General features: G+C 36.9%; 4 protein-coding genes and 1 long non-coding RNA gene across 5 annotated transcripts; 2 read left to right on the forward strand and 3 right to left on the reverse strand.

The window, feature by feature from the left end:
• Positions 1–38,178: 38,178 nt before the first annotated feature.
• On the forward strand, positions 38,179–44,937 carry LOC138323231 (neuropeptide Y receptor type 1-like). The gene is made up of 2 exons (XM_069267662.1): positions 38,179–38,390; positions 42,364–44,937. Exons 1-2 carry the CDS (start codon positions 38,184–38,186, stop codon positions 42,592–42,594), a joined length of 438 nt encoding a protein of 145 aa, XP_069123763.1. The 5' UTR covers positions 38,179–38,183; the 3' UTR covers positions 42,595–44,937.
• Positions 44,938–53,586: 8,649 nt separating this feature from the next.
• On the reverse strand, positions 53,587–62,784 carry LOC138324324 (QRFP-like peptide receptor). Its single transcript, XM_069269400.1, has 3 exons — positions 61,909–62,784; positions 54,202–54,290; positions 53,587–53,671 (listed from the first exon to the last, which is right to left on the reverse strand). The coding sequence occupies exons 1-3, from the start codon at positions 62,695–62,697 to the stop codon at positions 53,587–53,589; spliced, it is 963 nt and encodes a 320-aa protein (XP_069125501.1). The 5' UTR covers positions 62,698–62,784.
• Positions 62,785–65,822: 3,038 nt separating this feature from the next.
• Positions 65,823–101,504, reverse strand: LOC138324529 (uncharacterized). Its single transcript, XR_011208639.1, has 3 exons — positions 101,418–101,504; positions 66,554–66,711; positions 65,823–66,045 (listed from the first exon to the last, which is right to left on the reverse strand). It is a non-coding gene; the product is annotated as an uncharacterized lncRNA (long non-coding RNA).
• Positions 101,505–102,781: 1,277 nt separating this feature from the next.
• On the forward strand, positions 102,782–106,102 carry LOC138323233 (elastase-1-like). The gene is made up of 6 exons (XM_069267664.1): positions 102,782–102,917; positions 103,509–103,695; positions 103,912–104,008; positions 104,237–104,414; positions 105,393–105,532; positions 105,770–106,102. Exons 1-6 carry the CDS (start codon positions 102,881–102,883, stop codon positions 105,923–105,925), a joined length of 795 nt encoding a protein of 264 aa, XP_069123765.1. The 5' UTR covers positions 102,782–102,880; the 3' UTR covers positions 105,926–106,102.
• Positions 106,103–106,221: 119 nt separating this feature from the next.
• On the reverse strand, positions 106,222–112,287 carry LOC138323232 (NAD-dependent protein deacylase sirtuin-6-like). Its single transcript, XM_069267663.1, has 7 exons — positions 112,128–112,287; positions 111,330–111,498; positions 110,916–111,152; positions 110,122–110,208; positions 109,627–109,961; positions 108,485–108,678; positions 106,222–107,679 (listed from the first exon to the last, which is right to left on the reverse strand). The coding sequence occupies exons 2-7, from the start codon at positions 111,463–111,465 to the stop codon at positions 107,487–107,489; spliced, it is 1,182 nt and encodes a 393-aa protein (XP_069123764.1). The 5' UTR covers positions 111,466–111,498; positions 112,128–112,287; the 3' UTR covers positions 106,222–107,486.
• Positions 112,288–116,195: the final 3,908 nt, after the last annotated feature.

Below are 116,195 nucleotides of genomic sequence, written 5' to 3' on the forward strand. Positions count from 1 at the left end.
TAATACCGGGTGCTAGTCTTTTAAGACATTCAGTCATTTGTGATGGGAGTATCTAATACCGGGTGCTAGTCTTTTAAGACATTCAGTCATTTGTGATGGGAGTATCTAATACCGGGTGCTAGTCTTTTAAGACATTCAGTCATTTGTGATGGGAGTATCTAATACCGGATGCTAGTCTTTTAAGACATTCAGTCATTTGTGACGGGAGTATCTAATACCGGGTGCTAGTCTTTTAAGACATTCAGTCATTTGTGATGGGAGTATCTAATACCGGATGCTAGTCTTTTAAGACATTCAGTCATTTGTGATGGGAGTATCTAATACCGGGTGCTAGTCTTTTAAGACATTCAGTCATTTGTGACGGGAGTATCTAATACCGGGTGCTAGTCTTTTAAGACATTCAGTCATTTGTGATGGGAGTATCTAATACCGGGTGCTAGTCTTTTAAGACATTCAGTCATTTGTGACGGGAGTATCTAATACCGGGTGCTAGTCTTTTAAGACATTCAGTCACTCGTGATGGGAGTATCTAATACCGGGTGCTAGTCTTTTAAGACATTCATTCATTTGTGATGGGAGTATCTAATACCGGGTGCTAGTCTTTTAAGACATTCAGTCATTTGTGACGGGAGTATGTAATACCGGGTGCTAGTCTTTTAAGACATTCAGTCATTTGTGACGGGAGTATCTAATACCGGGTGCTAGTCTTTTACGACATTCAGTCATTTGTAATGGGAGTATGTAATTCAGTCACTCGAGATGGTAGTATCTAATACCGGGTGCTAGTCTTTTAAGACATTCATTCATTTGTGATGGGAGTATCTAATACCGGGTGCTAGTGTTTTAAGACATTCAGTCATTTGTGACGGGAGTATCTAATACCGGGTGCTAGTCTTTTAAGACATTCAGTCATTTGTGATGGGAGTATCTAATACCGGGTGCTAGTCTTTTAAGACATTCAGTCATTTGTGACGGGAGTATCTAATACCGGGTGCTAGTCTTTTAAGACATTCAGTCATTTGTGATGGGAGTATCTAATACCGGATGCTAGTCTTTTAAGACATTCAGTCATTTGTGACGGGAGTATCTAATACCGGGTGCTAGTCTTTTAAGACATTCAGTCATTTGTGATGGGAGTATCTAATACCGGGTGCTAGTCTTTTAAGACATTCAGTCATTTGTGACGGGAGTATCTAATACCGGGTGCTAGTCTTTTAAGACATTCAGTCATTTGTGATGGGAGTATCTAATACCGGTGCTAGTCTTTTAAGATATTCAATCATTTGTGACGGGAGTATCTAATACCGGGTGCTAGTCTTTTAAGACATTCAGTCACTCGTGATGGGAGTATCTAATACCGGGTGCTAGTCTTTTAAGACATTCATTCATTTGTGATGGGAGTATCTAATACCGGGTGCTAGTCTTTTAAGACATTCAGTCATTTGTGACGGGAGTATGTAATACCGGGTGCTAGTCTTTTAAGACATTCAGTCATTTGTGACGGGAGTATCTAATACCGGGTGCTAGTCTTTTACGACATTCAGTCATTTGTAATGGGAGTATGTAATTCAGTCACTCGAGATGGTAGTATCTAATACCGGGTGCTAGTCTTTTAAGACATTCATTCATTTGTGATGGGAGTATCTAATACCGGGTGCTAGTGTTTTAAGACATTCAGTCATTTGTGACGGGAGTATCTAATACCGGGTGCTAGTCTTTTAAGACATTCAGTCATTTGTGACGGGAGTATCTAATACCGGGTGCTAGTCATTAAGACATTCAATCATTTGTGATGGGAGTATCTAATACCGGGTGCTAGTCTTTTAAGACATTCAGTCATTTGTGATGGGAGTATCTAATACCGGGTGCTAGTCTTTTAAGACATTCAGTCATTTGTGATGGGAGTATCTAATACCGGGTGCTAGTCTTTTAAGACATTCAGTCATTTGTGATGGGAGTATCTAATACCGGGTGCTAGTCTTTTAAGACATTCAGTCATTTGTGATGGGAGTATCTAATACCGGGTCCTAGTCTTTTAAGACATTCAGTCATTTGTGATGGGAGTATCTAATACCGGGTGCTAGTTTTTAAGACATTCAGTCATTTGTGACGGGAGTATCTAATACCGGGTGCTAGTCTTTTAAGACATTCAGTCATTTGTGATGGGAGTATCTAATACCGGGTGCTAGTCTTTTACGACATTCAGTCATGTATGGGAGTATCTAATACCGGGTGCTAGTCTTTTAAGACATTCAGTCATTTGTGATGGGAGTATCTAATACCGGGTGCTAGTCTTTTAAGACATTCATTCATTTGTGATGGGAGTATCTAATACCGGGTGCTAGTCTTTTAAGACATTCAGTCATTTGTGACGGGAGTATCTAATACCGGGTGCTAGTCTTTTAAGACATTCAGTCATTTGTGATGGGAGTATCTAATACCGGGTGCTAGTCTTTTAAGACATTCAGTCATTTGTGATGGGAGTATCTAATACCGGGTGCTAGTCTTTTAAGACATTCAGTCATTTGTGATGGAAGTATCTAATACCGGGTCCTAGTCTTTTAAGACATTCAGTCATTTGTGATGGGAGTATCTAATACCGGGTGCTAGTCTTTTAAGACATTCAGTCATTTGTGATGGGAGTATCTAATACCGGGTGCTAGTCTTTTAAGACATTCAGTCATTTGTGATGGGAGTATCTAATACCGGGTGCTAGTCTTTTAAGACATTCAGTCATTTGTGATGGGAGTATCTAATACCGGGTGCTAGTCTTTTAAGACATTCAGTCATTTGTGACGGGAGTATCTAATACCGGGTGCTAGTCTTTTAAGACATTCAGTCATTTTGTGAGGGAGTATCTAATACCGGTGCTAGTCTTTTAAGACATTCAGTCATTTGTGATGGGAGTATCTAATACCGGGTGCTAGTCTTTTAAGACATTCAGTCATTTGTGATGGGAGTATCTAATACCGGGTGCTAGTCTTTTAAGACATTCAGTCATTTGTGATGGGAGTATCTAATACCGGGTGCTAGTCTTTTAAGACATTCAGTCATTTGTGATGGGAGTATCTAATACCGGGTGCTAGTCTTTTAAGACATTCAGTCATTTGTGATGGGAGTATCTAATACCGGGTGCTAGTCTTTTAAGACATTCAGTCATTTGTGATGGGAGTATCTAATACCGGGTGCTAGTCTTTTAAGACATTCAGTCATTTGTGACGGGAGTATCTAATACCGGGTGCTAGTCTTTTAAGACATTCAGTCATTTGTGATGGGAGTATCTAATACCGGGTGCTAGTCTTTTAAGACATTCAGTCATTTGTGATGGGAGTATCTAATACCGGGTGCTAGTCTTTTAAGACATTCAGTCATTTGTGATGGGAGTATCTAATACCGGGTGCTAGTTTTTTAAGACATTCAGTCATTTGTGATGGGAGTATCTAATACCGGGTGCTAGTCTTTTAAGACATTCAGTCATTTGTGATGGGAGTATCTAATACCGGGTGCTAGTCTTTTAAGACATTCAGTCATTTGTGATGGGAGTATCTAATACCGGGTGCTAGTCTTTTAAGACATTCAGTCATTTGTGATGGGAGTATCTAATACCGGGTGCTAGTCTTTTAAGACATTCAGTCATTTGTGATGGGAGTATCTAATACCGGGTGCTAGTCTTTTAAGACATTCAGTCATTTGTGATGGGAGTATCTAATACCGGGTGCTAGTCTTTTAAGACATTCAGTCATTTGTGATGGGAGTATCTAATACCGGGTGCTAGTCTTTTAAGACATTCAGTCATTTGTGACGGGAGTATCTAATACCGGGTGCTAGTCTTTTAAGACATTCAGTCATTTGTGACGGGAGTATCTAATACCGGGTGCTAGTCTTTTAAGACATTCAGTCATTTGTGATGGGAGTATCTAATACCGGAGTACTAATGCTAGTCTTTTAAGACATTCAGTCATTTGTGATGGGAGTATCTAATACCGGGTGCTAGTCTTTTAAGACATTCAGTCATTTGTGATGGGAGTATCTAATACCGGGTGCTAGTCTTTTAAGACATTCAGTCATTTGTGATGGGAGTATCTAATACCGGGTGCTAGTCTTTTAAGACATTCAGTCATTTTGTGACGGGAGTATATGTAATTCAGTCACTCGTGATGGGAGTATCTAATACCGGGTGCTAGTCTTTTAAGACATTCAGTCATTTGTGATGGGAGTATCTAATACCGGGTGCTAGTCTTTTAAGACATTCAGTCATTTGTGACGGGAGTATCTAATACCGGGTGCTAGTCTTTTAAGACATTCAGTCATTTGTGATGGGAGTATCTAATACCGGTGCTAGTCTTTTAAGACATTCAGTCATTTGTGACGGGAGTATCTAATACCGGGTGCTAGTCTTTTAAGACATTCAGTCATTTGTGATGGGAGTATCTAATACCGGGTGCTAGTCTTTTAAGACATTCAGTCATTTGTGATGGGAGTATCTAATACCGGGTGCTAGTCTTTTAAGACATTCAGTCATTTGTGACGGGAGTATCTAATACCGGGTGCTAGTCTTTTAAGACATTCAGTCATTTGTGATGGGAGTATCTAATACCGGGTGCTAGTCTTTTAAGACATTCAGTCATTTGTGATGGGAGTATCTAATACCGGGTGCTAGTCTTTTAAGACATTCATCATTTTGGGAGTATTAATACCGGCTATCTTTTAAGACATTCAGTCATTTGTGATGGGAGTATCTAATACCGGGTGCTAGTCTTTTAAGACATTCAGTCATTTGTGATGGGAGTATCTAATACCGGGTGCTAGTCTTTTAAGACATTCAGTCATTTGTGATGGGAGTATCTAATACCGGGTGCTAGTCTTTTAAGACATTCAGTCATTTGTGATGGGAGTATCTAATACCGGGTGCTAGTCTTTTAAGACATTCAGTCATTTGTGATGGGAGTATCTAATACCGGGTGCTAGTCTTTTAAGACATTCAGTCATTTGTGATGGGAGTATCTAATACCGGGTGCTAGTCTTTTAAGACATTCAGTCATTTGTGACGGGAGTATCTAATACCGGGTGCTAGTCTTTTAAGACATTCAGTCATTTGTGATGGGAGTATCTAATACCGGGGTGCTAGTCTTTTAAGACATTCAGTCATTTGTGACGGGAGTATCTAATACCGGGTGCTAGTCTTTTAAGACATTCAGTCATTTGTGACGGGAGTATCTAATACCGGGTGCTAGTCTTTTAAGACATTCAGTCATTTGTGATGGGAGTATCTAATACCGGGTGCTAGTCTTTTAAGACATTCAGTCATTTGTGACGGGAGTATCTAATACCGGGTGCTAGTCTTTTAAGACATTCAGTCATTTGTGACGGGAGTATCTAATACCGGGTGCTAGTCTTTTAAGACATTCAGTCATTTGTGATGGGAGTATCTAATACCGGGTGCTAGTCTTTTAAGACATTCAGTCATTTGTGATGGGAGTATCTAATACCGGGTGTCTAGTCTTTTTAAGACATTCAGTCATTTGTGATGGGAGTATCTAATACCGGGTGCTAGTCTTTTAAGACATTCAGTCATTTGTGATGGGAGTATCTAATACCGGGTGCTAGTCTTTTAAGACATTCAGTCATTTGTGACGGGAGTATCTAATACCGGGTGCTAGTCTTTTAAGACATTCAGTCATTTGTGATGGGAGTATCTAATACCGGGTGCTAGTCTTTTAAGACATTCAGTCATTTGTGACGGGAGTATCTAATACCGGGTGCTAGTCTTTTAAGACATTCAGTCATTTGTGATGGGAGTATCTAATACCGGGTGCTAGTCTTTTAAGACATTCAGTCATTTGTGATGGGAGTATCTAATACCGGGTGCTAGTCTTTTAAGACATTCAGTCATTTGTGATGGGAGTATCTAATACCGGGTGCTAGTATTTTAAGACATTCAGTCATTTGTGACGGGAGTATCTAATACCGGGTGCTAGTCTTTTAAGACACATGGGATATTAATTCAGTGCTTGGGGAGTATCTAATACCGGGTGCTAGTCTTTTAAGACATTCAGTCATTTGTGATGGGAGTATCTAATACCGGGTGCTAGTCTTTTAAGACATTCAGTCATTTGTGATGGGAGTATCTAATACCGGGTGCTAGTCTTTTAAGACATTCAGTCATTTGTGACGGGAGTATCTAATACCGGGTGGTCCTAGTCTTTTAAGACATTCAGTCATTTGTGATGGGAGTATCTAATACCGGGTGCTAGTCTTTTAAGACATTCAGTCATTTGTGACGGGAGTATCTAATACCGGGTGCTAGTCTTTTAAGACATTCAGTCATTTGTGATGGCAGACTATGGCTCAAGAGAATGATATTCGAACCGGACTGGACTTTGAGGTTAAAATCCCTTGTCCCTTGTTTGCATATTCCGGTATTTTGTTCCGAGTATGTTATAAAATTATATTTATAATATATTAATCGAAAGTGTTCGTGAAAATATGTTCATATAGTGAGAATTGTACTGTACGAGTGTCCTATTTGAAGGTAATTGGAATTGTACACACTCATTGGATGGTGTTTCATGAGTTTTCAAGCTTATTTCTGTACTGCAATTGATTGATTTTTTTCTGTGATGTCGTTAATATCATTTTAGTTTATTGGAGGAATTCTTAAAATTGAAATCTAGGGTTGATTATTTATAGTTTACTCCATAAAACAGCAAACGACATGTACACACAAGGGTTTATTGGTAAAAACCTATCGATAGTAGGGATTGCTAAGCAATTATCTATTATGGAAGTCGAGCTCACAAACAAAACGATGAGCTTTGGTTGTCATCTCTAGGTAGTGACTAACCCCTCGGAAGATGTTGTCAAGGTTTTCTGTGGAATATATGGGATTGTTTGAGCTTTTTAGATATGCACTGTCGTCTAGAGTTGTATGGCTATTGTCCCAGGTAACGGGACTTGTTGTAGGCGGATGAACAACCGTAGACATACCAATGTAGTTGTACGGTTGGTCAGACCAAGTTACCATCACCTGTGAGTAGTGCTTTTATCAGTGTGTACTGAGGGAGTGTTACACGCCAACAACCTAGTCATTGTACCCGATCGTACAGATTGGATCATCACGCTAATGTAACATGGCACTTCAGTGGGATACAACTAGCTTTGAATTCACTACATGTGGGACACAACCAGTTCAGAAGGATAAAACTAGCTTTGAATTCACTCACCGATGGTGAACACAATTGGTGAAATGGGATAACACTAGCTTTGGATTCACTCCCTGTTCACAACCAGATTAGAAGGATAAAACTAGTTTTGAATTCACTCCCTGTTCATAACCAGTTCAGAAGGATAAAACTAGTTTTGAATTCACTCCCTGACGGTTAACACAACCAAGTCAATGGGATAACACTAACTTTGAATTCACTCCCTGACTGGGAACATTTCAGTGTGATAACGCTAGTCCTGGATATACTTCGGATCAGGAATGGTCCGGTTATAAGAATACCCATTTTAACACACCCCTTACCAGAAATATTCCTCCTAGGTATCGGCTAGGAAGCCATACATCACTAAACACGTACATGTGATTTTTGTTTTGTTGCAGGACAGTCAGCAAATACCTAGATGTGTTGTGTTTGGTTGACTTTTCTTTATTGTCGTTGGTTGTGAAAGTATCGCATGGAAAAATACCCTTCAAGGAAAAAATAATACTTACGTAGCATTTATTTTGGAGCTCTGAAAAAAGTCGAGGTATATTTTATGGAGAGTTATTGTACATACGTAAGAACCTTACTGCATATACACGAGGTACAGTATAGGTGTAAGAAGTGCAAATTATATCTAGGTTTTGCTGTGCACTAAATACAAAACAAAGTATAACAAGCTTTTGCTGTTTTACATAACTGTACCGAATAGCTGCATACACTTTTAATGTCCCCAGCGAATCTTTTGAATCATGCACGTTACACCTTAATCACGCCTCGTAACATTCCAGGTCGTTAGATTGAGTTTTAATCACATCAATACAAAGAGGCGAGTGACTTTGAAACTACGTTTGATATAGTTGGGGCCGCGCATAACGACTTTACGGAAATGTAGGTAACGTCATGGATGATACGCAGGCTATTTAACATGCCTGAGTAATGTAGTGCCACATTACGGACTAGGAGGTACGGAAACCCAATGTATGGTGTTAATTCACATAATGGTTTCGAGGTCAGGGACATTCTTGTAGTACCATTCCAGTTCTATCCTATCTTCCTCCTTTTCTTCCTCTTCCTCCTCTGTTTGACTTCTCTACCTCTTCCCCGTCTGTTCGGTATTGGGTATTATATGTATATGTCACAAGTGGTCTGAGCGTGATTTGTCATGATATTTCGTACATTTTACACTGGTTTAAGTGTGAATTTTCCCCAAAGATGATTCTGAATTTTATCCGTTTATGTAACTGGATGTGATGTCCTCTTTAGTGTCTTTTGGCGACTTAGTTTTGAGACAACCCCTGATTCCACAAGTCTCGGTCTCAGCTAAAGTTCTACCTGAAAATAGAAAATGTCTGCCGGATAATATCATGTTGTAATGTGAAGCAGTAAGCCGTAGAATTTTTCTGTATTTTTTTTCTTTTGAAACTTTGTTTTATAGATACATTAGTTAATGCGCTTTGCTTCGTTAATGGTAAGGCGATTAGCTGATGGTGTTTTCATCCAAACCACTAGAGAGGAAAGTTTACATAACTAATAAAACATGGCGGCATCAGTGGTCCGGGAGTTCATCAATCCTCCTTAAAGTTACCACAGATGGCGCTGGAGGTGATTTGTACTAGTATAATGGTGTGCTGAAGAGCTAACTTAAACGTAGCCACTACACAGAACCATCTCAATAGTTTACACTTAACTAGCGTTTAGTCGTTATCATACAAACTTTAAGACAAATTGTTAGGAACGATTTGCACTTACCATTGTTATCAAAGTCCATTTTTCAATGTTACGGTGTATTTGTTATAATATAATGCCAGGGTCGGCATGCTATGTCAAGGTCGGGGTAGATGCCAGGTCTACAACCTCAGTGTAAAATGGAGTTAGGATAATCACCAAGGTAATTACGTTTGTATGCAGGTGAAATCAAAGCATAAACGGTAATTTTTAAAAGCATTTTAAAATTTAATAAATTAATAAAGAAAGCAGGCAAATTGAAGCCTTCCTTACACAACATAGATATAGGTGGACGTCAGAAAAATGTCACGATAGAAGCTTTTTTTCCGATGTCGTTTTAAAACGTGTTACCCGCCTATATGGTAACCAATGAAAAACTGCATTCTAAGAAAGATATTTCTCGCTCGATTGCATACATATTTGACTAAATTATACATCTGAAATGTATTTTAAAGCAAGAGTTGTATTTTATTGCATACTTAACCAATGGCTTTGTTTATCAAATGGAATTCCTTCAATCTAGACAAAAAATATCATTTTTTTTTCAAGGAAAAGACGCAGTTTCATTAAAAATGATATGTCCATACCATTGATTTGAGTACTTCGGTGTAAACACAATATACACTTTGCAAAATATAATAATAACCAGATATGAAATTAATAACCAGATATGAAATTAATAACCAGATAAACAATACCATTTTACTTTTGATATATGGTCATTTTACATTATTTGCCTTCAGAATGAAACAAGCAATATCACACGTGAAAGTCAGTAATCCTAATCAATTAGTTCGTAAAGGGTTACTTCACACGATTTTCTGATGCATTTAGAAATTTATGGTTGCTTCGAAGTATGACCTTTGGTCAGTCTGCAAAGCACGTGGAATTGATAGGGATACCACCAGTCAAAATATTAGTAGATAGACTAAAAATAGCACAGAGAGCAAATTAAACGAAACATTTCCCTCACGTCGTCAAACTTAAAAGCAAGTCTGTTCCAACGTAGCTCGATCTATAGTAAGAGTAAGGCTGATACTCCACACGTTGGATATCATTTGTTTGTTTCTGTGATCAATTAATGTGTATGATTTCCATAAGACAATGCTTTCTACTACTGACTATCGGTGAATGTTATAAGCAGAAACAAATGAAATATTCATATCAGGAATAACTTTAAACACTTAAACATCTATAAACATATCCTTTTGCTGTTTTCATGTATGTAAAAGATAAAATAAAAGGGAAACTAATCGTTTGTGTACTGCAGTCGGACGTATTTTGGAGATATCTATTTTACAATAAACACAGGAAACAATAGAGTAGTTATGCCACGTTAATTACTGGCATCCGACCCAGTTTCTTTACGGAAATATACGAATCATAGGATCGTGCTAACGTTCTCATCAAATATGTTTCTATTCATTTCCTTTGTTAAGAATTCGCCAATTAAGATAACATATCATGCTCACTGTTAGAACACCAGAAGAACACGTCGTTATTTCATTCCGACAGTCTACAATCAAGCAACTGGCCGCCACGTTGAATGGCTCGCGCGCCCATCTGTGTTCCGCAAAAACGTGGGGTATTTACCTGTCGTTTTAATACTGCATAACATACAGCGTGTAGGTCAAACAAGGTGAAATTTGTTGGAACCATTTTTCTTTATAAACACCTGCCATTGACTACTTCCCCAATAAATAAGCTAATTTACTTAAAGCCTTTCTACACCCAGCAGTTTCGTTTTGAGAATCAATATTTACAGAATCCTACGGGATGCTAATCAAACGAGCCGTATCTCTATACAACAAGAATGGATGTATTTCTTTATTGATAGCAATCTCAACAATCTAAAAATGTCTCCAGGGACAGGTTGTAAAACTAAATAAGTTACCTATTGGTTGTGAGATAAAGCACCAACCCTAAGTTTCATAAACGTTCCTTAACACAAGGAAAATCTTATTTAAGTGTTCTACACAGAAAAGTATTACAAAAGCAAATCAAAAATTAATTTAATGTTTTATAATGGAGAATTTTAGGTTAAGCGATTTCCTTGGGTAAGAAATATTGGTGAATTTGGACCCAGACTGTCGGATAGACCAATCTCAATCCTAGTATGCTGGTTATAACTTTATACAGGTGTGGTATAAGGTATAATGACGGTTAAGTGACAGAGATGAAGGTACTAACACTATCATCTTGTTAAAGTTTCCCCTTTAACTGCCCTTAGAATGCGTCGATATTGCGGTCAGCATCCACCCTTTTGAGGAAGGCTCTGGAGACTTTGATCCGTCTCTTGACTAATACACATCATTATCTGTAAAAATTAGCAATATCGGAATGGGACGACTGGTTTGCTGGTTAACAGAATAATGTAACTAGGTGGGTGTGCTGTTCGGTGTCTTTGACAAAGTGTTTGACGAGATGGCGTTATTTTAAAACTTCAAGGAGACACAACACGAATATATCTCGAAGCAGGTCGACATGTATGCAAAACATACACTGTATACAGGAAATGCCATCCCTAAATTGTCAAAGTTTTATTATAAACAATGTCCTATATTGATATTTCCTACCAATCGATACTCTGTTCAATTATTGTAGCACCATACTTAATGACGTTCCATCGTCTCTATATGATGAGTATGATGTAACCAGCTAATGTTTCCACAATGGTGGCAAGTTTGTCTATGTACCAGTCCACATAAAATAATGGTTCAACTTTTCCACAGGAATAAATTACCTATTAATGGTGATATTGCCTTATCAGTTTTCCCCTTAACAAAAGGTCAATATATCAGTGTGTGGCTGTGTGTTTACAGTTTGACCATACCGTAAATGTTGACTGGATTAATAGCGCATATCCGTGGTGAGAAATTAATAACAGTTCAAACAAAATCGCCATACAACGCTTACGATGTATATTGGTGTCAAGGGAATACTTTCCCTGTCCAAGTCTCTCGTTATTCCGGTAACCGGATACCCTTCTGTTTTCCGTCAGGAAATTGATTAATTTTCACGATTTTCGTTCCGTTAGTTTGGCTGTTGAATGCTGTGATACGCATGTTTTGTGGAACATGTACTTCTATGTACTGTTATCATAGTTATAGTGATGGTGACCGTAACAAACTGCATCCATTGTAACCGTCGTTATGGTAATGGTGACCGTAACAAACTACAACCATAGTTACTGTCGTCATGGTGTTGGTGACCGTGGCCAACTACAACCATAGTTACCGTCGTCATGGTAATGGTGACCGTAACAAACTACAACCGTAGTAACTGTCGTCATGGTTGATTGTGACCGTAGCTAAGTACAACTACAGTAACATTCTTCATAGTGACGGAAAGTACAACCATTTTTATAGTCTGCATAGCTACAGTTAGAATGACCAAATTTCGATTGTACCTGCTGCTAGTATTTAACGTATTTTCTACGAAGTTGTTTAATATATTTGTAATGCAATTCATCACCACACATGTTGCTTTTCGTTTATTGACCGACAAATGACATTTACGACATTTTAAATTCAAGAATCAACAAGGCATGTTATACTGACTTACTACACCGCTGTAACTGTGTATTAGCCTGTGAGAGAAACATTACAGAACTGTATCTTCCTGGGCGGTAGTTAAAGTAAGATGATCATGAAAGAAAAACGAAACGGGAAAAATATAAGAAGAAAGCCGATGTTCACTTTGTGTAACACATTCTAGCATGTAGGAATGTCCAAAAATAGCCAAGTGACGAGTGTTTGCCGACAATGCTCAGTCACATCATATTAACGTCACCGACAAATATAGGTAATAAAGCTTTTAGCATAAGGCACGTGCACGCACGTGTAGACAATGTGCTACAGGAATAGCACATTGTCTACACGTTCATTTCTCAATTGTTACAGAATGCATATACATGTATGCTTACATTCAACATGTCTGGTAAGGTTGATGTACTCAATGCGTAATGGGTTTTTTAATTGACAGATATGTTTTTTCTGAAATGTAAACTGATGTTAAAAATGCCAACAAATGTCAACGACTTGCAAATTTGTTAATTAAATAGTACCGAGGTACCTGGTTCTAAAATGTTCTGCTCAGAGATGTTAACCAAATCGTTTATCACAATCGGAGTGAAAGCAAAAGATTTGGAAAAGGGAAAAAATGTCTGCTTCACGAAAAATATTTTTTTGTGTTGTTTTCTGTTCATGTTTTAGTGTAATCTTAGTTTCACTACCTACAATGTAGTGTTTATTTGTTTTAAAAATTTGTTGTCGCCATTAAAGGTAAAAATAAAATGGCGTCAGCGTTAGTATCATGGTTTGTGATTGTCTGTTACATTTGTTATAAAACCCATCAGAGCATGGATTAATGAATGCGAATTATCTTAGAGATATCTAATAGAAATTTCATTGACATGGAATACTACTGCAATGAACACGTGAACATGTATATGATATTTCCAAAAATTTTTTGCTACAATAAATGAATACATGTGTTTGTAAAGTAATCGTAACTTCATTAGATTTTACAAAGCACTCTTATGTTGAATGCATATAGAAGGGTTTTTTTAATGTCAGAGCCGTTGTAAAGGGTATTATGACTGAGAGTGATATTAAATTTATGCTTGTCTTGGCTTTATAGAAGCTTAATATTTGCCTTTATATTGGTATCGCAAGTGTAATGGGATGTCTGCGAAATTAAAAAGATCACTGCATCACTGAACAATAGATTTGTTTCTTACGTAACTTTTCCTGTCGGTTTCGGACATTTAATATTTTTCATCGGGCGACCACGATTTCCACAAACAAACGAATGTGATGAGCCCTGAGTTATTGCAATTCAGTGTTTGAGCTTTTACAGTACATTGTATTGTTATTGGATAAAAGGAAACCCCGAACAATATCTGACGTTGCCATAGAGAACTCTATAAATCTGTACTTAGATTTGGGGAGACATCCACTTTCTACGATTACGAGTAACAAAGAAAACCATTCCATTACTTGTGCTAGACGTAAGTAACCCTGACGTCAGATATGACAACATACAACCCGCGTTATCCTGGTCAGTGAGTTTATACATGAACATCTAAATTGCATTTTGGAGTCTGTAAAGAACAGACCCTCGATTGCACATTAAAAAGACAAGCACGTCTCGGTGTTTCATAATATTTGCGCATCGAAGGGTACATAGGTTTTACAAAAAACGTCATGTAGTAAAGTAGAAAACAATCTGAGAACCCCATAGCTCTACAGAACATGCAAACAAATATCGTGTAGTGTTTATGTAAGGCGCGTACTTACATACCCTCCGCCAATTCTATATACGAGCGTTTTATTTGGCAGCGAGTTTAACTGACAAACTTAAACACTATTCAATTTCATTTCCAATAAATCTTAAAACTACGCAACCGTTGAGAAGATGCATTAGTGATTGTTTTTTATTCCTAATACCTCTGACAGGTATGATTCCAGACTTTCTATTCAAATTAAATAATGTCGAAGATGAATTTCATTTTGTTTTGAAATCCCCATGCTACGTTGATAACCGTACAAAAATCATGAAAACTGATATTTAAAAAACTGAACAAAAACAAAACAAAAACAAAAACTGGTGCTTATGTATGTTTTAATTTATACAACTTTTTAAAGTTTTTAATGTGAAAAGGGTAAACAAATTAGAGAACTTTAATAGCAAAATAAAGCTGCTAACATATTATATTAATTAGTTATACTCTTCCGGATGTAGCACTATCTACGTTTATGTTTTTAGTAAACTAATTGAATGCCATGTTATAAGATATAAAATGTATGTCTACTGATGAGCCAGCACACTCCAAGTCAATAAAACACTGATGTAAAATCATCAGCTCAATGTTACGATTCATTAATCATAGTGTATTGAAAATGAATTCATCTCAACATCCCAAAATATGCCATTTTTACGATGTTCTCCTGTATTATCCGATTATTTTCACCGAAATGATTTACAGAGCTACACTGGTATGCTAGGTCAATACTTAAACAAATGATCATTGTTATAAATCCTATACATGTTATGACGTCAGCCTTAGGGATGTTCACATCAGTGTATTTTGGAACATGTTGTTCTTCCACATTGATTAATTACTGGGTCAATTTTCACTTTAAGAAAATATATGTGCCGTAATTTTCATACTCACGAATCAAGACGAGCTTTTTATATGTTATTCACCAGCTTGAAGCCAGCTAGTGGTCAAAAATTTCATTTCACATTTTTACAGGGTTTTTAGTAATTTTAACGTGATTTCTGCAGATATATTTTCGTCTAAACATACATTAGGCATACAAAACACGAATTTTACAGTGCATATATTTAAATGATTTTTAAAAGCTTAGTTCATCAAGCCTAATGGCTTTCAATACATAACTGAAGATTTGATATCAAGTCAAAATTTTAGCCCAGTTATGGTAAATATAATTTAAACTAACATTCGAATTTGGGGAAAAATACAAAAAAGTTTAGAAAAAATGTTGAGGACCGTTCCTCAACTTCCTTAAAGTTTTTTCTATGAAAAATGTTCATTTGGAATTATCTGAAATTAAGAAATCTTCGTGAAACTTGGCCCTGTTATAGTTGGTGTAACTATCCAAGTGCTTGCTATCAATCTGTTCGTCTGGTTTTGATAAAGAAAATGTCGTTTTTAGCAGAAGTAATATAATCTTCGTAATTATTTGAAATGGCACATTCAAATGCATACTAAGTAAATGAGATAAAAAAAAAAGCTTAAAGAGTACTTATGTTCATTTAATAACATATTTTCCCATCTTACATGGACCATTCAGATAGACAGGGATTTCTCCCATACTTCACAAGGATATCCCGTGGTTGCTAGGGAAAAGATTAATAGAATCTTACATGGGTCTGTGAAGTGGACAGGGATATCTCAACCCGAGTGAAAGATTTTGGCCGGTTAACCCGAGGGTTGAGATATCTCTGTCCACTTCACAGACCCATGTTTGGTTCTTTTTCTCCCATACTTAGTAGTTAAAGTGATGAAATCCACTTGGTTTCCAGCTTTTTCATCGCGCCATTATCGCAGTAACGTCGTTATGCGTCAAAATTGATGACGTCATCTAAAATGCGCGCCGCAGTTACGCCGCATGTATTGATGACGTCACGTGATTGTCTAGCGCGTGTGAGCTGTCTTACACCCCCCTGTGTAAGACAGAGATACCTTTTTTTCCCCTGGCAACCGCGGGATATCCCTGTGAAGTATGGGAGAAATCTCTATCATTGGTCTGCCAAGTGGACAGGGATATCTCAACCCGAGTTAAAGATTTTGGCCATCAACGCTCGGCAAGCCTCAAGTTGAACAGCCAAAATCTTTCACTCAGGTTGAGATATCCCTGTTCACTTTTAAGACCCATGTAAGCTTCTATTAATCAAACATGCCTCAAAGTGCTATGAAAACGATTGGTCAAAATTGATCCAAATAAAAAATAGATACACGTATTTTCAAGAGTTTATTAATCTTACATTCTTTATGTAGGTAATCTTTAGTATTATTGTAAATATATTTTCCTCATATTTTTAAAACAAACAGATTACATTTTAACGAAAAAAATCTCAGAAGACTTATCAGGATGTCGATCGGATTTAGAATATTATTCAGGGCAAGAGTCAAAGACTGATTTTGAGAGACATTATATTACACAAGATAGATAGGATCTACTGAACCTTTTTTTGTGTTTTGAAAAGGTTTGAAAACTTCCTTTGATAGTTTTAGAGTTTCGTTTGATCAATCTTATGGTGGCATATTTCTGTTATCGTGCTATTTTAAGCCTTGACTTTCGGAAAACGTCGCATTCCTTTTTTCTGGTTCGTATCAAACTTGCATTGTGTGAATGGTGCAGTGCAATTTTTAAATCACTTATATTTTGGGAGTAATGGAATATATTGGAAAATCCGATATGTATCATTTTAAAGACAGACAAACTAATAACAGTTTGCGCTTCGTGACGCTCTCTTTATGAAGTTTTACATTCACTTAATCATAGCATCGTTGGTGCCCATAAACGTCTACAAAGCTGAAACATTGGAAGGCATGGATTCGTTAGTGCTTTACTATCAGTCTGTATTGAAAAGCAGGCCAACACATTTTTCTCCAATCCGCAGGGAATCAACTTTATGATTATTTAAAACAAAACAACTTTCTTTCTATAAAATAAGAATAAAACAGGTCTATAATTATTCTTCAAATCCTCAAGGAATTGGCTTACATTTAGTTACACGGAAGGCAAAGTCTGCTCAAAAGAGAATTATAAAAAGTAAATAGATATTTTCTGATTACATCCGGCTTAAATTGGTTAAATACAGACAGGGATTCGATTTTACAGATGAATAATACCCTTGTACGTCAAGATGTTCAATATGATGTAATTTTTCACGTTATTTTGATTCACCTATTCAAACGTTGATTTCATTACACGTAACTATATCCATTTTATTTAACGTCACTGTTTTAAAGACACGGCAGCAGCGTGGTCGGAAGCATTCATTTTTACAATGTCATTGATTTTGGTGTGTGTTACTAAGAGTAAAACGTCATCGATTTTGGTGCTTGTTACTTAGAGTACAACGTCGTCGATTTTGGCGTATATTACACAAAGTGTACGTTATTGATTTTGGCAATGACCACGTTGTCTTGAAGTGCACTTGTCAAATATGGTCACTAAATCACGAAAAGATTGATTTATTCGTGCTAAAATTGTTTACGTGAAACTGCCTTTGGTAAAGTTGTTTATCAAAACCTTGGCATACTCGATAATGCTCTGTCCTTTTCATGTTAGCTTCTGCAAACATCTATTGATCCAATCTTGTTTGAAAAATATATAGAGAAATCAAGAAAAAAAAATAGCCAAACATAGTACGGAGTGGCTGCCTCCAAATCCAGATTTTTATGTGATACCTTTGTGACGGTAATATATTGTTGCTAGTCTACAGGGCTGTAATTTAGACGATGTTTAAAGTCTCTTTCCTGGCTATATTGAATTAAGTACAGGCTGTACCCTGTATTCCTCATGAGCATACCGATTCATTTTTATTTATATTTCACATTTTAAAATTATGGTATGTTATACTCTAACTCTATTGACACATTCAACATTCATTTAAATATAATGGAAATAGTTTTATGGAGATTATTTTTACTGGGCCCAATTTACGATTATTCCTTAAATTGAGGAATTCCTTTACTTAAAATACCCACTAGGACAATAGGATATCATGACACAAATTAAGGAAACAATCTAAAGTTAAGGAATGTTCTTAAAACTGAGCCCTGGTATGCGATTACTCTAAATAAACTCACTTCATGGCGATTTGATTAAGCATTTAATCACGAAATAACTCTTTCACAACGATTCATTTTCGCGAATTAGGTCACATAGTTCTACTTTTACGCTATCCTATAAAAATATGAAGAAAAAAAGTAACCATTCATAAACATTTGTTAGGTCCATGAGTTAACTCGACATTTCCTTACAGTTGGTTCATTTTTATACCCAAGCAAACAGCTAAGTTCTTCACATCTTAGTATTTCCAATTTCAACAAATTGTGTTCCATAAAAAAATATGAAAGGATTAACAACAGGAATAGCCTATATAAGTTTCCTCTCCTATCTTAGTAGAAGAACTTAGTCTTAAAATATAAGTATACACACCCTATTGTGAAAGGCTTGCTTTCTGAAGTATTCCATGGTCCACTTACGATCAAAGACACGCGTCCGATACCACTGATTTAGTTGTTGGTCAAAAGAAGCGAAACTTAGAAATAGACCTTTACCTACATGAAATACAGTTCGTCATAGTTGGTTCATAATTCAATGGTTTTACTTTACCTTTGTCTTCAAAGGTAAAAACCGTAAATACGCGTTTTCTGCCCCAGTTACAATAAATACCTTTCTTTGTTCTATACGTTTTTACCGTGATAAGACTAGAAGCTAATTTTCATGTTTAAGTTACCTGATAGGATCGACCTACTTTCAGAACACCTGAGGAGCACGATGTTAATAAGACAATGAACGTTAACAGCTTCCGGTATACTCCCTGGAACTGGGGTTGATAAGTATATCCGTGTCTTGATAGACCCGAAAATGTTGTCCTTGCGATAAGCTGATAGCATATCCAGGAAGTTGTAATAACAATGATATGACGCAATAAAGCCTATTTTAATTGTCTTACCAAACAAACCGTTAGTGATACCGCACGCGAATGTTTGAGCACATGACCGGATGTGATGAATGTCTGAGCGTGTTTTAAGGTTTTGTTGCATTCACTAGAGGAAATTGCATTTTTGTAGATATCTGTCCTGAGTATGTAACAGCATACTGACGGCCATGTCGCCTTCAGGCTGCGGTCTGGGTTTACATTGATTCCAGTTGTTTCTGCTAACACCTATACACACCGCCGGCCACGTGGAACCATTCTACGTCAATGTCGGATGTAGATCCACTTTTTTCAAAGCTGGATGTGTCTTTATATGTTTTCTTGGCATACTATAAGTCAGTGAAATCACGAACATATCAGAGCTTACTACAGACAAACTGCAAGCATGACGGACATGCTACCGGGAAGTTGAATAAAATCATCAAACTGCAAGCATGACGGACATGCTACCGGGAAGTTGAATAAAATCATCTACGTCATCATTTCAGACGAACAGATATTCAGCCATATTCAAGGGTTAACACTTTTTTTTCTGAATCAGTTGCACAATGCATGTATGTTGGTATTTAACATGAATCATATAAAACCGGAGCCATGATTGGATGTTAATTTAGTACCAGACACACCATTTACTGCTGTCGTCGACACTTGTTACTAATGAGTACGTGTTTAGTCTTTGTTTCTGTGTTTCTAGACGTGGTATATGTCCAGAGTTAGCTGATACACATAAAGCTAACAAGACTAACAGAAAGCTTACTTTGTCACCATCTGGTTTTTACTTGAGATTATAACATAGCTTTGATTTTGTAATCTTGACTTTAATTTGATAAACTTGACTTTGATTTGGTATAACGTGACTTTTATTTGATAAAATTGACTTTATTTTGGTAAACTTGACTTTGAGTTGGTAAAATTGACTTTGATTTTGGTAAACTTGACTTTGATTTGGTAAACTTGACTTTGATTTGGGATAACATGGCCATGACCTTGATTTGGTATAACGTGACCTTGATTTGGTATAACATGACCTTGATTTGGTATAACGTGACCTTGATTTGGAATAACTTGACCTTGATTTGGTATAACTTGACTTTGATTTGGTAAAACGTGACCTTGATTTGGTATAATTTGGCCTTGATCTTGTATATGATTTGACCATAATTTTGTATCACTTTACCTTGATTTGGTATAACTTGGACTTGATTCGGAATAACTTTGCCCTAATATGGTATAATGAGACCCAAATTTGGTATAACGTGACATTGGTTTGGTATAACATGACCTTGATTTGGAATAACGTGACTTGACTTGGTTTTATCTTGACCCTGATTGTCCTATTTTAACAAAAGATAGGTTATGTTACCAAATCTCTTGGTCCCGTAGACAACTCTGAAACCATGTTTACATGTACTATGCCTAGAATCAATGGGGTATTCCCCAGAAAAGCCAATTTTACAGTGGAATCATTTTTCAGTCGTGAACCTAATCACGTAAATTGCGAACATTACACTCGTTAGTGTCCCTATAATAACTGGTTTTGTAATATTAACGGTGTTTTTCTTCGGCAGGCGTAATCAAGAAATATGATTATTTTTGGCCTGCTTTTGGAAATATCTTTAATCTTCAACCTTGTCAATTTCCTGTCGTTCCTTGAAAAATGTCCCAATGTTTAATTGTTATGAATTCAACACAACTACTCGCAATTAATTTCACTCTTTGAATGTGGAAGAAGCAGATTTGATTGATGTTGTAGTCCAGTTCCTACGGCTTTGTTGGTTATCGAGTTTGAAGTCCCTAACCACACAGCTTAGATCTGAGTAGCAATTTATAATATGTTGCTGTTTTATTGTGGCAGTTTATCTTATGTTCTCCTGCGGGATATTTTAAGTTTATTTCGTTGTCGTGTTCGTATTTTGTATAATGTCAAGATTTCCCTTTTAATTGTTTTCGATTGGTAAGAAGTATATATTTTCGTTTAGTAGTGACTTCCCCTTCGCCCGATAAGTTTTAGACAATATTTTTCAGTACTGACCTTCGCCCGAAGAGTTCGGAACTATATCATTATGCAAATAGCTATATCCAAAGGATTTTTGGACCAAATTGTTTAGAGATTACCTACGTTATAGACCATTTTGGTCTGAAGTGGCTTTCTGAAAGGATTTTTGAAAGTAATGGATATTTGTACTGACCTTGACCTAAATGACTCTCGAGGAAAACTTGCTAACACCGGAGGTTTACCTAGACATGCATTATGTAATACCATTGTGGTGTTGTATCCATCTATCTATTTCACATGACTTTGCTACATATTTCATTCGTTTGCGTTAAACTAGAGACGTCATTCTGCTGAGAGAAAAAAACATTTAACTTGATACACACGAATACAATGGAAAAGTTACCTTGGAAATAAACTATTTGACAGGAGGGTCTAATGACAATGTAATTATATATCTGTCATCATATTCATATTGTTGTTATGTGATATGGGCGTTCAGTACGGTAGCTGAGTGATCCTTACGGCTGCTTAGACAGTCAAGTTAAAAGGGGGTTAATCTCGCTCTAAAATCTGAACGACAACGTGAGACATCGTAAAGAAAAACTTACCTTAGCGACCACCTCATATAAAGACGAGCTGCTAAATAAGACAACTTTCAACGGTCCCACATGACCAATTTCAATGATTGGTTTTATTAGTTAAACGTCCTATTAATAGCCAGGTCATGTAAGGACGTGCCAGGTTTGTTGGTGGAGAAAAGCCGGAGTACCCGGAAAAAACCACCGACCAGCGGTCAGTACCTGGCAACTGCCCCACGTGGGATTCGAACCCGCATCCCAGAGGTGAAGGGCTTGTGGTTATATGTCGAGACATCTTAACCACTCGGCCACCGCGGCCCCGGATTTTAATGTAATTAGACCATTTGGCTATATATTTTCACTCAGTTTTGCTGGATGGTCTTTCAACATGATTGACTGTATTCATCTTCATGTTGACCAATGATTAATATAATTTACTGAATATTTGAATAAACAATTTCACAACTTGGGAAATCGTCAAACCAGAATCAACTAAACATTACCCCTGACAGCTGGAGCTCGCTCTCAAATCATCGCTCGGTATCGTTACGTTAAGTCTTGGTAGTGTAGATAGGAAAGAAAAAATCCTCCAAAGTTCTTTCCCACGTTAGAAACATGTGTTATATTGGCTAATTATTTAATGATTTATTTGGAATTTGTACAAGAATAAATGGGCTCCGTGCAATAAAGTATTCCATTATAATTAGACTATGAATGTTCAAAAATATATTTAATGCATGCCCTTTCAAGCATAATGCGCACGCCATTGTATTACTCAACTCACTGCACACGTGTTGATAAACTAGTACAATATACGCTGCAATCAGTGTATATAGTGGCCTATGAAGTCAACGAGTGCGGCATTGTCAAAATTCTGATTATTTTGTTACTTTTCTAATGGCTTCCAGGTTTGTCAGTGTCATTGCTTAAGATAATTTGGTATCTTGTCTCCCAGTACATGTTACCTTGAATTATCTCACCAATGCTATATAACTTACAGACAGTCATTATAACACAGGACGACTGTGATGAGGACATGGCCATCATATTACTATGACACAACTTATCACTTTTATATTCTATTCACCAAACCGATAAGATAATAGATTTTTCTTTATGACAACATATGAATCCATCTCCTTACAATAATTACGCAGGCAATTCTTGCTGGTACATCAAAATGAACGCAAAACATTCACATTCACAAAATGTCAAAATTAGCAGTTAAAATTATATCAAAACATAATAAAAATATGCATTCTACTTAAAACATTTTAATTAAATTTCAAAGATATATTCCATTTCCAAACAATAGTTATTTTGAATCAAGAGATATGGGTATATGTAAAGTGTTTGAAGAATGATAAGCCATCTATCAGCATTGAAATCCTCCCGCCATTGAAACAGAAATGATAGACATTCTCATAATATTGTGGTGACAAAGACAGTTAACATCGTGCTTTAGAGAAGTGCATTTGTGTCTAGTATAGAGAATTTATATTACAGTCTCCTATCATCAAGAAGGTAGTAACTTGTAAGATGGAAGTGATAAAGCTAGGTTAGGGAATAGTGTTGTCTTAAAAGAATAGAAAAGTGTAGATCTAATGGCATATGCGGAGGCCATACTGTAAACCAACGTCCTTCATGGATACTAAGTTTCGCGATTACCGCTTCAAAAAAATTTCGCGGAGAATACGTTTCTTGACTTTTTAGTTGAATTGAGATATCTTTGAATTCAATTGTGTAAGAATGGTCCAAATGGTCCAAGACATTATTTCGCAGAGATTAACTTTAGCGAATTAACTTTGATCGCGAAATTCGCGAAAATAAATCACAAACGAAAGAAAGTTGGTTTACAGTACCTGTTCCGCCAATAGAAATAGGACATACTTATCTAGTATATATGTATACGGCAGTCTGTAAGGCTAACCTTATACCATAAAGTGGTAGTGCTGATATCCAAAACATTCGTTCTACACTTTTTAGCATACAAATGTTGATTGTTCATATAATTATCAGGATAGATTAATCAAGTGTTTGATTCCCTACCAACTTTATTGACTTAATCACTATCCAGTATTAAATCCCTAACAAGCATACGTATTAATACACCAGCTGGCGTAACCTCCACATCTGTTTCTTTGAACACCTCCCTATGTAACCCACGTTGTATCCTAACTTTACCTGAGCTAATCGCCATTATATTCCTATCTACTTATCATCTATATCCCGTCCTTTGTGTTTTCCCCTCTTTGTCCCCGTTCATGGGGTTACAACCCTCTCCTGTTTTGGCCGCTTGGTGTCCCCTTTTCTATTTCAACTGCCATTGTCCCAATATGCCCCTAAGTATGTGTGCCACTCCTGTGGTAACCCTCCTTTCTGTAGTTCCTATGTGCACCCCTTCTACACACCACACACGTTCGTGGTCTGGCCTAAAATGTGGAGTTAATGAGGCATGCGCCGAACATGCGATGTACGTGCCAAAACACTTTGAATAGTTGTTAAATGAAGCTTGATAAAGTACATCTCAAACAGCATACGATTGTTAATTGTGTATAACATCAGTGGAGGTCGGACGTAGTGTAATTAAAGGGTCGTTTGATGTTGCAATATAAGTATCAACAAGTCCTAGATATTGGTTTGTTTTTAATGCAATCTCCTGTCAACAATTAAGGTCATTTAATCGCATTTATGTAGTGCTTGTTAGTAGTATTTGGGAAGCTGTGGTATTTACTGTCGATAGCCGGAAGTCTTACCATCTCTATATTCTTTTATTAATAAAGCATAATACAGACAAACAAACATTTCTCATTTGTGATGAGAGTTAATTTAGATTTTATGGTATGTCTTCATAAAATTAAAAAAAAAATCAAATTAATCCTTTGAATTCATATCACTAAAGATAATCTGTTTAGAACTCTAAGACATGTGTGGATTTACTATTGACGTTTGACTTAAGGTGCAGAGATCGGCTACACTGCTAGAGAATCTATATATTCTCTATAAACTTTTTTCACATTGGCTTTTGCTTTGATTAGATTTTTGGTTTAATTTATATCGGTATAGTACATTTTGTTGTTGTTTTCTTACTTTTTTGCAAATGTATTCTTAAGAAACAGTGGATATCAACAAATTAAAAAGAAAATCTTCTTTTTATTAAAAAGTCATTAAGCAAATATTCTTTTCAGAAAAAGTCATCAAAATTAAAAATAATAATTGATAGTTCGATGTAAAATTTTGAAGCAGGAAAGTTTTCATTACTGGCACAACATGACATGGTTATGCTGAAGTGATGGGTAGAAGTCCTGAATGCGAATTATTGTGTATTAATGTCATGGTATGATGCATGGGGCGTTAGGAATCAGGGTAATAAAGCCTGTGGTGTATATCAATTAGGCATGATTTATGGAGTAGAATTTAATTAGGTTTTGGTAAAACAACGGGTAAGAAATGGAAACAAATATGGCGGGAATGTACATAAAACATCAGTATGGTATCTTCATTATGGAATGTACGGTTCATCAGATGATAAGTGTAATTTGTACAAACGTCTTGTGGAACAAATATTATGTTTTATTTAGTAATAGTTTTACATCCATTACTAATAATACTCAGAAATTATTTAGTAATTTATAAAGGCAGGACCACTGTACAAATGTATTTATTTAAAATTAGGTCGTTATAAAGTGTCATTAAGATAATGAGTATATGTGTACTCTTGGACGCACATGATGTTGACGAATTACTTTTTATGGGTGGTTGCTGTCTCCCCGCAATGTGGTGTTTACGTTATTTCTTGTCGAGTCACTGCGTCCTTCTGTTATGTCGCGGGGCAAAATGACGTGGACTCTTAATAACCGCAAAGCGAAAGCGGTTCATGTTGACCATGCACGCTGATTTTTGCGTTTATCCCCATAACAAAAAAAAGTTCTTGAAGTCGATCCCACTTAGTAATCTAATTCCATATTTGTTCATGAACTCTTTCTCTAAGATATCGCTAATTGTATCATTGTTAAATCAGATACGATGTTATAAAAGGCGACGATAATTACATAGATCTTTAAGCCAATGTAAATAACATAACAGATAAGCTAATCTCGAAAGTGTAGATCCTCGTCTAGAGGTATAGCTATATCATTAATGATAAAATCGTCATCAAAGTTTAAACACTGAGATAAAATGACGGTAGCTTTTAGCCAATGGAAATGCCCTTTACAAGCAATATGCATTATTTACAAATATGAAATTCCTATATTTTGCGTGTGAAATTGGTAGAGATGTAGAGATGGCATATAAGAATTACAAGGCCTACTGATTATCATTGTACAATGTATAGTCCAAACAGTTTGTAACGTTTCAAGTTCACATTTACTTACGTCATGTGGGTATGTAAAACATTCATGACAAATTGTTTTCCAGTTGTTAAACAATGTTTGAGGACGAGTGATAGTTACTGTTAGGATCTTTAACTCGACCTTTTACATATGCAAGCTCTTGGTAGATTCTTCATTAATTTCTAGTTTAACACACTCGTGTTATCCTACATTAGGTAATAAAAATTTGCATTTGAAGTGATACATTCTGCTTTGTGTAATTTTGTGAATGTGACGTTACATATAAAATAAACAGGTATATTATAGTGCTAACACACATCATTAAAATCTGCTTAATTGGTATACATTACCAAAATCTACTCTTTTTATTGGGTTTCGTTGTCAGAAAGAAAAAGAGCAAGATCTTCTAGGTTTATGAGACTCGTCATAAACACTTGTAACAAGAAACAAACACAGTATTAACCACTTAAATGTCACAGTTCTGCAATTTGTCGATAAGTAAATCAGAAATAAAATCTACGTAACAGCAAAAATAAATAATTCTTTCTACTAAAGCTCTAAAAACAAATTGAATGATATTCACCCATAAAAATATAACATTGCTTCGTAGCACTCTACACTTCCTAGGATGTGGAGAAGCTGTTCTGGCAACAATAACGATATTCTATGTAACGGTTTGTTGATTTCCGTGCTCTGGGTCTATCACCTACTAGTTGTGTATTACATGTATGTAATAAGGAGCACGCGCAGAATAGGAGCACGCGCAGAAACTATTAAGTTGCACGTGCATGTCCATTCATCATTGTACCAGTATATTCTAATCTCGAAACAGATTTTTGATTATCTTAACAAAGACTAACTATAGACTTATCTCTTTCGGTAATAAGTTTATCTGTTGGTATTTCATATCTGTCTAATTGTAACAAGCGTTTTCATTGGCTTGCAAATTACATGATCGGTGAACTTGGCGTCGCCGTTTTGTAATGCAATTGATGATTGGTGCATTCGGCGACGGATTAATTCATAAGAAAAACAGCCGTTCATTAAAGTAGATAAACTTATTAAGATTAACGGGAATGCATTCCTATTCTGTATAGGAAGATAAAAGCAGTACTTAAATATTAAACCACTTTAGAAATCAAAGACAAACCGACAACATTAAATATTATATCCTCTTCACTGTGTATAATGTACACTGGATGTTGTTACAAAACTGCTAGATTATAAGACAAACTCAGGATTGGACCATTTGACGTATTGCTACAGTTCCAAGTATGTAGATATTTCTTGCCGATTACAATAGCGTTTCTATGGATACAATTGAGAGGCCAATGATAACAATTTGGGATGTTTGTTTAGCCTAAAAACACGATAACCTTTTTTCAATCTGATGACGTTTTTTTAATGATGCAACGGATTGTTTAGTTAATTAATGAAGTCGACCGTAACAGATCGACAGTGACCACCAATACGTTGGTTCTAACAAACTGTTCATGCCCAGACTCTGTTCAATGATCATAGACCGATGGACGAGCGGCTAATTTAGTTGTTTATATTTGTAAACATGTATCCATCCATTCAAACCTTCTGATACACAGATCTGATGAAGCATGGTGTGAACAAAATAAACCTGATAACAAAACAATTACCAGAAAGTGACAAAGATTGATAGGCGATAGTGCCGCTCATAATTACACGCCATTACGTACAACGCATACACAATGAAGATGGTTCCCGATTGAAGGTCATTCGGTACGGCTGGTGTCTTGAGATTAAGATTCCATTAAGATATCATTTGGAATCAATACAGAAATTCGGTTGAGTATATAACGAGCTCATTCTTCAGTGTAATTACATCAGAATGCATGTAATTTATTTTACTTACGTTGATAAAAACCAATTTCGTTCGAAACTTTATTGATAAACCAGAATAAAGAAAAACTTGGACATGTCGGCAGTGCGGTCGACTTTGGAATATGAATATAAATCCATGTTGTTGGTTAAAACTTTGAACATACAATTAATGCAATCAGGTGCAGTGCGTCCGCTTTGTAAATCAGGGTAAATACTTCTCTTCTCTGTATACTGATTACGTCCTAAGTTTATGTGAACATTTTAATTTTACGTAACGCTCATACATAAACTACTGTACTTTAACTCCATAAACTGGTTACAAAAACATATAAGTCCGATTTAGATTATGATATTAATGCAATGGGCCCATATGAATATTGGGGGAAAAGGAAAGCGCCAATGAACTATTTTATATGGCAGGTTCTGATAAAATACACAATTACGTATAGGCAAATATATCTAAGATAAATTCTCCGTTCAGGTCAGATAAATGTTTTAAGGTTTCTTTAATTTCTTCTTTTATGATACCCGAGTCGATAAAATCGGACTTTTCTCTAACATAAATTATTCCAACTGCTTGATGATTTTGGTGGCTTTTCCTATCCGGACTCCAGCTTCTTTTACAATTACAATGGTCTGATTGCCTTTATTACACAACCGTGGTAGTAAACTGAAGTTTTATATGATATTTTATTGTTTTGAAGATGCAGGCAAACTCGATGCCAGCAAATTACACCAGGTGTATGACAATGTGTAGTCTTTGATGTAGATGTCTCGCTACATGCCGAGCAGACGGAATCCACTGTGAATAACAAGAAACATTATAACGGCTTATTACGATACGTGCCCATCTAAACTCTATATTATCATGTCTGTAGATGGGAATTAAGGGTATATCTAAATTATACATGGTAACCAATGTAACTTGAACCATGGATTTAAACTCTTCCTTATATAACAAACATCTGATGACGATCTGGCCAAGTGTACGGTTTACAACAGCCTGTGTCTAACGTAATGTCAGCCTCAAAACCACAACAAAAACGAAATGTTTAACGCTGATTAGATAAGAAGTCACAAGGACAAATTTTATCCGGAGTCATTCTCTGGGAAACGATTCTCTGGGAACCATTTTCCGTGTCAGAACCGATTGGATCCAACGACATTATAGAGTGCTGGTTCACACTCAATAATAGACAACGTTAATGAAAACTAAATAGTAAGCGACTTTCACACATACACTAGTACTCGTTACACATTTGTTTTGTTATCAAGACCCCATATGTTGTTATTTTACTGCATGATTAAAATGCAAAGTTTAATATGAATAACTATTCTTTAAAAGCAAGAACTATTTGATTCCTTATGTTTCTTATTATTATTTTTTTCAGTAGCAACAATAATTGAATTATAATATGGTGCCAAGCATTGTTGGAGGATTTTTAAGTCCCAAGGTTGACCAACACCTCAAAAAAAACACACGTATTGAAAATTCGTCTTCAAGATTCGTTTGATTTCTAAATTGAAAACTATCAATTTCGCGATTTATAGATCTTTTGCACCTTCTCTTTTGCACAGTTGTTGTCGAGTTTAGTTCATTTTTTAGGCCAAACACCTTCTTTTATAACTTTGGACAGAAGTTACCTAGCTCTCTGAGCAATTACAGCCTTTTTTACATGTGGACGATATATATCATAATTTTAATAAAGATCAGAGATGATGTCAGTCACAACTCTCAAGCAGAATTGATTTTGAAAGGTTATGAAGAGTGATGTAAGAGTTAAGTCGTGTGTATATGTTATGATCTAGTTGAGAGGGCAGTATTGCCCATTGGTATTGTCTCATTATACCATCAAGAGTGTGGTACAGCGGCCTCACATTTGTAAATCGTTCGTCTTTTTTATTTCTTACATCAGACTAGAAATATTTCAAGAGCAACCTCTTCATTTGCACACCGTGGTAACTCTTTATAATCACACCATATCAGATGGCGAATTTCTGGGTTTCTTGATCCATCTTCTACAGAAAAGTAACAACTTTTCCACTAACGGTATATCACAGTCTCTCCGCCATTTATGAATAATTTTGACGTCTTGGTGCAGCGCCACATTATAATGACGTCATGTAAAGGTGACGTCACAATACATTTGCATTTATTGTCGACAGGCATATGGTACCCATGTGTTGAGCAAACCCATGATAAGTCAGAAATAACAATACAGTATTGTAAAAACAAAAACAACCCATATCTATAGAACTAAGTACTTTTTAAAGGGGAATTTGTAAATATTTGGACTTATCCTAGCGCCCATAGAACATTTCTAGACGTTAAATGGTGGTCTAGATTGGGACTAAGAATGATTTGGTGGATAGAGAACCTACTTTGTTCATTCTGTACCCTCTGCTCGGATCGTCGTACATCAAAAGTCAACACGAACCAAGCCGGCCAGAGAATGACTGACGTCACAGAGTACATTTTACTGGCTGGGTCGTCCTATTAGCCCGTCATCCTAAATTAGACCGACCGTCAATGCCCGCCAATCGTAAATAATTCTGACATAGTTTCTCTGTGTTCCTATATATATCCAGAGTAGGATTGTCTAGAGACAGATACATAATGATACCCGATAGCTCGGACAATGTCCAGTTTATCAGGCCAATTATCTAATCTGCTAAGAGATGCTAGTGTATTAATTACGATGTTTACTATCTGTATACTCTACACGGAGAACTATTAGATCTACGTAGTTTGGTTTGGATCTTATTCGAGTATCGGGTGTGAAGATTAAGGATTACCAGAAACAAAACAACAAAAGATCTGTTCGTCCCGAAATTTATATATGAGAGCCATATTTTCATTTTTCTTTTTTTTATTGTTCTATTAAACGTTGAAATTTCTATTATGTCATTACGTCAGTTTCAAAATACATAAAAATATGTATTACTATAGAATAGCCCAAATTTCTGATGATTGTGACGTCATATTTTGACTGATTTTGTGCAGCCTAGTGGAAAGTAAGACTTACTCTCCACTAGGCTGCGAAGTCTATAGTTGTAGGGTAAAAACACTACGACGGACAATTCAAAAGTCTATCTTCAACAACGTCGATTACGAATCTCTTTACTTATGTTAATATATATCAGAGAGATATATATATCTGCAAATAAACGAAAAATAATGTGAAGTCTATAATGTGCAACAACAGTTTAACTGAATGAGCAAATGACTGCCACAAATCAAAACATATGAGATAGAACGAATTATAGAGATAGGTCCAGGTTGATAGGAATTGTGTCTTCGGATAATTTTAAATACTATATAGCGCATCAGTGAAATGATTTTTCTCATAACAAACGTAGTTATTAATTGGTTAACAGAAAGTCTTTACAAGGTTGTCTCAATTTTCTAACTTTAAACTTCCTGAGGTTGCGATATGCTTAAGTATTTTCTAGATGACGTGACTTTAGGCGATAACCATTATAAACCATAGGATCAGGTTTGTTAGAAGGATACATGTCTTATTATGCTCTCCGTTACATAATATATTACGTGTGTCTGAAAGCGATAATTACGTTACGTCATTAGAACAATGTGGATGTATGATAATCATATTTCCTTTCAAACACCCAGTCAGGCGTCTAGTGGTATGTACACCGCCCCCTTCGTTAGAAAGCGAGCAGGTTTAGTAAGATGAACGATATCCTATTCCTTCTCCGAGAGTTAGAGCCCATGTACATCATGTGTATTCGACGAGATGTGGATTTACTGGAGCATGTTCCAGCCAATTTCTCCATAAACTCATTATCCAAAGGCAAAGGACGACTACAGGCATGTCGAAAATGTTAGATAAATGTTGTATTACATAGAGCGTCCCCTCCTCCGTCAAATCGTCTCCCCTTTGGGAGCTTTAGAAATGACCAGTAAATCATGTACATATAAAGATCTAGCAGGGCTTTTGGCTGGACAAAACATGGTTCCGACCAATGTGTTACTCGTAAATTTCATTCAACTGCAACATACTGCCATAATTCGTGTCAATGTTTGATAGGTTTCCATGGAAACAATATTACTTGAAAAAGCCTGCAGTTTTATGATCTCATATTGAATCACAATAAAATAAGACGCTTTGGTCAACGACGCCAGCATGCTGAAGCAAGATTCAATTTTACTTCCCGCCGATCAGTAGCTGGCGTTCCCATACAAGAACATAGATCATGTACCTCATGGATTGGTTATATGATAAAATGGTTCTGCCTGAGAATTTCAGAACAAAGGGCGATCCATCTTCTTGTTCTACTTTAGACTTGTCCCTATAAATAACAACACACCATCAATCATTCATTATTTTTGCTTCTTATCGTGAATTAAATATTAAATTCAACAATGTTTCCGATATGTTCTTCTGACAAAGTTTAATGTGTGCTATCATGCTATGATGATACAAATCCCATGGAAATCATTTTTAATGAAGTATGTTGTATTGGACAGCAACTTCAGATTATTAATGTAAACTGATATATGATAGACATAATACAGGTTCATTTTGGGTCTTCCTAATGATATTGTTTTTAAGTACCTATATAAATCGATATGAACAATGGAACCTTTGTGATATTCTATATGTCTTTCAATAGTTCATCAGAATAGTTGTACAAATACTACAATACGAAGTCCAGTGTCAACACAAATACCTTTATATGCTCTATTTCACTCGTTGCATATTACAGTTATCGATTGTTACGTCATTACATTGTGATCAAAGATTACGTCGTTTTCTCTATGACGTAACAATCAGTACCTGTTCGCAAGGGCAGATCATATAGGTATTAACTAGTCTGACAATATATGTCAAAATATAATCAAGAACTAGAAACAAACTTACTTGTAACTCTGTGCACATTAATAAACTATCCTGTCGCTCGCCTCTCGCCGTTAATTATTAAGCATCACTGATTTTCGTGCACAGTTCGCTATGTTTGCTGAGAATTGTGTACTCCACGCTGATTGGCGAAATGTTTTACTACATACGACCTTTACCTTCGCTACGCCAATCAGTGTGGAGTTCACAATTCTCAACAAAGTGCTAAACATGGCGAACTGTGTACAAAAATCAGTGATGCATAATAATTAACGGCGAGGGTTTTTTACCAGGCCAATCGAGTTACTCACCTTGATTATATATTGACATATATTGTCAGACGAGTTAAATACATATGGGACAGATAACTCTGTAATATGCAAATACAATATAAATGTATAAACACCAATCTCGTGAATATCTCTATAAATATTGAATGTGATCATTTGTCTTGTTATCCAAGTACAGCACACCTCCATCATGGTTCTCAAGTTTTTACTATTAGTTTCGGTATCTATACAAACCATATCCATCATTGGTAGCTGTTCCCAGTATCTGGAATATGAACAGAAACATCAGCCGTACGACTCGCCTATCCCGTGGATCTATTGTCTGTTGATATGATTATGTGAACACTTTGCCAACTCTAATGAGAACACTAGAACTCACCAACCTGAAGTCTTTCTTTAACGAAATGTATGCTTATTTGTAAATCAGGTTGCTCCAAAACTGTTGGTGGTATCGAGGCATTCCTGAAATCTTTCTGTGTGGTTTAGTTAGGAGGTCTAGGCCAGGGACCTACTTTTTGTATCAATTTACTGACATACGTTGGATGTGTAGAGGACACACAGACCACTGACCTCGACACAGGAATTTTAAACATACGCACGAGGAATGTTTCCTTTTGTCTTAACTCCGATCTCGTGTCGCAATTTAGTTATTACGTGACATTATTTCACTTTTCAATCTACTGCTGGTGGCGAAAGGGAAAAAATTGGAAAATAGGGGGTTGGTGATAATGAAAATCATGCGTTTGATTGACGGGAAGCTGATTACCTATCATACCAATGTAAAACAATCGAAAACTATGTGTTTGGTTAAATATATAAAATATGTGAGGGATGATAAGTAGTAACAGGTAAAAATGTGTTTGGTTTTTGAAGGGTTACAGAAGCAAAACTGTGTTAAATGACCATGGTTAGCTTTATGTGTTATATTAAGTGGAATATATAGATCGTGCGCTCTATTTTCGGGTTCGTACCAGTTGCAGCAAATTGATACGGCACCATCCAATGGAACGCGTTTGGATTTTTCCAATATGGCGGCACTCATATGAAATATACGCTTCGAAGTCAAACACTGGTTTTTTATAAGACATTTACAGGAAATAAAAACAATACCTAGATATTTTCAAAATCCAGTGAAATAGATAAATAATCTTTCGACGAATAATGTATCTGTTCGGTCTTGTGTTCAATACACGGTATGAAGAAATAATGCATTATTAATGTTAATCACTATCTACATAGATGATATTTCAACATGACTAATTACTCCATATCAATGCTGGAGGATTTTAACATATGATTAAAGGGATCGAAGATCAACAAACTGGATATTGTAAATGACATCACCTTATGTACTGGACAGGTATGCTGACAAACCACGACAGGACATCATAAATGATGTCACATATTAGGCGTAATGAACAAGCATAATACAAACTAGAAACTGACTGATACGGATTTTTTTTCTAAATCTAATATAAAGGCATTCCTAATGGTGCCATTTGTGCGCCAACATCTCCTTTAGATCTATGTGAATTGGATGCAGTGAAACTATTCGCCGACGTAGGTGCAGTAATACATCATGTAATATATCATAAAGACAATTGTACGCTCATCAAGCGAACCATAAAATACTGCACGGCGCTAACCAGCACTAGTGTGCGTGTGTATCTTCAGACGCCTGTCGGAGGTTAGGGTTGCTGACGCCGTACCATTGGCTGAACTTTTGGCACGTGGTGTGTGAGACAAGGGCGGATAACCGCATCTATCTGTTTATTAAAGGACAATAAGGTTTGGCTACAGGCCTGTCGGTGTCGGTGACGATGATGTAATAACATTTTCACGCTTTTTATTATTTATAAGCAGATGACTTATGACGCTGTTTGTTCCTTTGAGTTTAGTATCTACTGCGGTGCATTGGTGGGACCATAGTTTACTAATTTTATGAATAAAGTGTAGATGAATGAACGATTTGATGAATGGAGGGGAACGAAGCAAGGAATATGAGACGATGAGAAAACAAGGGGGCAAACAAAGCAAGTTATTAATAATCATGCATAAAAACATAAGAGCAAACCAAGTGAACAATACATGTTAAACATATCACTACACCAACGGGAGTTACAGGAGAAGTATGATCTCATAAATTACCTATTTGGTTGGTGAGATTATATAGTGTCAGGACCGTGCAAATGGAAATATTACGTTATATTTGCGTATTTTGTTGCGGAAAAGGGAATTTCCGATTCAATATATATAGTTATTTATTGACATGTTTCGTCTTCAAGACAAAACTGGTATTTGTATTTTTGTCTTTGTCGGTGTTCAGCACATCTTGTACTGGTATCAGAAACCCTGGCAGATATATCAGGATTGTCATGAGAATTGGCCGTCATCCATCCTGAATAAGCATGGAGTTAGCATACACGACGAAGCGTCCCAAGGAAGGGATCAGATTCGCGGTCAATCTTGGGTTATGTCCCGTGTCCGAGACAGTCAAAATAGCGTCTGGGTGTCCAGTTACCATACTGAAGGTCGTGTTGAATGTTCATATCCCACTTGATCAGTGGCATGTATAGCATGTCATTCAGATTGATCAAAGAAAGGCGTCTTAACGAATAATGAACATGTCAGTATACACCGTACCTGTTCTCAGTTTTATATTCCCCGCTTTCACCGAAACGGGGGATATCGATTTGGGATCGTCCGTCCGTCCGTCCGTCCGTCCGTCCGTTATCAAATCTATTTCTGTTGTTTTACACGGGTATGTTATCAAGACTTTTCTTATTGTTTTACACGGGTATGTTATCAAGGCTTTTCTTATTGTTTTACCCGGGTATGTTATCAAGACTTTTCTTATTGTTTTACACGGGTATGTTATCAAGACTTTTCTTATTGTTTTACACGGGTATGTTATACAGAAGACTTTTCTTAATGTTTTACACGAGTATGTTATCAAGAAGACTTTTCTTATTGTTTTACACGGGTATGTTATCAAGACTATTCTTATATTTTTACACGGGTATGTTATCAAGAAAACTTTTCTTATTATTTTACACGGGTATGTTATCAATACTTTTCTGATTGTTTTACACGGGTATGTTATCAAGGCTTTTCTGATTGTTTTACACGGGTATGTTATCAAGGCTTTTCTTAATGTTTTACACGGGTATGTTACCAAGACTTTTCTTATTGTTTTACACGGGTAAGTTATCAAAACTTTTCTTAATGTTTTACACGGGTATGTTACCAAGACTTTTCTTATTGTTTTACACTGGTATGTTATCAAGACTTTTCTTAATGTTTTACACGGGTATGTTATCAAGACTTTTCTGATTGTTTTACTCGGGTATGTTATCAAGACTTTTCTTATTGTTTTACACGGGTATGTTATCAAGGCTTTTCTTATTGTTTTACACGGGTATGTTATCAAGGTTTTTCTGATTGTTTTACACGGTATGTTATCAAGACTTTTCTGATTGTTTTACACGGGTATGTTATCAAGACTTTTCTGATTGTTTTACACGGGTATGTTATCAAGACTTTTCTTATTGTTTTACACGGGTATGTTATCAAGACTTTTCTTATTGTTTTACACGGGTATGTTATCAAGACTTTTCTTAATGTTTTACACGGGTATGTTATCAAGACTTTTCTTATTGTTTTACACGGGTATGTTATCAAGGCTTTTCTTATTGTTTTACACGGGTATGTTATCAAGACTTTTCTTAATGTTTTACACGGGTATGTTATCAAGACTTTTCTTATTGTTTTACACGGGTATGTTATCAAGACTTTTCTTATTGTTTTACACGGGTATGTTATCAAGACTTTTCTTATTGTTTTACACGGGTATGTTATCAAGACTTTTCTTATTGTTTTACACGGGTATGTTATCAAGGCTTTTCTGATTGTTTTACACGGGTATGTTATCAAGGCTTTTCTGATTGTTTTACACGGGTATGTTATCAAGACTTTTCTTATTGTTTTATACGGGTATGTTATCAAGACTTTTCTTAATGTTTTACACGGGTATGTTATCAAGACTTTTCTTATTGTTTTACTCGGGTATGTTATCAAGACTTTTCTTATTGTTTTACACGGGTATGTTATCAAGGCTTTTCTTATTGTTTTACACGGGTATGTTATCAAGGTTTTTCTGATTGTTTTACACGGTATGTTATCAAGACTTTTCTGATTGTTTTACACGGGTATGTTATCAAGACTTTTCTTATTGTTTTACACGGGTATGTTATCAAGACTTTTCTTATTGTTTTACACGGGTATGTTATCAAGACTTTTCTTAATGTTTTACACGGGTATGTTATCAAGACTTTTCTTATTGTTTTACACGGGTATGTTATCAAGGCTTTTCTTATTGTTTTACACGGGTATGTTATCAAGACTTTTCTTAATTTTTACACGGGTATGTTATCAAGACTTTTCTTATTGTTTTACACGGGTATGTTATCAAGACTTTTCTTAATGTTTTACACGGGTATGTTATCAAGACTTTTCTTATTGTTTTACACGGGTATGTTATCAAGGCTTTTCTGATTGTTTTACACGGGTATGTTATCAAGGCTTTTCTGATTGTTTTACACGGGTATGTTATCAAGACTTTTCTTATTGTTTTATACGGGTATGTTATCAAGACTTTTCTTATTGTTTTACACGGGTATGTTATCAAGGCTTTTCTGATTGTTTTACACGGGTATGTTATCAAGACTTTTCTTATTGTTTTACACGGGTATGTTATCAAGACTTTTCTTATTGTTTTACACGGGTATGTTATCAAGGCTTTTCTGATTGTTTTACACGGGTATGTTATCAAGGCTTTTCTGATTGTTTTACACGGGTATGTTATCAAGACTTTTCTGATTGTTTTACACGGGTATGTTATCAAGGCTTTTCTGATTGTTTTACACGTGTATGTTATCAAGACTTTTCTTATTGTTTTACACGGGTATGTTATCAAGACTTTACTTATTGTTTTACACGGGTATGTTATCAAGAAGACTTTTCTTATTGTTTTACACGGGTATGTTATCAAGACTTTTCTTATTGTTTACTCAGATCACGGAGATGCTGATGGTATCGATTATACATTTTATTTATTTATTTTTTCAGATTGTGAAGATGCTGGTAACCATTGTGACATTTTTCGGTCTGTGTTGGCTACCTCTTCACCTATTCATCCTAGTCCTAGTATTCAACCCCGGGATGGATTCCGACTCCCAAATCCTACTCACACTCAACATCCTCTATTTCATTGCTCACTGGATCGCCATGTCCAACAGTTTCGTAAATCCCATCATTTATGGTTTCATGAACAACAATTATAGGGTAAGTATCCAACAGTTCAGTTATCTAAAATAGGTAAACAAAGGACGCAATAGCCTATTGGTTTATGTTTTCAATAAATTTTACCACTATCCTACTGGGTCGCGAGTTCGAAACCCACATGGGCAGTTACTAGGTACTGACTGAAGTGAATTGAAACATATTTTATTGTTAAATAACATATGGATTGGACACGAGTTATATCAACTGACTGTGTCGGTGTTTATGTTTTCAAATAGGTACTCCATCTTTTCTTTATTGAAAAAAAACCTTGCATGTCCTTATATGACCCTTGGTGTTAACATGACTTAATCAAAATTTTAAAAAATAACCTTTAATTGAAGTTCTAGAATGCAACAGTAAGCAAATTAGATTTGCATTATAATGTTTTTTAATTGGACATACGTGGTAAGACATCCATCAAATAAGAACACAATTGTACGTTGATATAATTGGAGAAAAATGTAAGAATGGTCGTAAACATGTCACTTAAATTCATTAATTACAAGCATGCGTCCTAATTACACATTATAAACATGTTCCATACATGTTTAAAGTACATGAGTACTTTTCCTACATGTGTGTTTGGGCGTATACTTCTAATTTGAAGTGATATTCCGTAAAAGAGACGTAGAGAAGACTGCGCTCGTCCACCTGTTACCTTTTTATAACGGTCTATTGTTCATGGTTCGCTTTAATACTTGTTCTCCGCTGTTTTTGATGTTTTAATATCACTTGTGCTGATGAGAAAACGTCCTTCTGTTAAATCAGTTATGTTTTACAACATCTTTTGCGCTAATTCAGACAAAAACCGCAGTTTTATTGTAGTTTTGTTGGACGGTGTGACTCCATGCTAATACTGTAGCCCTCATAGTCAATTTTCTTCACAAACAACAGTCAGGAAAGCATGCTACCTCCTGTTGATTTCTTATTAAAGGCACACGTTCTTCTATAGTATCCCATTCCCGCGTGCCAAACCCGATAGTACCGTATACAGATATATAATTATAGTGGAAGCTCTGCATTCCTCAGACTGTGTCTGACATACTCTCCCTTGCGTTCTGTTTCTTTGTGTTGTCTCGCAGTTGACATTTAATTTGACCTATATCCCACCACCCCAGACTACATCTCCGTCTACCTATTACTCGACCTACTTTATCAAATTGAAGATCATGTCTGTCGACTTTAATTAATTATCAATTGATAATCGTTATTAAAGATGTTCAGATATATCTGTAGAACCGCAGTTTTGTTTTCTACTTTCATTTTCAGCACCTGAGACAATCTTAGACCAAAATATTAAGTTTGAGACAAAGTAGATTCTTTTTCAACGTTGATGAAATGTTGTACGCTTTTCTCTCGGCACTAAAGACATTAAATGTGTGAATGTCGGTCATTTCACCAATACATGACAAACTTCACTTTGTTGTCTTGTTTCGTGACTATCATTATCAATTATTGGTTTTGCATAATAATTTAGGAAAGTGGAGTTCTAGTTCATTCATCACAAAATGTCGAAACCGTTAGGCGCAAAAATAATTTGTCGGAGAAATATGCCACCATAGATATAATCAAGGTATCTAGTGATTATCTTACATATAGTTTGACGGTTTGGTTTATCTTTACTGACAACTCAACTCGGATGCACGATAAAACGTAAAGCATAATGATGTCAATTTTGCACATTCTGTTTGACTTAAATGCTTCTGATGGTTCATATATCTCTACCATGGCATCCTTTTCAGTAAATCATGATTTTATAATCATTCTGAATTCTGATAAGCTATCCTTGTTGAATTTACTCCTGACGACAGATTGTTTATGATTTCACGTCACTATACACGTCATCGTCACGTGGTAGGCACGTGAATGTTTAAACAAAGCGTGATAGTTTCAGTTCATATTATCAGACATTTCAAAATGTTGTGTCGTGACTCTGACACGTAGACATAGCTTTCATTCTGACACGTAGACATTGGTGTATTTATAACAGTGCGCTAAATATTTATGTTATGTTAGAAAACTGTATTTAATCCCAACAGACCAACATTTGTCGGAATAAAACCAGCACTGTACACACCGAGCCTTCTATGGGAATATTGATAGCGTTACTAGCACGACTAAATCATCTTTATAATGAAGCCAAAACCAATATTAATGTGAAAACATTCAATCGACTGACACTATTGTCTTAAAGGTCGCGCATTTTCTAAAACTATTCTACGTTAAAGACGTGCTTTCTGGAAACTGTACAAAGTAGTTTTGAAATTAAAACTTTCCCATACTCATCATTATACTACTTTTCGCGAACCCTAACGCAGTTTTCTTTTTCATCTGTGAAAATCATCATAATAATCCATATTGTATAGCCATGGAATACGTTGGTACTTGCCTTATTTCAATAGCTGTGAAAGTGTTAACCAATTTCAGTCTACATATATTTAACAGCAGTAAACACGATCTATTACCATTTTTTTTCTTTTTCTTGAACCAAACGATTTTTTCCTTGTTTCTGGTACCTGGTACCCAGTTACAGCGTTGGTTGTCTCCACCGGGTTTGTTGTCATTTTATTCCTCTAAGGAGTCTCTTAAACACTACTATTGCCACATGTGTCACCAAAAAGTATATTTCTATATTGTAATCTTTAATTTTACAAGACTATATGAGTAATAGGATAGGATAAAAATGTATTAAATATATAAATATAAATAATTAGTACATCACGTGATACAATACTGGATTCTGATTGGCTACACACATGGGTACTATTTGCAATAGTGCCCGGGCAAGCGGGCACTATTGAAGTGGCGCGAAATTGAACGTGAATGTATTGTGACGTTACCATTACATGACGTCATTATAACGTTGCGCTTCTACCAAGACGTCAAGATGGCGGACAGGCTGTTGTGTGCGGGGATGGAAGCAAATGTTGCTTTTCTACAGAAGACAGTTCACTAATGTTCTATATTGATCTACTTTTAATTTTCATGAAGCTGAATCCTGTTTTTATAGAATCCCATATTTCTGCGACAATATATATGTTTTGCTTTTGATGTAACAACGTGGTGTGGAAAGATAGCGTTGCGAGGTATCGCTTGACGTACTTTTATTACGAAGACATGAAAAACGGTTTCATGTCAGGGTGATGTACTAAACCCATTATGGCCTGGTAGAAAGGGCACTATTTATCTATTATGGCCTGGTTGAGAGGGCACTATTGCCTCATAGTATTGTCGAGGGATGGAATAGTGCCCGAGCCGAAGGCGAGGGCACTATCCCATCATGAGACAATACTATGAGGCAATAGTGCCCTCTCAACCAGGCCATAATGGGTTTAGTACATCACCCTGACATGAGACCGTTTTTCATGTCATCGTAATAGAAGCACGTCAAGCGATAACTCGCAACGCTATCTTCATTTCCACACCACGTTGTTACATTTTTTACAATTTTTATACTGCTGACAAAAACAATATTAATTTCCAAGTGAGTGATGTATAAAATCATAAAGATAATAAAGGGTATTTTAATGAATAATTACATTTACTGTGTCTTAATTATAAAATTATAAGCTTGATATTAAATCGTGACTCAATTGTAACAATAACAATTGTTAACAAATGAGAAATGCAAATCTCTTCCATTTTGGCTGCTCTTATGTGAAGGTTTTTAGATTATTTCATTTTGGCTGCTCATATGTGACGGTTTTTAGATTATTTCATTTGGTTGCTCTTATGTGAAGGTTTTTAGATTATTTCATTTTGGCTGTTCTTATGCTTGAGAAAATAGCTTTGTTTTCACGCAATTTATGACACTTCTCTCCCGTTATTTACAAACCCGCCCACAAAAGCTGATTACTCTATATAAATATTTGATGACGTCATATAGGAAAATGACGAATAAAGTTCAGAGAAAACTCAACGAAAGGAATTGTGCTTATCAATAAATTTTCATCTCATGTCTTTTACGTTTCAGGCCGATCTGCGGGCCCTAATATTCACTATCTGTCCGTATGTCAGAGGGGGCAAACGGATACGCCACGGCGCCGTCAAATGGAAGTCACGTGGTCACGTGAGAGATGATGCGTTCGATTACGACAAAAACAATCAGATCATTCAAGGATTATTACGTAGCAACACCGACTACAGAAACGGTAGGACTACGAAAACGACTGTAACCAAGACTTCGTCAGCGAAGAGTTTTTGACAGATATGTGTTCCTGGTGGAAAAATGATTTCAAAACTTAACAATGATAGTTTATTCCTCAGGTTTAACAAAGGATACTCACACTATATAAACAATAGACTGCCAGGGTTAATGATATCATCAAAACGTCATCAAAATATGACGTCAGAAATGTATGACCATTCGAGTGGATTTGTGTTTGTTGTTGGAAGTCTGATGTAACGTTGGGATATCTTCACGTGTTTGCCTTATTACTCATATACACTACGTACTACCACTAGTCCGACCGTCGACGATTCGGCCAATATCCAGACTCTGACAATATGCTTGTGGATTAATTACAATATTACAGACTACACGTTAGTGTTGGCGTAATACACAATTGCTTGGTCTTTATTATAGTTATTTTTGTGATATCGATAGTTTCACAAATTACTTTATACTGTGTAATTAAGATAACATTGTACATCGACGTTATTTTCAGTCAAATAAGAACAAATAAAACAAGTCCATTTAAAAGTATCGCGTTAGGCTCAAACTATTTTTACTCTCTCCCTATGGCAATTTGATTTTAAAAAAGGGGAATCAGATTCCCATATGTAAACGCACGAATCACTAAATTCTTTTTTTTTTTCTTTAAAGCACTTATTTGGATTTTCAGACGATATTACGTAAGGGCCAGCAACCGTCTCCATGTCGTCTGTGATTCCCCGCCATATTTCAACACACAATAACAACGTCTCATTCGTCAATATGTTGTTTGTAAGCAATTACTGTTTGTCGAAAATCGATTTTAAACACAACCAGATAAATCTGATGTATTAAGTAAAACATTACAGCACGTTATCGGAGAATTTAAAGCGAGTTAAATAGAAATGGAATTCTGATTAAACATTTGTCGCTAAGGATGCCCGGCCGTCTAGACTACTGAACCTGGCATGAACTTATTTCCGGGAGAATTTAAGATGACGGATAAAGTAGATTTTTATTGGTCTATTGTAATCCAAGGTGGTAGGTGGGCTTGCCTTGGCCCGCAGAACCAGTTCCATTTTGTCTAGTGTCACATCTGATGTGATTGATATTGGTGAGTTGTCAGTGGATTCAAGCCATGACATCGGGTCTATCCAATCATGACTAAAATAATTAATGCATTCAAGTCTAAAGTCAATGTCAAGGACAAGTTCACGGTCTAGTTTGAGACAATTTGGCGTAATCATGATGTTGTTTTTAGTATAGAGCAATCAGAAAGATACTTTCATGACAGTGCTTCAGACATGTTGCATGACTGATCGTTGGGTAAAATTTACGTAGAAAATCATTTAATCTATATGATCATGACCGCTTCAAATATTACTAAACAAGTGTTTCGTTCTTATCCTAACACTGGCGGACAGACGCAGTTTTTTTTTTTGTGACGTACAATGGACAATGGATCGAAATTTGACATTATCTCATATTCGTCAAAATCGCTTCTCAACTGAACAACGAAACAGAGTCACTACAAAACCACAAGAATATCATTCTAAATCTTTGGATTCCTGGACCTTTGACCCAAATTATTATAACGGTACTTTGAATATATGTATATTTCAAGCTGAGATATCAATGTGTGGTTTGGGAGCCGTAGAAAGCGATTTGATTGGTGAAACTAGTGTCTGAGGATTATTGAGAGCAAGTGATAGTTTTCGTAATTTATTGAAGTTTTATTATCATATGTGCTGATCATAGTCTTAAAACCGCACAGTCATTGGTTGTGCAATGCGTAATTATGCGCAAAGACCATGTTGACAAATATAGAATATAACATGTTTTATTTGGGCGCTTTTCATTGATAGTCGTGTTTAATTAAGGCTGCATGCTACCTTGCCGTAGTAATTGAGATCTTCCCTACAAAAGAGTTCCAATAGGCGTGTTTAAACTCGAGCATTGGCAACGTACATTTGAACGTTCAATATAGATAAAACATATACATTTTTGTTTATGGATAAAAATGGGTTGAAACGTTAATCGATCACCATACCAGGATCTCGCGTGGAACGTGAGGTAGCATACAACCTTAATTTGTAAAAATGGTAGGAAGCTGTGATATGTTAATACTTGCCGTCCAGGGCCCAGGCGAAGCATGCAAAGCTTACGTATTCTAGTATTACGATTCCACAATACACTACGCTGGAAACTTTCACCTTAAAGTGGTCATATGTCGCACCAAATGTTCAGTACTTCTAATATTAATTTTGGCAGAAATGATGTATAAAACCGTTGTAGTTTGATAGATATAGAAAGTACAATAACTTGTTTGTAAGCCTGCAATGCTTTGGAATAACGGTCCAGAATAACGATAATAATAAAACTATGTACGATTGACGAGTGTGTTTTGTTCTATTTCTAGTTAAACCCGTGTCTGGAGGAGCTTCTCTTTTTCGGTTGTTGTCATATTAACGACCAAGCATGAAAACAAATTAAATGGCAAATACAACATATTTCTGGACTTTCTAGATACTCCTTTCACAAACAACGGAATTTCATAAACGACTAGCATCCGGTATTAGATACTCCCATCACAAATGACTGAATGTCTTAAAAGACTAGCATCCGGTATTAGATACTCCCATCATAAATGACTAAATGTCTTAAAAGACTAGCACCGGTATTAGATACTCCCGTCACAAATGACTGAATGTCTTAAAAGACTAGCATCCGGTATTATATACTCCCATCACAAATGACCGAATGTCTTAAAAGACTAGCACCCGGTATTAGATACTCCCGTCACAAATGACTGAATGTCTTAAAAGTCTAGCACCCGGTAATAGATACTCCCGTCACAAATGACTAAATGTCTTAAAAGTCTAGCACTCGGTATTAGATACTCCCGTCACAAATGACTGAATGTCTTAAAAGACTAGCACTCGGTATTAGATACTCCCGTCACAGATGACTGAATGTCTTAAAAGTCTAGCACCCGGTATTAGATACTCCCGTCACAAATGACTGAATGTCTTAAAATACTAGGACCCGGTATTAGAAACTCCCATCACAAATGACTGAATGTCTTAAAATACTAGGACCCGGTATTAGATACTCCCGTCACAAATGACTGAATGTCGTAAAAGACTAGCACCCGGTATTAGATACTCCCGTCACAAATGACTGAATGTCTTAAAAGACTAGCACTCGGTATTAGATACTCCCGTCACAAATGACTGAATGTCTTAAAATACTAGGACGCGGTATTAGATACTCCCATCACAAATGACTGAATGTCTTAAAAGACTAGCACCCGGTATTAGATACTCCCATTACAAATGACTGAATGTCGTAAAAGACTAGCACCCGGTATTAGATACTCCCATTACAAATGACTGAATGTCGTAAAAGACTAGCACCCGGTATTAGATACTCCCGTCACAAATGACTGAATGTCTTAAAAGACTAGCACTCGGTATAAGATACTCCCGTCACAAATGACTGAATGTCTTAAAATACTAGGACCCGGTATTAGATACTTCCATCACAAATGACTGAATGTCTTAAAAGATTAGGACCCGGTATTAGATACTTCCATCACAAATGACTGAATGTCTTAAAAGATTAGGACCCGGTATTAGATACTTCCATCACAAATGACTGAATGTCTTAAAAGACTAGCACCCGGAATTAGATACTCCCATCACAAATGATTGAATGTCTTAATGACTAGCACCCGGTATTAGATACTTCCATCACAAATGACTGAATGTCTTAAAAGTCTAGCACTCGGTATTAGATACTCCCGTCACAAATGACTGAATGTCTTAAAAGACTAGCACTCGGTATTAGATACTCCCGTCACAAATGACTGAATGTCTTAAAAGTCTAGCACCCGGTATTAGATACTCCCGTCACAAATGACTGAATGTCTTAAAATACTAGGACCCGGTATTAGAAACTCCCATCACAAATGACTGAATGTCTTAAAATACTAGGACCCGGTATTAGATACTCCCGTCACAAATGACTGAATGTCGTAAAAGACTAGCACCCGGTATTAGATACTCCCGTCACAAATGACTGAATGTCTTAAAAGACTAGCACTCGGTATTAGATACTCCCGTCACAAATGACTGAATGTCTTAAAATACTAGGACGCGGTATTAGATACTCCCGTCACAAACGACTGAATGTCGTAAAAGACTAGCACCCGGTATTAGATACTCCCATTACAAATGACTGAATGTCGTAAAAGACTAGCACCCGGTATTAGATACTCCCATTACAAATGACTGAATGTCGTAAAAGACTAGCACCCGGTATTAGATACTCCCGTCACAAATGACTGAATGTCTTAAAAGACTAGCACTCGGTATAAGATACTCCCGTCACAAATGACTGAATGTCTTAAAATACTAGGACCCGGTATTAGATACTTCCATCACAAATGACTGAATGTCTTAAAAGATTAGGACCCGGTATTAGATACTTCCATCACAAATGACTGAATGTCTTAAAAGATTAGGACCCGGTATTAGATACTTCCATCACAAATGACTGAATGTCTTAAAAGACTAGCACCCGGTATTAGATACTCCCATCACAAATGATTGAATGTCTTAATGACTAGCACCCGGTATTAGATACTCCCGTCACAAATGACTGAATGTCTTAAAAGACTAGCACCCGGTATTAGATACTCCCGTCACAAATGACTGAAAGTCTTAAAACACTAGCACCCGGTATTAGATAATCCCGTCACAAATGACTGAATGTCTTAAAAGTCTAGCACCCGGTATTAGATACTCCCATCACAAATGACTGAATGTCGTAAAAGACTAGCACCCGGTATTAGATACTCCCATCAAAAATGACTGAATGTCTTAAAAGACTAGCACCCGGTATTAGATACTCCCTTCACAAATAACGGAATTTCATAATAGACTAGCACCCGGTATTAGATACTCCCATCACAAATGACTGAATGTCTTGTAAGACTAGCAACCGGTATTAGATACTCCCATCACAAAAGACTGAATGTCTGAAAAGACTAGCAACCGTTATTAGAAACTCCCATTACAAATGACTGAATGTCGTAAAAGACTAGCACCCGGTATTAGATACTCCCGTCACAAATGACTGAATGTCTTAAAAGACTAGCACTCGGTATAAGATACTCCCGTCACAAATGACTGAATGTCTTAAAATACTAGGACCCGGTATTAGAAACTCCCATCACAAATGACTGAATGTCTTAAAATACTAGGACCCGGTATTAGATACTCCCGTCACAAATGACTGAATGTCGTAAAAGACTAGCACCCGGTATTAGATACTCCCGTCACAAATGACTGAATGTCTTAAAAGACTAGCACTCGGTATTAGATACTCCCGTCACAAATGACTGAATGTCTTAAAATACTAGGACGCGGTATTAGATACTCCCATCACAAATGACTAAATGTCTTAAAAGACTAGCAACCGGTATTAGATACTCCCGTCACAAATGACTGAATGTCGTAAAAGACTAGCACCCGGTATTAGATACTCCCATTACAAATGACTGAATGTCGTAAAAGACTAGCACCCGGTATTAGATACTCCCATCACAAATGACTGAATGTCTTAAAAGACTAGCACCCGGTATTAGATACTCCCATCACAAATGACTGAATGTCTTAAAAGACTAGCACCCGGTATTAGATACTCCCATCACAAATGACTGAATGTCTTAAAATACTAGCACCCGGTATTAGGTACTTCCATCACAAATGACTGAATATCTTAAAAGATTAGGACCCGGTATTAGATACTTCCATCACAAATGAATGAATGTCTTAAAAGACTAGCACCCGGTATTAGATACTCCCATCACGAGTGACTGAATGTCTTAAAAGACTAGCACCCGGTATTAGATACTCCCGTCACAAATGACTGAATGTCTTAAAAGACTAGCACCCGGTATTAGATACTCCCATCACAAATGACTGAATGTCTTAAAAGACTAGCACCCGGTATTAGATACTCCCGTCACAAATGACTGAATGTCTTAAAAGACTAGCACCCGGTATTAGATACTCCCATCACAAATGACTGAATGTCTTAAAAGACTAGCACCCGGTATTAGATACTCCCATCACAAATGACTGAATGTCTTAAAAGACTAGCAACCGGTATTAGATACTCCCGTCACAAATGACTGAATGTCTTAAAAGACTAGCACCCGGTATTAGATACTCCCGTCACAAATGACTGAATGTCTTAAAAGACTAGCACCCGGTATTAGATACTCCCATCACAAATGACTGAATGTCTTAAAAGACTAGCACCCGGTATTAGATACTCCCGTCACAAATGACTGAATGTCTTAAAAGACTAGCACCCGGTATTAGATACTCCCATCACAAATGACTGAATGTCTTAAAAGACTAGCACCCGGTATTAGATACTCCCATCACAAATGACTGAATGTCTTAAAAGACTAGCACCCGGTATTAGATACTCCCATCACAAATGACTGAATGTCTTAAAAGACTAGCACCCGGTATTAGATACTCCCATCACAAATGACTGAATGTCTTAAAAGACTAGCACCCGGTATTAGATACTCCCATCACAAATGACTGAATGTCTTAAAAGACTAGCACCCGGTATTAGATACTCCCATCACGAGTGACTGAATGTCTTAAAAGACTAGCACCCGGTATTAGATACTCCCGTCACAAATGATTGAATATCTTAAAAGACTAGCACCGGTATTAGATACTCCCATCACAAATGACTGAATGTCTTAAAAGACTAGCACCCGGTATTAGATACTCCCATCACAAATGACTGAATGTCTTAAAAGACTAGCACCCGGTATTAGATACTCCCATCACAAATGACTGAATGTCTTAAAAGACTAGCACCGGTATTAGATACTCCCATCACAAATGACTGAATGTCTTAAAAGACTAGCACCCGGTATTAGATACTCCCCATCACAAATAGACTAGCACCGGTATAGATACTCCTCAATGTCTTAAAAGACTAGCACCGGTATTAGATACTCCCATCACAAATGACTGAATGTCTTAAAAGACTAGCACCCGGTATTAGATACTCCCATCACAAATGACTGAATGTCTTAAAAGACTAGCACCCGGTATTAGATACTCCCATCACAAATGACTGAATGTCTTAAAAGACTAGCACCCGGTATTAGATACTCCCATCACAAATAACGGAATTTCTTAAAAGACTAGCACCCGGTATTAGATACTCCCATCACAAATGACGGAATGTCTTAAAAGACTAGCACCCGGTATTAGATACTCCCATCACAAATGACTAAATGTCTTAAAAGACTAGCAACCGGTATTAGATACTCCCATCACAAATGACTGAATGTCTTGTAAGACTAGCAACCGGTATTAGATACTCCCATCACAAATGACTGAATGTCTTAAAAGACTAGCACCCGGTATTAGATACTCCCGTCACAAATGACTGAATGTCTTAAAAGACTAGCACCCGGTATTAGATACTCCCATCACAAATGACTGAATGTCTTAAAAGACTAGCACCGGTATTAGATACTCCCATCACAAATGACTGAATGTCTAAAAGACTAGCACCGGTATTAGATACTCCCATCACAAATGACTGAATGTCTTAAAAGACTAGCACCCGGTATTAGATACTCCCATCACAAATGACTGAATGTCTTAAAAGACTAGCACCCGGTATTAGATACTCCCATCACAAATGACTGAATGTCTTAAAAGACTAGCACCCGGTATTAGATACTCCCATCACAAATGACTGAATGTCTTAAAAGACTAGCACCCGGTATTAGATACTCCCATCACAAATGACTGAATGAAGCACCCGGTATTAGATACTCCTCACAAATGACTGAATGTCTAAAAGACTAGCACCCGGTATTAGATACTCCCATCACAAATGACTGAATGTCTTAAAAGACTAGCACCGGTATTAGATACTCCCATCACAAATGACTGAATGTCTTAAAAGACTAGCACCCGGTATTAGATACTCCCATCACAAATGACTGAATGTCTTAAAAGACTAGCACCCGGTATTAGATACTCCCATCACAAATGACTGAATGTCTTAAAAGACTAGCACCCGGTATTAGATACTCCCATCACAAATGACTGAATGTCTTAAAAGACTAGCACCCGGTATTAGATACTCCCATCACAAATGACTGAATGTCTTAAAAGACTAGCACCCGGTATTAGATACTCCCATCACAAATGACTGAATGTCTTAAAAGACTAGCACCCGGTATTAGATACTCCCATCACAAATGACTGAATGTCTTAAAAGACTAGCACCCGGTATTAGATACTCCCATCACAAATGACTGAATGTCTTAAAAGACTAGCACCCGGTATTAGATACTCCCATCACAAATGACTGAATGTCTTAAAAGACTAGCACCGGTATTAGATACTCCCATCACAAATGACTGAATGTCTTAAAAGACTAGCACCCGGTATTAGATACTCCCATCACAAATGACTGAATGTCTTAAAAGACTAGCACCCGGTATTAGATACTCCCATCACAAATGACTGAATGTCTTAAAAGACTAGCACCCGGTATTAGATACTCCCATCACAAATGACTGAATGTCTTAAAAGACTAGCACCCGGTATTAGATACTCCCGTCACAAATGACTGAATGTCTTAAAAGACTAGCACCCGGTATTAGATACTCCCATCACAAATGACTGAATGTCTTAAAAGACTAGCACCCGGTATTAGATACTCCCATCACAAATGACTGAATGTCTTAAAAGACTAGCACCCGGTATTAGATACTCCCATCACAAATGACTGAATGTCTTAAAAGACTAGCACCCGGTATTAGATACTCCCATCACAAATGACTGAATGTCTTAAAAGACTAGCACCCGGTATTAGATACTCCCATCACAAATGACTGAATGTCTTAAAAGACTAGCACCCGGTATTAGATACTCCCGTCACAAATGACTGAATGTCTTAAAAGACTAGCACCCGGTATTAGATACTCCCGTCACAAATGACTGAATGTCTTAAAAGACTAGGACCCGGTATTAGATACTTCCATCACAAATGACTGAATGTCTTAAAAAAGTACTTAGCACCCGGTATTAGATACTCCCATCACAAATGACTGAATGTCTTAAATGACTAGCACCCGGTATTAGATACTCCCGTCACAAATGACTGAATGTCTTAAAAGACTAGCACCCGGTATTAGATACTCCCATCACAAATGACTGAATGTCTTAAAAGACTAGCACCCGGTATTAGATACTCCCATCACAAATGACTGAATGTCTTAAAAGACTAGCACCCGGTATTAGATACTCCCATCACAAATGACTGAATGTCTTAAAAGACTAGCACCCGGTATTAGATACTCCCGTCACAAATGACTGAATGTCTTAAAAGACTAGCACCCGGTATTAGATACTCCCATCACAAATGACTGAATGTCTTAAAAGACTAGCACCCGGTATTAGATACTCCCATCACAAATGACTGAATGTCTTAAAAGACTAGCACCCGGTATTAGATACTCCCATCCTCAAAGACTGAATGTCTTGTAAGGAACAAAGCATCTGATTGGACACCAAAACCATCTACGTAATCCATTATTCATGAAAACACTTTTGATACATATATTGGATTTCCTCTGCAATCAAATAAGTGTTAAAGGCCGACTACATTTCCGAAATAGAAAATAAAGTGTCTTCCAAACAAAATAAACATAAGCAAAATTTATTTCGATCGCCAAATATGAGGTTAGCAACACCAAACCAATTTGCACTAATACGCTGTAGTGAATATATGTTAACAGTTGAGAGTTCAAATTTAGTTTTTTTGACGCAAAGATGAAAGTCAGACAATGCTCTTTAAATTAGGACGACGGGCAGGAAGCACATAAGAAGACAAGTGTTCTGAATTAACCATTAAAAGTTAATAATATCATTAAATTATTTAGACGGAGATGATAAATTGTAGAATTTGACAATAAAGCAAAATAAAATGTCCACTTTTTGTGATTCTACAAAATTATCATCTCGTTTTTCAATCCCCATTGTTAAAAATCAAAATTCCTTCGGTAAAGCAGTGGGCTTTAAAGAATAACCCAACACATCAGAAATTTCGAACAGCAACAAATGTATCCCTACAATCAAACGAAACAGAGGCAAACATTCAAAAACTGAGATGAGCAATAGACACTTGCGGTCCGAGGATTTCTAAAATGGCCGAAGGGAGATAAACATTTTTTCACATACTGTCTTTGCATCGATTAGCACTAGGACTTAACAGGGTAGTTGACAGTCAGGTTAGATTAATTTATGCCATCTGTTGAGAAGTTAGAGTTTAAAAACGTGAAATAACATCCACGAGATGGTAGTTCAAGTAGAATAACTTGTATCAAGTGTGGCCTGAGAAGTGAGGATTTCCGTAACCTTTTGATATTTGATTTGGTTTTATAAGATTAATCGTACCTAACCGTCTCTAAAAATTTAGTATGCTGTTTTAAGTCAATGCCCAACCCTACCAGTGCAGTTTTTTAATTTGAAGTGTTATGGTCTTATATTCATCACCCAGTAATGCAATCGACGATCTTACAGTGTACCATAATGAAGCTTGTAGAGAGACTATATACAAAAAATAAGTATAGATTTGTAAAAGTAAAAGGACAACAATTAATTATAGAATTCCCTATATACGATTTATGTAATATAGCACATTGAGACAACCATTTTAATGATATTAATCAATGCATATTTCTACTAATGGAAAAATAGCTGCAATAAAAACAAACAAAATTGAACTCAATGCTGACGTGAAGATTAATTCTGGATTAAATAATATTAAGACACAACTGTAGAAGACAAAACAAAGTGGTTGGTATTCAACATCAGTTTAAAAGTTGAATAAATGGAATGAAATCAGCGCGAAACAATGTTTAATAAATATTATTTATTGAGTAATTTGTTAGTCTACTAATTGCACAGTGACTAAGAATTACGCTTGCATTAGTGATGTTCCTGGATCCACCTCACATGACTTAAATAACCTTGGTGTAGACACCGGGCTGGGTTCGGGTCCTCTGAAAAATACAAAACTCATGTCTTACGTATCTTTATTACCTCGTCATTTTACTTCCTGTCACTCTGAGTTTAGGAAAATAAATGGTCGCAGCCAAAGTTTTGCATTCCTTCACAAAATATAATCTTGAAGTAGGTCTAATACTTTTAGTAAGTGAATAATAATTGTTTTTACTTTCGGTTTTACTTCTATGTCACACCAGACGTATGGTAGCCTTCCATACGATGGTGTGACATAGAGCGTAAAAAAACACATAATTCACTGGTTTACATTTAACTATTGAACTTCGAACTACGAATCCAAGTTAAAACCCAAGTATTGGTCGTTTATTTTGATGCGATTGGCAAACGTAATCATAAATAGTCAAGGTGTATTAGTTGAACCTGGGACCCAACGAAATTAAATTTCCCTGCTAATGCAGTATCTAAAATGCATTTTGCGGTATACACAAAAAGCACTTTGATTTTTCAAACGAATCAATCAATTTATATCTGAAGACTGATTAGTGATTTTGACGCGAACGTGACTAACCTCCACAGCCGAATTCCCCAAGAAACGAATTCCCTCCAGCTGCCATCTGCCGCGCATTTATTACATACCAATGGACCACCACTGTCACCCTGGCAACGACGTAAACAAAGCATTTCATCAGGCAAAAATCAAAATAAAAAATAATATTTGCTCAAACAATGACAATGCGAACTATGTAGTATACGGAAAATAATCACAGATATATGTATGGAAGATCTACTCACTGCAAAATGAATCAAAAGTTGACTTATCTAAATGTTGACACAGCGCCCGTGCACAAGCAAAGTGTTAAATATATTCTTCTATTGCCATTTTTACTCATTAGTCTAACATATGCATCCCAATGGTTTATAAAGTTGTTTTCTTGAGCCAGCGGGCCCAGTTTACCCCAAAAAATCATTTCAGTTTATTTAAAAATCTCTATTCCACAAGGTATCGTTTTAAAATCTTTTTTTTTAATCCTATAATTGTACTGTTTCGAAAAAAAATATTAAAAAATTATTACCTGCTAGCAAAGAATCTACATAAGTCTTTGCGAATTACATGAACGGCTTCTCTAGCAATGATTTTTTTTAAAAAGGAAACAGTTAAAAAAAAAAAAAATTCTGAGTCGTTCCTACCTGACACGAGTCATGTACCGCCTTTGGAATAGCCTGCACAGATCATAGTGTCTAAACACCTGTCCATCCATGGGGTAGGCAGAACTATTACATGTGTTTTTATATTGATGATAGGTAGGGCAGCTTGTTTTAGGACATCAGCACAACATGTTCCTGAAAATATAACAACATGACATCAGCACATCACATGAAAAATATAACATAACATGTCAAACATGAAAATATAACAATACGACATCAGCACAACATGTTCCATGAAAATATAACAACAAGACATCAGCACAACATGTCCCATGAAAATATAACAATAACGAACATCACAGCACAACATGTTCCTGAAAATATAACAAACATGACATCTACACAACATGTCCATGAAAAATATAACAATACGACATCAGCCACAACAATGTTCCTGAAAATATAACAATATGACATCTACACACAACATGTCCATGAAAATATAGACAATACGACATCAGCACAACATGTTTTCCTGAAAATATAAACAATATGACATCAGCACAACATGGTCCATGAAATATTAACAATACGACATCAGCACAACATGTTCCCTGAAAAATATAACAAATATGACAATCTGCACAACATGTCCATGAAAATATAACAATAAGACACATAGCACAACATGTTCCTGAAAATATAAAAATATGACATTCTGACACTATAAATGTCACCACGATTATTTAACAATTCGACATCAGCACAACATTGTCCGAATATTCTAAAGCAAATAGCGAACATACAGCACAAACATTGTTCCTGGAACAATATAACAACACGACATCAGCAAAACTATGTGTCCCGATGAAAATATAACAACATCGACATCAGCCACAACATGTTCATGAAAAATATAACAACATGACATCTAGAGCAAAATTGTCCATCGAAAAATATAACAATTTGAACATCAGCAAACAACATGCTTCCTGGGAAATATTACAATATAGACATCAGCCACAAAATCCCCCCCCCGTCCCCCCCCCCCCCCCACGCCCCCCTAGAATAGTTTTACACTTACGACATCAGCACAACATTGTTTCCTGAAAATAATAAAACATATGACATCTACCCTTCATGTCCATGGAAAAGTATAGACACATTTGACCTCGACACAGATCGATGTTACCAGAAAATATAGAAATATTGTACATCAGTTGCAACATGGAATTGGGAATAAAAACAGTACAGTACAGTCCACGTTCAATGAACATAGCCAACCACATCACTGGAAACATAAAACCCAGCAAATTAGAAAAAGTCACTGTCTGAAAAAAATATTATTATATGGGCTATGTTGTTTTGCTCGCTCCCTGATTGTGGCTGAAACTACACTTCTACCCACGCCACGATACAACACGAAATCAACCAGAAAATTCCGAACTACGCATTGTGACGTCATCCAGGTTGATATAAGATTCCCAAGAAAACCCCCAGGTCGTACCCAAATATAGAAATCTTGAATAGTTGACGTTCTGTATGAATGACGTCACTTCCATCTTTCACAGGTTGATATAAGATTCCAATAGCTCTCAGTCGTACCAAAATATACGCGCAGAAGGGAAAAATCCGTTACGTCATAAAATCTATTGTGACGTCAACATTCAGCTGAGATGAAACGAGAGCAGCAGGTTTACTGGAATCGATGTGAACCTGTTGAAAAAATTTTGTTGTGTGCATTTTTTGTCAGAGTTTTTCAAATTAATAATTAAAAATGGTGTATTCACTATATTTATTGATAATTATCACCTATTATTTTTCCTCCTCGAAATTATTCAACTTGATTATTGATTATCGGGGTAGAGGGCTGACTCAATAATCAAGAAGAGGAAATACATGTACATATAAAATGAAGTCCCAAATGGTTTACATAATGTAATATGCCATAAAATAAAACAGATATCAACCTTTTTTCAGGTGGATACGTGATTTAACAACCCACGAAAGTGAGTATAAGGTTTAAAAAAAGTCCGGGACGCGTAATTTCAACTTCATCGAGTTGATAAATCAAAGGTATCACACCCGTGAATATCAGTAGTAATATGGATAATAATACATCTAGGCCAACACATAAATATTGAATAAATAAAAACCAGTAAATGCTAACACAAAGATAAAAGTCAAAACGATAGAAAATACTAACTTTACCATTCAAGTTGATTGGCGGTTAGCTAGAGCGTTGTCGAATTCTTATCAAATAATAAATAGAATGTCACTGACTCCTTCAGTGATACATAGAACGTCACGGAAACCTCTTGGGATCATTAGTACCTGAAGTGTGTGTAGATTTCTTTGTGATATCTAACGCCAGAACGTCACAACTCCTGTATCAGTGTACATGTGTGTCTAATCTAGAATGTTAATAAACACATGTTGGCTTAAAAATGCTTCCTTGAACGTCCTCAAATTATGCCCATGTAGCATTTTGCATGTACCTAAAACGTCATCGAAGGTTGGGGTGTAACATCTTACCTAGAACGTCATCGAAGGTTGGTGGCTGTAACATCCTTACCTAGAACGTCATCGAAGGTTTGGGGTAATAACATCTTACCTAAAACGTCATCGGATATATGAGGTGAAACAATCTTATCAAAAAACGTCATCAAAGGTTTTGTTGTTGTAACAACATTTCCTAAAACGCTCATCGAAGGTTATGTGGGTGTAAAATCTTACCTTAAACGTCATCGAAGGTTAGGGTGCTAACATCTTACCTAGTACGTCATCAAAAGTGGGGTTGTAACATCTGTACCTAGAACGTCCACAGAAATCCTGTGGTGGTAAGCATACCTGGTTATTCACTGACCTGGCTGGTGATGGCCAGACAAGCTACATTTGACGTAATAGTTGAGGACTAACTGTTGAATCCAGTTTTAAAAGAGTGCTGTCTTTGCTAGTGGCTCCGTCTTGGGGTCAGTGAATGGTTCGTCGAGACCATGATCTTTTTCTATGTCGACCTTAACAAACCATGGGGAGTGCGGTGCTGCTTCCAAATGATGTATACCAAGTACCAGTTGCCAGGGTGCTTTGGTCCTGACGGTCACTAACACTAGGAGAAACAGATACTGATATGGTTATAAACAATTAGTAAACAACCAAGTATCAGTAAGCTTTATTGTGGGTAGTTAGCACTACAACTATGATAATTTATATTTCAATAAACCGTTTTCCATTAACAAGATTATATCATATTATTAGTTTTTTTTTTCATTGTTCCATTTGTTTTTGAGGAAGAATACATGAAAACAATAATAAACAATGAATTACACAAATAAGACATTAGTGTATTGCAATAATACTTTTCATTTGCTGTGGTAAAGTTTTCATTCCTTATGAAAGTTTTGTTCTTGTTAAAGCCTTACAAAACTTACTCATCAAAGCAATGAGCTGCTGTATTGGCAGGAAATCTATTACAGATTAAGGGGCGCTTCACAACAAAGATGTTCATTGGCAATGATCCCGCACGTCAAAGATCCTTGCCAATGCCAGCTGTTCGGAACAGCCTCTTTTCTTTTCCTCCCGCCGAACAATTTTGGTATGTTTGCCAAGTGAATAGGTGTTATTGCAGGGTCTTCCTCATGGATTGACTGTATGCTTTAAACAAAAACAACAAATTCTAAGAAAGAATGACCAAAAAAGAAAAATATCGTCTAATTTTCTAAAATTATTGAATAATTTTTAAAGTCATTCTGACGCCCAGATGTAGAATTAGAATATTGTCGAATGAAAGGACAAGTTATTAAATCAATAGTTGGTGTGGAAATTTTCTACTAAAAAAAGTATGTTGCAACACTCGCAGTAAATATTTTGCTTAACAATCAATACATTTAGCGGTAGTCGTAATAACAGGAATGATATATGGTAATACAAGTCATGCCCTAAATTAAAACGCACAACGTGTACATAAAATTTAAAACAGGATGTGGTCCCACTTACCAAAAAGATTTATCTTCCAGTCACCATTTAATCAGTCTATTCAATCTTCCATGTCAACTTACCACAAACTTATAAACGTATCCCTGTGCATCTTATCCACAGATATATTTCTCCCGCTGTCCAATTACCAGAGGCTATTTTACCTACTTTCAGTCACATGCTACAGACTATTTTCGTCTACCTGTCATTTTACCGAACAGACATAATTTCATCTACCTGTCCACTAACCAAAAACGTATTTCATCACCCTGACACTTACCACTGACTAATTCATCTCCCTGTTCAGCTTACACAACAGGACTGTTTCTTCTTCCTGTCATTACACTCACACGACTATTTCATCTCCATGTTACCTACTACAGACTATTTCAACATCCCGGTTACTCTCCAAAACTAATTCGTAATCCCTGTCACTATACCACACGACTAGTTCCATGTCACTCTGACACTTAAACCACAGAACTTTTTCATCTCCCTGGACAGTTACAACAGGGCTTTTGCTTCTTCCTGTCACTTACCACAACTTATTTCATTCTCCCCTGTACCAAGTTACAACAGACTATTTCTTCTTCCTGTCACTTATCTCATCTGTCTATTCATCTCCCTGTTACTTACCACAGAACTATTTCTTCTAATTGTCTCTTACAACCGACTATTTCTTCACCCCTTGTTCACTAACCACACAGACTATTTCACCTGCCTGTCACTTTGTCACTTACCACAGACTATTCATACTGTCACTTACCACACACTATTTCATCTCCCTGTAACTTACCACAGACTATTTCATCTCCTTGTCAGTTTACAGCAGACTATTTCTTCTTCCTGTCATTTACCACAGACTATTTCATCTCCCTGTTAGTTACAACAGGCTATTTCTTCTTCCTGTCACTTACCCACAGACTATTTCATCTCCCTGTCTACTGTTTACCACAGACTATTTCTATTTCTCCCTGTGTCACTTACCACTGGACTATTTCATCTTCTGTCCCTTAACCACAGTTACTTAACCACTATTTCATTTACCCTGACAGACTATTTCTTCTAATTGTCACTTACAACCGACTATTTCATCACCCTGTCACTTACCACAGACTATGAGTTCACCTTCCTGTCAACTTTGGTTACTTAACCACATTTACTATATCATGCTGTCACTTAGCCACACACAATATTTCATCTCCCTGATCACACTTACCTCAGACTGGAGAGACAGTTCCATCTTCCTGTCACTTACCACCATTATTAGATATTCATTCTACCTGTCACTTACCACAGACTGGACTACGAGTTCGTCTACCACCATCACTACAGTCTCATGATGCTGGTCACACGAAAGCGCTGATGTTGCCGATACATTTTACGCAATGAATTAATTATATATTAGCTTTAACGACCTAGAATTATAAACAAAACACACCTCATCTGTATTGACAGTCCTAATTTTCCTCATAGGACGTTTGGTAAGTAAACTGTATTTTTGTCAGCCTAGATAATTGACACTGCGTATGATATTACACTGACGCCAATTTCATGACATTGGTAAGGGGTCAGAATTAATGAAATATTTTGTATGCATGGTGTTTCAGAAAACATATCCTGGCTTAAAGCTTAATAAAATCGAATCCCAGGTGCAGTTTTACACGTGCGGTTCATACCCTAAACTCTATCATTTCATAAGGTTTTGAAAATTACGTCATAGAAAACAAAATAATGTTCTTTGGACATGATTTTGCTCTCTTCTTTCAGTAAATAATGTTCGAACTGAAATATTGATTTAAGACTTACTGTGTATCCTCAGGTAAATTTCCTACTGAAATATCACCTCTTTTGTAGTTTCATTGTTGAAACAATGACTTTTCCACAATGATATAAATTTCTATGTTATCGAATATACCATGGCAGAACCCCAGTTATCATTGTTTTCGATTATGTAATGAACAACGTCATAATGTGTTATTATGAAATCCTATTCTAACAAATTATTAATTACAATTGCCTTTTTATTTTATTTTTAATTCTGTACAATATTGTACCATAGGACCATGTTTCCATAGGATATCTATAACACCCTAAAGTCGGGATATGTTTTCTGAAACATCAAGTAAAACTAACATGTATTTTCATACATATACTCGCCACAAAACTGATCAAGTGTACTACTGCACGACTTCGATATAATTTGGTCAATATTCAGCGTTTGGCATTAAATCCAAATAATCATTTAATCCGTATAATGATCAATGCTTAATTGCTTCATATCGAGCTAATTACATGGACTTGGATCGACCGGAATAACCACACATGGTAATCGGGTAATTTTGACGTTGCCAGCTTTTTATTTTTTATACTTGATGATTTCTGTTGTGCAAAGCGAAAATCATTTTGAAAACATTGGCGTGATTTATGTCCACGTCAAAACTCATTCATTCGAACCAGGATTTAATTATAAAGAAATATTTTATGAAATCTGTCAAAATGTATTGCATCATATCTGACATAATGTCGTGGCAAACAATCGTTTAGAAAAATATCATTTTTACCATACCGAAAGTTGTATACTGCACCATTTTGATTAACTTAAAAAACAACCTATAATGATGTTAGATAATTAGACTATATTGACTTTTACTTAAATGTATGGGTTGTTTTATTAACCTGTTAAAATTGAATAACCGACTAGATTGCATATTTTAATAAGCGTCTAAACTTATTTGGCCTTTTGTGTATAACTCAATAAGTCGTATAAATAACCTAACTGATGTAGAACTGCTTTAGGAGTTGAACATAACAGACAGGTCTGTCATTACAAGAAGAATTGCTCCTTATCTCCTTCAAAAGTCATCAACTGCCCCTTCATCTAAGAGGTCGTGGTAAATTGTCTAAGTAACGATGACACCTCACGACCACAGACCATTGCCAGTAATAGGTACATACAAAATTGCTAGTTCCTATGGTCGGTCTGGGACGGCAAATCTCGCGCGCTCAACTTAAATGGGAATTCGGTGAGTCGATTAGTGTCCATTCTGATTCATTACACTGTACATAGAGCAATTGTCTCGTTTATATATAGCGACGGACATTAAGACCTGGTAATAAAAACAACAGCACGGACACAACAGCCACTTACCTTTCTTTTCGATTTGATTTGCTGTTCATCTCTGATAGCATCTGCGTTGCCGGGTGTTATTCGCTGCCATAAGATACTGCCCACAATAGCATATGTCACTGTTAAGATGATGAGAGGTATGATATAGGTTAGGAAAAGCATACACAGAGAATAAGCTCTCTCGCTCTCCGGGTCCTCCCAAGCCTCCCGACATTCCACTATCGTTTCATTAGTCGTGGAATTGAATTTTACCATTTCATATGCTCTTCCAACCACAAATTGCAAACAATTTATTGCAATGGCAATAATCCAAATCAGAAATATGATAAGACGATACCTTGAAGACGTAATCCGAGATTTTAAGGGGTAGGCCACGGCATAAAATCTGTCGATACCTATAGCCATATTGGTAGACGCACTGGCAGTGACAGACACGGTTTGTAAAAACAATACAATAGGACACATAGGCTTAGAAAACACCCAATCCCCCAGTAGCTGGAAGGTAAAAGTAAAGGGTATACAGAAAACAGCCATAATCAAATCCGCGACGGCAAGATTGATTAAAAACGGACGTAGTTCCGATTTTGAACGTTTGCCTTTAGTAAAAATAATGATTGCTGCTATGTTCCCCGTAATAGATGTCACAGTAGTCACTGTATACAGGAATATAAAAACACCTTTAGTTCCCGGTGACATCTCAGCAAAACTCATGCTGTCGGTTTTTGGTGAATTCGTTAAAAAAATATTGAGATCAACGTCCAGGTGCACAGCGGTCACTACCGTGTCGGAAGCATTGTCCAAACTGGACATTGCACGAGCGCTTACATTGGAACGCGTTGGTCACTGCTTAATAACTTTTTGATGCACCCGCTTCCTAAGTAGTACCACTCAACTATGGTTAGTAGACCATCTTACCAAGTATCACTCGTTGGCGTATCGAAGTAACTCTCCAGAGAATTATCGGACTAGCCAATCAGAATGAAGCTTTCAAACGCGCCTCGGTTGTTCCAATGATACTGTTGGAATGATTTGAGAGTTCTGCAGTGGAGCGCTGCCTGTTACACAAAACAGGGAAAGCACTATTAGCATCGTTCATTAGTCGTGTACGTGTAGAATTGGTACTACCGGTTCCTCTGCTCACTGAGCGTGTAATTAGAATACAATATCTGATATGCTTTATTTACGGTAATATTTATAAATATAAGGGTTATATATGTATATATTTATATCAGAGTGTTTCCCATTTTGTCAATCTTCAATGTGTTTTAATCACACTACATCGTGTACGATTTCGTTTTTCTTTTAGACAAAAACATTTTGTGATAATCATGAACCTTTATTTAATTGTTTTGTTCATATTATGTCGTAATCAGATACTGCTAACTGGTGACAGACGTAAGGAACTTATATATGTATATGATGTAATTTTAAGTGTTCATTTCCTTCAATACGCCTCTCTTCAGGAGCATCTATGTAATCTTTTCAGTGAATAAAATAACTTAAAGTAATATTTAGGGTGAACAATAAATGATAGTCGGCAAATCAAAAATTCTAAATTAAAACTGAAATTTGGCGAAAAGCAAATACCCAAATAACTCTATATTACACTATTGAAGATGGGAACATGATTTATTTAATTGTTTTATCACTCAAATAATTCATTCAAAACTGTATTGTTTACTATATTCTTAAGTAAGTGTCATTAGTAACATGTTTTACTATGTTCCCTTTATGTGTCTAGAAATATATCTATAGTTCGATACCGTATCCATTTTCAGAACTATTTTCAATTAATTTGTGGCAAAATCAAAATATATCTGGCTAAAAAATTTGTCAGTTTGTTCCCGAAATCCATGAAATTGCATTCTCCGTGAAATGTATTATGAAGTATAAACATACTTGTGAATTTGGGCGAAACTTGAGGGTTTTTTGTGTGTGCATAATGTGCAGCACAAGTATTTAAATGCCAGTGTATTTTATATACTAACAGTATAACGTTCAGTATAAGAGTTTCGTGCTAATATATATACTTCCTGGCAAAGACCTTCTTCAAGTCAATTGTTGTTCATGCGAGACGAACTAATTAGCAATACTGCAATCAGACCACATGTCAATGGGGCACCTACGTGCACGTGCAGATCAGCAGGTAAGTAATTGGGACCCAGAGTCGTCATTAAGTTACATTGATATAGACTAGGTCAATGGGGTATTTTTTCTTTCCTCAATTTATCACTGATCACGATTCACATATGTTCAGGGGCTGTGGAATCGGTGAGAGTATGCACATAACTTGAAATAAAATCTGTATTTTATGCTTGAAATATTGCTACGTATTCAGAAAATTCAAAGAATATGAAATATCAGGAAAATCAAAATTTATCTGAATTTTCAACCGCGGTATTCACCGATATCGACAAATAGGTCTGCGATAATCTAAGGTAGCCAGTCAGGTTCAGTAGTTTGTTAGTCTAAAGGAAATAAATTCAGTCTTATCATCCATCTTTCGAGTTGCGACAAATCAATCTGTTACTCATAAGCAATGGTAGCCATATTAGTTTTATATAACCCGCCAAAATAGCTCAACGTTTGTTTTCCCGAGAGTGGATGGACTTTTTCTGAAATTTTCGAACGAAAACAATATTTGTTCCTTCAGGTAGAAAAAACTCAAAGATGTTACATAAATGATACATGTTGATGGTAACTTACGCCTGGTTTATACTAGTTATTGAATTCATCTGAATACTATCATGACATTTCATCACCAACGACATTTCCAAACTTTAAGGCACCAGGGACCCAACACCTGGGCATGAATACAGATAGATGTTACACACACAAATTCTATTACAAGCTCGCGTCAATTGGTTGTTGGTCTCGAGATGTTTTTTCATCGATTTTAAGGAAACTATGAATTCGTTTAATCCCAATTGTACTACAAGATGTTGAATAATCAGAATTTGTTAGTCTATAAACTTCTACCTGACTGATTAAATCACAAACGACGGTACATCAAGATGGTATTAGAATACTTCTTCCTGGAGTAAGTACCTGTTCGTTGTACTTGAGCCATATGTTATTTTACACTATATATTTGTCATATAGTATACTCTACCTTTGTTGCTACAAAAAATTAATGTTTTGTCGTTCTCTATGGTTTAATCAAGAGTTTGATGAAATTGATAAAAATAATGACATTTTAATAAGATATCAATCCTGTTGATTATTGCTAGTCAATGTTAATTCAGTCTACAATAACAAGCTTCCACAAATATATATTCCATTACCGAACCTCGTAGTTACTCGGTTATCCGAATTTATCCAACAACTTAGTCAGCTATTATCAAAGTTAATTTAGAACTGCTTTTCCATACCACAAGCAGAAAAATAAATACATAGAGATTGGAAACTCCTTCTTTGTCTTTGTTTACAGGCAGCGGTACCTCCGGTTTATAGGCATTTTGCCTTGGCTAACTACTTTGAAGTGTATTCTTTTAAACATGATATTTTTGCATCAACACAAAGTTTAAACATTATATCGTGGTTTGATGCGACCAGTTTTCACAATTGATGTTATTTAGTACGATTTTTTAAGCATGAAAATCAGCAATTTTACCTGGTTTTTCGAAAATCAGACATTGAAAACCGGTGCATTTTGTTTTATAAAAACATAAGTTAAATATTATTTTTTCTATCCAAAATCGTACTCAAACCATTTGAAAATAATTGAACTTTTATAACATATCAAAGTTATTCTGCTGTTTTTAACCATTTAAGAGTTTTTTTCGAAAAAACTCTAAGAACATACAGAGATACATCTGGCGACCGTAAAAATGGCGGACTTGCCAATCTCTATGTATATATGTTTCTTCCACAAGGTACCCCTGGTCTGGATACTTTACTTACAAGTGAAATTTTGACAAAAACAATCAGGCAATGGCATGTTTAATAAAGTACGGTGGGAGACCGCTTCATTTCTCTCTCTTCCAATGAAGACATGTTACATTATTGTGAAATGGAGGCTGAGAATTAATGTACTAACATATAAACTGTTAATGATTTCAAAGCATTCAAACCTCAACAGGTATTACCCACGTATGATCCATAGGGTTGGTGTGTTTCTTTTCTGTGACTTGGTGACTCAGGATAACTGCCATTTTCCTATAGCAAAGAAACGTAGTACATTTACAATGCAAAACGTTTATTAGTGTACATTTTAAATTACACGAATATTTTTTTTAATTTTATTATTTTATCATAATGTAGTAATGATGACAAAGACATCTCTGAATAACAAATCTTAACGTTATATTGATGACAAAGACATCCTTGAATAACAAAATTATATTGTATCATTGTATTGAACATAAAATTACGATAATTAATTGACTACGTATTTCACTGTGCTAGTCTAGACATGGCTTCATATGCTTTCCAGTCAACTATTCTTCTAATATCTGCACAGTCGACTCTGTTGACAACACATACGAGTAGTACAACTACATGTTTCCGTGTAATAAACGTTCGACATGCAAGTATACAAAACCGAAACATATTTGTAAATAAAAAAATATATTTCCATCCTAACTTTATTGCATTTTTCTTACCACAAAGTCAATCAGAATCACAGAGAAGTCGCAACAGCGGCCGTGCCGTGACTCTAATTTACCTAATTTGACTGGTGTTTTGTGTTGTCCGTTATAATATGAGTGGCGGATTCCGGTGGAGTAGATGTCTGGTGTGTACTGCTGTGATAGGTGTGGAAGCATGATGTGACCCCTAGCTTACTCTCCGGGCTTCTCTTTAATCATCATACCGTTAGGGACTCTGGCGGAAACAAATCAACATCTATTGGTATCTCATCATCACCAAACATATCACAACTTTCAACATGTTCACAGGGCACCGGGAATTCATATCCTTATTGGGATCAAATTCGGTGAATCCACATTAGGGTTACTAATGACTGGTAGATTTAACAAATTATAATAATGATTTTGTTTAAAAAGTGTTACCATACTGGCAATATTTGTAGAGAATATAACTATAAATTATTACCGTTCAACACACTTTTGCAAAATTAGAAAAGAAAAAAATCTTACTGCCAAAACATGTATGATATTTAATCACAATATCTAATTTAAAAACTGACAGAGAGAAGGCAAGATATGTGTGTGTCTTGAGAATGTTACAATGGTATAGTTAGACCTAGCATAAAATGTACACAAAGAGGTAGGTAACAATGCGTGTTTAAACTGAGAACCATCAGGGTTTAATATTGTTTATTACGGAGCCCCATGACTGACATGCCGCACAAATATTTTATTTCATTTTGATGGAATACTTTTTACGAAATAACATTTCGATAAATGTCAAAACGAAATAACATTCAGATAAAACGAAATACTATTTCGAAAAAAACCGAAATAGCATTTCGATAAAACGAAATAAATAAGTGTTTGGCAAGTCAGTCAGGAGGCTCCGTAGTGTTACTATCGTAGTTTTGCCTGATTTTGTGTGGAAACAAACCAATAGTGAATAATAAAACGAAGTCAATGTTTATTTTCATTAGTCACATAGATCTATACAATTGTATGCGACTATAACATTGCATAAATGGATTACTTGCATTAACAGTTTTAAGAACTACATGTATGTATATTGCAGTACCAAGTCTGGACTTATTACGACCATGCTTCTTTCATGTACAATAAACCGTTATTACTCGAGAAACCGTTTACATATATCATACATAGTGTTCATGAGAAATAAATATATCTAATGCTCGCAGTAATTGTTTTTAATATATTAAGGCGGACGAAGCTTTCACTACAAGCTATCTGTATTAATATGTAGTTATGGTGGAATAAGAGGTGGTGACAGTAGCATCACTTTATCATCAGAGCTAAGTGGTAATCTTTTAATAACTCGACACACTCTACGGGTAAAAGGAAAGTACAGCACTCGCAAGCGTGGTGGGCAGGCCCATTAACACGCCTAGTCCTAATCTCGGTTATATATCCAGTAACAGTATCAAAGAAAACGATAATTGTTGATATGATTGGTGTGCAATCAGTTTTAGATATCGACCTTTTATAAATTATGGAATTCTTTGAAGATACGGCTTTAGTCGTACTAGAAATAGCGCTAAACTAAACGCCAAACGGCACAATATGTAGTGTAATGAAAGCCATCCTCGAGCACAAACCCGGTACAGCTGGAATCTCTACAAGTCTCGTTCCCATCTAATTTATGTAATTGCTAGTTCCGGTGTTAATTCTTCGTTTATTTTTGTTATTGCCCGTTAAACAGTTATTGTCATTTTAATGCGAAATTCCGTTGTTCAATGTAGCCGGTGCTTACGTCACTGGAAAACACGTTAACCGCACTGGACTTTCGGGAAAATCCATCGTATGTACGTTTCATTGATTGATTGGGATTATTCCGGTTATAAACGAGCATAGGACACCCGACCGTACGGGAGTCACATCTGCCATCATAACGTTGGCTGTATGAGGAGTCCATCGCATGTCGACCGTGCGAGGAGTCCATCGTACGTCGACCGTGCGAGGAGTCCATCGTATGTCGACCGAGCGAGGAGTCCATCGTACGTCGACCGTGCGAGGAGTCCATCGTATATATACCAGATGTACCAGATTTCGGTCTATTTTTTAGCAAAGCTTCTTGACAACCTAAATCTATATTCTGTACATTATCATAATTATATTTGCGCAAAACTCAAAAACTTGAACTAATGAAATATTGAGCACATCCAGTTCTATACCTTATATACAATATATACACTATATGTCCCTTGTTTTAGCCTGCTTATAGTAATGTCTTCAATAACAGCTAGGGTAAAACTTAATGTCACAGTTCTTCCAATACGTGTTTATGAGGGTCTTAAATCTGTTCACCGACTCGGCATTCAAAATTTCCGAAGGTAGGCAGTTCCAGTCGTTGATGACTCTTATTGCAAATGAATGTTTCCGAATGTTAAGTCTCGTATGAGGTTTCAGAAATCTTTTATTGTGTCCCCTTGTTCTGTATCGTCTTGTTTGGTCAGCATGCTGCGGCCTCTATCGCTAGTTATGTCAATTTCATTAATCATTCTGAATACTTGTAAAACATCACTCTTTTACGTCTGTACTCTAGAGATGGTAATCTAACGTAATCGGTTTGAATAGGGTAAGTCGGAGGAAAGTCCTTTACTAATTTGGTGGCCCGACGATGCACATTTTCTGGTTGCTGAATATTCTTAAGTAGCAGTTGAATCCAAACTGTAGTAGCATATTCTAACTATGGCCGAACGACAGGTTTATATAATGGCACAAACATGTCTTTGTCGAGTGGACCGAACGTTCTCCTAATCATCCCCAGAAGTCGATTTGCTTTCTTGACACAAATTGATATGCGTATGCTAAATTTGAGCGTTGGATCAAATATCACACCTAAATCCTTTTCTTCGCGTGTAATACTTAATATACTTTGTCCGTTGTTCCCCAACATACTGTACTCGGTTTCTGTGTTGTTATTTCCAAAATGCATAACTTTACATTTGTCAGCATTAAATTTCAATTGCCATTTCTGTGACCAGTCGTCCAATTTATTGAAGTCTCTTTGTATTTTTTCCGAATCGTCGATGTTGTTGGCTGTCCCATACACTTTAGTATCATCCGCGAAAAGTTTCGTTATGTAATATGTTGTTTCTGGAAGGTCATTGATAAATATCAAAAATAAAACAGGTCCGAGCACACTACCTTGGGGTACTCCGCTAATAACCGGGATCCAGGATGCTGTTGTTCCGTTTAAAACAACCCGTTGTGTTCTATCTGATGGAAACGCCTTTATCCACACGGTCATTTTACCATTAATTCCCATAGCTTTAATTTTTGACAGCAGACGTTTGTGTGAAACGGTGTCAAATGCTTTTTGAAAGTCTAAATATACAATGTCCACATTGTTGCCTTCATCTGGTTCCCTGGTGATGTCATCTAGAACTTCAAGTAGTTGCAATGATGTAGATTTTTTTTTTTTATCAAAAACCAAACTGTTCCTCACATAAAAGTTTATTATTTTCCAAAAAGTCCATAATATGATTTCGGCAAATTGATTCCAAAGTTTTAACGACAATACTGGTTAAACTCACGGGTCTGTAATTTTGGGTTTTCTGTTTGTTTCCTTTTTTGAAGATTGGTGTTACGTTTGCTTCTTTCCATACCTTTGGTAATACGCTTTCTCTGAGAGATTTATCAAATATAATTGCCAGTGGTTCACTGATTACAGATCGTAGCTCATAAAGTATCTTAGGATGAAGCTTGTCAGGTCCAGGGGATTTAGCGACATTTAATTCTCCGAGTTTCTTTTCGACCTGGTCTATTGTTATCTCCAGGTTACCGAGTTCCATGTTGGTTCTTGCTTCGAACTCCGGTATATTGTTGTTGTCCTCTATTGTAAATACACTGCTAAAGAACTGATTAAGTACTGTTGTTTTCTCTTCTACTGTTGTCACAATATCGCCGTTTTCATCTTCTAGATTTGGAATTACTGATTTGGTTTTTGTTTTACTTTGGATGTATTTCCAAAAACTTTTAGGATTATCCTTAAATTCCGTTACTATTTTATTTTCATATTCATTGACTGAGCCTATTTGCTGTTTTGATGCTTCGTTTCTGGCAAGTCTATATGTTTCGTAGTTTTCTGATGTTTGATTGTGTTTATATTGATATCAAGTTTTTCATTTGATTTTAAAAGCATTAATGATGGTCTCTTTCATCCAAGGTTTCCTCACTCTCCGATCCGACGGTCTTACTTAGCACACTGGTATATGTTGATCAATTATCTTGAAGAGTTTATCGACAAAAAGTTCATCGCATGTGTTCAAACCTTGAAGTTCATGCTTCCATCGAATTAATCTTAGTTCTTCGTTCATGGTATCGTAGTTTCCTCTATAGTAGCAATATCTTATTAAATTGGTTTTCGATGTTGATGTTACCGTATAAACATTTAGTTTAAATACTATCACAGCGTGATCACTTTTACCTAGAGGAGTTCCAACACTGAGATCTTGTATCATATGTTCTTCATTTGTAAATACCAAATCTAGAGTAGATGGATTCTGTCCATGTCTGTGTCGATTAGCCTCAAGAATATGTTGAAATAAAAAGTTTTCTTTAATGCACTCTAAAAAAGCACAAGCTAAAGAACCAATTGTTTCGGTTGTACTTTCCAGTTCCCAGTTGATATTTTTGATATTGAAATCCCCAAGAATAAGTAAATGGCTGGAATAGTCCATAAGAGAATTGATAAGAAGGATTAGTTTGTCCGAGTTTTCCCTTGGGCTATTTGGACTCCTATAAATACAACCGACAACTAGGGTGCCATTGCCTTTCAATTTAATATTGCACCAGATCATTTCCGAAAAATCCAACTCCATAATTTCTTCATTCACTTCGGCTTTAAGTTGTTGGTCGATGTACAAGACCACACCTCGTCTTTGCTCCTAATCGTATGTAAACAAATCATATCCAGGAATTTCAAGCTCAATTTTATCAATATCTCTAGCGTTGTTTTTTTGGCAAAATTTCGGTTAGTGCTATGATTGACGGTGCTTCCTGTTGAATTATCAGTTGAAGCTCGTTCCTTTTATTGATGAGACTATCAACATTACTATATATTACTTTAATGTCGCTGTTCGTGTTCGTCCTAACTGTCGTATAGACACTGTGCTCGTTAAAACTGGTTTCCTATTTAGAATAGATGATGGACAGTTCTTCGTCACTAGAATCATCAACCTCAATGTCGTCTGTTAATGGGTGAATAACAGAAAAATTGATGCTATCCACTAATGTCGACTCATCGTAGTTGTTGTAACGTCCGTGTGACAGCGATGTTGTGTTCAATAAAGGCTGCGAACCTGGGCGGTGAATGGTGCTTATGTTGTTTTGTGTGTTTGTGGCAGGAGCAAGATTTCCCACTGCCCCAGGCCCAAGTGCTAAGCTGGAGCAATCTCCTCGCTTCGCAAAAGGGTCAGGGGTAAGTAGTGGTGTCACTTTCTCCTCGCTCACTCCTGTTCGAATTTGACGACCGATTTGAGATGTTTTATCAGCCTGTTTCACCTTTACCCATTTCCTGCCGTCACCCATGACTTTCACAATCTGACCAGCGCGAATCTTCACATTCTCTCCCGCATCTTTACGTTTTTCAGTTCGTCACGTAATTTCCTGTTGTTATTCCGTTGCTCAGGTGTTAGGTCTCGAGTGATAACAACCCTACGTAGTCATTCGTTAAGGATGTTTTTTTATATCCATGATTTTGTCTAGTAGATCTTTCCTGCTTCTGCAAGTTCTCTAGCTATGCAACAAAGGAGATGTAGGTCCTCTTTCCTTCTTGCTTCCCCGGTTGAAGCTTTTGACTCCGGCAAATTAAACACCATTAAATTGAGCTCTCTTCGCTTTTGATCATTTGCTTCTTTTAACCGTTCATTGACTATTGCTCTAATATCTTTCCTTAGGTTGTCAATCACTTCTCCTTTCAATCCCTCTACAGTTGTTTTCACTTTTTCTGGAATATAAATGTCTTATTGTTCGAGTTTGTTTTCCACCTTCGGCAATCTTTCCTCTGTGCAGGATTCTATTTTTTTGACAACTTGTTCGATTGCTGACAGTTTGGGGAAGTTTTGTTTACATACTTTGCAGACCCACATGATGTCTGAATTGTCTTCCATCATTGTGTTGTACAGTGGAGTTGAAACTTTACTACATGGTAAACAGTACAACAAATTACAAACATCACATTCGATTTCTTTATCATTTCTCTTGAGCTTTATGTCACAAACAGGACAGATGGCTGTTCCGTCACTGTCCATTCTGGACCTTTTTCTGGACGCCATGGTGTATTATCTCAAGACACACTCCCTTTTCCAGACTGATAATCCTATGTCGACCTTGCGAGGAGTCCATCGTATGTCGACCGTGCGAGGAGTCCATCATATGTCACCGTGCGAGGAGTCCATCGTATGTCGACCGTGCGAGGAGTCCATCGTATGTCGACCGTGCGAGGAGTCCATCGTATGTCGACCGTGCGAGAGGTCCATCGTATGTCGACCGTGCGAGATGTCCATCGTATGTCGACCGTGCTAGGAGTCCATCGTATGTCGACTGTGCGAGGAGTTCATCGTATGTCGACCGTGCGAGGAGTCCATCGTATGTCGACCGTGCGAGGAGTCCATCGTATGTCGACCGTGCGAGGAGTCCATCGTATGTCGACCGTGCGAGGAGTCCATCGTATGTCGACCGTGCGAGGAGTCCATCGTATGTCGACCGTGCGAGAGGTCCATCGTATGTCGACCATGCGAGATGTCCATCGTATGTCGACCGTGCAAGGAGTCAATCGTATGTCAATCGTACGAGAGGTCCGTCGTACGTTGATCGTCCATCGTTTTTCGATCGTTACGTACATGTATGGCCTGGCATATGTCGATCGTACGGGATCCCTTAGTATATAACCGTTCGGAAGGTGCATTTAATAACGACCAAACTACAGGGCCACTGTATGTCCATCGTACGGAAGGTCTGCCGCATGTCGACCGTACCCGTGGAAGTTTTGTTGTACATTCTGTTCTGTATATCGGCTATATGCATGGCATGGGAGGTGTGTCGTGTGGCGATCGTATGAAACGCACATCAAATGTCAAAAGGGGCAGCTTGAAAGAATTACACGTTTCACCTATATCCTTTCGATGGCCGGCAAAATTCGAACTTTACTCAATTTTGATAGTAGGTTATAACAAATGTCATCTATGAAAGCAGTTTGCATCTAGATTTCGGTTTGATGCCATTTTCACGATGATAACAAAAAGTTCAAACTACAAACAAGCAAAAACAGTCACCGGAAGTCCCCTAAAGGTCACCACGCACGGGTCATGGGAGGCAGAAACCTGCGTGTGGGACTTTTTTTTTTTTTTAATCGGTGCTATTTTCCCCTTTCCTTTTCCTTTCTCTCTATTTTCTCTTACTTTGATATCTCTTCTATCGTTTAAGACCATCTGCATGTTTGTATCTTGATAATTAAGCTCACAACGACAGGTTTCCGGGCACACACTAAAATCCGGATCTCAGACCTTAATTTTTGACTTATTTGGGTATGTTCAAAGGTGAATTGTGACGTCACTAATGCAATGACCGAATCGATATTGACATGCTATATACGGATGAACATCTCCTTTTCAAAAAAAACTAGTATTTAGTTTTCAAGGGTCTCAGTGGGGCTCCAGAAGGGTGCATGAAATGGGGCAAATGAATAATTACGCATAAATACGTTACGGCCGTCCAAAGGATATTAGCACAGATTTTTTTGACATCATCATCATTTATAGCAGGCCGCAAGTCATTACATATTGAATGCAGGAAATAGTTTGTTGACTGCATAGTTCGTAGTTTTTAGTGGTTGATCGGTAATACCCTAACATTAGATGTTAACTTTATCACTGTACCGATACGGTGTGTTTCCAGTAAAACATCGTCCACTTTTTGTAATGGTTTCGTGTAAGTAAACTATATATATGGCTAGGCGATTGGGTGCCGTAGATCGTGAGTTCGAGGCCCGGAGTAGGGCACGAGTCAATAAATTGTCATGCTTTGTTAAATTGTATTTCTTTGATATTTAATATTTACTAAACACAATGTATCATATTCACTATGTCTTGTTGATCCAAAGATTTAATTTGACAATTTCCACAGTGATCATGTCAGCGTATCGAACCAACTATCACTTCGTCATAGAAACATCCTTTTTTGGGGATGTGGATGTGGCGCAGTGGTAGAAGGCGCAGGTATGCTTGGCTAGGCGATTGGGTGCCGTAGATCGTGAGTTCGAGGCCCGGATAGGGCACGAGTCAATAAATGCCATGCTTTGATAAATATGTATACATATGATAAGTACATGATAAAAAGAAACCAAGGCAAGTAATTTATGTTCTTACAAAAAAATGACATGAAGAAGTACATGATATATCTAAACTTTTACCATATTTTATTCAAACTGGGCACCAGGATAATATTTAATAATTGAAAAAGTTATTTTTGCAGTCAGAAATATTTCGGTTATGTAGATTTTTAAATTCCCTCGCGTAATGTGCTATGTACTCTAACTCTATTTTCTGGATTATCAATTAAACAGTGATGTGTACGTACAAAAGTTTGATAATGAATTACGCGTGTATCGGGCGCATTCGATCCAGACCACTCGACAGTTACATTCCTGACAGTGTGTTTGTAGAATGCTCTGAAAGTGGTAGACATGTATGTCTAAAAATGTTTGAAAAATTGGCAAAAATTACGGAGATTGATATTCACATCTGTTCCCATACATGTCTTTAATTAACACAATTGGGAATGGAGTTCAGTGCTTCTACACGTGCACGTTATATTGGATCCACTATGAAACAATGCTAGACATGCTTAGGAGTGAAATTTGAAAGCTACATAATGCTATGACTGAAGAAGAAATCGGTTATTACAATGTACTGAACATTCGTTGTTGAAATCTTGGAATAATAATTTACAACGCCTTATGTTACTCGTAGCCATGTTAATAAAGAGTAAAGAGATACATGGTACCTATTGATTTTAAACAGTCATTGTCTTCTTAGATATATTTTTCAATAATTTTGTGTTGGTTCCAATCTCACATTCGACGTTAACATTCTGTCAACATATATTTACATTCACCAAGCGCAGTTTATGACATTTATGAGTCTATATTTACATTTTCCTTGCAGTCCGACTTTGTAACCTTACCAAGCGCAGTTGGCAATCATATAGTCTATGAACAACAAAGGCTTATTATGACGTCATTATCATTGTGACGTCACAAATTGTCGTGCCAGCGATCACGGAAAACGGCTGTTCAAATGGATGTTCCATCCTTGACGATAACGAAAGATTTAATATGACTACAACGCACGCCAATTTAGCATTCAACTCTTTGAAAGTTTAAATTTTTATAACTTTATTACCAAAACAGTGTAGCCGGTAAATCACTATAACATCGATACATTTTTTTGCGGTACTGATATCGGTTTGAGATATTTCTGTCCAAATCATATGACCCCGATCAATATAGCACACTGTTACCAAAGTAGATCAAGTTAATGAACTTTCGTACTTTATATGTATACAAGCCCTGATGTTTTCTTTTGGATTCGCCTCAAGTTCTAACATCGCTTGGTATAGACGGAACACCATGTTTTCATTCAATTAGGGATTTAGTGATCAAAACCAACGCGTAAACCGTCTTATACATCACTAATGATTCTGAACGCTAATACAGAACCCCCCAATTACACGTGCACTGTGGCATTGACCCCGGGGCCCGGGATGGCCACAATCAGCTCGGAGTCACGAGGAATTTGAGGCAGACCATAATAAGTGGGTTTTATTAAGAGAAGAGTTATGGTAACTCAAGTTATTACACTTCTCTATCTCTCTCAATCACAAACGTCTGTTAGAGCAATAGAAGCGAGAAATTAGAATGATCCGTGCCTACCGCCAAAAGGCTGGCGATCTACTTCCGACATCATGACCCAATCAACTCTGGCTGCAATCACGGAAGCAAGGAGAATCATGGATTTAATATTAACTAACCCAAGAAGAGCGGGTCAGTAATGAGCTGTACTTCCAACCACAGGGACCTGGCACGATTTTTTTGAAACTAACAGTATACATATATATATATTATAGTATCAAGGGTATGAACTCGGCGGTCTAGAAAAACTGACCTATTTTTTTTAAAACCGTTATTATTTTAATAAATGGGTTCTATACAACATTGACGGATATCTTACCTTAAACAGAAATAATTTATGTTTCCATTGAGTGCTTGGTGAACAAAATTGGCCAAGTATTGACGAAGTTATGGCTTGATGAATCGGTAAATTTACGAAAAAATTGCTAGGTAGACATTTCCCTGTCCGGTCGAAATGTCGTCTCGGCTCTAATGGGCACCTCAAAAACCAAGCCAAAATCACAAAATCTACGCTTGTGGTGGTAAACAGTACCCATAACTGTATTCATCCACAATCTCCTTTGGAGGTGTCATGACCCGTACTTTGTTGAAACCCCATTTAAACATCGTGTAGCTCACTTACTTTAACCGTGACCGCCATGTTCATTTGTTTTTCGGAACGCTTCCATATGGTGGCTGATTACGGCCATCTCGTGTTGTTGTGTTGTCGCCTTGTCGAGTTGTCGCGGTCTCAAACTGCGACAACCCGAGATTTAACAGTTAAATTGTCGACTTGTCGCGTTTTCGAACCGCGACAAGTCGACAACACGACAAGACGACAAGTCGACAAAACGACAAGTCGACATTTCAAACACGCTAATTAGCGCGTACAGAATCTCGTGTTGTCGCGGTAAAATGTCGACTTGTCGTGTTGTCGAGTTGTCGACTTGTCGTGTTGTCGCCTTGTCGTGTTGTCGACTTGTCGTGTTGTCGAGTTGTCGACTTGTCGCCTTCCTGTTACACATGCGCAAATCGTATGAAACAGCCACTATCTTTGAATATAGATAACTGAAGTCAGTGCTTGTGAATATTTGGTGTGTTTGTAAGATATTCGATGTACAAATTTGTTTTAAAAATTATATTTTTCCCCATTGTTAACTCTTTTGAAATGTATTATACTTAAAGGCCCATTACCTTTCCGGAGCAAAATATAAAGGTTACTTAAAAACATTAATAACATCAGAAAATGCATACCGATGATCTAAAATAAGGTTACTATGGTGGCATATTTCTGCCATCGAGTTGCCGACATCATATCGGAAGATGTCGACATAAACAGAAGAATATGTCGACTTACCACATGAACCTGCCCACATAATGATTCCAAGATAATTATGTAGAAAGTCGGTAACTCGGCGATTAATCGTGTTTATGCTCGGGTGTGACACCGACTTGTCAGTTATCGATGTCGACATCTAAACTTAAAGATGTCGACATCTGGTCTTGAAAGTAGAATTCAAAGGCCACCCTTTCATAGGGCACTGTGTATATGCAGCAAGGCACCATACAGCAGAGTTCGACGTTGATTTTGTTAATTCAGAAAAGTTTTTATTTATTTGATTTCAAAATTAAAAATTGTGATCCTGCACATCCCGGCCATGCAGCTGTAGCCTGCGTATATGTACACATTGTAACTGTTAGTCCGAGCTGAGGAAGTTAGAGTGCAAAAGGACTCTGCTTTGTACAACGAATTTCCATCCTCTTGGCCATAATCATTTATTAATAATATATAACCGTGGGTTGAAAATTCGTTTAAAAGCCATGTGTGTGTGCTTTGTGGATTAGCTTTCGTACCAAGTCCATGTGGTACATACCGTACTATACTATATTACAGTGATTTTTTCAAGATTTCATTTTTTTTGCAAATCACGAAAAATACCAGCCGTTACGTAATTTAAAAGCCAAAAAAGTCACAATACAGATACACAATACCCATTTGGAAACCAGCTTTACTTGTTAGCTTGCCCTGTCCATATATATACATAAATATTTACATCCCTCGATACACTTAAATAAAGGCACAACGATTTTTTTTTACGGTCTTAATGGCCAGATTCAATCTTTGGGCTACAAAACCTCCCGCTGGACGCGGTTTTAGCTCCAAACTCGGGATTTATCTGCATCTATTTTTTGTAGTCAAACGTAGTAAAAAAAAAAGTCACGAGCTTATACCTCATTCATGCCATTGGCCGGAATATACAATTGCATTATGGGTAACTAGTGATCACATGATTGTGTGTTTATTTCCAAATATGGTGATAGTTTGCTTGCCATTTCTTCGGAGAAATTGATTTATTTGAAAATATTTAGACTCCAAAATGTTATTAATATTGCATGCATATCATTTTGACTTGCACATATGTATTATTTTACTATAAATAATGAACTGAAATGAGTTATAAAACTGTCATTTCCACGTTTTGTAAATAAATGATATAATGCGAATTGACCAATTCAATAGGTCTAAACGTCTAATCTAAGATCAGCGAAGATCGGCTACTCCCGGCTAAATTCGTAGAATTCTAAATTTATATTTATATATATTATTACCTGCTTTAGGGTTCAGAACATATATATATATAACACAGAGAAAATAAGATCTTCAAAAGGCCTAATTATGTATAAATACCAGGTCAGAGAAATCACTCTATTTGGAAGTAAACACACACTCATGTTATCACTAGTTACCCATAATACAATTCCATATTTATTTCGGCCAATGGCATGAATGAGGTAAAATCACGTGACTTGTTTTACTACGTTTGACTACAAAGAACGCGTGTTTTGTACCATTATTGGGAAAATCCCCCACGGATCGTGATTTCATTTCCACCTTTTGAAACAGAATGCTTAGAGTAGACTTTGATTGTGAAACATTGATAAATTGAAGATTACATGTTGTGCCATGGCAGATGTCAAAGTTCATGTATATATACTCGACAATTACTTGAAACATCATCTAATTCATTTGTGTTGAAATTATAATTGATGTTGACCAGGAAATGTACCAGGCTAAATTTGGTTGAATAATGCATGGGAAGTGAATTAATCTTAACTTTTCCACTTTGTGGAAAATCCTTCAAAACGGATTTATCTCCCTTGATTAAAATGACAAACCATGTACCTTTGCTATGATATAATTTTTTTTTCATTTTTTTTAAAATTCAATAATGAATGCAGATCAAATATATTAATCAAATATGTGTATTAATTTAATTTCAAACATGCTTGTTTTGCTGAAAATTTGCAAAAAAAATGATATCATTACAAAATATCCATGATTGTTATTTGATTGTTGTTGTTTGTACTTGCTGTAAAATGAGAAAAACCGTGTTGTGGAGAAGAAGTTTGTTAAAATTTGAATTGTTTACAAATGGATGAGAGTTGAGAATGAGCAGAAGGCAATAAGGATATATAAGTCAAACAGTCACCTAAATTCCGATATGCACAGTTATAAATAAATGTTTTGCTTTTAAACAAACAAATAAATATGTCTCAGCCCTGTGACTTGGCACATAGGTCAAGATCATTGATTTGAACAAACTTTGTATCCCTTCATCCCAGCATGCTATGGCCCAATGACATGTCCATGTATGAGGTTCTTGGTTATTAAGAAGATTGTAAATTGTTTAACACAGACACTGGATGATGCCGACCAAAAGACAATTGCAATAGGTCACTCAGGAGGAGATTACACACAACCACAACACAACCATAATACTTTATATACTTTTTCTCATAAATCATTACATATAATCCTTGTACACATCCATATCAATGGCGACGCTAACAGGAAATTAATGAATATACAAAATGGCGTGCGAGCGTCGAAGAGTCGATATTTTGGTGTTTGGAGGTCCAGGGTCTCTCCTGGAAAAAAATATTACGATTTAGAATGGCTGAGATAAGTTTTACGATGTATTTTGATGATTTTGCGAACGCCGAATGCGCGAGATATTGGTGTTTTGAGGGTCCGGGGATCTCCCCCGGAATAAATTACGATTTTGATGATTTTGCGAGCGCCGAATGCGCGAGACTTTGGTGTTCTGGGGGTCCGGGGGTCTCCCCCGCGAAAAATATTACGATTTGGAATGGCCAAGATGAGTTTTACGGTGTATTTTGAGGATTTTAATGCGTTCTTAACGTGGTAATTTTTCGATTTACGTTTACCTGCATTTAGAAATTATAATTGTGAATGTCGTCATATCATTATGCAACCCTGCTCGATCTCAACATACGACTTCACACCATCAGCACATTGTTGTTTAACTAATAAAAATGAATTGATTTATTTGTCTTGCTTAGACATATAAACAATTTAATATTTTAAGAAACATTTTTGAAATAGTAGAATCCCTTGATGGACATTTTTAGTCTAGTTCATGTGTATTGAATTTTTATTGTTAAAGGTTTGAACATTACGTGCTTGAACTTTTAGGAAATGCGCCGCAAAGCGGCAAAATTTTCTACAATGAAGTACAAAAAATGTGCAGGAGGACCCTTTCCTTCCTACGCCCCTGCAGTTGCACATTTAAAAAGTTTAATGAACTTGGTACCCACTACTGACTGATGTAAATCATGCCAATTAAAGATGGATCTTTTCTCTATTTCTGTAATTTTTTACCTTTTTCTTTCCTGTTTTCTTTTTTATAACATGGGAAAACTAAAAATGAAGTCTATATAGCAGGAATAACAAAACACATAGCCACCTGTCAGCCATGCATGTTTTTTTTCTGATTGGTCACCAGAGTTCGGATACAGAATGAAACAAATACATACACTGTATATAAGCACCATATATTGGCCTATCAGGCCCATGAAATCAGCCAGTGATGATATCCATTTAACCTTTTAATATATGAAGAGAATTTGATTCCATTACATCTGTTTCCTATGAAAATTGAGCAAATAATGCTCATAAATGTGTTTCCCTATATAAACTATGGTAAAGACCCTATCCCCTGGGGAAAATTCCCGAGACCCCAGAGCCATGAAATTCACGATATTGGTAGTGGGCCTTGAGACCTTTCAATATATGAAGAAACAGAATTATACATTTTCGTACGGAACCTACCGAAGCATAATGAGTTAGGTCCTAGGTCCCAATTTACCAGGCGGGAAGCATAAGCCCGTGTTTCATAGTACATGTATATGTGTACATACATGTATGTATTAGATTCCCAAAAAGCTAAGTGGGCTATGCGGAAACTTTTAACTATTTGTTTGGAAATAATATGGAAAATAAACTATGATATGATAGTATTGCTAACAATTTCAAATGGTGGAAAAGAAACCACGATCCGCGGAGGATTTCCCCCATAATGGTACAAAGCACGCGTTCTTTGTAGTAAAACGTAGTAAAACAAGTCACGTGATTATACCTCATTCGTGCCATTGGCCGAAATAAATATGGAATTGTTTTAGTGGATAACTAGTGATCACATGAGTGTGTGTTGACCTGGTATTTATACATAATTTGGCCTTATTTTCTCTGTGTTATATGTATATGTTCTGAACCCTAAAGCAGGTAATAATATATATAAATATAGATTTAGAATTCTACGAATTTAGCCGGGAGTAGCCGATCTTCGCTAATCCTAGATTAGACGGTTAGACCTATTGAATTGGTCAATTCGTATTATATCATTTATATATAAAACGTGGAAATGTCAGTTTTATAACTCATTCAGTTCATTATTTTTAGTAAAACAGTGCATATGTGCAAGTCAAAATGATATGCATGCAATATTAAAGACATTTTGGAGTCTAAATATTTTCAAATAAATCAATTTCTCCGAAGAAATGGCAAGCAAACTATCACCATATTTGGAAGTAAACACAAAATCACGTGATCACTAGTTACCCATAACACAATTGTATATTCCGGCCAATGGCATGAATGAGGTATAAGCACGTGACTTTTTTTTTTACTACGTTTGACTCAAGGATCTCATATACGTCCTTGGTTTGACTACAAAGAACGCATGTTTTTACTACGAATGTATGGGGGAGAAAACCGCGTCCCTGGAGGATTTTTAGCCCAAAGGTTGAATCTGACCATTAAGACCGTAACAAAAATTCGTTGTGCCTTTATATAAGTGCATCGAGGGATGTAAATATTTATGTATATATACATTTTATTGTATATGGACAGGCCAAGCTAACAAGTATAGCTGGTTTCCCAATGTGTGTGTACCTGTACTGTGACCTTTATGGCTTTTAAATTACGTAACTGGTATTTTTCGGGATTCACAAGAAAATACAACATAAAAAAATCTTTTTTTGTTTAATTTTTTAATTTTTTTTTCATTCATTCTTTTAATATAGTATATTACGGTATGTACTACATGGACTTGGTACGAATGCCAATCAACAAAACACACACACAGCTTTGAAACGAATTTTCAACCCACGGTTATATATAATAATAATTCGTTGTACACTTCCTTGGCTCGGGCTAACAGCTACGTACACGCAGACTACAGTTTCATGGCCGGGATGTGCAGGATCACAATTTTTTTTTATTTTGAAATCAAATAAATAAAAACTTGAATTAACAAAATCAACGTCGATCTCTGCTGTATGGATTTGCTGCATATACACAGTGGTCTATGAAAGGGTGGCCTTTGATTTCCACATTCAAGACCAGATGTCGACATCTTTTAGTTTTGATGTCGACATCAATAACTGACAAGTCGGTGTCACACCCGAGCATAAACACATTAATCGCCGAGTTACCGACTGTCTACATAAATAGCTTGGAATCATTATGTGGGCATGTACATGTGGTAAGTCGACATATTCTTCTGTTTATGTCGACATCTTCCGATATGATGTCGACTTAATACCTTACCGATGTCGACATTATTAAGTCGTAAGTCGGCAAATCGATGGCAGACATATGCCACCATATGGTGGCATATTTCTGCCATCGAGTTGCCGACTTACGACTTAATGATGTCGACATAATTAAGGCATTAAGTCGACATCATATCGGAAGATGTCGACATAAACAGAAGAATATGTCGACTGACACCGACTTGTCAGTTATTGATGTCGACATCTAAACTAAAAGATGTCGACATCTGGTCTTGAAAGTGGAATTCAAAGGCCACCCTTTCATAGGGCACTGTGTATATGCAGCAAGACACCATACAACAGAGTTCGACGTTGATTTTGTTAATTCGGAAAAGTTTTTATTTATTTGATTTCAAAATCAAAAAATGTGATCCTGCACATCCCGGCCATGCAGCTGTAGCTTGCGTGTATGTACACATTGTAACTGTTAGTCCGAGCTGAGGAAGTTAGAGTGCAAAAGGACTCTGCTTTGTACAACAAATTTCCATCTTCTTGGCCATAATCATTTATGAATATATATAACCGTGGGTTGAAAATTCGTTTAAAAGCTGTGTTTGTGCTTTGTGGATTAGCATTCGTACCAAGTCCATGTGGTACATACCGTACTATACTATATTACAATGATTTTTTTCAAGATTTCATTTTTTTGCGAATCACGAAAAATACCAGTTACGTAATTTAAAAGCCAAAAAGGTCACAGTACAGATACACAATACCCATTTGGAAACCAGCTTTACTTGTTAGCTTGCCCTGTCCATATATACATGTATACATAAATAATTACATCCCTCGATACACTTAAATAAAGGCACAACGAATTTTTGTTACGGTCTTAATGGCCAGATTCAACCTTTGGGCTAAAAATCCTCCCGCGGGACGCGGTTTTAGCTCCAAACTCGGGATATACAATTTACATTGTATCTGCATCTATTTTTTGTAGTAAAAACGTAGTAAAAAAGTCACGTGCTTATACCTCATTCATGCCATTGGCCGGAATATACAATTGTATTATGGGTAACTAGTGATCACGTGATTTTGTGTTTACTTCCAAATATGGTGATAGTTTGCTTGCCATTTCTTCGGAGAAATTGATTTATTTGAAAATATTTAGACTCCAAAATGTTATTAATATTGCATGCATATCATTTTGACTTGCACATATGTATTATTTTACTATAAATAATGAACTGAAATGAGTTATAAAACTGTCATTTCCACGTTTTGTAAATAAATGATATAATGCGAATTGACCAATTCAATAGGTCTAACCGTCTAATCTAGGATCAGCGAAGATCGGCTACTCCCGGCTAAATTCGTAGAATTCTAAATTTATATTTATATGTATTATTACCTGCTTTAGGGTTCAGAACATATACATATAACACAGAGAAAATAAGATCTTCTTCAAAAGGCCTAATTATGTATAAATACCAGGTCAGAGAAATCACTCTATTTGGAAGTAAACACACACTCATGTGATCACTAGTTACCTACTAATACAATTCCATATTTATTTCGGCCAATGGCATGAATGAGGTATAATCACGTGACTTGTTTTACTACGTTTTACTACAAAGAACGCGTGTTTTGTACCATTATGGGGGAAATCCTCCGCGGATCGTGGTTTCATTTCCACCATTTGAAACAGAAGGCTTAGAGTAGACTTTGATTGTGAAACATTGATAAATTGAAGATTACATATGTACATGTTGTGCCATGGCAGATGTCAAAGTTCATGTATATATACTCGACAATTACTTCATCTAATAAATTTGTGTTAATGTACCAGGCTAAATTTTGGTTGAATAATGCATGGGAAGTGAATTAATCCAGAGATTTAAATAGTAAATCTCTGATTAATCTTAACTTTTCCACTTTGTGGAAAATCCTTCAAAACGGATTTATCTCCCTTGATTAAAACTTGATTTTTTTTCATTTTTTTTTTTAAATTCAATAATGAATGCAGATCAAATATATTAATCAAATATGTGTATTAATTTAATTTGAAACATGTTTGTTTTGCTGAAAATTTGCAAAAAAATTAATATCAATACAAAATATTCATGATTGTAATTTGATTGTTGTTGTTTTTGTACTTGCTGTAAAATGAGAAAAACCGTGTTGTGGAGAAGAAGTTTGTTAAAATTTGAATTGTTTACAAATGGATGAGAGTTGAGAATGAGCAGAAGGCAATAAGGATATATATGTCTAACAGTCACCTGAATTCCGATATGCACAGTTATAAATAATGTTTTGCTTTTAAACAAACAAATAAATATGTCTCAGCCCTGTGACTTGGCACATAGGTCAAGATCATTGATTTGAACAAACTTTGTATTCCTTCATCCCAGCATGCTATGGCCCAATAACATGTCCATGTATGAGGTTCTTGGTTATTAAGAAGATTGTAAATTGTTTACAACAGACACTGGATGTTGCCGGCCAAAAGACAATTGCAATAGGTCACACAGGGGGAGATTAATTCAACACACAACCATATATACTTTATATACTTTTTCTCATAAATCATTACATATAATCCTTGTACACATCCATATCAATGGCGACGCTAACAGGAAATTAATGAATATACAAAATGGCGTGCGAGCGTCGAAGGGTCGAGATTTTGGTGTTTGGAGGTCCGGGGGTCTCTCCTGGAAAAAAATATTACGATTTAGAATTTGCGAACGCCGAATGCGCGAGATTTTGGTGTTTTGGGGGTCTGGGGATCTCCCCCGGAAAAAAATACGATTTTGATGATTTTGCGAGCGCCGAATGCGCGAGACTTTGGTGTTCTGGGGGTCCGGGGGTCTCCCCCGCGAAAAATATTACGATTTGGAATGGCCAAGATGAGTTTTACGGTGTATTTTGAGGATTTTAATGCGTTCTTAACGTGGTAATTTTTCGATTTACATTTACCTGCATTTAGAAATTATACTTGTGAATGTCGTCATATCATTATGCAACCCTGCTCGATCTCAACATACGACTTCACACCATCAGCACATTGTTGTTTAACTAAAAAAAATAATGAATTGATTTAATTGTCTTGCTTAGACATATAAACAATATAATATTTTAAGAAACATTTTTGAAATAGTAGAATCCCTTGATGGACATTTTTAGTCTAGTTCATGTGTATTTAATTTTTATTATTAAAGGTTTGAACACTTTTAGGAAATGCGCCGCAAAGCGGCAAAATTTTCTAAAATGAAGTACGAAAAATGTGCAGGAGGACCCTTTTCTTCCTACGCCCCTGCAGTTGCACCTTTAAAAAGTTTAATGAACTTGGTACCCACTACTGACTGATGTAAATCATGCCAATAAAAGATGGATCTTTTCTCTATTTCTGTTATTCTTTACCTTTTTCTTTCCTCTTGGAAATGTTTTATAACACGGGAAAACTAAAAATGAAGTCTATATAGCAGGAATAACAAAACACATAGCCACCTGTCAGCCATGCATGTTTTTTTTCTGATTGGTCACCCGAGTTCGGATAAAGAATGAAACAAATACATACACTGTATATAAGCACCATATATTTGGCCTATCAGGCCCATGAAATCAGCCAGTGATGATACCCATTTAACCTTTTAATATATGAAGAGTATTTGATTCAATTGCATCTGTTTCTTATGAAAATTGAGCAAATAATGCTCATAAATGTGTTTCCCTATATCAACTATGGTACAGACCCTATCCCCTGGGGAAAATTCCGAGACCCCAGGGCCATGAAATTCACAATATTGGTAGAGGGCCTTGAGACCTTTCAATCTATGAAGAGTTATTCTGACAAACAAAATGATACATTTTCGTACGGAACCTACCGAAGCATAATGAGTTAGGTCCTAGGTCCCAATTTACCAGGCGGGAAGCTGCCATGTAAGCACATAAGCCCGTGTTTCTTAGTATATGTGTACATACATGTATGTATTAGATTCCCAAAAAGCTAAGTGGGCTATGCGGAAACTTATTACTATTTGTTTGGAAATAATATGGAAAATAAACTATGATATGATAGTATTGCTAACAATTTCAAATGGTGGAAATGAAACCACGATCCGCGGAGGATTTCCCCCATAATGGTACAAAACACGCGTTCTTTGTAGTAAAACGTAGTAAAACAAGTCACGTGATTATACCTCATCATCATGCCATTGGCCGAAATAAATATGGAATTGTATTAGTGGGTGACTAGTGATCACATGAGTGTGTGTTTACTTCCAAATGGAGTGATTTCTCTGACCTGGTATTTATACATAATTTGGCCTTATTTTCTCTGTGTTATATGTATATGTTCTGAACCCTAAAGCAGGTAATAAAATATATAAATATAAATTTAGAATTCTACGAATTTAGCCGGGAGTAGCCGATCTTCGCTGATTTTAGATTAGACGGTTAGACCTATTGAATTGGTCAATTCGTATTATATCATTTATTTACAAAACGTGAAAATGGCAGTTTTCAACTCATTCAGTTCATTATTTATAGTAAAACAGTGCATATGTGCAAGTCAAAATGATATGCATGCAATATTAATAACATTTTGGAGTCTAAATATTTGCAAATAGATCAAGTTCTCCGAAGAAATGGCAAGCAAACTATCACCATATTTGGAAGTAAACACAAAATCACGTGATCACTAGTTACCCGTGATACAATTGTATATTCCGGCCAATGGCATGAATGAGGTATAAGCACGTGACTTTTTTTTTTTACTACGTTTGACTACAAAGAACGCATGTTTTTACTACGAAAAATAGATGCAGATGTATCGCGAGTTGGGAGTTTAAAACCACGTCCCTGGAGGATTTTTAGCCCAAAGGTTGAATCTTGCCATTAAGACCGTAACAAAAATTCGTTGTGCCTTTATGTAAGTGTATCGAGGGATGTAAATATTTATGTATATATATATATGGACAGGCCAAGCTAACAAGTAAAGCTGGTTTCCCAATGTGTATTGTGTACCTGTACTGTGACCTTTATGGCTTTTGAATTACGTAACTGGTATTTTTCGGGATTCACAAGAAAATACAACATAAAAAAAAATGTTTTTTTATTTTATTTTTATTTTCATTCATTCTTTTAACATAGTATAGTACGGTATGTACTACATGGACTTGGTACGAATGCCAATCAACAAAACATACACACAGCTTTGAAACGAATTTTCAACCCACGGTTATATATATTAATAATTCGTTATACTTTTCCTTAGCTCGGGCTAACAGCTACATGAACGTACACGCAGGCTACAGTTTCATGGCCGGGATGTGCAGGATCACACTTTTTTATTTTGAAATCAAATAAATAAAAACTTGAATTAACAAAATCAACGTCGATCTCTGCTTTATGGCTTTTGCTGCATATACACAGTGCTCTATGAAAGGGTGGCCTTTGATTTCCACTTTCAAGACCAGATGTCGACATCTTTTAGTTTAGATGTCGACATTAATAACTGACAAGTCGGTGTCACACCCGAGCATAAACACATTAATCGCCGAGTTACCGACTGTCTACATAAATATCTTGGAATCATTATGTGGGCATGTACATGTGGTAGGTCGACATATTCTTCTGTTTATGTCGACATCTTCCGATATGATGTCGACTTAATGCCTTAACGATGTCGACATTATTAAGTCGTAAGTCGGCAAATCGATGGCAGACATATGCCACCATAGGTTACGACACCAAACATATGCAAGATTTCCTGTGTAATACATGAAAACAGTGGAGAGTCAATTCGCTGTTTTGCCGTCTGGCGCAGTGATAGTCAACTACCGCGCGGTATTTAGGACGACGGCGGGAAACATAAGACGACCCGCGTTATGAAAATAAACGTTTTATTTATTTTAATCAAATCGTTCAGAAGGTGATGATAAATGTAGTATTAGCGGTAAGTTAATAATTTTTGAAGACTCTACAAAATTATCGATCTTGTTTTACATTCCCATTTTAAAAATTGAAAGCCGTTTCGGAAAGGTAGTGGGCCTTTAACGGAAATTATAATATTAATTAAATATTAACAAAACAAAGGATGTTGTCAGAACACATAATAAAAATGTTTGTACAATGATCAGTAACAGATCTAGAGAGGACAAATGTACATGTATATCAACTTAATATTGTAACACCTCCTTTACAAAATATCGTGTTTATTACTCGGTTAAAACTTCTTATTCAATTTGAAGAATTGAAGAGAACACGGATGATAAGACGAAATATTATCTATCATTACTAATTTCCGTAATAGGTTATGTGTGTAGTACATCAAACAATAACCTTAATTTAAGATCTAATAAAGAATTTTATGTAAAACGATTAGAAACAATTATTAAAACTTTCATTTAATCCAAAGCGTAATAGAACAGATAAGGTGTAACTGTTGTGCCCCATCTTTCTGTATTTTGATCATCAGCATGCATCACAACGTACATAATGTCAATATTCTTTTTTTTAAATTTGTTTATTGAAATACAGTACAGTAAGATTTAACCCTGGAAAGTTTGATTGTGTAACTTGACTACAGTAATTCATACAATAGTATACAAATGGTGGAGCATAGATCATGCTTCCAGGGGACATTTTTAAAATATAATGGAACTCTCGCAAAAGAAAAGTACACAATTAGTATTTCTGGGTCTAGAAATTCCTAATACACAAAACGTGTGTTCATTTAACGAAATGAATAACATATTTATATAATAATCTTTCTCAAAGCGATCAATTTGTGGTTAGGAGAGGCTTGGCTAATTATGATACATTCAAGTGTAATTGACCTGTACATGTGTTGATATGGTCCGAGTGCAAAGTCAAACTCAAGTTACATTACGCAAACATGGAGTTCTTCAGGGTGGTGCCATATGGTCAATGTTTTTTCGTGTAAGTAACATGCACACTAGAGAATGGTTTGATACTTGCCAAAGAAAACAATATCTAGTATAAAAAAATAAGAACCTCAGTTTCGGTTCATATGGTGTTATACCGCCCTGGTATAATTTAAAATAATGACCTCGGGCAGGCCTGGGTTATTATTTATTCTACCAGGGCGGGATAACAACATATATAGATCCTTCTACGTGTATATCTGCAGTGCTTTTATCTTTATATTCGGTAATTCCTGTGTTATATTCGATACATTTACCATTATGCTCCGTCGTTATATCGAGATATTCGATGCCTTTTCCTTTATATTATGTAGCTAAAATTAAACTTTATATTCGGTACAAATTTCTTTAAATTCTGTACAAACTTCTTTATATGATGAGCACCTTCTTTTTATAATGTGCAAACATTTATATGATGAAGATCAAAGCCGGCTTATAATATATGCATAATTTTTCGGCTGCTTTCGTCTTAGTGACAGCACTTTGTATAGTTGTGTAAGATTTTGAAAAGAAAATTATTGCTCTTACCAACAGTAGTGACCGTTTTTGTGAAGACTTACTAGAAATATGACTTTAACTGCTAAAACTACATGTAGGTGGACTAATTTTGTTTGTCTCGGGATCTATCCATCCTCCTCAATATATGTATCACCATGTAGATTACGATTTTACCGATTTTTGTATTTAAACTCATAAAACGTCTAAAATGGTATATGCATGACACTCTAGTGGGTCCAAATTATTGGATCGCCATCTACATGTAGACAATTAATCCTGTCTACATTGGATCACCAATATAAGAAAAAAAAATGGATTTTGTTTTAATTTTAGATTTGCTACTATTTTGTCAATTCATATTATGAAAATGAAAACAATTAAGAAGCAAACGCTAATTGAATTCTTCGTTTCGGAACGATAGTTGGTCTTTAAAGCTTTATATGTATGCCGTATAATTTTAATACTCACGAATCAAGAGCTTTTGGATATTTTAATCACCATCAACCTTTTGAAAATTACGTTTACAAGTATGAATAAGAACTGAAAATGACTTTGACATATGCGGTCAGGCTATGAAGCCAAGATGTGGTCTGCAATTTCATTTAACATTTTTATAAAATAATAAGAAATTATAAAGTGATTACTGCAGGTATGCATTTATCTTAACATACATAAGGCATGAAATCTGACTTGTAAATAATGTTTACAAGGCATCGTACATGGTTTTCTGACCATTTGAATGATTATCCACACCTTAAAACAACCTGATGGTTTTCAATAGTTTCTTGAAGAAAAAATGCATGCCCAGTTACGGCACATATCACTTAACCAATTAATACATAAATCCCCAGCCGCCATACATCATCTATGATATAGGTTCATGTATATATTATCCGAATAGCGTATATTGAACTTTGATTCCTAGGCGTGGCAACATTATAAGATTTTTCAAATATCTACATAGATATGTAGATCAACCCTGTTGAGATCAGCCGCTTGATTTTTACACTTTACCTTATCCTAAACATGTTCCCTAACAGGTTTAGTTGAATTCGGACCAGTTGAGAAGATGATGGAATTGTTATGTTTAGTAGTGATAGACAACAAATAAAAGTGATGTCGATAGGTCACCTGCCTGGGTGACCATCTTAAGCTTGTCCTAAGGCTTAATAGTCCGAAGGCCCGTTAATCTGAACGTCCGTTAGTCCGAACGACCGTTAGTCCTAAGGCCCATTAGTCTGAAAGTCTGATAGTCCGATACCCGATATAAATGTAGAGACTTTAATTACAAGTCTCAGTAGTAAACTTGCTAAGATATGTGTAGACCCACGGATGATTGCACTACACTACGCTACATTTGTCACTAATGTAGCGCAGGGTCACCGACAAAAAGCGGAATGTGGCTTATTTTAAAAATTGTGAAAAAGCATAATCTTGCAATACATGTACATAAACGTATCCGAAAAGAAAGAGAGAGTGTATATGTACACTGCAATCCTGGTTATTAGTTTCCCAGATATTACCATTATGCGAACCATTTTCATCATTGCAAAAAGGGGAGAATAAACAAGTAAAAGGAAGAAGACGGAAACACAAAAATAAGTCGTGAAATACATATTTCATATATGTATGCAGGTTAGAATTGGTAATATATATATCATCCATTCAAGCAGCCATGTTATCCCTAATGCAATCAAATTACAGGGGACAAAAGCTTTACATTAGGCATATGTTTGTAAGATACAATGTAATTCATAAAATGTATATTTATGTGACATCTTATAAAATGTAAGATATTTTCTTTCTTTTTATGATTTTTTTATTTATAATTTTGTTGTATTTTTAATAATGCAATGCTCATTGAAGAAATCACAACTTGCCGTCCATAAAAGTTTGCAGTTAAATAAGTTTAAAGAATTGCCGAAAAATGTATTTATCACAATTTATTGAAAACATGTAAAACTATCAATTTACATGAAGTAAAACAACTATATAAATTGCAATATTTTCTATTTTTCGGATTAACGGGCCTTCAATCTATTAGGCCTTAGCGGTTGAAGTGACCTAAAATTAACAGATGACGATTACTGCGTACTAATCAGACGGCACGACCAGACTATTATTACACGATTATCATATAATAAACAAATTATTGAAATTCATAGTTCAAAGAAAAATACTTTGACAACTCTCGATGAAGAAATTGCTATCAAATATCTTCATCTAGCTACAAACACATGCACACAATTATTTTCATTAGCAATCCAATATGGCGAGTGTTATCCATTGTTTGCGCATGTGTAACAGGAAGGCGACAAGTCGACAACTCGACAACACGACAAGTCGACAACACGACAAGGCGACAACACGACAAGTCGACAACTCGACAACACGACAAGTCGACATTTTACCGCGACAACACGAGATTCTGTACGCGCTAATTAGCGTGTTTGAAATGTCGACTTGTCGTGTTGTCGACTTGTCGTCTTGTCGTCTTGTCGACTTGTCGCGGTTCGAAAACGCGACAAGTCGACAATTTAACTGTTAAATCTCGGGTTGTCGCAGTTTGAGACCGCGACAACTCGACAAGGCGACAACACGACAAGGCGACAACACAACAACACGAGATGGCCGTAATCAGCCACCATACTTCCACTATTTCCATAAAATAAATGCATTTATGTTCCAATCCAACCAAACATAAAATATTGATCATATAAACCGTTCATATGTATCTTATAACTGCGGTCCAAACACTTTATAAATATGAACTTTATATATATATACTAAGCTCAGAGTCTTTAACAATCAATATAAAATGTAGTTGCTTTGGTGTTAATTTATTTGTTCCTAAGTAATGAAATGCCCCTCTATATATCTATTTTTAAACTGTGATATAACCGTTTCTGAATGGATAGTTAAATACATTATTGTACAATATCGGGGCGCATTGTAGAATATCAGTGACGTAGGAAGAGGGTGGGGGTATTATTGTAGAATATCTGGGCCGTTGGAAGCGGGTGGGGGCATTATTGTAGAATATCAGGGCCGTAGGAAGCGGGTGGGAACATTATTGTAGAATATCAGGGCCGTAGGAAGCGGGTGGGGACATTATTATAGAATATCAGGGCCGTAGGAAGCGGGTGGGGGCATTATTGTTGTAGAATATCTAGGCCGTGGGAAGTGGGTTGGGGCATTATTGTAGAATATCAGGGCCGTAGGAAGCGGGTGGGGGCATTATTGTTGTAGAATATCTGGGCCGTTGGAAGCGGGTGGGGCATTATTGTTGTAGAATAACAGAGCCGTAGGAAGCGGGTGGGGCATTATTGTAGATTATTATATGACTGCTGCTTTTGCTGTCTTTTGATTGGCCGATACGCTTCTCAGAAGTATTCATCAACTGCGATATCAACCCCGAAATCGGCGGCGAAAAGCACGCGAGGTTACTGGACTCAGTCCAGATACCTCTCGCGAGTCCAGTAACCTGTGTCAAAAATAGATCGAGGAAAACTCCCTTGAGATGTGACGTCATAATCACTTTTGACGTCGAGTCGTACCCAAATATAGCGTAACGGGAGTTTCCCTCATTCAATGACGTCGGGACAGTCTATTGTGACGTCATTATTATGGCGGACGGCAGCAAGTTTACTGCGATCAACGGTTATCAACAGAAATGAACTGCAAACTTCAATTTATGGAAAACGTTCAAGAATGCCAGACGGGCTGCAGTTGATACAATATTCCGGTTCTACCAGTCAGTGAGTCTACACCGTTAGCAAGGAGCATTTGGATATTTACCATTATTACTACATTTAACTACTTTTGTAAACAGAAAATTTGCATATACCATCCTGTTTTTGTAGTTAATTATTTTTGAAGAGCCGGGTAAATATATGTAAGTTTCATATAATAAAACAGTTATCGACCTATTTCCAGGTGGATACGGTGAGTTATCAACCCTCGTAAATGATATAACCCTCGGCCTCCGGCCTCGGGATATATCATTTACTCGGGTTGATAACTCACCGTATCCACCTGGAAATAGGTCGATAATTGTATAATATCGGGGCCGTAGGAAGCGGGTGGTGGCATTATTGTAGAATATCAGGGCCGTAGGAAGCGGGTGGGGGCATTATTGTTGTAGAATATCTGGGCCGTTGGAAGCGGGTGGGGGCATTATTGTAGAATATCAGAGCCGTAGGAAGCGGGTGGGGGCATTATTGTTGTAGAATATCTGGGCCGTAGGAAGCGGGTGGGGGCATTCTTGTAGAATATCAGAGCCGTAGGAAGCGGGTTGGGACATTATTGTAGAATATCAGGGCCGTAGGAAGCGGGTGGGGGCATTATTGTAGAATATTTGGGCCGTAGGAAGCGGGTTGGGGCATTATTGTAGAATATCAGGGCCGTAGGAAGCGGGTGGGGGCATTATTGTAGAATATCAGGGCCGTAGGAAGCGGGTTGGGGCATTCTTGTAGAATATCAGGGCCGTAGGAAGCGGGTGGGGGCATTATTGTAGAATATCAGGGCCGTAGGAAGCGGGTTGGGACATTATTGTAGAATATCAGAGCCGTAGGAAGCGGGTGGGGGCATTATTGTAGAATATCAGGGCCGTAGGAAGCGGGTGGGGGCATTATTGTTGTAGAATATCTGGGCCGTTGGAAGCGGGTGGGGGCATTATTGTAGAATATCAGAGCCGTAGGAAGCGGGTGGGGGCATTATTGTTGTAGAATATCTGGGCCGTAGGAAGCGGGTGGGGGCATTCTTGTAGAATATCAGGGCCGTAGGAAGCGGGTTGGGACATTATTGTAGAATATCAGGGCCGTAGGAAGCGGGTGGGGGCATTATTGTAGAATATTTGGGCCGTAGGAAGCGGGTTGGGGCATTATTGTAGAATATCAGGGCCGTAGGAAGCGGGTGGGGGCATTATTGTAGAATATCAGGGCCGTAGGAAGCGGGTTGGGGCATTCTTGTAGAATATCAGGGCCGTAGGAAGCGGGTGGGGGCATTCTTGTAGAATATCAGGGCCGTAGGAAGCGGGTTGGGACATTATTGTAGAATATCAGAGCCGTAGGAAGCGGGTGGGGGCATTATTGTAGAATATCAGGGCCGTAGGAAGCGGGTGGGGGCATTATTGTTGTAGAATATCTGGGCCGTTGGAAGCGGGTGGGGGCATTATTGTAGAATATCAGAGCCGTAGGAAGCGGGTGGGGGCATTATTGTTGTAGAATATCTGGGCCGTAGGAAGCGGTTGGGGACATTATTGTAGATTAGTACATCACGTGACAGAATGCTGGATTCTGATTGGCTACACAGATGGGTACTATATGCAATAGTGCCCAGGCAAGCGGGGCCCAGGCAAAGCGGGCACTATTGAAGTGGCGCGAAATTGAACGTGAATGTATTGTGACGTCACCATTACATGATGTAAATATAACGTTGCGCTTCGACCAAGACATCAAAATGGCGGACAGGCTGTGGTGTGCGAGGATGGAAGCAAATGTTGCTTTTCTACAGAATACAGTTCACTTATGTTCAATATTAATCTACTTTTAATCTTCATGAAGCTGAATCCCGTTTTAAAGAAACACATATTTCTACAACAATTCATATGTTGTATTTTTAATTTAACAGCGTGGTGTGGAAATGGAGATAGCGTTGCGAGGTGTCGTTTGAGGTGCTTCTGTAACGATGACATGAAAACGGGTCATGTGTGAGGGTGATGTACTAAACCCATTATAGCCTGTTTGAGAGGGCGCTATTAACTCATAGTATTGTCTCGTAATAGGATAGTGCCCTCGCCTTCGGCTCGGGCACTATTCCATCCCTCGACAATACTATGAGGCAATAGTGCCCTCTCAACCAGGCCATAATAGATAAATATCAGAGCCGTAGGAAGCGGGTGGGGGCATTATTGTAGAATATCAGGGCCGTAGGAAGCGGGTGGGGGCATTATTGTAGAATATCAGGGCCGTAGGAAGCGGGTGGGGGCATTATTGTAGAATATCTGGGCCGTTGGAAGCAGGTGGGGACATTATTGTAGAATATCAGGGCCGTAGGAAGCGGGTGGGGCGTTATTGTTGTAGAATATTTGGGCCGTTGGAAGCGGGTGGGGGCATTCTTGTAGAATATCAGGCCCGTAGGAAGCGGGTGGGGACATTATTGTAGAATATCAGAGCCGTAGGAAGCGGGTGGGGGCATTATTGTTGTAGAATATCAGGGCCGTAGGAAGCGGGTGGGGGCATTATTGTAGAATATCAGGGCCGTAGGAAGCGGGTGGGGACATTGTTGTAGAATATCAGGGCCGTAGGAAGCGGGTTGGGACATTATTGTTGTAGAATATCTAGGCCGTTGGAAGCGGGTGGGGGCATTATTGTAGAATATCAGGGCCGTAGGAAGCGGGTGGGGGCATTATTGTAGAATATCAGGGCCGTAGGAAGCGGGTGGGGGCATTATTGTTGTAGAATATCTGGGCCGTTGGAAGCAGGTGGGGCATTATTGTTGTAGAATATCAGAGCCGTAGGAAGCGGGTGGGGCATTATTGTAGAATATCAGGGCCGTAGGAAGCGGGTGGGGGCATTATTGTTGTAGACTATCTGGGCCGTTGGAAGCAGGTGGGGGCATTATTGTTGCAGAATATCAGGGCCGTAGAAAACCGGATGGGGGCATTATTGTAGAATATCAGGGCCGTAGGAAGCGGGTGGGGGCATTATTGTAGAATATCAGGGCCGTAGGAAGCGGGTGGGGACATTATTGTAGAATATCAGGGCCGTAGGAAGCGGGTGGGGGCATTATTGTTGTAGAATATCTGGGCCGTAGGAAGCGGGTGGGGCATTATTGTAGAATATCAGGGCCGTAGGAAGCGGGTTGGGACATTATTGTAGAATATCAGGGCCGTAGGAAGCGGGTGGGGGCATTATTGTAGAATATCAGGGCCGTAGGAAGCGGGTTGGGACATTATTGTAGAATATCAGAGCCGTAGGAAGCGGATGGGGGCATTATTGTAGAATATCAGAGCCGTAGGAAGCGGGTGGGGGCATTATTGTTGTAGAATATCTGGGCCGTTGGAAGCGGGTGGGGGCATTATTGTTGTAGAATATCTGGGCCGTAGGAAGCGGGTGGGGACATTATTGTAGAATATCAGAGCCGTAGGAAGCGGGTGGGGGCATTCTTGTAGAATATCAGGGCCGTAGGAAGCGGGTTGGGACATTATTGTAGAATATCAGAGCCGTAGGAAGCGGATGGGGGCATTATTGTAGAATATCAGAGCCGTAGGAAGCGGGTGGGGGCATTATTGTTGTAGAATATCTGGGCCGTTGGAAGCGGGTGGGGGCATTATTGTAGAATATTTGGGCCGTAGGAAGCGGGTGGGGGCATTATTGTAGAATATCAGGGCCGTAGGAAGCGGGTGGGGGCATTATTGTAGAATATCAGGGCCGTAGGAAGCGGGTTGGGACATTATTGTAGAATATCAGAGCCGTAGGAAGCGGGTGGGGGCATTATTGTAGAATATCAGGGCCGTAGGAAGCGGGTGGGGACATTATTGTAGAATATCAGAGCCGTAGGAAGCGGGTGGGGGCATTATTGTAGAATATCAGGGCCGTAGGAAGCGGGTTGGGACATTATTGTAGAATATCAGAGCCGTAGGAAGTGGGTGGGGCATTATTGTTGTAGAATATCTGGGCCGTTGGAAGCGGGTGGGGGCATTATTGTAGAATATCAGGGCCGTAGGAAGGGGGGGGGGGGGGGGGGGGGGGGGTCGTACTTCATTTTAAAATGCGGCGCATTTCCTAAAACATCCAAGCACGTAATGTTCAAACCTTAAATAATACAAATTCCATACACATGAACTAGACAAAAAATGTCCATCAATGTCCATCAAGGGATTCTACTATTTAAAAAAAATGTCTTTTAAAAGATTAATTGTTTATAAGTCTTAGTAAAACAATTAATTCATTATAATTTTGAGATACACAACAATGTGCCGATGGTGTGAAACCGAAAGTTCAGACCGATCAGCATAATCATATGACGACATTCACAAATATCATTTCTAAATGCAGGTAACTTTAAATCGAAAAAATTACCGTGATAAGAACGCTTTAAACTCATAAAAATCATCGTAAAACTCATCTCAGCCATTCAAAATCTAAATATTTTTCCCGGGGGTGACCCCCAGACCCCCAAACACCAAAATCGGCGCTCGTAATTCATCAAAATGCATCGTTAACTTCATTTCAACCATTCTAAATCGTAATATTTTTCCCGGGGGAAAGCCCCGGACCCCCAAACACCAAAATTTCGCGCTTCCTGCACTCGCAAAATCATCAAATTACATCTTAAAACTCATCTCAGCCATTCTAAATCGTAATATTTTCCCCGGGGGAGACCCCCAGACCCCACAAACACCAAAATCTCGTATCTAAGACCAATGCGATCCGTATTATAAACTATATAGTGCATAATGTTTACAAATATTACAACATAGAACATTCCTGTCACTTTATGTACAACGTGGTTTATCTGTGAGATATAGAATTGTACATATGTACCTGTTGCCCCTTTTGCTCGATAGAGAAGGCGAATACATTTAGGATATTTATCTTTTTTTTCTTCCTAACTAACTTATTTCTTCTTACGTCTCCTTTGACAACGCCTTCGGCTGAGCTTGTCTCTCAATATCTCTGATGAATTTCTCCGATTGCTCGCCCCTGTGAGGTTGGATCTGGATTCTAAAAGTTGTAGTTTCTACTTCTGCTTAGCAACCAACATGAAAGGCGTGGGGCGACTGGTTCGTCCGTTGTCAGTATAATGTGACCGGGTGTGCTTGGTGTCTTCGGCGGTATGCTTCAGCCTAGTGTTTAGCACTATAAACAGATAAAGAGTTTCACTATACAAGAAGACACAAAACACAGTCTCCCAAAACACACACCCAGCACTTACCATATACATGTTCATTTGTTCTTCGGAACGCTTCTCGAGTTTACCGACAAGCACAACATAACATAATTTGCATAATGTAGTCACGATATGTAAAGTCGAGAAGCGTTCCGAGAGAAAAATGAACATGGCGGTGACGGTTAAAGTAAGTGAGCTACACGATGTTTAAATGGAGTTTCTACAAAGTACGGGTCATGACACCTCCAAGGGAGATTGTGGATGAACACGGTTATGGGTATTGTTTACCACCACAAGCGTAGATTTTGTGATTTTGGCTTGGTTTTTGAGGTACCCATTAGAGCCGAAAGGACATTTCGACCGGACAGGGAAATGTCAACTTCGCTAGCCAAGGGTATAAGCCGATACTCTGCTTTTACCCTTGGCATATCTGACTTCAGAACGGGTAGTCCCGCACTGCGCCACCTGCTGGATCACCGCAGTTGCGCCCCTTCCATTTACGTAATAAGCAACCAATTAAAAAACTCGTATCATTGTTGTATGGGTGAAAAAATGGCAGCGCCCTATGAAACACGCGTGTTGTTTGCGACAGATTGAAAATACCAAAGATGAACATGTGTGTGAGTCATTTGTTTATTAGTGAGTTCGGACACCAGTTTTTGCGTTTCATGCAGAAGTTCTGCAGTGTCCAATTTTGTAACGAGATCGTAGTATATCTTTTAATTGTTTAATTTGTGAAACATAAACCACGCACGTACTTTCCAATCTGTTTGAAGAGCAACGTCTCCAAGACGTTAATTTAGCTGGTATAAAACATCTAATTGATTAAATAGATAGTAATATAATTTCGCTAGGAGTTGATGTTGACAGATATGCCTGATGCCTCATTATACAAATGTAGGTCACTATACTACCGCTTCAGTTCAGTTTTGTTGACAAATCAAAGCTGCGTTTTCATTGGTCGCCTGAACCTAGCCGCATCCAATCAGAATTTGAAAGCAAAAACACCTGTTCTGAAGTGAGATATGCCAAGGGTAGTAGGAAGAGAATCGGACTTAATACCCTTGGCTAGCGAAGTTGGGGAAATGTCTACCTAGCATATTTTTCGTAAATTTCCCGATTCATCAAGCCATAGCTTCGTCAATACTTGGCCAATTTTGTTCATCAAGCACTCAATGGAAAGATAAATCATTTCTCTTTAAGGTAAGATATCCGTCAATGTTGTATAGAACCCATTTATTTAAATAATCACGGTTTTAAAAAAATAGGTCCGTTTTTCTCGACCGCCGAGTTCATACCCTTGATACTATACTATATATATGTATAATATTGGTTAAAAATTTTCGTGCCAGGTCCCTGTGCGAGAGGCCGTCCTTAAATGACTGTTTACAGGACGCAAGTATAATAAACCAAAACCAAGGGAAGTAATCCTGGTAGATCAGAATGTTAACAGATACCCGGTTCTAATTTGAGTTAATGATTTTAGCCGGAGCTGACAGACTTTCCTGACTGGATCAGCTGATATTTAATACAATACAACAACCCGGTCAGTGTGATAACACATGCCATGCCGGAGAAAAATACAGAACCGTCTTTTTTTTTGTCTTCAGACGATCGTTTACATTGTCCTATGTTACCTACAATGTAATGTGGCAATTCATAATCAAAGTTGATATAAAGTGCAAAACATGTTTGCATATGCTAGGATTTCATAACGTCGCCAATTGCGTATTACAGATGTCGCCTCCTACACGAGGTGCGGCAGGTATCAAATACAGCATTAATCAGACATATGAACTTAGCGGGACACAATAAATCAAACCTTACCATGATTATAAACGATATTCTCGGGAGTCAGCTTCCTAGACACGTCTGCCACAACATCCGCAAGTTACAAAACAGGACTGTGTACATGGTGGGCGAGTGCATGGGTTATAGAGTGATATAATACATTGTATTAAAACAATTAGACCAGTGGGTTTCGAATTCTTAGACCACTTTCGGCAGTTGCCAGGTACTGGCCATGGATTGATGGTTTTCTCCGAGTACTCCGGCTTACTCGACACATACATAGTTCTGGCTGAAATAAGACACACAATACCAAGAAACAAAACAGTTATTACCTACAAGACTTACACGATGTATTAGTCTAGAGTGGATCTTTGACTTACAAGTGTGCTTAGTTAACTATAGGGGTAAAGGAAACAATTTTCAAAACTCGTTAGACCTCCCACTATGACCCCTGGTTCCCAAGGAATAGCATTTTGAGAAAAATCCGTGGAAAACAAGATATTGACCTAAAATCTCCACCAAAATAGTCTAAAATGTCTAAGGTTAACGCAACAGCCTGTAGTTATAAAGGCACCTTACCTAACCAAGGCTTCTGATAGCGGGGAATCATTGTAAGTATGTAGGAGTTATGCCCCTTGTTAGTGAAAGGCGTAGTATTAGAGGCGTCCAAGTTTCCTTCCAATCGGATGTGGTTCTCAAAACATGTGTAAGGTAAATGATCGGTATCAACTAACTATTTCTCTGTATCTGATTCTCTTCACTACAGTCCGTCTGTGTCACGGGCAAGCCAATTGAAGCAAGGTCTACCACATAATCAATCGAATGACATAATATAATATGTTATATATATGCATGGGATCGACATTGCTCCTTTACTAAATGTCATGTTGGCTTGTCACACGTCTGATCGCTGAACGAACAATGATGTGTAGAGGTATCCGTCATATTATTATATGTCATCTACTAACACTATAAATCATACTTTATTGCAATCTCAATCAACAACTTATTCGAATATTTCCAATTGTAAAATAAAGCGCATTTTCTGATAAACACAGGAATTATTAGACAGAACTCCAAACGACAGCTCTACACACTGAATTATATACCGCAGTGAATCCAATAGTCTCTCAAGCATGTTAAGGAGGGAAATACGGTGTTATATAGGAGCTAAACAAAATGTGGAGTAGAATATTTCACACGATCTGACGTATAATAACCCAAAATGAAAGGCGGCCGCCTGGTTTAATCACCAACAACCCGGTATCATTCGGATAAGGAAAGCTGTAAACTTGGGAATACGCCATACTGTAAGACGCGGTACGTCCTCGGACTGTCTCGTTCAGTCCGAAATGGCGTCATATACAGGTCATAATATACTCGGACCACCCGGAGTATTTAAAGAAAACGTATGGACTTAAAATCCTAAAATTAAGAGGGATTTCGCACAGGAACTAACAACAAGATACGACGAGGAAAAATCCTCTCTCGGGCCGACAATGAAGATATTTCTGATTTCCTGTTTACTATGTTGTGGTAAATATGACGATACATATAGAAATTTGTTATAAGTCGTTAATTTGTCAGTCATTTTCTCCATGTGGTAGATATTGATTAGTTAATTACATTGTCAATATAGATCAGAACAAGGCGATGTTAGTTTCTAGAATGTGCTCAATAAGAACGAAACACTGCAGTGATTTTCAAGTTCTAATAGGTTCACGATGGAACCACGCAATGAACGACACAATCTGTATTGTTATGAGGATTGAAAATATTCTTTTTTAATCAAATCGGTTTGAAAAGAATATGGCAACATTCAATTCAATTGCAAGGAATAAATCATAAAAAGGAGAATGAATATTTTGTATGAATGCATAATTCCATCTATTTTAGAAATGTAAATACATCTACTCTGAAACTTTTTGAAATATATAAAGAAAAAGTTATGAAGTAATCGACTGGGAGTGTGGGCGATTTGTAATAAACGTACCAATTTGTCAAAAATTGTAATCACAAGAAAAATAAATTAACTGTACAAATATGAATATTGTTTAATGTGATTAAGATTTTTTAATGATTTTGCGGTGAAAATGCTCTCTGTATCATGATATACTCCTTGTTTAGTGTATGGCCTGCCCTCGCGGTTCCCCGACAGTAGGATCGTGAACGGAGTGGACTCCATTCTGGGCCAGTGGCCGTGGCAGGCGTCCCTTCAGTACAAGGGCCAGAGTGGGACATACGGGCACATCTGTGGAGGGTCCCTCATCGCCAGGGAGTGGGTACTGACAGCGGCGCACTGCGTCGAGTTCGAGTAAGTATCTATGGATACAACTTCGCTAGCCAAGAATATTCAGTACGATACTAAATCATAACCACAATGAGTTCTGGTGTTTCCTTTCGTTTGCTCTTTGTCCAAACTCTTATCATCTTGCATTTATTTATGCCAAAAACATAAGCCATAACGTCAAATTTTCCAAAATCATTATATAAATGTTCTTGACGCAAGATTTTGTCTCTGATTCTGCAGCAGAAACACGAGGAACTTCCGTATTGTTCTCGGTGAGCATGTCCTGAGTTCAGATCACGAGGCGGAGCAGACGTTAGATGTGTCAGACATTATTATCGTCAGTATTTTCTTATCTGTTGATAATTTTTTTTCTTTTTATCAAATTTCACCGTTTTTTGTCTGGTTTGAGTAACATCGACTTTTTTAGGAGTTTCAATATACAAACCACATCCATCAAACTAAACCGAAGTTCGGCCTAGTCTAAACTAGCGAAACTAAACATAACGCTTTAAAAGCAGGTTCATTTTCTGTACATCTCATCCATTTAATTTTGTTGTTGTTTTAGCATGAACAGTATGACGGGTCAGCTAACGGGATACCAAACGACATAGCTCTGATCAGACTCTCAGAGTCCGCCGACACTAGCAGTTCCGGTATTGAAACCGTCTCCATACCAACGGCAACCAACAAAGAGTTCACTTCAAGCGACAGATGTTACATTAGCGGATGGGGTAAAACAAGTGGTAAGGTAGCAAAACAAGCGGTAAAATTGGGTAAAACATGTGGTAAGTTTGGGTAAAACATATGGGAAGTTTGGGTAAAACATATGGTAAATTGGTAAAACAAGCGGTAAGTTTGGGTAAAACATCTATTAAGTTTGGGTAAAACATATGGTAAGTTTGGGTAAAACATATGGTAAGTTTGGTAAAACAAGCGGTAAGTTTGGGTAAAACATGTGGTAAGTTTGGGTAAAACATATGGTAAGTTGGTAAAACAAGCAGTAGGTTTGGTAAAACATATGGTAAGTTTGGGTAAAACATATGGTAAGTTTGGTAAAACATATGGTAAGTTTGGGTAAAACATATGGTAAGTTGGTAAAACAAGCGGTAAGTTTGGGTAAAACATGTATTAAGTTTGGGTAAAACATATGGTAAGTTTGGTAAAACAAGTGGTAAGTTTGGGTAAAACAAGCAGTAAGTTTGGGTAAACATGTGGTAAGTTTGGTAAAACAAGCGGTAAGTTTGGGTAAAACATGTGGTAAGTTTGGGTAAAACATGTGGTTGGTTTGGTAAAACATGTGGTAGGTTTGTTAAAACAAGTGGTAAATTTGTTAAAACAAGTGGTAAGTTTGGGTAAAACATGTGGTAAGTTTGGTAAAACTAGAGCTGTTTCAGAATGGAAAAGTTCATTTCCTCCCTATTATATGATTGGCAATATCTAACACAACACTTACAATCCGATATTAGCACAGAATATAATGTCAAATTTTATGGATAACGGTATCTGGCACAAACTGGCACAAGGTTGGCGAAGATTGGTAAACTGATCCCGAAAGCGAAAGAATGGAGGCATAAAAGGCAATAAAGGTGGAGGAAACATTTTAGGTGCACAAACAATACTTTTTAAAGACCCATTTAGGGCACACTGTCCTTGTATAATTGCATAAAGTACTCAAGTTATCTTCTTTAGTCTTGATGCTAAATCTCTTTACTCTTTCGCAGCCGATAGCGGAGCTGCGGACGTGCTGCAGCACGTGCAGATTGAGGTAATGTCTAACGCCAACTGTAACTGGCAGTGGTTGTTCCAGACCATCCTTCCCAGTCACATTTGTGTTGGAGGCGGTGCGGAGTCCGCATGTAATGTAAGTAAATATGCAAAACTTATCATTCGGCACTAGTATGCATCACGATTCAATGTTGTTTGTTCTTGGCTGCTATCCTCATAATTTACTTCTGCTGGTAAATGTATAAACGATATGATCAATCCAAAATGCACGGAATCATGAACTAGGCATTTCGGAACCAAAATACACCAATACTACACAATATGCAATGCCAAACGAAAGTATTATTAGTAAACCGATTTTTTCTGTTTCCAGGGCGACTCCGGAGGACCACTTGTCTGTCAGAAGGACGAGAAATACATCCTGGCTGGTGTGACGTCATGGGGAAGTTCTAACTGTCAAAACATGCCCAATGTTTACACTCGTGTGTCCGAATACTTGGATTGGATGGACAGTAAGATGGCAGAGTGAGACGACATTTTGTCTTTTGGTTTATTCAAACGTAAACACACTGTTTTACCAAACATTACTTTTTTGCATTTTTATAATTGAACCACATTGCGCAATGATCACAATCACAAGTAAGACTTTTTTTTGCATAAACATTTCCGTTTTTTGGGTCTTTGGAAATAAAGTGATAACCAATTATGTTATGCATTAATTATTTTGTTATGAACGATGACCTTGTGCAAATTTAGCTTACTGCCAATGGAATACAGATGTAAAAGTTATGGCTTCGGAGAGTTCGTGATTTTGAAAATCACTATGAAAGTTGACGGACGCAATGACATAAGGCTGCTGTTCTCAGGTCATAAGAAACCTAACATTCGAGTAAGATATATGACGAACAGAATGAAGAATGTTCCAGTGTACGGTTTTATTGGTTTTCAGCATGATGAAAGCAGAATTATTTCATAGCAAGCACACTTTTGTACCACAGACAGAGACCCACAGTGGTTTATACAAGATGTAAGATTTCGACATTATTTCACATTTTAGATATCATAATGGGAAAAAACTAAATCCTACTGCTATAGATAAAAACATACTCAGCAGATTTTCATCGAAAATCATTTACATAAATACTTTTTCTGACCAAAACACATACTTTGTGTAAAGAACTCTGATAGAACTATGACTTTGGTTGAATTGCAACAACGGCTGTAGCAGAATATAGACAATGACTCCGATTAATATAAGCAGTGTTTTATTAGAGTTAAAATACGAAACGTGAAATGTGGTAATAAACACATAAAAATCGAATACATTTAAGATCATTTGAATATAAGAAATGCCCGGTACCGGTATAGGAAATACGTAAATACAAAACGATATATTAATTACAAATAAATCTTATCAAAATGAGTGTAAATCGAACCCAACGACCAATATAAATCTAAACCAGTATCGTATGTTTAAACTTTGCTTCATCATATAAAAATAAGTAACAAGTGATAAAAGTAAAAACAAATAACAAGGTTGTTTGTAAACAAACATTGAAATAAGCAATATGTAAATAGTGCATGCCACAATTTTATAACACCAGCTGTGAACACAATACTTAGAAATATTCTGCAGTAATCATTTTCTATAACCATCAAGAAAAGTATAATAATAAGCGTGCGTGAAGGTTTTATACTGTTTACAGGAACTATGTGGAGTAGAATTCACATACTCTATATATTGTCAGGTATTAAATCTATTGCTGACGATCATATCATCTGATCCCGTGTGTTAAGCACTTGTTGCCATTTGTCATCAGTTTTCGTTTACTTATATTCTGTCGTCGTTTTCCTCTATGTCAGTTTTCACTTTCTGCTTCTGTCACCAATCAATGACGGCATCTTCCTAAATTGCATCGACTATCGTAAGACTTCATTCTCTAATACTGTTCAAAAGATCTAGGTAAGCTTGTAAGATTTCACTCTAAAAAAACCACTCTCTACTTCTGTCGTCATTAATGGTAAAGACTCTATCCTCTACCTCTGCCGCATACTCTCAGAGAATTTTAATCGTAAAGACCCCTCTAACTCTATCGCTTACTATCGTAGACTTTCATTCTTTTTTGTCGATCCCGCTCCCACTCCTCGAGCTCTGCCGAGTCCATCATCTGACGCATGATCTCCCTCATCAGATCATCACAGTCCCCGAACACGCGACAGCCCAGTTGGACTTTGGTGGAAGGGTCCTTCCTCTCACAAATGTCGTCATACGGAGTCGTCTGTCTGTAACAGGAATCGACACAAAGGAATCAACAACAGTTGTGGAAAATCACTCTAACAGTGAGTCTATGACAGATTCTAAACCCCTCTTTGTGCCATTTTATTTGTTAGGTAGATTCTATAAGCCGCTTCGCACCATTCTAGGTTGTTTGTTAGAATCTAAAACACGCTGGACATCATTCTAGGTTGTTTTAAGTGTTCAACCCGCTTGACATCATTCTAGGTTGTTTTGCTAGAATCTACAACCCGCTTGGCACCATTCTAGCTTGTTTGTTAGAATCTACAACCCGCTTGGCACCATTCTAGGTTGTTTGAAGTCTAAAACCCGCTTGACATCATTCTATGTTGTTTATTAGAATCTCCAAATCGCTTGACATCATTCTAGGTTGTTTGCTAGAATCTACAACCCACTTGACACCATTCTATGTTGTTTGCTAGAATCTACAACTCGCTTGACACCATTCTATGTTGTTTGCTAGAATCTACAACCCACTTGACAGAATCCAGAACACGCTTAGATCATAGTTTTCTCATATAATTTGTAACCCCCTCCCCCACCAGGTGCCGTTCCTTCTCACAAACGGGAAGCTATATCAATTGTTAAACATATAAATTTACCTCTATGCCACCTCAGGATAGAGAGGACATATTTTTCCTCATTTTTGGCACTCATCATCTGGTTATTTAACTATATGTAAATTATATAATAAGTACGTTATTGAAACTTGGCACACACATTTTCTTAAAATCCATTTCTCTTGACTTAAATTTCGGTAACACTAGATTGAGGACTTAGCTTTCAACGTACCTGTTACAGATGACCAGTCGGACAGGTTTCTGACCTTTAGTGACCAGACTGTTGGCCGGAGACACCCTCAGGGTCGATCCGAGGGTCAGCACCATGTCTGCTTTCCTGGCGTTATCATCGGCACTACCTAGAACTTCCTCCTCCAGGTTGTCTCCAAAGTTGATGATGGTGTTCATCAGATAACCTTTACATTTCTGTAGAAAACGACAACAGGTACCCAGTAATAGTAAAGTGTACATATATTTCTATTTTATAGACTTATTTTATTTTTAATTTTAAGGATTAAGACAAAGTTCGCTATCAGAAATATTTAAAGGAGACACTTATTCAAGATATGTACTAACAAGGTATCTGTTTTTTTGTTTATTTTTGTTTTATGACCGATCGACTGCTAAAATGCATTACATTTTTTATATATAAATAACCGAGATACATGTAAACCATTGAAAAACATACAAAATTTACTTGGTTTCCAATGACGTCTAAAATTTCGGAAGTTCAAACAAATTCTACACTTAAGAACAAATGGACAAGTAAATCAAAATATAGCATAGCGGAAATTGAAGGTGATGAAATAATAATTAGGTAGCTCAATATGTAATTCATATGATTTATACTTAAAGGAAAGCAATGAGAAACTCTATGAGGAGACGATGAGAACCTTTGGGGTCTGAACAAGAGTATGACAATGTTGGACCACAGGTGGCTAACTCAATGAAAATGGATGTTGTCATACATTTTTTGTATATGGTGGATGGACTGAATAGTATATATGACAGTCATGTGATTTTTTTTTCAAAAAATACGAGACTTGAAAAATTATTAAAAAATCGGGATATTTCTCTGTTTTATAGTAAATATCCCGATTTTTTAATAATTTTTCAAATCTCCTATTTTAAAAACAGGTGAGCTAAAAAATCACATGACTGTCTTATATATAGTCATCAGTCCATCCACCAAATACAAAAATGAATGACAATATCCATTTTCATTGAGTTGGCCCCCTGTGTGTTGGACGTCTATAACTAGAGGCAAACAGTGAAGACATTGGATCACAGGACAATTACTAGTAAACATAACATCAGAGATATCATAATAAACATACAGACTTACATTGACAGTAGAAGGATAATGAGACTTACTGTATCGGGGCATATTCTCCCTGTCCTGTGATTAATTCGACATTGTGAACACTTTTTTGCAGGCACCTTTGGGTCCTTTGGACCAAACCGATGGTTGTGATTCATCACACAACGTTTCGCACACTTTTCACATTTTTCGACAAAGCCATTTCCATGAAGTTCTGAGATTTTGTCCTCGGGAATACCAGACAGACGATGGAGGCCGTCCGTATTCTGACTGATGACATACTGAAGGTGGCCCATCTCTATCAGTTTGAGTAAGGCCTCGTGTGTGTAGGTGGGACGAAGAGACATTGTGTTTCTCTTAGGTTTCGATTTTCCAGCTTTCTGGTTACCTAAAATATTAAGATTGAATAAATCATATCGTATATAAGCTTTATATACATTGTATTTTTGCGCTAAATACATCAATTCTTCCATCTAAAGAGCATTTGTAGTGAATGTAAATTAAAACAGTAAATACATAGTCTGGTGTCCCTTTAATGTTAAACTCACCATGATCCTTTTCTTTGTCTTGGTTGGTCCATTTTCCATGGATACCACGAAAATCTCCAATACCGGCTGACGTTGAAATCCCAGCTCCTGTTTGAAATTAAGGCTACAGATGATGATAATACATCATAATCATTGTTTGTAGATATTCTTGTTTTTGTTTGTTTGTTTTTAGTGCTTTTTGTTAATATTCCAACCAAGTTAAAATGGAATTCTGGTTTTCGGCATGATTATCAAACAATCTGGTTAAAACCAGCTCTTCAATACGCATAGCGTAAGGGTATTGAAGAGCTGGTTTTAATCAGATTGGATTATCAAAATGACAGTTAGTTGAGTGACAGGGCCTGTATAGAGACACCGCTAATTACAAAAAAAAAACAACAAATGCACACTGTTCTTTTGCTCTGACAATTTATCTCTGAGAACCTCTCGAAAAATAAATCAATGAATTAAAGAGGATAAATAAGTTGATAGACAATAAATACGGATGCCTGTATTAACAAGGTTAACATATTTCCATATTTTATGTATATTTGTAAAAATGCATGTGTAACACAACTTTAGGAGGGCAGTATACATGTATATTTATTATATTTGATTAACAATCCCGTTGTTGCAACAGCACAATAAGAACAATTCAATATACGGTGATAATCAATGTTAATGATACCTGTGAAGATGTTGGGGTATATATAATGATTATTTATAATGATACCTGTGAAGATGTTGGGGTATATATAATGATTATTTATAATGATACCTGTGAAGATGTTGGGGTATATATAATGATTATTTACCTGTAAAAGCTATAGGGTATTTGCTCTCCTTGATCATGTTGGCTATCCTGGAGGCATCAGCCAGAACACAGTCCATAGATTGGTGGAATTCCGCTGTCTCCTCAGCCTCCAGGACTAGTGACCTTTCCTTGTTACAGAGTTCCGTGACCTTTGAACTGTGGGCTAGGTCACTCAATGTCTCCCAGCAGGTCATGTGGAACACGCCCACTCCGTCATCATCCCAAGTGGCCAGAAAGTCTGAGTCATGTATAAAAATAATACATCATTTAAAACTTCAATATTATTTTCAAATATTTGACATATTTCAAATTTGTATGCCTTCTGACATCAGAATAAAAACAACAACAGTGCAGTCCAAAAATATTGCGAAAGACACGTCTAGAATTGTTTCATACATATGTGACTAAAAGATACCTGGTGTTGCCTTGACAGTGTAGCCCCTAACGTCGGCCCTTGCATCTTTAGAGTCAATAGTGCCCCCGAGTTTACAGGATTTCAGATCACACTTATATGAGCCAGCATTTCCTTCTTCTCCACTTGCAGTAGCCATTTCGTGATTTCAAAAATTCTTGCGTTGTCAAAGCTTTTAAATATATAACCACCAATTAATGAAAAAAAACGTGTAAAGAAATCACTAAAGGTAAATAATTCACAATATGTTTACTAAATTTATGTATTTTGACAAGATTTTGAGCACAAAGTTTTATTCTAAATGCATCATTATCTTTAAGCTTAAAGATCAAAACATATAAGTGAACTTAATTTTAGGTACATATCTTTGTTTGACTTATTCAATACGTGTTTTGCTATATATTGTATTCTGTTTATGTAGCATGGCAACATGTAGCTACAGTGTATATATATATATATACACACACATGTAATTAAATGCCTACGTAACACAATGTGATCTGTCTACAGTACACCATAGCTAGATATAACCCCCTCACCTATTCACGTATATGTACAGTACATATTGTACACTAACTGTACATCTGTAACTACATGTACAACGTTCTACACGAAAATAAATAATACATACATATACATGTATAATCATACAGCCCTAATTTCAAACATCGCTGTCAATGTATAACGATCGATTTTTGTCAGTAATGAAGATCAGTATGTATTGATATAAACATATGTCATGTATATATATTATTATATATTATGTACAGTACTCACTTCAAAAATAGATCAATTACTTACTGTATTAATTTCGGACAACCAGCTGAAACGCAAGTTTTTCGAAAGTGAAGTCGGTGTAGAAAGGACAGCAGTATTTGTCTATTTGCTCGTTAAGTTACATCTGATTACAGGTATGTATCTACAGGTATGTCATAACTAAATCAGGTGATGACGTCTTAGGTTACGGTTTCTGAATCATATTGTTGTTGCAACGCAAAGCGAAACTAGGATGTAAACAAACCAAGTCTGGGTCTGTTCAACGTTTGTTTAGTAGATAGACTTGCTAAAGTCCCAGTCAAAATAGGAATATGTAACTGTATAATACAAACCGGGAAAGGATTTTATACAGATGATGTCTAAGGATAAAAATTTACTAACACAATGTAATTTACATCAGTAGTGATCACATGTAGAAAATGATGAAAAGCAAAGGCATAAAGAGGCCAGGTGCACACGCTAAATGACAGCCTGTTTTAAGTAATGGAAATACCAACTTTCTCATTGTGACCCATTCTATTAATCAGAATGGATAAGTTTGGGGATTTTAGTGAATACGTTAAGGAGTGCTGTTCGGTTAGCTGCAATATTGTAGCTCAAAAGACTTTTAGACAGAAAATTGTGTCGTCTTAAGAGCTACAATTGGTGCCTATTACTGCTAATGGAGCAAAGTAATGATTACGCAAACCATTATAAAACGTTTGTTTGCATTTTATCGTACTTGTTTGATATCGCTGACCTACTAGGCAATAAAACTGAACCACATAAAATATCAAATTCTCCTAGAGGAAATTTTTTTTACATAATACATATGAAGGTCTTTCTGAAGGGAATTTATACGGCAAGTCCACAAATTGTGAATTTGACATCTTGTGAGCGGTACGGTAGGTATTAAGAATGGTAGTTATGTTTGTTTGGACAAAAATAATATGTAAATGTATGTATACGCATACAATAATTTGAAACCTACAAAAAAGTTTAGAAAACTGTGCCCGAGTGATTTTCGGAGGCAGTGCTCACGTACGACACATAAGGACCAATTCGTACCCGGCCGAAAGGTATAGTAGGCCGGGTACGTATATTCGTTCTACTGTTCGGTCAACTAAAATGTCGCGAGGAGGTCGGAACTACATGTACATGACTTTTTTCTTGTGTAAAGTAGACAAAACAAGTATGTACATGACTTTTTTCTTGTGTAAAGTAGACAAAACAAGTGTCTTTTGTAAAGTGAACAAAAGTGTACGGAAGTCACATATAGGTAGCAACATTAAGGAATCTGTAGAGATATGACGCTCATCAGTATACTTACAAGTTCTATCACCGTTGTAACTCTAGAAATGGTCAAAGCGAATGGACATTAGAAATGGTAATGACAGACGAGTTATAGTTATATAACAGCAGTTAAATATGGAAACAACAAAACTCGAGAGCCGACCACTAAGACAAATTAATTGTCCACAGGTATACTGTATCATAACAATATGTAACTATAAGCGCACCGATTCCAATCTTTTATCTTTATAATTACACTTCAAATATCTTTGCATTATTTGCATTCAATAAAGGGTTAACGTTCTTACAAACGGGCCTGCAGATAGGGTGTTAGAATTGTACATGATTGTAAAAGGCGACTAAATTGGGAAATAATCTTTCCTCTTTTTTTTATAGATGCCAAAACACATTTGTCTATCATCACCAACATTTCTCTATTTTTCATTAGTGGTAACGGTAGAGTAGATGGTCAGGAAGGCAAAAGTATATCTGTTACAGGGAAGAACAGTTGTTTTCTTGGACATTCTGAATTTCAATATTAAAGCACGTAGAATAGCACGTACAGTACGTGTAGTAACAAGAAGCTGGTTTTAATCAGATTGACTAGATTTTGGGAAATAGTCTTTCCTTTTCTTATTGAACAATGCATATGACATCGTCGGTCACCGATGGGAGTCAGAGCACATTTTCTATAATCACCAACATTTCCCTATTCTCCATAAGTGGTAACGGTAGAGTTGGTCAGACAGGCAAAAGCATACCTGTTACTGAGAAAGGCAGTACATTATGAACAGTTGTTTGCTAGGACGGTCTGAATCTCTCCGTACGACGCACAATGTCTTGAGTACGTGTGAGTTTCTTTCAATGCTGATCTTATTGTAAGCATAATCTTACACGGACTTCCAACTCTTTTGCTTTAATGCCCTGAAAGTTGACATTACCAAGATGAATTCGAGCTTTGATATTAATTCTGCAATGGTTGTGTCTATAGATATCAATGGTTGTTCCTATAGAGATCAATGGTTGTGTCTATAGAGATCAATGGTTGTGCTTATAGAGATCAATGGTTGTTCCTATAGAGATCAATGGTTGTTCCTATAGAGATCAATGGTTGTGTCTATAGAGATCAATGGTTGTGTCTATAGAGATCAATGGTTGTTCCAATAGAGATCAATGGTTGTTCCTATGGAGATCAATGGTTGTGTCTATAGAGATCAATGGTTGTGTCTATAGAGATCAATGGTTGTGCCTATAGAGATCAATGGTTGTTCATATGGAGATCAATGATTGAACCTATGGATGTCAATGGTTGTGCCTATGGATGTCAATGGTTGTGTCTATGGATGTCAATGGTTGTGTCTATGGATGTCAATGGTTGTGCTTATAGATATCAATGGTTGTGCCTATACGGATCAATAGTTGTGTCTATAGAGATCAATGGTTGTTCCTATGGAGATCAATGGTTGTTCCTATAGAGATCAATGGTTGTGCCTATAGAGATCAATGGTTGTGCCTATAGAGATCAATGGTTGTGCCTATAGAGATCAATGGTTGTTCCTATGGAGATCAATGGTTGTGTCTATAGAGATCAATGGTTGTTCCTATGGGATGTCAATGGTTGTGCCTATGGATGTCAATGGTTGTGTCTATGGATGTCAATGGTTGTGCTTATAGAGATCAATGGTTGTTCCTATAGAGATCAATGGTTGTGTCTATAGAGATCAATGGTTGTGTCTATAGAGATCAATGGTTGTGTCTATAGAGATCAATGGTTGTTCCTATAGAGATCAATGGTTGTGCCTATAGAGATCAATGGTTGTGCCTATAGAGATCAATGGTTGTTCCTATAGAGATCAATGGTTGTGTCTATAGCAATCAATGGTTGTGTCTATATGATGTCAATGGATGTGCCTATGGTGATCAATGGTTGTGTCTTAAGATCAATGGTTGTGCCATATGACAATGTTGTTCATATTGATGCAATGGATGTGCCTATGGAGATCAATGGTTGTGTCCTATAGAGATCAATGGTTGTTCCTATAGAGATCAATGGTTGTGCCTATAGAGATCAATGGTTGTGCCTATAGAGATCAATGGTTGTTCCTATAGAGATCAATGGTTGTGTCTATAGAGATCAATGGTTGTGCCTATAGAGATCAATGGTTGTGCCTATAGAGATCAATGGTTGTTCTTATAGAGATCAATGGTTGTGCCTATAGAGATCAATGGTTGTGCCTATAGAGATCAATGGTTGTGCCTATAGAGATCAATGGTTGTGTCTATAGAGATCAATGGTTGTGTCTATAGAGATCAATGGTTGTTCCTATAGAGATCAATGGTTGTTCCTATAGAGATCAATGGTTGTGCCTATAGAGATCAATGGTTGTTCCTATAGAGATCAATGGTTGTTCCTATAGAGATCAATGGTTGTGTCTATAGAGATCAATGGTTGTGCCTATAGAGATCAATGGTTGTTCCTATAGAGATCAATGGTTGTGTCTATAGAGATCAATGGTTGTTCCTATAGAGATCAATGGTTGTTCCTATAGAGATCAATGGTTGTGTCTATAGAGATCAATGGTTGTTCCTATAGAGATCAATGGTTGTGCCTATAGAGATCAATGGTTGTGTCTATAGAGATCAATGGTTGTGCCTATAGAGATCAATGGTTGTGTCTATAGAGATCAATGGTTGTGTCTATAGAGATCAATGGTTGTGTCTATAGAGATCAATGGTTGTTCCTATAGAGATCAATGGTTGTTCCTATAGAGATCAATGGTTGTGCCTATAGAGATCAATGGTTGTTCCTATAGAGATCAA

The sequence above is a fragment of the Argopecten irradians genome, chromosome 5, assembly GCF_041381155.1.
Source record: "Argopecten irradians isolate NY chromosome 5, Ai_NY, whole genome shotgun sequence".
Classification (NCBI taxonomy): Eukaryota; Metazoa; Mollusca; class Bivalvia; order Pectinida; family Pectinidae; genus Argopecten; species Argopecten irradians.

What these genes read in the sequence shown, in the direction of transcription:
- LOC138323231 (XM_069267662.1), top strand. Translation starts at nt 38,184, where the DNA reads ATGCTGGTAACCATTGTGACATTTTTCGGTCTGTGTTGGCTACCTCTT. An exon ending in TCATGAACAACAATTATAGG is followed by an intron (nt 38,391 to 42,363) that starts GTAAGTATCCAA and finishes TTTACGTTTCAG; the next exon opens with GCCGATCTGCGGGCCCTAAT.
- LOC138324324 (XM_069269400.1), bottom strand. Translation starts at nt 62,697, where the DNA reads ATGTCCAGTTTGGACAATGCTTCCGACACGGTAGTGACCGCTGTGCAC. An exon ending in AAATCAAATCGAAAAGAAAG is followed by an intron (nt 54,291 to 61,908) that starts GTAAGTGGCTGT and finishes CGTCGTTGCCAG; the next exon opens with GGTGACAGTGGTGGTCCATT. An exon ending in TGGGGAATTCGGCTGTGGAG is followed by an intron (nt 53,672 to 54,201) that starts GTTAGTCACGTT and finishes TGTATTTTTCAG; the next exon opens with AGGACCCGAACCCAGCCCGG.
- LOC138323233 (XM_069267664.1), top strand. Translation starts at nt 102,881, where the DNA reads ATGAAGATATTTCTGATTTCCTGTTTACTATGTTGTG. An exon ending in TTCCTGTTTACTATGTTGTG is followed by an intron (nt 102,918 to 103,508) that starts GTAAATATGACG and finishes CTCCTTGTTTAG; the next exon opens with TGTATGGCCTGCCCTCGCGG. An exon ending in GCGCACTGCGTCGAGTTCGA is followed by an intron (nt 103,696 to 103,911) that starts GTAAGTATCTAT and finishes CTGATTCTGCAG; the next exon opens with CAGAAACACGAGGAACTTCC.
- LOC138323232 (XM_069267663.1), bottom strand. Translation starts at nt 111,465, where the DNA reads ATGGCTACTGCAAGTGGAGAAGAAGGAAATGCTGGCTCATATAAGTGT. An exon ending in CACTGTCAAGGCAACACCAG is followed by an intron (nt 111,153 to 111,329) that starts GTATCTTTTAGT and finishes TACATGACTCAG; the next exon opens with ACTTTCTGGCCACTTGGGAT. An exon ending in ATACCCTATAGCTTTTACAG is followed by an intron (nt 110,209 to 110,915) that starts GTAAATAATCAT and finishes AATTTCAAACAG; the next exon opens with GAGCTGGGATTTCAACGTCA.